At 32.5% G+C, this 118,364-nt stretch overlaps 1 protein-coding gene across 1 annotated transcript; it reads left to right on the forward strand.

Moving 5' to 3' along the window:
• The first annotated feature begins 23,077 nt into the window (after positions 1–23,077).
• Positions 23,078–115,709, forward strand: LOC101900301 (transcription factor collier). The gene is made up of 11 exons (XM_059126259.1): positions 23,078–23,965; positions 42,773–42,990; positions 45,975–46,030; positions 63,713–63,786; positions 69,059–69,127; positions 106,263–106,344; positions 106,419–106,599; positions 109,404–109,685; positions 110,115–110,259; positions 110,322–110,596; positions 112,705–115,709. The coding sequence occupies exons 1-11, from the start codon at positions 23,730–23,732 to the stop codon at positions 112,794–112,796; spliced, it is 1,710 nt and encodes a 569-aa protein (XP_058982242.1). The 5' UTR covers positions 23,078–23,729; the 3' UTR covers positions 112,797–115,709.
• Positions 115,710–118,364: the final 2,655 nt, after the last annotated feature.

Genomic DNA, 118,364 nt, shown 5'->3' on the forward strand with positions numbered 1-118,364 from the left:
TTACAAGAGGGCCAGTCTACGTGCGAAGATGTATGATTATAATGCGTTTTTGGAAATACGTACTAAAAGGGTACAAAAAGTACTAAAAATTAAACATTTTATACAGGACAAACGGAATGAGCTAGAATTCTGTGAATCTGGACGAAGAGTCACTGATGAAGTATAGGATACGTGTACCAAAGGGTTTTTGGAAATTCGAACTTTAAGGTTAGGAAAATGGTACTAAACTTCTAAAATAGGACCATTTGATATTCGTATGAACGGATAGAGCTAAAAACTTTATATTTTAGTATGAAAATCAAGGTGAGGAAAGTAAGTTTGATTCATATATCAATGGTTCTGGAAATGTGTACTAAATTTGTGAACTGTACTAAATGGTACTAAATTTGGATAAAGCTGCAATTTTGAAATTTTTGTATTGGGCACCCTGTTAGTGGTTGGTTTGTAATAAAGAGATGGTTTTGGAAATGTGTACTACAAGCGCACGAAAAGTACTAAATAGTACTATTTTTTGTACAATTTTAAATTGGGTGAACCGAAACAGTGCTTGAAATCTGAAATTTGGTATTAGGATCGCCGTTCATGTGTAGGTTAGATATATGGAGGTGATTTTGGAAATGTGTGCTGTAATTAGATTAGTACTAAATGGTACTAAATTTGGTATTGGTGGAAGGAATAGGACTGGAATCCTCAAATTTGATTTTGAGGTCACTGTTGGTATCTGCAGTTGAGATATGGAGGTGGTTTTGGTAAAGTGTGCTTTAATTGCACAAAAAGTACAGAATAGTACTAACTTTGGTACAATTTGGTATTGGGTGAACAAAACAACAACAAAAATCGAGACATGTTGCCTCCCAAAAGGGAAAAGGTCAAATACGAGGGGTTGATAGAAAAAAATATTGAAACTGAAATTAAAAAAAAATCGAATTCTAAATTCTTAGGCATCAAAAATAGATTTTCTTAGAAATCTTTTACAACCTCCTCGGGTCTTAAATGGTGGATTTTTAAAAGAAAATTTCTAAAAAACTTGAGGCTTTAGAACGTGGATTTTCTTACCTTAATTATGGCCTCAAATCATGGATTTTTAAAAGTATTTTTATGCAGCTCTTCTATACCTCATTTTTTAAGTTTTTCTAAATCTCTTCTAGGCCTCGAAATATTGAGTTTTTAAATGGATTTTTAAAGACTTTTTCTGATATTTATTTAGGTCTCAAAACGTGGAATTTTTGGTACAATTTGGTATTGGGTGAAGGGATAGTGCTTGATATTTAAAATTTCGTATTCGGGTGTAGCCTGGACATATGGTGGTGGTTTCGGAAATGTTTTCTATAGTTGTACATAAAGTGGTTTAAGGAATATAGCTGGAATCCTTAAATTTGATATAGATGTCACTGTTTGTGCCTGTTCTTAAGATATGGATTTGGTTTTGGAAATTCATCCTACATTTGTACAGAAAGTACTAAAAATTTGTTTTTTCGTGAAGGGATATAGTTAGAGATCTCTAGAGATCTCTGTTGCAATCTATTGCATTGTTTTTTAAAAAATGTTATTGGGCTCCTTAAGACCTTAAAAATTGGTTTATGAATTAGTTTGTTTTGAGTCTTCTTCGAGGTCTTAAAGTGTGGATTTTTAAACGAATTTTAAGGCCTCGATTGAGGATCTAAAACGTGGGTTTTTAAAATAGTTTTTAAGGTCCTGATTAAGGAACTTTTAAGGGCCATAAACGTAAATTTTTAAAAGAAATTTTCTATGGCCCTAAACGTGGATTTCAAGGAAATCTAGGTCTCTAAACGAAAATTTTTAAAGAAAAAGTCCTTGATTAAGGCCCTAAAATGCAGATTTTCAAAATAATGTTGAGGACTTATACAAGACGTGGATTTTTAAGAACTTTTAATTTTTCATTGAAGGTCCTTAAAGGTGGATTTTTAAGGTCTGCTTCAAGACCTCCAAACGTGGATTTTTGAAAAATTTTAATTGTTCATAAAAGGTCCTGAAACATGGATTATTAAGGCCTTTTTCAAGACCTCCAAACCTGGAGTTTTATCGAATTTTTGAGGGTTTTATTAACGCTCTAAAACAGGCCTACTTCAACACTTCCAAACGTGGATATTTAAAGTATTTTTAATTGTCCATTTAAAGTCCTCAAACGTGGATTATTAAGGCCTTATTCAAGACCTCCAAACCTGAACTTTTAAAGAATTTTTGAGGACTCCTATAACGCTCTAAAACATGGATTTTTTAAAGAATTTTTAAGGCTTCGGTTAAGGCTCAACACCTAAATTTTCCAAGTCCCTAAATTTAACTGTTCAATTGAAATTTCCCACGAAAAATTTATTATTTACAAAACCTTGTCAAAATCAAAAAAATGATGGATTGCCTGACCAAAATTCCAAATCCTTTGAAATCCATAAACCCCCGAAAAAAAATTTGCCAAATCATGCTTCTTTATAAAAATTATGATTAGCCATTATATTCCGAACAAAAAACCATTTTTCCAAAACAAAAACTGTTGGTGGTCTTTGAAATCTATGAAAAGTGTGAAAAAAATCAGTAGTCATGTTGAAAAAAAATTCAAAATATTTTGAAAAATTTGCTTTTGTTTTCCAAAAAAAAAAAAATCTGCCTTTCTTGGAGTCTCAGCAGCTGCCAAGGTGTCTCCATAGATTATTTTCCGATTATTTTAATGGCACATATTTTTGGGAGGATAATAAAAACAAACAAGCCATTGAAATCAATGATGAATGAATACCGGTCGGTTGACATCGAAAGTCTCCCCCCTCCCCTTCCCCCACCCCCTGAATCCCCTAAAGGGTTGTGGTGGCTTGCCACAAACTTTGAACCATGTTGTCACACACACCCAGCCACACTTACTCAGCTAATCACTGGGGACACCTAGGTCTCCCCAGTGACTGCTTGGCCAGCCATCCAGCGGCACACTTAGCCCATCGGTGGGTGTTGTCATTTCTTAATTTCCAACTAATTTAAGAGGTGGTTCTTTCTAATTATATTCCATTTTATTGTTAACACCAAACCGTGAGTTTATAATTAGTCTCCTCACAGCACTCGGTGTGAAATATGCAAAGTAGGAGCGCGGGGGAGGAGGAGGGGTCAAAGAAGAAAACTCTTTCCGCACAAAACACAACAGAAAATCCATGAATATTTTATTAATTAATGATGTCTAGGGACAGCTGAGAGACAGACCGACAGACAGACTCTTCTTTGCTACCGCTGTCCTCTCTTTGACTATGGCCCATCCCGCCCGAGGAATGATGGATTCTGTAAATAGGTTCTTTTTGGAATTTACGTTTTCCATACATTTGACCAGGCCGTTGGGTACTTTATTTGGTTATTGTTGCCATTGTTCGTTTCCTTTCGTTTCGATTCGATTCGAGCGAAAGAATCCTTGGGGGGCAATTAATGTCAGTCACACACGTTTTACATATTTTATAAGCGAGCCGGTATGCAAGCGGTAGTCCAGAGCGGCAGAGAGGAAGGAAGTTGTCTTACCAACAACATATACACATTAGAGTAAGAAGAGGTGTAGGAAGCGTAGGAGGAGGAGGAGAACAAAAAAGGAGGAGGCTGCTGCTGCTGCTAAACATCAGCCATAAAATCTTTTGAATATTTTAGTTCTCCAATTGTCATATGTCGCATGGCCTTTTATTGTTGTTGCTACGGTATTTGTTGTTGTATTCCAGTTTTTGTTGCGAGAACGTCCCTCAAATTTCGAAATGAAAATATTCATTAATATTTAATAGCGTTTTGTTTTTTTTTCTCTTCTCTTTTTTCGGAATGTGAATTACAATGAACATGTAATTACTTTAGAGTTCATACGACAAATGAACCAACCAACCAACCTACAGCAACAACAACAACAAAAATCGAGACATGTTGCCGGGACAGCCTCCCAAAAGGAAAAAGGTCAAATACGAGGGGTTGATACAACAAAAAATATTAAAAATTGAAAATTTAAAAAAAATCTAATTCTAAATTCTTGGGCATCAAAAATTGATGTTGGATTTTTTAAAGAAATGTTGTAAACCACTTGAGGCCTCAGAACGTCGGTTTCTCAATTAAGGCCTTAAAAAGCGGATTTTAAAAATTATTATTATGCAGCTCTTCTATACCTAATAACCGGGATTTTTTAAAAAGTTTTTCTAAACCTCCTCTAGGCCTCGAAACATTTTTAAATTATTTTTGAGCATCTCCTCAAAGCCTCAAAACGTGGATTTTTTAAGAATTTTTTAATGGCTCTGCAAAGGCTCAAAACGTGGATTTTTTTAAAGAATTTTTTAATGGCTCTGCAAAGCCTCAAAATGTGGATATTTTAAAGATTTTTTTCATGGCTCTGCAAAGGCTCAGAACGTGGATTTTTTAAAGAATTTTTCTGGACCTCTTCAAGGCCTTAAAACATGGATTATTTAAAGAATTTTTAGGAAGCTCTTCAAGATCTTAAAACGTGGATTTTTTTAAAGAATACTTGAGTAGCTCTTTAAAGTCTCATAACGTGCTTTTTATTAAGAATTTTTTAATGGCTCTGCAAAGGCCCAAAACGTGGATTTTTAATAGAATATTTAATGGCTCTGCAAAGGCTCAAAACATGGAGTTTTTAAAGAATTTTTTAATGGCTATGCAAAGGCTCAAAACGTGGATTTATTAAAGAATTTTTCTGAACCTCTTCAAGGTCTCAAAACGTGGATTTTTTAAAGAATATTTTGAGTAGCTCTTCAAAGTCTCAAAGCGTGGATTTTTTAAAGAATATTTGAGTAGCTCTTCAAGGTCTCAAAACTTGGATTTTTAATATAATTTTTCTGGGCATCTTCAAAGCCTCAAAACATGGATTTTTTAAAGAATTTTTCTGAACCTCTTTAAGTTCTCAAAACGTGGATTTTTTAATGAATTTTTCTGGACCTCTTTAAGGCCTCAAAACGTGGATTTTTAAAGAATTTTTCTGGACCTCCTTAAGACCTCAAAACGTAGATTTTTTAAAGAATTTTTCTGGACCACTTCTAGGCCCCAAAACGTGCTTTTTTAAAGAATTTTCTAGGACCTCTTCAAGGCCTCAAAACGTGGATTTTTTAAAGAATTTTTCTGGACCCCTTTAAGGCCTCAAAACGTGGATTTTTTAAAGAATTTTTCTGGACCTCTTCTAGGCCTCAAAACGTTGATTTCTTATAGGATTTTTGAGCAGCTCTCCAAGGTCTCAAAACGTAAATTTTTTCAAAGACTTTTTCTGAACCTCTTCTAGGCCCCAAAACGTAAATTTTTTAAAGAATTATTCTGGACCTCTTCAATGTCTCAAAACGTGGATGTCTTAAAGGATTTTTTGGACCACTTCTAGGCCTCAAAACATGGATGTCTTAAAGGATTTTTTGGACCACTTCAATGCCATAAAAACGTGGATTTCTTAAAGAATTTTTCTAGACCTCTTCTAGGCCCCAAAACGTGGATTTTTCTAAAGATTTTTTCTGGACCTCTCCAAGGCCTCAAAACGTGGATTTTTCTAAAGATTTTTTCTGGACCTCTCCAAGGCCTCAAAACGTTGATTTTTAAAGAATTTCTCTGAACTTCTTCAAAGCCTCAAAACGTGGATTTTTTAAAGAATTTTTCTAGACCTCTTCTAGGTCTCAAAACGTGGATTTTTTAAAGAATTTTTCTGATTCTCTTCAACGTCTCAAAACGTGGATTTTTTTCTGAGAATTATTTAGGATTTTTAATGAATTTTTTGAGCAGCTCTTCAAGGCCTCAAAACGCGGATTTTTAAGGATTTTGAACAGCTCCTCAAGACCTCCAAATGTTGATTTTTTAAGGATTTTTTCTGAAATTATTGAGCAGCTCCTCAAGGCCACAAAACATGGAATTTTTACAGAATTTTCCTAAACCCCTGCAAGGCTTTTAAGCGTGGATTTCTCAAAGAGTTTTTGAGCAACTCTTTAAGGCCTCAAAAACCCTCTACAAGGGTTTAAAAATCCACATTTCATAAATATTCTCTTAAAAATCGAAATTTCGGTCCTTAATGGAGGCCTTAGCCATCTTTTTTTAAAAACAAGTTCAAGGACCTTAATTTTTTAAATACACGTCCTAGGTCCTTGAAAAAGGGCTTAAAAAATTCACGTTTTGAGACCAGAAAGAAAACCTTTAAATTCTTTTAAAAATCCTTATTTCAGGATATTCATCGAAGCCTTAAAAATGCTCCAAAAATATCACGTTTAAGGGCCCTGTAGAAGATCCTAAAAAATATATTAAAAGGCCATAAAAATTCCTTAAAGGTACCTTTTAAAATTCATATTTTAAGGCCTTGTAGAAACTCTTTTGCAAATCCAAGTTCCAAAACTTTAGGAAAAGCTTGAGCATTTCTTTTAAAAATCAGGGTCCACAGGACTTTGATATTTGAACCACCTTCCCTTACATCCTTCCTTGTTCCATCCTCGTTGTACTTGTTCCCTGTTTTTTTTTTTTTCATTTCACATATCCTACACATTTCTTGCCATATTCCCTCAAAAATATACAAAATATGCAAGTTGAAAAAAACCATCCAAATTGTTACAATCTATTTTGGTCGTCCTCCGACATTCTACTTCGACAGGAAGAAATATCTGTTTTTGTTCTATGTGTAATCCTTAAAACCAAATCCACTGGCTGGCGATGGGCGCGAACGTCTTAATTACCCAAACCATAGCTGATTCCCATAGCTCAACGAAAACAACAACAACAACTACTACTTCTTGCTCGCTGGCTGCAGTGCAACAACAACAACAACAACAAGAATATTTTCTATGAGTAATAAAAATGTAAATTTGTTATTGTTGTATTCTACCACTCGTAGTGCAACAAAAACAAGAGCGACATGAAATTGTATCCCCGAGAAAGAAAAAAAAGCAAAACAGATTTGTTTTACAAATCCAGACATGAACGCAGTCATAAATTTTCATTTCAATACAAAATTATTTTTGTAAAGGTCCTTGTGTGCGTTTTTTTTCATGACTTCGTCTTCTTCCTTGGGACGGATGGTTGGTTGAGAAAAAATTAAAATATTTTTATACAATTTGAATTTGATTTTTTTTTTTCACTGAATTTCATTTGTGGGCAAACAAAGTTATTTATTGGCAGCAAAGCGAGGGCAATAGGGGAGAGTGGAAAAAAGGTTATTTTGATTTAATAATAAAAAATTCATAAAATTTCGAGGGTATCCACAATAAATTAGAAATATTTTTCAAATTTATTTTTTCATAATTTTTTTTTTATTTTAACTCCGGCACTAAAGTCAATTGCAGTAAAAAACCGTAAAAAATTTCAAACAAAAAAATTATAATTTATGATTTGTCCTAATCGCTGGAGAGGGTTGAAGGATAATCTCAACATCCTTGGAGTTTTTTTTTTTTATTATTTTTTTCAAGGGGTATGTTGTTCTCCTTTATCTTTAAGAAAACTTTTATTCTGCCAAAGTGCAGAATAATTTGACGACGAAGATGAGCCATTTGACATCTTATCGCCATGTAATTTGAATAAATGAGGCAACTTTAAATATTCCCATTACTCGAAGAACCACGAGGAACTAGCGTTTTCAAAACTTAAGCGAAAGTTTGATGGAAGGCAAACTACCTATATGCAGGGGTAATACACTCGAGGAAAACATTGAATTCAAATCGAAGTTTTGGAGGAGAAAAAAATCACATTTAGAGGCCTTGAAGATCTGTTCAAAAATTCTTTAAAAAAATCCACATTTTGAGGTCTTGGAAAGGTGCTCCAAAATTGTTTAAAAATACACGTTTCGAGGCCTAATTTGTTCTCAGAAAAATTCTTTAAATATCCACCTTTGGAGGCCTAAATAATTTTCAGAAAAACATATTTAAAAAATCTACGTTTTGAGGCCTTGAAGAGCTGCTTGAAATTCTTTAAAAAATCCACGTTTTGAGGCCTAAATAATTCTCAGGAAAATTCTTTAAAAAATCCACGTTTTGAGGTCTTGAAGAGGTCCAGAAAAAATTTTTAAAAAAGCCACGTTTCGAGGCCTAAATAATTCTCAGAATAATTCTTTAAAAAATCCACATTTGAGGCCTTGAAGAAGTCCAGAATATTTCTTTAAAAAATCCACGTTTTGAGGTCTTGAGGTCCAGAAAAAAATTTAAAAAAAAAACACGTTTCGAGGCCTAAATAATTCTCTGAATAATTCTTTAAAAAATCCACATTTGAGGCCTTGAAGACCTTTTCAAGAATTCTTTAAAATATCCTCGTTTTGGACCTAATTTTTTCCCAGAAAAATTCTTTAAAAAAAACACTTTTTGAAGCCTCGAAGAGGTCCAGAAAAATTCTTCAAAAAATCCACGTTTTGAGGTCTAAATATTTCTCAGAAAAATTATTTAAAAAAATCCACTTTTCGAGGCCTAAATAATTCTCAAAAAATTCTAAAAAATCCACGTTTCGAAGCCTAAATAATTCTCGGAAAAATTCTTTAAAAAATCCACGCTTTGAGTTGTTGAAGAGGTCCAGAAAGGTTCTCAGAAAATTCTATAAAAATCCATGTTTTGAGGTCTTAATTTGTTTTATTTATTTATTTATTTATTTATTTTTTTTTTTTTTGAAAATTTCATCAGAAATCCACGTTTTGAGGCCTTGAATCGGTCCAGAAAAAACTGTTTAAAAAATCCTCGTTTTGAGGCCTTGGAAAGCTGCTCAAAAATCCTTTCCTTAAAAAGTCTTTAAAAAATCCACATTTTAAGGCCTTGAAGAGCTGCTCAGAAATTCTTTAATAAATCCACGTTTTGAGGCCTTGAATCGGTCCAGAAAAAATTGTTTAAAAAATCCTCATTTTGAGGCCTTGGAAAGCTCCTCAAAAATCCTTTCCTTAAAAAGTCTTTAAAAAATCCACATTTTGAGGCCTTGAAGAGCTGCTCAGAAATTCTTTAATAAATTCGTAAGAAAGATTCGGCCTTGAAGGGCTGCTTAATAATTCTTTAAAAAAATCCACGTTTCGATGCCTTGAAGAGGTCCAGAAAAAATGTTTAAGAAACCTACGTTTTGAGGCTGGTCAAAATTTCTTTAAATAATCCACGTTTCAAGCCCTTGAAGAGCTTCTCAAAAACCCTCCAAATAATCCAAAAAAAAAAAAAAACTCGCCAAAAGGCCAAAATAATTTCAGAACAATTCATTAAAAAAAGTCCAGGATTTTGAGGCCTTAAAGGGGTCCTGAAACATTTTTTAAAAATTCAGGATTTTGAGTCCTTGAAGGGGTCCTGAAAAATTCTTTAAAAACTCAGGATTTTGAGTCCTTGAAGGTGTCCTGAAATTCCAGAAAAAACTTCTTTAAAATCCACAATTTGAGGCCTTGAAGAGCTGCTCATTTTTTTTAAATGCACGTCTTGAGGCCTTGAAGAGCTACTCAAAAAATTCTTTGAAAAATCCAAGTTTTGAGGTATTGAAGAGCTGTTAAAAAAACGCTTAGAAGCCTTTGAGAGCTATCCAAAAATCTTAAGAATACGGAATTTTAGGCCTTGAAAAAATGTATCAAAATACTTTAAAATATCCCGTTTAGAGGCCTAAATAATTCTCAAAAGAATTCTTTAATTAAATTAAAACCTTGAGGCCTGGAAGGGGTCCCGAAAAATTTTTAAAAAAATCTCGTTTTGAGGCCTTGAAGAGCTGCTCAGAAATTCTTTAAAAAATCCATGTTTTGAGACCTAAATAATTCTCAGAAAAATTCTTTAAAAAAATCCACGTTTTGAAGTCTAAATAATTATTGGAAAAATATTTAAAAAATCCACTTTCTGGGCCTAATTTAGTTTCGGAAAAATTCTTTAAAAAATCCACACTTTGAGGCCTGAATAATTCTCAGAAAAAATCTTTAAAACAGTGGCATCTTGAGGCCTTGAACAATTTTTTAAAAAAAATCCCGTTTTGAGGTCTTGAAGAGCTGCTCAGAATTTTTTTTAAAAAATCCACATTTTGAGGCCTAAATAATTCTCAGAAAATTGCTTTAAAAAATCTAAATTTTGAGTCCTTGAAGCGCCGACCAAAAATGCTGTAATAACTCCTCACTTCGGGGCCTTAACGAACTACTTAAAAATTCTTTTAAAAAATCCACGTTTAGAGGAAATTCCTTAAAAATCCACATTTTGAGGCACTGAGGAGCTACTCAACAATTCTCTAAGAATTCCAAGTTCTAAGACCTTGAAGAGCTGTCCAAAAATTGTTTAAAAATCCACATTTTGAGGCCTTAAAGAGGTTCAGAAAAACTATTTAAAAACTCGATATTTTGAGGCCTAAATAATTTTCAGAAACTAATTCCGAAAAATCCACATTTTGTGGCCATGAAGAGCTGCTATTCTGAAAAAAATCTTAAAGCAATCCACGCTTTGATGGCTCGAAAAGCTTTTCAAAAATCCATATTTTGAGGCCTGGAAGATCTGTTAAGAAAATTATTTAAAAATCCCGGATTTAAGGCCTTGAAAAAAATTATATTTTGAAAAATCCTCAATTTGTTGACTTATTTTTTCTTCGAGTGTACAGCAATTTTCCCTCAGTTTAATGTATATCTTTGTGGCCGTTATGTCAATATTATTTGACTATTTTCCGAGGACCTTTTGCTAAGGCAAGCAAAAACTTTTACATTGTTCTTCTTCAGCATCATCTTTTGCTTGTTCTCCTTCCCCGACTATCATTCTATGGGCAAAGAGCGCCGTTCGTTTGGCCAAAGTTATACAAAAACTGAAACTTTGCCTGGCCCACAGAAGCCATAAGAAAAACTTGCCCCCCAGAGTGTACTTCTTTGTTTGTCGTGGTTAAATTTTTTCTTGGTGTGTGTGTGTAGCGGTTTCATTTCCCAGGAAAAATCATATGAAGCCAAACCTCTTCCCCCTCCCCACCCCACCAAAAGCAAACAAAATGCCAATTCACATGAACTTTGTGTGTGTGTGTAAAGATGACAGTGATTCTAATGCTGATGAAATGTTCGGACATGTGGAATTTGTACCATCTCCCCCCTTCACCTCTCCCCCTCTCTTCCTCAAAATATCTCTAGACAAAAGCCAAAGGCCAACAATGTAGCCTGGTAATTGCACAAGAAATGCTAACTTATTCATATTCACATGTGAATTGTTCCGAAAGTAGATGGAAATAATAATAAAACCAGTTAATAAGCCAAAGATAAATACGGATTCATAACCATCGAGGATTGACACAAACTAAATAAACAAAGACACACAAACACACATCGCAGGTTATGTTGTCACAACAAACATTGGGAGGACCTTTAAAGGAGGCCCAGAAAGTTGGCTGGAATTTCTGTTAAGTGAAGAAGGAAGGGAAGGAATTTTTAAAGGAATTTTTCCCCGACTCATGAAAGGTCGAAGGATTGTAATTTTTGAAAAGATTTTTTCAGACCCCTTTGAAGATCTGAAAAAGTGCTTTTTTTAGCACAAAAGGTGACTTATAAATAATTTGAAGAAATTATTATTGAAGGAATCATACCGCGGATTTTTAAATTAATTTTTCCTGGTTTCCTTGAAGGCTCCAAAACGAGGATTTATAGTGACATTTTTCGAACCACAATGGAGGATCTTTAATTGCATTTTTATTCTCCTTGAAAGTCTCAAAAGGTGTATTTTTTAAAATAATTTTTATGACACACTTGAAGTCCTCAAAACATTGATTTTTTAATTTTTTTTCTAGGCCTCTTTTAGGCTTCAAAACATGGATCTATTAAAGAAATTTAGAGTAGCTCTTCAAAGTCTCAAATCATTTTTTTTTTAAATTATTTGTGATTTTTTGAGCTCCCTTATTGAGCAAAATTTTGATTTTTCAAGGATTTTTTTAGACCCATTGAAGGTTTTAAAACCTGGATTTTTTGTCAGGAATTTTTCTAAAAACCTAAAAACATCCAAACCTGTATGTCAAGGAATTTCTCTAATTTCCAAATAAGGATTTGTTAAGGATCATTTTTCTAACCTCAAACCGTCGATTTTCAAGGACTTTTTGTAGCCTCATTGAAAAATTCAGAAAGTGGATTATTAAAGGAATTTTTCTAACCTGAAAATATGCATTTTAAAAGGATCTTTAACATAATTTTTCTAAATCTCATCAAAACCAAAGAACTTAAATTTTTTTAATATTTTTTCTAGAATTTATTAAGACCTCATAGCATTGGTGTTTAGGTTATTTTTCTAGTCTCCTTAAAAGGCCTTAAAACGTGGAATTTTAATGGATTTTTTTAGGCATCAATGCTTGGATTTTTAAGAGATTTTTGAAGACTTCTAAAAATGGATTCTAAAGTATTTTCTTACCCCAAAATTTGGTTTTAGAGACTCAAAACGTGGATTTTACTGGAATTTATCAGGTCTCATCGAAGGATATGTTATTCATATATTTTTCATAAATTTTGAAGCCTCATTGGAGAACTCAAAACTTGGATTATTAAAAGAATTTAATGGAATAATTGAACATTTTTGGTTTTTTTTTCTAACCTCAAAATGTGGATTTTCAGGGGTTTTTTGAAGTCTCATTGAGAGGCGTGGATTTTTAATAATTTTTTTTCTAGCCTCGAAATGTTGATTTTTAAAGAATTGTTTTTGGAACTTAAAATTTCGATTTTTAGGATTTCTTCTAACCTCAAAATATGGGTTTTAAGGGCATTCTTAAACCATCCAAATATATATTTCAAGGAATTTCTCTAATCTCTAAATAAAAAGTTTTGACAATATAAATTCTAACCTCAAACCATTTTTAAGGACTCTTTACAAGCTCCAAAATGTGATTTTTTGAAGGGTTTTTGTAAGATTCATCAAAGGAATAAGAACATGAATTTAAAAGGATTTCTATTCGATTTCAATAATGAATTTTAAAGAAAAAATATAGGCTCAAACCGTAGACTTAAAGGACATTTTATAGCCTCATTTAAGGACTCAGAACGAAAATTTTTTAAAAGAATTTTTCAAACCTCATTTTAAGGATTCTTAAGATTCATCAAAGGGATCAAAATATGAATTGTTAAAGGATGATTTTTCAACTTCAAATCTGGATTTTTAAATACTTTTTTTCTAGCTTCATAACGCAGAGTTTGAAAGGCATTTTTCTTGGCTTATTGATGGATTCAAAATGTGAATTTAAAAAAATTTATCTATCCCCAACGTGAATTTTATAGAATTTTTCTGACATCTTTGGAGGTTTTGAAACGTGCATTTTTAAATGACTTCTCTGACATATTTGAAGATCTGAAAACGTGGATTTTATGTGATTCGATTTTTTACGGATTATCTGACATTCAATTCAATTAAATGTCTCAAAACCTAGAGTTATATGACCTCCTTTGACATCTTTGCAAATCTGAAAACGAGGATTTTTTTTCTGACATCATTAAAAATTCAAACCTGCAGATCTTTAAAGGACCTTGTGTGACATCCGTGATGGTCTCAAACGTGAATTTAATAGGACTATTTTCACATACTTAAAGATCTGAAAAAAAATTTCTGGCATTCTTAAAGGATTAAAAAAGTGATTTTTTGAAGAAATATTTCTGGGTCCCACCTCTCAAAATGTGATTTTTTGAGAATTTTTTTAAATCTCATTGAAAGGTCACAAAATGGGGCTTTTGGAAAAAAAATCTGGCCTAGAAGGTCTCAAACGTGGTAATTTAAAGTAATTTTTCTGGTTTTCTTGGTTGTCTCAAAACCATTTCTTTTGCATCCCTGAAGGTCTCAAGTCATGGCACTATTTGAAGATCCCAAAACCTTAATTTAAAATATAAATCCTCACAGGAATTTTTTGGGCCTCTTCAGTGAGATCCTGAAGCGCGTATTTTTTAGATTTTTTCTGATATCCGTGAAGGTCTCATTACCAGGATTTTTAAATGATAAAGGTCTCAAAATCAGAATTTTTAAAGAATTGTTTTTCTAGCACCATCAAAGTTCTCAAAACCCTCGATGTTTAAGACATTTTTCTAGTCACAAAACATGGATGTTTAATTGATTTTTTCAGACATTCTTGTCGATCTCATAACGTGGATATTTCAAAAAATTTTACTGACACTTGAAAGCTCTCAAAACGGAAACTTTTGAAAACGAAATTCTTCTCTCCATCTTTAAGATCTCAAAACGGGGATTCCTTAGCGGTTCGTCTAGCTTCATTTAAGGTCTCAGTTCATGAGGTTTTAAAGGATTTTTTCTCGTCCCGTTCGAGGTATCTTGTTGAAGGCCTTGGAAAGTGCAAATTAAATTATTTGGTGGCTTTTCAAAGGAAAAAATTAATACTTGGGTCCACGGCAGAAGCTCGTAAACTGTATTTAACGATTCATGTCTCAGACTCACGGAGGTGGTTGCAAAAATGTCCTTCAAATTTAATTTTCGAATGTTAGAAAAATTCCTTTAAAAATGTAATCTTGGACCCATGGAAGAGGTTCCCTTTTCAAAATTTTCTTCTTGGGATTTTTTTCCCTAGCCTTATCTGAAGTCTAATGCATATTTTATTTAATTTCTGACCCTCTATCTGACCCTATTTTAAAGAAATTTAAATCTAGGCTCTTTGGAGGTGCCAAACGTGAATTTTAAAGGAACTTTTTCAAAGAATTTTTGCTGGTTTGATTAAAGCTTCCAATGCATGGGGGTTTAAAGGATGCTTTCTACTCCCGTTCGAGGTCTCAAAAATTGAGATTTAAAAAAAAAAAAAATTTCCCCAACGAAATAATATTTTGGAGCTTTTTCTCTAGCCCTAAAAAGGTCCATGGTTGCTGATTTTTAAAAGTGTTTTTATATCCCTTAAGATCTAAATAAGTGGATTTCTAAAAGGATTTTTTCAGTCCTCTCTAAAATCTTAGATTTTTAATCGAAAAAATATAATACTTTTTCCCGAAGAAAGGCCAGAAAATTGTCTTTAAAAATCCTAGTCTTAGCGACATGAAAGAGGATAAGACTTCCTTCAAAATTTACATTTTGGACCTACAGAAGTGTAAGAAAGATGTCTTTAAACTTCGATTTTTTTAGCCCGGAAATGATGAAAATAAATTGAAATTTTCATTTTTCACCCCTGAAACATTTTTTTAAAAATCCCCCATTTTGGACTTGCCGAAGAGGTCAGAAAAAATTCCCTTAAAAATTAAATTCTAGAACCCATGGAAGATATTAAGAAAATTCATTATACCCTACACCACATAGTGGTAAGGGTATTATGTCTTTGTGCATTTGTTTGTAACATGGAGAAGGAAACGAGATAGACCCATAGTTACTTTTGAGAACCTTCATAGAATCACTTTCTGAGTCGATTTATGCATGTCAGTCCGTCTGTCCGTCCGTCCGTCTGTCCATGTATTCTTGTGAACAAAATGCAGGTCGCATTTATTATCCGATTGAGATGAAATTTTCCAAACAATATTTTTTTGGCCCAAGGACGAACCCTATTGAAATTGGTGAGAATCGGATCAAATTTAGATATAGCTCCCATATATATCTTCATCCGATTTCGGGTTAAATGTGCACCAAATGTCCACTATCAGTCCAAATGACCTGAATTTTGGCACACCCAACCGAGTTCGGCCTAGAAGCAAGTATATCAAATTTGGAGAAAATCGGTTCAGATATAGCTATAGCTCCCATATATATCTTTCATCCGATTTGATCTTTAAGTCCCTCACATTCCTACTATGCACTCCACAACCGTGATATTTGGTACCAGGTATTAGATGGAGCACAGAAATAGCTGTTTTAAATTTTATCGAAATCGGTTCAGATTTGGATATAGCTCCCATATATATCTTCATCCGATTTCGGGTTAATTGACCACCAAATGGCCAATATCAGCCCAAATGGCCCGAATTTTGGCACATGTGACCGAGATTAGCCTAATTACGATTTTGCTAAAGCAAATACAACAAATTTGGAGAAAATCGGTTCAGAAACAGATATAGCTCCCATATATATGTTTTATCCGATTTGGTGTTTAAGCCTCTCACATTCGTAATATGCACTCCACAAGAATGATATTTGGTACCAGATATAAGATACAGCCCAGAAATAGCTGTTTGTAATTTTATCGAAATCGGTTCAGATTTGGATATAGCTCCCATATATATCTTCATCCGATTTCGGGTTAATTGTGCACCAAATGGCCGATATAAGTCCAAATGGACTGAATTTTAGTACATCGGACCAAATTCAGCCTAGAAGCAAGTATATCAAATTTAGTGAAAATCGGTTCAGATGTAGCTATAGCTCCCATATATATCTTTCATCCGATTTCGTGTTAATTGTGCATCAAATGGCCAATATCAGCCCAAATGGCATGAATTTTCGTACATAAGACCGAATTCAGTCTAGAAGCTAATACGTCAAATTTGGAGAAACCCGGTTCAGAGATAGCTATAGTTCGTAAAATGCACGATAGAATTAGATAGATTTTGATTTTGTACCAAATATCTCATAGAGCTCTGAAATGCCCTGTATAAACCTTTTTACGAGAGCTCTACTAAATATGCATAGTGGTGTAGGGTATCATATAGTCGGCCCCGCCCGACTTTTGAGCTTTCCTTACTGGTTTTAATATGTAATTTTCGGGAATTTAACTAGTCCCATCAAAGGTCTAAGGATGTGGATTTTTTTAAGGATATTTTCAGTTCTTTCTAAGAAATTTTTTGCCATGTGGATTTTAAGCGGTTTCCAATCCTTCCACAATGAAGAAGATTTCCAAAAAAAAATTCTATTCGCCTTAAAGGTCTAAGGATGTGGATTTTTTAAGGATATTTTCAGTTCTTTCTAAGAACTTGGCAAGTGGATTTTAAGGGGCTTTTTGATCCTTCCGCAAGGAAGTAGGTTTCCAAAGAAATTATACTTGTCGCCTCAAAGGTCTAAGGATATGAATTGTGAGAATTTTGCTAGCCCCTTGTATTAGGTCACAGAAGATAAGTTTTTTTCTAGCCTCATAAAAGGTCCAAGAAAATATTTTCCGAACCCTTGAATGGCAGAAGAAGAAAGTGCATCTTTAGAGGAATTTTCCTAGCCTCTCTGAAACTCCAATTGCTGCTACCTCAAGTGTGTGTGTGTGTGTAATAGGACCTGTCATCTATTTCCATTTGCCATGTTGTGGGTATTTTTGTTGTGATTATCAGGATGATGATGGCGATGATGAGGACAATGATGACGTTGACCCCTTCAGTTCTGTTGCCTTTTTTTTTTTTTTTTTTTTTGTTCTCAACATTCCATTCTAATTGTAGGGGTGTGTGTTAATCCCATTAGGGAATTTTTAATGCCATATTCACGAAAACTCTCACACACACACACACAAACACTAATGCACATTTAAAGCCACAACAATAGCGTTATTTTCTATAATTTTGTTGTTGCTATTGTCAACCTAGTTTAAACAAACAAACATCATGCCAAACACACACACACACACATTCATATTTCTATGCCCAAAAACAAATCTCCTGTTAAACAAGGATCAAATAAAAGGACTTACACATTTTCACACCCTTCAACGGTTTGTGAGACGTCCCTTTCGCTCCTCAACGAACGTCACATATCCAACAGCCGCTGCCTGCCTGCCAGCTAACTGTTCGCCAACAGTGGCACTCAGCAGCCATCAGTCAGTAAGTCAATCCTTTTTGTTACGTCCGTCCGTCTATTTGTTCCTCATGTTTGTTGTTATTGTTGTTAGCACCGGTTTGATGGGTGTGATTTTCTTTGTAAAACCACAAAAAAATTTCTAACAAAGCGAAACATTGCAATTTGAACGCTTATAATGAGCTTGAGGTTGGTGGCTGCTTGACTTCTGGTCGAATCGAATTCATCGGAACCAACACATTTTGTGGCCACATGGAGGAATACCAAAGAAAATTTGCATTGCCAGTGCCAGTGTATGGAAATAATCATGAGGCGTGATTTCTTTGGTTAGGTTCCGGGAGTTTTTTCCCATCTTTTTGGAAATGGATTAGGAGAGGAGCAAGTGAAAGGAAAATTGTAAAATCGAATTTGAAAAAAATATTTGAATGAAGGAGTGAAATGCTTCAGGATTTGACATCAAGGATGCACATTTTCAGACCCGTAATGAGCCTAGAAACCTTTTCTTTAAAAATGCAAATTTTGGGATCTGGTGAAAAAATCACCTTCTGAGACATTCAAGGAAGCCAGAAAAAATCATGGAAAAATTCTTAAAAATTTTTTTTTAAAAATTCATGATTTCAGATCTAAATTTTCGGAAATTAAATGGGCTGAAAAAATCACTTTCTAAGACCTTCAGGGAAGCCAAAAAAGGCCTTTAAAAATCCATGAATTCAAAAATCGTTATTTTAAAATCCAAATTTTGGGATCTGTAATGGGTTGAAAAACATCACTTTTTTACACCTTCAAGGTAGCCCCGAAAAATCTATAAAAATCCATGATTTAGATATTCAACAGAGCTAGAAAATTTTATTTTAAAATCCAAATTTTGAGATCTGTAAAAGGGGAAAAAATCTCTTTACGAGACCTTCAGGGAAGCCAAAAAAAAATATTTGAAAATTCATGACTTGAAACCTTCAACGGTGGTAGAAGGCATTATTTTAAAATTCAAATTTTGGGATCTGTAATGGGGTGAAGAAAATCACTTTCTGAGACCTTCAAGGGAACCAGAAAAATTCTGGAAAAATCCTTGAAAAATCCTTTAAAAATTCATGATTTTATATCCAAATTTGCGGATCTTTAATGGGTAAAAAAATCATTTTCTAAGACCTTCAAGAAAGCCCAAAAAAGGCCTTTAAAAATCCATGATTTAAAAAAATCGTTATTTTAAAATCCAAATTTTGGGATCTGTAATGGGCTGAAAAAAATCACTTTTTAAGACCTTCAAGGTAGCCCCGAAAATTCTATAAAAATCCATGATTTAGATATTCAACGGAGCTAGAAAACTTTATTTTAAAATCCAAATTTTTGGGATCTGTAAAAGGGTGAAAAAATCACTTTCTGAGACCTTCAGGGAAGCCAAAAAAAATTATTTGAAAATTCATGACTTGAAACCTTCAACAGTGTTAGAAAACATTATTTTAAAATTCAAAATTTGGGATCTGGTGAAAAAATCACCTTCTAAGACCTTCAAGGAAGCCAGAAAAATTCTTGAAAAATCCTTTCAAAATCCTTTACAAATTAAAATCGTTATTTTAAAATCCAAATTTTGGGATCTGAAAAGAGGTGCAAAAAATCAGTTTCTTACCCCTTCAAGGTAGCCCCGAAAATTCTATAAAAATCCATGATTTAGATATTCAACGGAGCTAGAAAACTTTATTTTAAAATCCAAATTTTTGGGAACTGTAATGGACGAAAAAATCACTTTCCGAGACCTTCAGGGAAGCCAAAAAAGTTATTTGAAAATTCATGACTTGAAACCTTCAACGGTGCTAGAAAGCATTATTTTAAAATCCTAATTTTGGGATCTGTAAGGGGTGAAGAAAATCACTTTCTGAGACCTTCAAGGAAGCCAGAAAAATTCTGGAAAAATTATTTTAAAAACCTTTAAAAATTCGTGATATTAGATCTAAACTTTCGGATCTTTAATGGGAAAAAAAATCATTTTCTAAGACCTTCAAGGAAGCCCAAAAAAGGCCTTTAAAATCCATGATTTAAAAAAATCGTTATTTTAAAATCCTAATTTTGGGATCTATAGTGGGGTGAAAAAATCACTTTTTTAGGACTTCAAGGTAGCCCCGAAAATTCTATAAAAATCCATTATTTAAATATTCAAGGGAGCTAGAAAACTTTATTTTAAAATCCAAGTTTTGGGGATCTGTTATGGGTTGAAAAAAATCACTTTCTGAGACCTTCAGGGAAGCCAAAAAAAATTATTTGAAAATTCATGACTTGAAACCTTCAACAGTGTTAGAAAACATTATTTTAAAATCCAAATTTTGGGATCTGTAATGGGGTGAAGAAAATCACTTTCTTAGACCTTCAGGGATGCCAGAAAAATTCTGAAAAAATCCTTGAAAAATTCTTGAAAAATCCTTTAAAAAATCATGATTTTATATCCAAATTTTCGGATCTTTAATGAGGTAAAAATCACTTTCTAAGAACTTCAGGGAAGCCAAAAAAGGTCTTTAAAAATCCATGATTTCGAAAATCGTTATTTTAAAATCCAAATTTTGGGATCTGAAAAGAGGTGCAAAAAATCAGTTTCTTACCCCTTCAAGGTAGCCCCGAAAATTCTATAAAAATCCATGATTTAGATATTCAACGGAGCTAGAAAATTTTATTTTAAAATCCAAATTTTTGGGGTCTGTAATGGACGAAAAAATAACTTTCTGAGACCTTCAGGGAAGCTAAAAAAAATTATTTGAAGATTTAGGACTTGAAACCTTTTTTTTAAATCCAAATTTTGGGATGGGGCCCAAAAAATCACTTTCTGAGACCTTCAAGAAGCCTAAAAAAATCTTTGAAAATTTCTTTAAAAATCTATGATTTTAGAAAACATTTCCTTTAAAATCCAAATTTCAGAATCTGCAATGGGGTGAAAAAATCACTTTTTAATAGCTTCGGGGCAGCCTAAAAAATCCTTCAAAGATCCATGATTTCAAATCTTCAACGGTTCTAGGAAACTTTTTTTTAAAACCAAATTTTTGGATCTGTAATCGGGAAAAAATCACTTTCTGAGTCCTTCATGGAAGCCAAAAAATCCTTGACAAATTCTTTAAAAATCCATTATTTTAGACCTTTAACGGTGTTAGAAAAATTTATTTTGAAATCCATTTTGAGATTTGTGATGGGGTGAAAAAATCAGTTGTAAGACTTTCAGGAAAGCCAAAAAAATTAATTTTTAACGGTGTTAGAAAACATTATTTTAAAATCCAAATTTTGGGATCTGTAATGGGGTGGAAAATTACGGAAATTCTGAGACCTTCAGGCATGTCCTTGTAAATCCAGGTTAAGGCCTTTACAATATTCCATTAAATCACTTTCTGAGACCTTCAAGGGGGCCCAAAAAATTCTTTAAAAATCCATGATTTTAGATCCTCAACGGTGCTAGAAAAATTCCATTGTAAATCCAGGTTTAGACCTCTACAATATTCCACTAAAATCTGATAGAAAATTAACCAAATGTCATTCTATCCAGCAACGGCAAATTGAACCAAAACGCAAATAAACCAACCTTTGATTATTTTCTGCTACTCCTGCTGATGATGATTATGGGCTCTTTGATGTTTGTTTAGCATTTAATTAGAAAATGTGTGCAAAGACCACACAAATTACAATAAAATACAACAGCATGACTTGACTAAAAGACAATGGCCACAAAACACTGCTTGTATAAATATTTTAGCTCCTCCTCAAAATAAACCACAATATTATTATGATTATCCAAAGAGGAGCAGCACCCTCTTCTCAGTTATTCAAAAAGAAGAAAAAAAAACAACGAAATTCTTATGCTCTGAATGAATTTTGTTGCTATTTCTTTGATAATGTGTTCAGACCAATGAGAATCCAAATATATTTTGTTGTTTTAATTGCAGAGAAAAAGAAAACATCAAAAAAAAAGATGAAATGAAACACATTCCTTTACATGACATGAAAGCGGGCAAATAAGGGGAAATGTTTTCATTTCCATAATGAGCACGGCATTATCGACCTCCCTCCTCTTCCATCATAAGTTTCATTCCATTTGTTTCTCTTTGCTTTGAAGGGAAAAAACAACCAATCACAATCATTCTCTGTTACCAACCAATAACGCAAGGGAGTCATTCTCAGTTTAGTTACCCAGCAAGAGAGAGAGAGCAAAGTAAAGGCATTTTTTTAATATTTTAATTGATATTTTTTTGCTATTTATTTTTGCTTTTAATAAAAAGTATTAATTTAAATATCTTCATTAATTGCTTAATTTTATATTTTTAATAACTTTTTATTAAAAAATCCATTATTTATTGCATATTTTTGTATTTTAAATTCCCCCTTTTTGTTTGCTTAGGTGGCTCTTTAATGGAGTTCACAAAGAGCATGATATGCTTTCTCTCTCTTTCCCCCTACCATTTCATGGAGCCAAGAGAACGTTCACGTTTTTTTCGTAATGCCATCTCTGTTGTGCTCTCGGTTATATTTAATGCACGACTCCCATGCCCATTGCTTCGTCGTGGCCCACCAGTGGATGTGTCGAGTGTGGCTTGTACTTGCTGTTGTTGTTGTTGCTGCTCGTGTTAGTTGAGTGCACTAAGCATTGTTGTTATTTTTTTTTGAAGGTGGTGTTGATGGTGGCGTGGCTGTGGCTTAGGTGGTTCATTTCAATTTGTAGTTGTTGTGTGTGTGTGCGTTAATGCGCCAGGCATAACCATGGCAAATCAACACCGTTACATTGTTGTTATTGTTATTGCCGTAGTGATATTGCTGTTGTTGTTGTTCGTTTGCAGAGCCCACAGCGCATATCCCTGTGGATTTATTTCAGTGGGCATTTGGGTTGGGTGTATTTTATTTTTTTCGTTCTTTTTTCTTGTTGTTGTTGTTGCTGTTTAGGTAAAGCTAGGGGCCGTCGAATGATGGATAGGTGGGGCCATGGCATTAATGTTTTAATGTGTGTAAGTAAATGTGTGTGCTATGATACTAAGGCCTCTAAAGGAAAGGTTTGGAAGGATTTTTTTGTTTTTAAAGTGGGACGAGGAGGGTTTGGGTCCTTGTCCTGGGACTGGGTGTCACTGATATTATCCTGAGACTTGCTGCCGAAAAAAAAAACAGTTGAACATAATTATGTATGCCATAATTATCATGGTGACCTATGGCCTTTGAAATCATTGGGAGAAATTTTACCGTTAGTTTTTCAAAAAAAAAGTAGACCATTTCCATTTCATTCCCCTGGCTGCTTGTAAGAGTCATGAGCATTGAGTTGTGGTGTAATAGCAATAGCAATGCAATACCCTTGCTAGCCTTGTCTCTTAGCACACGCACACATCCTTACACACACACAGGCATACACTCTAGACAGCAATGCTATTGCCAACGCCTTTTGTGCCAAACAGCCAGCCAGCCAACCATCCACCACTGGTCTGGTGCTGTTCTGTTTTGGTGTCGTAGTTGTTGTTGTTGTTGCTGCCGGGTTGTGTGTGCGTCGTGGTACCGTTCTTCGATGATGGCATGACCATTCATGCTTCCCTGCTCTGTGTTTAGCAGTTTGTAGTGCGCTGCTGCTGGTGACTGAACGAGCAAGTGAACACAACGCAAAACAACGAAGCTAGGAACGGCATCGACGTCTCGCAACATAAGATTGTCGTCGTTTCATAACATCACATTGCGGATTCAGTTGGGGTTTAACTGCCACTCGGGACGGTAGATCGCGCTTACAATTGTTTTGTGACCAAAAGCAAAAAAAAAAAAAAACCAGAACCAAACCAAAACCAGTGTGTGTAAATGTGTGTTACATGAATGTGAATTGGTGTGTGTGTGTGAGAGAATTGTACAACATATCATCAGACAGAAAATAGGTGATTTGAAAAAATTATCGAAATTCTCCAAGGGCCATTGATAAAATACAAAACAGCAACTGAGTCAACCATTGGCTCATTATCACCCACAAAAATCCCAATAACAACAGCAGCAACAACAAGCAGCCAATATCATCAATTCTCTTAAGGCCAAGTGTCAATTTTAAGTTTTGTTTCTCACTCTCTCTCTCTGTGTCGGCCCCAAAACTAAAAGTGAAAATATCCAAACAACAACAATCAAAAGTATTTTGAGAAAATCAAATTGGTATTTAGTGTTATTTGTTTTTGTTGCCAAAAAAAAAAAAACTAATCAATCATTATGCGTTCCGATGAACCTGTGCCGGGTTTCAGCTCGGCCTCACCCTGGCCCACCTTGGATTTGGAATGGGGCCGCAAATTGTATCCCACAGCGGCACCACGCACCGCCAGCGGCCTTATGTTTGGCCTGCCACCAACAGCCGCCGATTTAAATCAGCCGCGTGGACCCATGACCTCGCTGAAGGAGGAACCGTTGGGCGCCAGGGCCTGGATGCAGCCGGTGGTGGATCAGAGCAAGTATGTATTATTCGAAAAAAGAAATAAGGGGAATAGTTTTAAAAAATTGAAAAGAAAATATGTAAAAATTTGGAAATTGCAACACATTTCGGGGATCGTTTTGATTGATCATGCCGTAGGGGGAAATGTAGTCTTAGGAAGACATGAACCCCACTAAAATTGGAAAATAGTCGGAGAATATTCAACATTCCCTTGCAATAATACCATAATTAGGTTGGAGGTTAAATTACAAAAAAAAAATATTTCGGTAAAAAATGTCCCAAAAAATGGTTTATAAACGGCAAAACTACAAGAATGTAATTTTTTTACTACGATAACCGATTTTTCCTTTATGATATCGAAAAAAAAAATGCAAAATTAGTAGATCCTGTTTCAAAAAAAAAAAAAATGAAAAAATTTAGGAACAACTAGTTCTGTTTTTTTTTTTTAATTTAGTACTGTTTTTTTTTAACTGAAAAAAATTATGAAGATTTTGGCAAGCAACAGAAACCGAAAAATCCTCAATCAGTATTAATAAAGTCTGGTCTTCAAAAGGCGTAAAAAATTCAAGAAATCGTGTGAGATATTTAAAATAAAAAATATGAAAACTTAAAAATACACAATTTTTCATAAAAAAAAAAAACAAAAAAAAAAATCTTATTTTTTTAAATGAAAAATTCTGCAATTTTTCGCAATTTTTTTTTATAAAAAGATTACCATTTTTTTTTTTTGGAATATTTAAAAAAAAAATTTTTTGGCAGTATTTTAGCTATATGCGAAAGGAAATAATTATCCAATTTTTTCCAAACTTTGCTAATCCTAATATTTTTATCAGTGCTAGATTATCACTACCCCACAAAGAGGTCAAAATTTTGAAAAATTTTTAACCCTTATAAAATGTGAAATAAGAGTCCGAGTGTCTTCAAATTTCGCACATTTGAATATTTTAACCACTACAAGTGCTGGTATGGACAACGGATAGAAGGGACCATTTTTTCTGGTACCTCCCCCACAAAGCGCTCAAATTTTAAAATATTTATAACTCTCATAAAATAAGAAATAAGCTTTTGATTCTATTTATATTTCACACATCGTAATATTTTCATCAACACAAGATCTGGTGTGAATATGGAATGTATCGGACCAATCCTTCTGGTACCTCCCCCACAACGGGGTCAAAATTTTGAATAATTAAAACTCTCATAAAAAGTGAAAAAAGCATCCGATTCTCTTCAAATTTCGTACATTCCAATAGTTTCATTAGCACAAGATCTGCTGTGAAGATGGTAGATATCGGCCCACTACTTCAAGTACCTCCCACACAACGGGGTAAAAATTGTAAAAAAATATAACTCTTATAAAATTGTAAAATAAGAGTCCGATTGTTTTCGAATTTCACACATCCTAATATTTTGTCTGATACAATATTCGTGGCAAAAATGGTAGATATCGGGCAACTGCTTCTGGTACCTTTCCCACAAAGGCTTCGAAATTTTGAATAATTAAAACTCTTAGTAAAACACGAAATAAGTCTCCAATTCTTTTCAAATTTCGTACATGCCAATATATTTACTAACACAAAAACTTCTGTGAAAATGGTTGGCATTGGTCCACTCCTTCTGGTACCTCCCCCACAATGGGGTCAAAATTTTGAATAACTAAAACGATCCTAAAACCTGAAATAAGCACCCAATCATCTTCGAATTTCGCAGTTCTCAATATTTCTACCAATATAAAATCTGGTAAGAAGATGGAATATGTCGGACCACTGCTTCTGGTACCTTCCCTCACAAAGGGTTCGAAATTGTGAATAACCAAAACGCTCATAAAATGCGAAATATGCACCCGATTCTCTTGAAATTGCACACATCCCAATATTTTCATTAACACAAGATCTGCTGTGAAGATGGAATGTATCGAGCCACTCCTTCTGGTACCTCCCTCACAAAGGAGTCAAAATTTTGATTAATTATAACTCTTAAAAAAATGTGAAATAATAGTCCGATTGACTTCAAATTTCGTACATCCCAAATTTTCGTCTAATAAGATTTTTTTTTTGTAAAAATAGTAGATATCGGTCCACTCCTTCTGGTACCTCCCCCACAAAGGGACTAAATTTTTGAATAATTAAAACTCTCACAAAACTTGCAATCAGCACCCGATTCTCTTCAAATTTCACACATTCCAATATTTTTACTAACACAAGATTTGCTGTGAAAATGGTAGATATTGGACCAAGCCTTCTGGTACCTCCCCCACAAAGGGACCAAATTTTTGAATAATTAAAAGGCTCATAAAATGTGGAATAAGCATCTGGTTCTCTTCAAATTCCATACATTCCAATATTTTTACTAACACAAGTTCTGCTGTGAAAATGGATAATATCAGATCACTCCTTCTTGCACCTCTCCAACAAAAGTTTATAAATAATTCGCATTAAGCTGGATATGTATGATTTTCTTTAAATTTTGGACATAGCAATATTTTTATCAGTATTCCATGAAGTGGAATATTTGGTACATAACTCACATTTCACTATTTTGCACACATCTCATATATGGTGAAGAATGTTGTCGATTTAGTCCAAATCTGGCACGTTTTACGAATATAAAGCGTCATAGGTCAGATACGAAATGTTCACAATACAATGAAAACTCCCAACCATGGGCAGCGACGGTCGATCGAAATTGGTCCATAGTAAAGAGGTGTCCGCCGATCTCTTTTGTTAAAAAAATATTTTTTTTATTTAACCTCCCACAGGCGGTCACATCCTTAAAGTGGACAAACTTCGGTCGACCGTCCTCGTCTACTGTTGGGAGGTTTCACTGTGATTTAGATAAACGGGCATTGGCTGAGGGTGGTATACATCTGTTGGCATCAGCGACTGATATCTTTTAACTTGTTAGCCATAGATTTAATATTGTACTACACAACAATTTTATTTTTCAGTTTTATTTATTAAATTTTATTATATTAACAATTTATTTTTTTTTTAAATTTTATTATTTTTTTTAATTTATTTTATGCATTTGTTTTTCTTTATAACTATTTTTTCTATATTTTATTTTTTGTGCTTTTTTATTCATTGGTTTTTATATTTTTTCTATTTTAATATTTTGTTATTTTATCCTTTGTTATTTTTTTATTTCTAAATTTTATTATTTTTGAATTTTTTAATTTTATTTTTTTTTTTAATTTTTAGAATTTATTTTATGAATTTTTTATTTTATTTTTTATTTTTATGTGTTTATTTTATTTATTTTATTCTTTTTTATTATTTTTTTTCAATTTATTATTTTAATTTTATATATATTTTTATATTTCTCTTTAAACGGGTTTCACCAATTATAAACCACTGTTCTACGTTACGTTAACCACTAACTAGTTGTTTCAACTCTATATGCCCTTTCCGTCACTACGCCATCTCTATTTTCTTATCCACCTCCCATTTCCAACTCTTTTGCCCCACCAAATTCCTCTTCATTAAATTCAATAATAAACAGATCATCTCTCATCATCATCATATCATTGACGACAAAGTCTTCTCCTTTTGCATGGATTACAAAATCAACAACAACAGTAACATCAACGCATTAATATTCACACATTTACATGTGATTAATAAAACACGTGAGAGCTCTCTTTTAATCCCCAACAATAGAGCAACAACAACAACTTTGAACTTTACTTCAAGTCTGGCGAGTCAATAAAAACATGATTAAACGACGGCTCCCCCGAAAAAAAACCAAAACAAAACAATGACTCCGACGCACTCACACACATGTGAACTCTGAGTAACGGCGGCATGCAAGGCATCTCTCAGCAAAAAAAAAACACAAACTTTCTCAGAGATTTAGGAGTCTTTGTTTTTGTTGATGTTTCTTAACGGTGATTTTTATCGGCAAAGCTGTTTGTTGTTGTTGGCTCCCCCGTTTTTTTGGTGTGGTTGGTGTAAAGAACAGTGTTACGAATAGCCTAAAGAAATGTAACGCTTGTCTTGTCATCATCTAAGGCAGGGATAAGGGAAAATATGACGGTTTTATGAGTAAGTCAAAGAGACTTCGAAGGCAGATGGGTGGCTGGTTATGTTTTGAGTGGCAATTTTGAGCATGTTTTTATATAGGTAGGCACTCAAAACATGGCAAACTTTCTCTTAAAGTTACAAATGTTTCAATTTAGAATTTCTTTTGGAGTGGGGAAGGGGAGAGAAAAGGTTGTTTACTTTCTGGTTAGTCCGAGAAGTGCTTTGGCTTGATTAACTTTTTGTGTGTTGCCGTGACAATAAGAGTCTGGTATTTGTTTTTCTTTTTTTGGGTATTCTTGGCCACCACCACGACCACCACTAAACAAACATGGCCCAAAAAATAAAAGAAAATAAAAAGCTTCTTAAAGCATCCCCCAAAAAGAAATGTGCGTAATGATGGTCGGACTTGGCGGCATTGTCTCAGGATAAACATTTATTTTGTGTGCGTTTTCGACGAAGGGGGGATAGAAAATTCATTCAAATTCCTGTTGGTGGGGGTTGGGGGATGTTAGGAAAAAGGTCCATTATTTTCCTTGTTCTTTGTGTTTTTTGTTTTTGCCACTTCAAAAAGGGGGTTGATTTTCAAGTTCAATGAATGAATAGAATATTTTGTGGAATCCAAAAGCTTTAAGCCTCCACAAAAGAAGGAAATAAAAAAAGAAAACAATTTAGTAGAACTAGAGATGTTTAACAAGTGAGATGTTTATTGTGAAAACGGCAACAAAATTAACTAGAACAACAACAACAACACACTGTATTAAAGAAAACAACGTAAAAATGACCGCGGGTTTTATGCAAACATCGACAGCCACCAATGTCAGTGGCCAGCAGCAGCATCACGCTGCTGCCAGAACCACGAGTCATAATAGTCGTGCGATTGCCGATAGTTTAAATGAAAAATTATTAAGGTGACGGATTTAATTGAAAGAAAAATTGTTGTGAAAAAAAAAAAAAACAGAAACAAAAACGATAAATAATTGTAAAAAGAAAAATACCAAAAAAATTACAAAAAACAATCCAGAATTGAAAAAAAAACCTTGTAAAACAAACAAGAAACTTTTAGCATGTCCTTCTTCCGTTTCCGCTTCCGTTTTATAGATGAACGACCAGTAGCCAGTAGAATGGCAATGTTGATGACAATGACGACAGTGATGAATACCTGAAATCGTTAAACGGTCATCACAACGGCCAAGATTTTTTGTTACGAATGTTGCTATTTTTCTCTTCTTTTTTCCTGATATTTTATTTAAAACCTATGTGTCCATGCAAATTCCTGGCATCCAGGAGCATTCATTGGTTGTTTTCAAAGAGTTTTTGTTTCGCTTTTTCCAAAAAAAATCTTATTGTCCAGAGCAAGTGGAGTAATTGGCTTTCCATAAACGCCTTCTAGGAGATTTTTAAGTTTTTTTTTTAACTTGAAAACTTTTATTGGTGACAATTTTTGAGGCAATTTTCTTGTGGAGAACTAAAGTTAAATATTTTTTTTGAAACATAATTTTAGGAAAGAATGGAAAAAATTAAGCAAATAATTGAAAATAAAACGAACATTTTTCTGTTTTTTTTTTCATTATTTCCATCCAAAAAATAAATATTTTTAGAAAAAATCTAATTTGTGTAAATATTTGAAAATGTTGTTTACTTTAAAAAAAACAAATGGTTTCTAATGAAATAAAATGTTAACAAAAAATTACAAAAATAGTCCCAAGAAATTTATTTTTTAAAAAAATTGATTATTTTCATTTTTGATACAAATCACAGGAATTATTTTAATTTTAGGAAATAATTGAAAAAATTAAACAAATAATTGAAAATAAAACGAAAATTTTTCTGTGTTTTTTTTTCACTATTTCCATAAAAAAAATGCAAGAATATATTTGTAGGAAAAAAATCTAATTTTTGTAAATATTTGAAAATTTTATTGATTTATTCAAAAAAAAAAAAATGGTTTCTAATGAAAAAAAATGTTAACAAAATGTATTTTTATACCCTACAACACTATGTGTTGGGGGTATTATAAGTTTGATTGGCCCAAAAATTATGTAACACCACGAAATATTGATTTCCCACATAGGAAAGTATATATGGATCTTCCTATCTCGCCGAGCTGAGTCGATCTAGCTATGTATGTCCGTCCGTCCGTCTGTCCGTCTGTCCGTCTGTCCATGTTAATTTGTAATCACTCTACAGGTCGCAATTATGGTCCGATCTTCACGAAATTTAAAATGGAGGTGGGGCTATGGTCAGAATAGAACCCTATTTCTTTTGGTGATGATCGCATAATATTTAGGGGTTGAAATGGACCAAAAACTGAAAAAAATCCTGATTTTGCACTTGCTCTACAGGTCGCAATTATAGACCAATCGACGCGGAATTTCGCATGTAGCTAGAGTTTAGGGCTGGCAAGAAGCCTACCTATTTGGGTGGTCATCGGATAATATTTAGCGGGTAAAATAGACAATATCTTTTTTGTTGAAAAAATTCAAAATTTTTCATTAAACCGCTAATATTTTAAATCCCGGCGAAATCACAAAGCCATGACAAGGTTACTTCTGATCTTTATATTGATGTTAACATCCAACAAAACGGATATATAGCAAAATATGTGCGATATATATGTTTACCAAAGAAGATATGCTTGAAAAATCTCTTATATGTCGAGAACGGCTGAACTGATTTCGACAGTTCTCATTAATTCAGAATGACCTCTTGGCAGGAAACATAAAACGTCGAAAAAAATCGCATAAAAATATCTCTCTAAAGATGAAAATATTGATTTTGTAAAATTTTCTCATATTTTTTCAATTTTGTCATATTTTTGGCATATTTTCATTTTGATTTGAATAATATTAATATTAATATATTAATATTTCTACAGCTAACAAAACTAAGTAGTTAGAATATCAGGATATCATATACAGATCGCATTTATGGCCCGATCCTTACGAAATTTTGCATGGAGATAAGATGAGGGTCAGAATAAAAGCCTATTCTTTTTGAAGATGATCGCCATATATTTAGGGGTTGAAATGGACCAAAAAACTGCAAAATTGTCAGCAGGTCGTAATTATGGGGGTTACCGGACATTGCAAAACCAAGCAGTTTTGGATGGTCATCCCAAAAATATTCAATGTGTGAAATAGTTTGCCAACTTTTGTAGACAAAATACGAAAATGTCCATTCCGGTGACTTTTTGGAGAATTCACAAATACAGGAAAGACGCACTTCTGACTATTTCGTTAACGCTGATTTCGTTGAAGAATATAGTCAAATGTCTGTATCTCATATAGATGCGTTTCAGTCAAAAACCAATAATAAATGTTAATCTTTTGCCACTTCTGAGAGATTATAGGTCTTTGGGAAATATTGGTTCCAGATCTAGGAAGACCATTTAAGTGCAACACCTACCAATAAATAGGAAATGAGCAAATTAGTTAAAGTTGCTATTATTCGAAAATTAGAGAACGAAACCTGATGGTTTTCTTTTATTAATTGTCACAATATCTTGTGGAATTCTTTCGAGTATCTTGCCTATATAAACTGTATCGTTTATTATAGTGTTGTAGGGTATTCAACGGTCGGCCCCGCTCGACTGTAGCCTTTGCTTACTTGTTAAAAATAATTGATGATTTTCGTTTTCGATAGAAACCGCAGGGATCTCTACTTCCGAAGATACTACCCACTCTTGGCGAAGATTATTTATTTCTCGAGCTTTATGGGAGCTCCAGTTTAATTTCAGACAAATCTTGACAAAAAAATTTAAAAATAATCCCAAAAAATTATTTTTACGAATAGTTTATTTTTTTCCTGTTTTTAAAGAGAGGTAGGGATGACTTCTTCTGAAGATACTACCAACTTTTAGGAAAGATTATTTATTTCTCGAATTGTTGGGAGCTCCAGATCAATTTGCAACCTATATACTTCATCAATTTCCTGACATTGTAATGTGTCATTTAAAATCGGAATTCAGAATACGACTTGGAATTATAATAGACACATACCATTTTAAAAAATGGTAATCCATCATTCAAAAAAAAAAAAAAAAAAATTAAAAATTGTAAAAAAGTTTAAAAGGAAAATATTGAAAAATATTGAAAATATTGATATACATCCACCCAAAAAATTAGGCAATGATTAATGGAGCTACTTAAAATGGGATTTAAAAAAATTGTCTTTTATTTTAACTTTGGGAAAAATCTAGAATATTCCGTAAAGAACTCTTATTTAAGGATATTGAAAAAATTATTTTCCTCAAATTTATAGTTTTAATCCATTTTTCGAAATATAAAAAAAGTCAACTACTGTGTGCCAAAAACTTTTTCTCCCGCTATCGTCTGGTTAAGGGTTTAGAAGGCACCTTGGAACGGTAAATTAAATTCCATTGAATTCTATCTGCTCTGCTTCGAAAAATTACTTTCATAATACCATATTTTCACCAAAAAGGTGGTGTCTTCAACTACTTTTGTTGAATAACGCAATAGGATTCCCACTTTTGCTCTCTTACCTTTTGACCACATTAAACTCCTTAAAGACTGACCATAAACCAAAATTTCAAACGGTGAGACTTGGACTTTCGTAGAAATTCTGAAATTCGTCATTGACCATGACAATATTACCGTTCTGGTCAATATCTCCCTTTTGACGAATATTTTAAAATATATAATTTCAATTTAAAAAAAATAGTAAAATTTAAAACTTAAAATTTGTTTAAAAATTAATTTTTTTAACCGTCCCCATCCACTGTGAAGAGAAAGAAATCTCCATTAAATGAAAACGAAGAGAGGAACAATTAGGAGAAAATAAAATTCCTCTCATTTCAACAAGATTAACAGAAATTGTTAATTTCTTCTCTCTCAAGTAGAGAAGAGAGAACACTATGAAACGGGATATTCAGAAAAAGACAAACATTTTAACACTTTCTCAGGGATTTATAAATGAGAAAAATTAAGGGGAATAATCTATGCTAATTATCTAACATTATGATTTCGATTCTAAATGCTAAGGGCTCTTAATAGTAGAGCTTATAGTCTAAAAAGTTTTTATAGACAAAATAAAAAACATAGGTCATCTGAAACCCAAGAAATCGGTGTGGTTAAAGATTGTGTATTTTTTTATAGAAAAAGTGGAATTTTGCAAGGAGTATGCAAATCTATGTATTTATAGGCATACTGATACCTAAGGAACTTTTATAGACAAGCGGAAATCAAGAGAGACTTTCCGGTCTTTAAAGAGAGTAAAAGTTCAGGGAGTCTTTATACAGGATCTGAAGGATAATTACTCATTTTTATGGGATTTGAGGGAACATTTTTTATTTAAAAGCTAGGTAGTCTTCTCCATACTAAAAGGAGCTTTTCAGAGAATTTTAATGAATTTTCCAGAGATTCGTTGTAAATAGAGTCTTACGACTCTTTATAAGAGGACCAAATCATCAAATACAGGTACGAGTGCTCTCTCTCAACACACTAACACAATCCGAACCATCAAAAAATCAATGTAAACAGAGAGTAACAAAATTAAGATATCACTACAGGACAGGTAAATTTTTTAGACGAGCTGAAAATTTCTATAGACGATCTGAAATATCGCGAAGTCGTCATGGAGTCTGGTGGACAAGGAAGGGGGGAGGAAGTGGGAATAGGTAATCTCTCATTTATGAAATGTGGGCTATGAATTCTTTACAGGCGAAATGTAGTGCAGTTAAGTATTGCGTATGGCATACTTTTAGGAGCGCACAAAGATATTAGGCTGGAAAAGGTATAATAAATATATATTATGTAGTATTGTTTTGTATAGATGTTATATATTATAGTATAGTGTTTTTGTTTGGGTCTATTCCGATGTTTTTTTATATTAAAAAATTGTTAATGGCGCCTAAAAGTATGCTGTAAATTTCTACATTTAAATTAATTGACTTGATGAGTCCCAGACAATCTCTTAAAGGCGAGCTAAGGGTCAGGGAGTCGTATTGATAAGGTAGTTTCTATTGAAGGACTAATGCCTAGAATACATTTTTTCCTGAGCTACAGTTCGATGAGCAGTTATAGCTAAGATGTGAATGCAGGAGGCTTTCCCCAAAAAAAAAAAGTTGAGGCCCAGAATTCCATAGCCATCGTAAAGTCTAGGAAGTCTTATTTATTGATGTTTTTCCGTACATCAGTTCGTAAGATTTACATGAGAACAAATTACAAGGCCATGGAGTCCGGCTAAGGGAGCTTCTGAGGTCCAGGGAGATTTTAATGAAGAACTAAAGCCTAAATATAGTTGTTTAGATGAGATACAGTGCGGTGAGCATTTATAGACAGGATGGGGTCCCTAGATTCGTTCCATGTTCTATCACGGAGTCCAGGTAGCCTTAATTGTGGATCCAGGCTTCCGCTTGTTCTCTTTGCCTACAAAGCATTTTATTTAAGTGTAAATTATTGTAATGACATGTAAAATTTTTGTATGTAAATATTGTTACTTGCTTTCATTGTCTGAAAGTCTCCTCAGTAAAGACCAATGCAATGGCACCAATAAATTTCCTTCTCCTCCTCTCCTCCCTTCACCCAAAACCAGCACAAAGCATCATTTCGTTCTCTCTCAATATTCTCATAAATCACGTTCATTATATAAATTTTGCATACAATTTATTTACCTATCGACCTTGTCAATTAAAACGTTACGTTGCCTTACCCTCCATGCAGGAGCAAAAAAAAAACCAGGGAAAAAGGAAAAAGCCATTCACACAAACCCATTGAAGCAATGCACCAAAAGAATTGGCTTTAGCCATTCCGAAAGGCACCAAAATTGGAAAAAAAACAACAACAACAAGAGGCATACTGCAATCTGTCCAATTTTTATTGTTGCTCCTGCTGCAAAAAGCATTCCTTGCTCCTGTTCGAAAACCGTATCGTATCGTAAGGCATATAAATAAATATAAATGTGATGTGCGATGTTGTATAACTTTTGTTTATAACTTTTACAATATAAAAATATATTTTTTTTGTTGTAATTTTTTTGTTTTTGTTGTTGTTCCTGTTGCTGTTGGTATTAAAAAGTTATGGCCTGCAATTGTTGGATATCTTTTGTTCTATAAATTACATTTATTACATTTTTAATACCAAACACCAACGAATAAAACTAAAGAGTTATTGAAGTGATGGTGGGGGGAGTGGGGGGAAAATCCCAAAGAAATAAATCGGATAGCTGAATATTTGCAAAAAAATTGGTTTAAATATTAAGATTGGCATTAAAATTTTGAAATTGAGATTGCATTGAAAACTCCTTTGGTCTTCAGGCCAAGCCAATAGGACTCCAAGGACTTCAGTTCTTATATGAGAAGGGTATACTTCTTTCAAATAGGCGAAAAATACAGTTTTGAACTCAATTACTCCATAGAGGCTGTCTTTGGGAGGTCGATATAATTTTCAAAATTATGAAGTCTTTTCTAGTCTAAACTTATTCTAAAATTTGATGCTATTTCCGACATTTTCTGCTTTCATTTAAAAAAAAAATTATGGCGTTTGACTTTATTGCAGTTTTTTATCTCACCCTGTAAATACGTAATTTCCAACTACTCCGGAGAATAATGTCGCTAAAATCATCAAAATGCCGAAAATGGGAAGGTACCATTGTATGGGGGCTATACGAAGATCTGGACCTGAACTGACAATATTCTACCTTCGGTTGTAGTATCCATTTCGAATTTCAAATACCAAATTTGAAACAATTCCGCTGAATAATGTCGCTCAAATCATCAAAATACCGAATATCGGGAGGTACCGTTATATGGGGGCTATACCAGCACGTGGACCTGCATGGCCCATTTTCAATAACAAAAGTCCAGCAGACATAATATACATTTGAGTAAAATTTTATCAATCTACTTCATTTCGTTCGGATGCTAGAGTGATTTCCACAGACAGATCGACGGACGGACATCGGTAAATTGACATAGAATTTTATGCTGATCAAGAATATAAATACTTTGTGGGGTCTAAAATGTATATTCCATACTATGGTAGGGGGTTTCAAATGGAAGTTGAAAGAAGGTCTACAAATTTTCAGGATCTAAAATTTGTTTAAACAATTTCCCAAAATTACAGATCCTTCTTTGTATTTTAATCCTTGTTTATTCCTAACATTTCTGAACCTCCCCTCTTCCAATTGCCATATGTTAGCTCACTTTCTAATGTCCTGTTTATTGCTTAAAACATGAACTCCTTCCAAAGGACGAAACATGTAAATGTTAACAGACATTATTACCAAGTTCAAGTAGGTGTTTCCCTCACATAAATCTAGTCGAAATTACACACACGCTCACACACACAGATATATATATTTCTAAATAGCCCATATTAAATAGTACTCTTTACTCCTTCTTTTCTCTCTCCCTCTCGCATGGATCCTCTTCATGAGAGACCAACGAAATGTGGTAACCTTTTAATGTCATTGTATAATTACGTTTAAATTGAGTTGTAATGGCATCAAAACAAAGACGTATGGCCTTTAAGGATATTAGGAGGGGTGGGAGTGGGAGAAAAAAGTCTGTAACAAAAAACAAAATAAATAAAAGAGAAGAAAATAAAAAAAATAAAAAAAAAGAAAATAAAATAAAAAAGAAGAAAATAAAAAAAGAAAATAAAAAAGTAACTAAAAATTCGAAATCAAAAAAAAAAAAAAAAAAAAACAAATATTTCGAATGGAATCTGGGGAGAGAAAATTTGTGTTTTTTTTGAAGAAAAAAAAATTAAAAAAATAAATTAATATTAAGTACTTTTTATAAGGAAAATTTTTATATTTTGAATAAAAGTTTGTAACAAAAAAAAAAAATAAATAAATTAATAAAAAAAGAAAATATAAAAAAGAAAATAAAAAGAGATAATAAAAAATAACAAAAAAAAAATGGAAATCAAAAAAAAAAAATTAAAAAATATTTCGAATATTTCAATATTTCTGGGGAGAGAAAATTTAAGTTAAAAAAAAACAAAAAAGATAAAGAAGATAATAAAAAAATTACCAAAAATTTGAAATCAAAAAATATATATATATATATATATATATAAAAAAATTAAAAGATATTTCGAATATTTCGATATTTCTGGGGAGAGAAAGTTTGTGTTTTTTGAAAACAAAACAAACAAAAATAATTAAAAAAAATAATAAATTAATATTTAGTACTTTTTAAAAGGAAAATTTTTATATTTTGAAATAAAATGGAAAAAGTCTGCAACAAAAAAAAATTAATTAATAAAAAAGAAGAAAATATAAAAAAGAAAATAAAAAATTTAAAAAAAATAACCAAAAATGGAAATCAAAAAAAAAATAAATAAAAGATATTTCGAATATTTCAATATTTCTGGGGAGAGAAAATTTTTGTTTTTTGAAAAAACACAAACAAAAAAATGTAGAAAAAATTATAAAATTAATATTAAGTACTTTTTATGAGGGACATTTTTATATTTTGAAATAAAATGGAAAAATATCGTTTTTAGACCCTCCTGCATAGGATGGAGGGTATATGGACTAAATATTAAAATATACTTTTTAGACCCATATATCCGTCCATATATATATTCTTGATCGGCATAAGATTCTATGTCGCTTTAATCATATCCATAATTCTGCCTGTTCGTCTGTGAAAATCGCTCTATATTCCGAACGAAATAAAGTCGACTGATAAAATTTTTCTTAGATATGTTTTAGGTCTACACCTATTGAAAATGGGCTATATATGTCCGCGTGTTGGTATGGGACCCATATAATTGTACGGGAAGATTTAAGATTTTTCTGGGTGTTTTAATTACAATTTCAAACCGAATTTGCTTGAAATTGGAAATATGTGTTTCAAAATTGTAGAAAACATTCTTGCCCAGAACTGTACATATGGATCCAAGTTTTGGTATAGACCCCCCATATAACAATACCTTCAGATATTCGGTATTTTGATAATCTTCGCTACATTTGTTAATAGAATTAGCTCAAAATTTGATTTTAGAGATCGTAATAGGCATCACCTACTCTGGCAGATAATTGGATGTAAAGGTATCTAAACCCAAAATTCCCTAAATTCGGAATTTAAAAAATGTTGATGTAATTTTTCAGCGGATTTTTTTTCGACATTTTGCAAATTCCTTCCCAATGGTGGATGGTATTGAAATTTCGGCCCAGCTTTTTTTACTCGTTTTTCTTTTTTTTTTCTCACCATGTAAAATTGGAAGTAACATGAAAAACCTACTCTCCCAAATAAAATAAACCGCAAATCCTAAATGTCAGCAATTTTACTCAACGTTTGGAGAATATATTGTTTTTTTTTTTTTTTTTTTTTTTTTGGTGGCAACATTCAGTTCTCGATAACTGCAAACAAAGCCATTAGAAAGACAAATATGTGAACACTTTTTGGGCGAAAATAAAGAAGAAGGATGGCTATAAAATTCGAGGGTGGAAGCTAATGGCGAAGGGAAAACAAGGACTCAATTTGGTGTTAGTAAAATATTGAGATTTGTGAAATTTAAAGAGAAATGGATGAGTTTTTCGCATTTTATTAGCGTTGTGGCTATTTAAAATTTTGACCTCAGAAGGAGTTGACCGATATCTACCATCTTCACAGCAGATTTTGTACTGATGGAAATATTGGAATGTGCCAAGTTTGAAAGAAATGGATTGCTTATTTCACATTTTATGAGCGTTTTGATTATTCCGAATTTTAACCTCTTTGTGGGGGAGGTACTAGAAGGGGTGGCCGGATATCTACCATGTTCACACCTAATTTTGTGTTGGTAAGAATATTGCGATATGTGAAATTTGAAGAGAATCGGATACTTATTTCGCATTTTATGAGCGTTTTGGTTATTCCAAATTTTGACCCCTTTGTGGGGGAGGTACCAGAAGGAATGGACCCATACATCCCATCTTCACACCTAATTTTGTGTTGGTAAGAATATTCAGATATGTGAACTTTTAAGAGAATTGGATGATTATTACGTGTTTTATGAGACTTTGAATTATTCCAAATTTTGACCCCTATGTGGGCGAGGTACCAGAAGGAGTGGTCCGATCAAATCCATACTTACACCAGATCTTGTGTTAGTTAAAATATTACGATGTGTGAAATTTCAATAGAATCGGATGCTTATTTTGTATCTTATGACCGTTTTGGTTATTCGAAATTTCGGCCCCTTTGTGGGGAAGGTACCAGAGGGGTGGCCGAATATCTACCATTTTCACACCTGATTTTGTATTCGCGGAAATATTAGGATGTACGGAATTTGAAAGGAATCGGATTCTTATTTCGCATTTTATGAGCATTTTAATTATACCAAATTTTGACCCCTTTGTGGGGGAGGTACCAGAAAGGATGATTCGATATAATCCATCTTCACATCTAATTTTGTGTTGATAGAAATATTACGATACGTGAAATTTGAAGAGAATCAGATGCTTAGTTTGTATTTTATGAGCATTTTAATTATTTTAATATTTTGACCCCTTTGTGGGGGAGTTAGCAGAAGGAGTGGTCCGCCATACTCCATCTTCATTCCAGATCTTGTGTTAATGGAAATATCGAGATGTGTGATATTTGAAGAGAATCGGACTCTTAGATTACAATTAATAAGAATTGTAATTATTCCAAATTTTAACCATTTTGTGAGGGAGGTACCAGAAGGGGTGGTCCGTTCCATTCCGTCTTCGCACCAGATCTTGTTTTAGTTGAAGTATTAGGATTAACCAAATTTGAAGACAATCGGACTCTTATTTTACCTTTATATAAGAGCTAGAATTATTCAAAAATGTTACCCCTTTGTGGGGGAGGTACCAGAAGGGGTGGTCCAACATAATCCATCTTCACATTAAATATTCTGTTATTAAAAATATTGCTATGTGTAAAGTTTAGAATGAATCGGTTGCTTATTATGTGATTTATAAGAGATATAATTATACCAAATTTTGACCCCTTTGTGGGGAAGGTACCAAAAGAAGTTGACCCATATAGCCCATCTTTACACCAGATCTTGTGTTAGTTAAACTATTATGATGTGTGAAATTTGAAGAGAATCGGATACTTATTTCGCATTTTATGAGAGTTTTGATTATTATGATTTTTGACCCTTTTGTGAGGGAGGTACCAAAAGGTGTGAACCGATATGTTCCGTCTTCACACCAGATCGTGTGATGATAAAAATATTATGATGTGTGAAGTTTGGAAATTATAAAATGCTTATTTCTATTTTTTATGAGCGTTTTGGTTATTTAAAAATTTGACCCCCTTTGTGGGGTAGTTACCAGAATGGGTACTCCGATATATCCAACCTTCACGCCAGATCTTGTGTTCATAGAAATATTAGGATCTACCTAATTTGAAAGGAATTGACTCCTTGTTTCTCATTTTATAAGCGTTTTGATTATTCAAAAATTTGACCCCTTTGTGGGGTAGGTACTTCATAGAGTGGCCCGCTATTACCCATTTTGCCCCCTTAGCTAGTACTCATACAAATATTAGGATTTCCAATATTTGCACCAAATTGAATGATCCTTTCTTCAACTACGAAGTAATTTATTTTTTGTGTCATTTTTTACCTTTGTGGGGGAGGTACAAGAAGGAGTGGTCCGATATTACCCATCTCCGACCTCAATCTAATTTTGATAATAATATTACGATGTAGCAAGTTTGAAGCAAATCCGATACTCCCTTCGTGAGTTATTGGACACATTAGTATTATTCCAAATTTTTGTCCCGTTGTGGGGGAGGTACTAGAAGGGGTTGGCCAATATTTCCCATTTTCGCACCTCAGCTAGTACTCATAAAAATATTAGGTTTTACACAGTTTCCATCAAATTGAATGATCCTTTCATATTCTACGAGGTAATTTATTTTTTGTGACATTTTTTACCTTTGTGGGAGAGGTACCAGAAGGAGTGGTCCGTTATTGCCCATCTCCGACCTCAATCTAAATTTGATAATAATATTACGATATAGCAAGTTTGAAGCAAATCGGTTACTCGCTTCAAGAGTTATCGGACATATTAATAGACAAACGTCTGTCGGGAAGAATGAAGGATAACACCCCTAGATTGTCTCGAAATGTCCTGAAACGGATTTTATCCAAAGAGACCAAGGCTCTGATACCGTTATTTCATTGAGGCTTATTTTGGCCATATTATATTATATATTCCCCTCTCTAGTCATATGGCTACGGACACCTCTAGATCGACTCCAATTGCATTGGAATGTATCTCACCCGAAGAGACCTAGGCTCTGATACCGTTATTTTGGTGAGACACATTTTGACCGTATTAAAGGATATATTCCTCTTTGTAGTCATATGAGGGTTTATAAAATAGACCCCCAGGGTTTATAAAATAAACCCCCAAAAACTGAGAAGGACTCAAAATTTAGGTTATTTTCCGGGGAATTTTTGAAATCCCCATCAAAATTTTTCTTTAAAACATTTTTAATTCGAAATAATTTTCATACCCCGCTCTTCCGAATTTGGTTTCCCAATTTTTTTTTTTTTTTTTATTTTCAAATTTGGCATTTAATGAATGGTGATATTCTGCATAGCTAGCTATTCACTTTGTGAAAGGACCTTAGAAATGAATCTACATTTACATGTGTAAATATGTAAGTGTATGGTTATGGCTATGGTTGTGTGTAAACAACAAGAAAAACCAACAGCAACAACAACAACAATGACGTTGAAGCCGAAGCTGACTTGGAAAAAAAATGCCAGTGATATTTATGTTTGTTTATTTGCCAAAGACTACTGCATATGATACCATCGACAAACATATTTACATACATACACACATTTACATACGTACATGTGTCCATACATACATGCACACATACCTACATATATTCATAACTGTCATCCATACGTTGGCCCATTCAGTTATTCATTGAGTCTTACAGGTCTCTTGTTTTTATGAGTCCACTTTGACATTTAACAAACGTTTAGGAAAGGGGAAGAGAAGGGGGGGGGGGGGAGAGGGGTTCCAATGACGCCTTACATATGCTGCAGTTTTTTTCGGACAATGTTGTCTTGCTTTTTAATTGTCGGTTAGTTAGTGGCATTGTTTAGTTTGCTTTCGATGATAGATTTAATCTTTTTGGCCAGAGAGAGAGAGAGAGAAATGGTGGGAGGCACCCCTTCCATGCAAGTTTGCTTGGTTTTTCCCATATTTACTTAGCCTAGAAAAATAAAAAAAAATAAAACACCGACATATCCTTTATGGACAAACAATAAAAGGGCAACAGCAACAACACCAACAATTGTCGGTAGTTAAACTGTTGGCTATTTGTGATAATAAATTTGGTTTATTTATTTTGACATTGGCCTAACGTCGGCAATTTTTGTTTTCCTCTTCGCTCTCTCACTCTCTTTCTCTCTCTCTCTTTGGGTGTTCACCCAAAAAAATAACAAAATTTTGGTGTTTAGTTTTAAGGCCAAACCCCATAATTAGCCAAGGAGACAAGACAACTCTAACAGCTAAATTAAGTTGACGACATGATAACAACAGGACAAGGCAGGACTTGCCGTTCCATCAGTTCTTTAGTCCTTTTTCTGTAATCACTTGTCATATGTAGTAACAACTATGTAAATATGTTACAATTTCTTGTTCTCAACCAAAAAAACGGGGTGGGAGGGGGTCATAATTATTTCACCATTAGTCACATGCATAATTACCTGCCCGCAGCAAAACAACTTAATTTTGGGTGGGGTAAAGAGTTCAAAAACCTTATTAAATACCTCATGATAAATTATATAATTTCCATATTAATTTTTTTCTCATTTTTCTCTTATCTTCTTGTTTTGTTTTTTCTCTAGCCTCGGCATTGGCCGCGCCCACTTTGAAAAACAACCGCCCAGCAATTTACGAAAATCAAATTTCTTTCATTTTGTCATCGCCCTCTACGATCGCGCCGGTCAACCCATAGAAATCGAACGCACCGCCTTTATAGGTTTCATCGAAAAGGATTCGGAATCGGATACAACGAAAACTAATAATGGCATACAATATCGTCTGCAGCTGCTGTATGCAAATGGTAAGTGGGAGAATTATTTAAATATTTTTTCTTTTAAAATATGATTTTTATGAAATGAATTTTTAAGAATTTTTTTCAAACCTCAAAACTCAGATTTTTAAAAGAATTTCTAAAAAATGAAAAATGTAAATTTTTAAGGAATTTTTATAGCTCCTCCAGGTCTCTTCAATTCTTATAATTAAAAAATGTCAGGACATTCTCAAAACGTGTAATTAAAAAATGTGATATTTGGGCCTCATTAAGGCCTTACAACGTGGACTAGAAATATTCTGAGCCTGGGGCTTTAAAATATATTTTTTCTAAAAAAATCAAAAATGTAAATTTTTAAGGAATTTTTATAGCTCTTCCAGATCTCAACTCGTATAATTAAAAAAAAAATGTCAGGTCATTCTCAAATCGTGTAATTAAAAAAAAATGATATTTGGGCCTCATTAAGGCCTTACAACGTGGACTAGAATTTTTCTGAGCCTAGGCCTTTAAAACATGTTTTTATAAGAATTTTTCTATTAAAAGTTGGAAAAAAATTTTCGAAGATCCACACGGGGATTTTTAAAGGATTAGTCTAGACCTCAAAACTTTGCAATTTTTAAAACATTTTTTCTAGGCCTCTCGCAGGCTTTAATTCGATTTTAAAGATTGGATTTTTAAAGATTTTTTCTAGGCTTCTTAATTATTTTAAAACGGAATTTCTAGGTCTTTTTAAGCCTTCAAACTTGAATTTTTAAGATTTTTTTTCGAGCATCCAAACGTGGGTTTTCAAAGGATGTGTCTAGACCTCAAAACGTGAATTATTCGTGGATTTTTGAAGATTTTTTCTTGGCCTCTTGATAGTTTTAAACCCGAAAAATTTTTTCTAAAACTTTCTAGGGTTTTTAAGGTCTTCAAACTTTAATTTTTAAGGAATTTCGGAAAATATTTTAGAGCATCCAAATGTGGATTTTTCAAGAATTTGTCTAAAAATAAAAACATGATTTTTTTGACCTCTCGAAGGCCTTAAATCGTGGATTTTTAAATAATTTTTCTAGACCTCAAGGTATTTTTTTTAATTCTGCTAGTCCTCTCCATGGCCTAAATCGTAATTTTTTAAAGAATTTTCTAGGTCTCTACAGTTTTTAAGGTCTTCAAAATTTAATTTTTAAGAAAAAATTTTTGAAGCATTCAAACGTGGATTTTTTTAGACCTTTACGAAAAATTTTACTGGCCAATCGAAGGCCTTAAATCGTGGATCTTCAGGCATTTTTCTGGGCCTCTTAATCTTTTTAAAACGGCATATTTTTCCAGGATTTTCTAGGGCTTTTAAGATTTCATCTAGGACGTTTCAATGCCTCAAAACGTGTTTTTAATTTTCTAGGAATTTTTCAAAAATTTTCTAAGCCTCATCGAGGCCTCAAATTCGAAATTTTTTGAAGAATTTGTAATGTCATAAAAGTGGGGTTTTAAAAACTTAGGCCTCAAAATTATGTTTTCTAAAAGATTTTTTTTTTTTTTTTGGAATTTGTTGAGGATTATTTTCTTGTCTTCTTTAAGCCATCAAAACGAGGCATTTTTTAGAATATTTCAAGGTCACTTCAAGGCCTCAGACGTGGAATTTTTAAAAATTTTTTCTAGATATTTTGTGAGCCCGAAAACGACGAGTTTTAAGAGTCATTTTTATGGTTTCTTTAAGGCCTCAAAAGGGGAATTTTTCAAAGTGTTTTGAAGGCCGTAAAAAATGTGGTACCTAAACGAGCTTTTTTTTAAGATTTTTCTTAGCTTCTTCAAAATCTCAAATCCAGAATTTCCCAAAGAATTTAATTAGTTTTTTTTTCTAGACCTGTTTAAAAATATCTAAACCTCTTCCAATTTTTTTGTTTGATTTTTTTTTTGTCAATCGAATTTTTTAAAAGCCTTGGAAGTTGGCTTTTTATAATGTCTTTCTTTCTCTTCAATGCCCTGCAATTATTTAGGTCCCTTTAAAAAGGTCTTGTAAAGAGATTTTTCAAATTTTGAGAAATTAAAGGTTTTAGTCCTTTTTTGGGGATTTAAAAACGTTTTTAGGTCTATGAAGATTTGTAAGGCCGCTTTAATGTGCCGAGAAATTTGTTTTTTTAACTTCACATTAAGGGACTTCAGAGAGACTAGGAAGAGTGCAGGACCTAGAAGAGTACAGGCAAATGATAAAAAAATCCTATTTAAGGACTCCAAAAGGGCCGCACAAAAAGGTCCTGAAAATCTACTCACCAAAAGCCTAGAAAAATCCGAAAGCCTAGAAAAATCCGGAAATATTTATACCTTAAGAATAATCATTAATAATATCTGACTGGACCTCGACTGGAATGAGCTAAAAAAAATTAAAAATTCTTCATTTCAGGGGCGCTAGGTGACCTTAAAGAAACTGAGAGAAAATCTTTTAAAAAATTCAGGAGTAATTATAAAAAATTATTTTTTTTAAATTTTACTATTTTTAAAAAATCTACCCCAGAATCCTTTAATAAAAACAAGAAAATTTCCAAAAAAAAAAAAAAAAAAAAAAACAAATGAGTGAAAAAATATCCAATGTAACCTCTTTAAAAAATTTGGAACAAGAATTTCCAAAAATATTCTCCATCGAGGACCTCAAAGGAGAAAGAGTATTTAAAAAGAAATGTTTAAATTTTCAAAATATAAAATTTGGAAAAAAATTACCTTAGAGAAACCAAGAAAAAAATTTTGAAAACAATTCGCACCTAATTTTACGAAAATATCCTTGTTTCATGACCTCAGAAGAGCTTAGAAAAGGTGTTGGTAATTTTTTATAAGTATTTTGAAAAAATTAAAAACTGCTAAGAAAAATACTCTTTGTTGCTTCTTTAAAAAGGTCAGAAATATTCTTAGAAATGTTCAAAATTGAGGAGCTGCAAATATCCTCATTAAGGACCTCTAGGGATATTAAAAAGAAAGAAAAATAAATCATTTTTATTTTTTTTTTTATTAATTTCAATTTCTTCCCTTTCTCTCATTTTCAGGTGCCCGCCAGGAACAGGACATATTTGTGCGTCTCATCGATTCGGTGACAAAACAAGTAAGTACCTCACCCCCTTATCATACCTTCCCTTCACTTTTTTATCGAAAAACTCTCAGCCACCATAAATCACCCAATAAATTGCAATTTGCAAACACCAACCAGGGAGAATCAGGATGCATCCTAGATTCCACATTTTTTTCTTATTTTTTTCGACAAACCATTGATGAAGTCGTACAAAGCCATTAAATGGCCAAACAATTTCAAGCAAATAGTAATTGAGCCATAAGTTGCATACGAAATTGATTGTCACAGTTAATTAAGTGCGTCCGGGGCCACGCATCCGAAAAGAACTCAATCGAACTCGGGGTCAATAAATTGAGTTGTCACAGAAATAAGGCATGGAAGGCCTCTTCTAACCCACCCACCTTTAAGAGTAACAAAAGAGAAATGGGAAAAAGAGAAAAGGAAAACAGAAATTAAACCATTACCAGGTTTGCTATTTCGTGCAAAAGGTAGCGCCCACCAAAAAAAAAAGGATTATTTCAGCGGACTTAGAAACACGTCCGAGGCAATCCTTTTGGGGGTTCATTTACGGAAACTGCAATTGCAGCAGTTTTGTTTTTTTCCTGGAGGTTGAAAGCACATATAAAATTACTTGGACCATATGTCTTGTTTGGCAAAAGATTGCATGTCCAAGCACATTGGAAAATGCAGCCCAAGAAAGGACTAAAAGGACAAAAAAAAAATTGGGTGAATTTTTTTTTCTCCCCCAACCAAATGGAATTTTAACGCCAGGTTAACTATGAAAAGGGGTTCCATGACAAGTTTGTGTTTTTTTTTCTCGGTTTGTTTTCAACTTGTTTGTTGTTGTTGCATGCCATTTGACTGATTCTTGTTGTCACTGGTGTTGTTGTTGTTTCAAGGGCAATTAATTTTCTAAAAGTGACAAATTTTTATTGACTCCATGCTGCTTGTGCCAGCACCAAAGCCCTGTGTGGGTGGGTGGGGAAGAGATTTTTTGTTGAAACTACGAACCCATGTGTGGCTATTTCTAGCCCAAAAAAAGGGGGAGGAGGTGAAGAGGACCATTAAAAAAAATTCTTGATATTTTTTTTTTCCAATTTTTTTTTCAATTTTTTTCTGTCGTATCGATTATGGCATGTGCCACATGCCAAAGATACCCCTTTTTTGTTGTTGAGAGTTGAGATGTTTTTTTTTTTTTTTTTGTAGGGAGGCTAATATTTTCAAATTGCTCATCATGTGTTTTGAGTGTGCGTTTTGAAATTGTTGTTATTGTTTAAATATCGATTAGATAGTGACCTCTCTTTGTAGCAGAAAAAAAATTCAATGAGCCATGTGGTATTTTTTTTTTCTGATGTCGTTTCGAATATCATGGCCCATGATTGCCCAACAGATAATGACAGCAAGACAATGTGGCGAAAATTTGAGAGAAGAACATTTAGCAAATGGCAAATTCAATGATAAAAACAACAACAGCAACAAAAAAGTGACAATCTTCAACAAAAAAAAAATACAAATAAAAATAAAAAAATTAAAAAAAAATAGAAATCTGTTTTGAATGAATGAAATTTCAATGGGTAGGAAATCGTTTATTTTTAATAGGTCAATTAGTACAGATTTTTGTTGAGATTTGATTAAAAAGAATTGGAAATTGAATATTAGTTGACTGTTAAAAAAAATCTAAAATCCAAAAAGGGATTCAGAGAAATATTTTTTAAATAAGGCCAAAAGGGACTTTCAAAATCCTAAAAAAAAAAAAATAAATAAAAAAAATCCTCATTGAAAGACTGAAGGGAAACATGAATATTTTTCTAAGAACGCACAGATTCTCCAATAATTCTTTAAAAAAAACATCAAAAATTGAAATTCTTCAAAGAACCCATGAAAATACTTTTGTGAAATTGAAATATTGAAAAATCACAATGTGTGGCTATTTTCAATTTTTTCAATAAATACCGGAAAAATCCAACAGACTATGAAAGTGAAGTTAAAAAAAGAAAACACATATATCGGCGTTTTAAAAGGTTACATCGCAATGTAACCTAGAGAGAGGGGCCAAGTTCCCCCAACCCCCTTTCACATTTTTGGAAATTTCCAGATTAAAATTCCTTGGAATCCTTTGGTTTTAGGTACATAGTATCTTCGGCAATATTAAAGCTAACCATACGGTTATAATTTTGGTAAGAAAAATTTAACCCATAGCGAGCCAAAAAAGAGGTCTTTTTGGTCCTTTTTTTGAAAATTGATATAAAAACTCCCTTTAAACGTATGAGATTTTCGGATTAAGTTGGAATCCCTTGATTTTAGGTATATAGTGTCTTTGGCAATATTGTAGCTAACAATACGAGTATTATTTTGGTAAAAAATGTTAACCCTCAAGCGAGTCAAAAAAGGGGTTCTTTTGGTCCATTTTTTCAAAATTCGTCTAAAAACCCAATTTGCGGAATTGTAGAAAGTCAAAATATTCCACAGAATAATCTGGAAAAAAATTCTTCTATGGGTCCTAGAAGACGTCAAAAGTCTAAATCTTACCCAAATGCCAGGAATTTATATATACATTAGCGACATTGTAGGGTTAAATCCGTACTATGTTAAAAGGGTTAAAAACTCCCTTTAAACGTGGTTTGAAATTTTCGGATTAAGTTGGAATCCTTTGATTTTAGGTACATAGTGTCGTTGGAAATATTATAGCTAACAACACAATTATTATTGTGGTTAAATATGTTAACCCTTAAGCGAGTCAAAAAAGGGGTCCTTTTGGTCCTTTTTTAAAAATATAGTTTTGAACTCCCTTTAAAAGTGGCTGTAGCCTGTCAAAACATTCTACAAAATTATTTGTCATGAAATTCTACTATAGGTCCTAGAAGATGTCAAGAGGCTAAATCTTACCTAAACGCCAGAAATTCATAAACATTAAAAACTCATTTTAGGGTTAAATCCGTACTTTATGTGAGTTTGTGTAAAAATCTCCAACAAAATATGATTTTAGCAAGAAGACTTCAAAGACAAAAATAGTCCTCATCAAATTTCACCACAAGTCACCAAAGAATAAAAATCTCTAGCTCCACTGTATATCATCAAAATATTTGCCTCAATGTTAAAAAAACGAGAAAATATTCCCTAATTTTTTTATCAATTTTTCTTGGACTTTTTTCGGTTTAACGCCTGAAAATAACATAAAATTACGTTTTAGGCAGAAACTGTCAAGAGAAGAAATATTCTACACAACATTTCGCTATAAATCTCAGAATAAACTATATCTATAAGTACAATACTTTTTAAGAAATCACGTTCGAAATTTGTATATATTTTAAAAAGATATTTTAGTGTTAAAGCCGTACTATGTGTGAGTTTGTGCAAAAATCTCCAACAAAATATGATTTTAGACAGAAGACTACCAAAACAAAAATAGTCCTCATCAAATTTCACCCCAAGTCACCAAAGATAAAAAATCTCTAGCTTCACTGTATACCATAAAAATATTTGCCTCAATGTTCCAAAAAAAAAAAAAAAAGAAAATATTCCCTAATTTTTTCAATGTATTTTTTTCTCGGACTGTTTTCGAGTTAACGAATGTAAGTAACATAAAATTACGTTTTAGGCAAAAACTGCAAAGAGAAGAAATATTCTACACAAAATTTCACTATAAATCTCAGAATAAACTATATCTATAGGTACAATAGTTTTTAAGAAAATTATGTTCGAAATGTATATGTAATAAAAACATATTTTAGTGTTAAAGCCTTACTTTATGTGAATTTGGGCAAAAATCTCCAAGAAAACTTCATTTTAGAAGGATAATATTAAAGACAAAAATATTCCTCATCAAATTTCACTATAAGTCTTTAAAGAAAGGAAATCTCTAGCTCTACTGCATATCATAAAAATAAAAAAAATATTTGCCTCAATTTTCCAAAAAAAAAAGATAACACGAAAATATTCCCTAATTTTTTCAATTTATTTTTTCTCGGACTTTTTTCGAGTTGACGCCTGAAAGTAGCATAAAATTTCATTTTAGGCTGAAACTGCCAAGAGAAGAAATATTCTACACAAAATTTCACTATAAATCTCAGAATAAACCATATATCTAGGTCTAATAGGTTTTAGGAAAATTACCGTCGAAATGTATGCAATAAAAAGGGGAAATTATGTTTTTAGGGATTTTATTGTTAATTTAACACTCTTCCAATCCTTATCAAAATCTCCATTTATACTTCATTTTTTGGGAATGGTGTCAAAGGAAAAATTATTCAAAATCGAATTACATTGTGGGTCTCTGAAGAAAAAAATTTTGTATATTCAATACTTATAAAAATATCAACCAATTTTTGTTAACAAAAAAAAATGAAAAATTTAAAATTTATTGTAAAAATCCGCTATTGAAAATTAGTTTTAATATATTTTTTCAAATTCCTCAATTGAAAATTTATTTCAAGAAAACAGGAAACCGAGCTCGAGCAAAACTTTCCCAAAATCCAAGCGGCAAAACCCAAAAGTTCCCACACTTAATTTGTCAAAAGGCTTAGAATACAAATGCACACTCCATCGAAGCCAAATTAAACAGGAGGGCTGGCCTCTACACCAACGAAATGAACAATCATTTGATCCGATTATTTAGATTAAAGTTATATCATTACGATAAGATAATGTATTTCAGAATATAAAGGCCATGGGAGTGTGTCCTTGTTTGAGCTACAGCTAAACTAGGAATGTCCTTCCTGGTAAGGAAAATAAAATTAAGGGATGATTTTTTTTTTCATTCAGAAACCGAAAGGGCGTTGTGTTTTCTGTTTCATTCTTGGGTGGATAGGTAATGGTTTTTAATTTTAAGTGGTAATTTTTTATTTAAAAAAATAATTTATATTTTTTTAGGAAAGAGGGGATAGGGGAAAAGACGGAGAGAGGGAGAGAGAGAGAGAGAGAGAGACAGGTGGTTTTCCTGTACCCATATCTTTTAGTTTTTTAGCATGGACTTTTAACCTGATTGTCTACGATATGTGTCATTTGCTCATCCCATTCATCCCATTTACTGGAGCTAGAGCTCCCAACTTTTTTATAACTAGCTTATATCCCAGTTCAAATGGATCCCTATTAATGTTCTCCCTTAGTTCTTCCCATGTATCTCTTTTATTTTCTTTAATCGCAATTTAAAGTCCAAATGGATCCCGGCTTGTGTCCTCCCTTATTTCTTCCGATCTATATTCTTTACTTTCTTTAATCGCAATTTGAAGTACCTTTTTTGGCTTCCTGGGCATGTTCTAGGTTCGGTGGACCTCTACGTTTAGCTTTCTCCTTCTGCTAGAGACAGTTTCGTTTTAGTTTGTCGACGTGGTTATTCCACTGCTATCCGATTATTTTTTTTCAGGACCCAGATTTTTATTTTTTTTTTCATGGATTTGTTGCCGATATCGATTCAGTTGTATTCCTCTCCCGGGACAATGTTTGACTTTTCGTGTCTATTTCCGCTATAAATTTTTTTTGAGAAATATCCTTAGAAATATTGAAAAAAATTTGCAAACATTTTTTCCCCTAAAACCCAAGTTTAAAACATTTTTCAAGTCCCCATTTCGGCGCTAACGTTTCTGCCCTGCCAAAACTTCTATGTCCCCATAAATATCCCACTAATCATGGACGATGTCATCATTATGGTTATTGTTTTTATGATGCCAAAAACCTAGCACAATCTAGACAAAAGGCCCAAAGGATAATGGGAACAAAACGACTACGACAACAAAGCAAAAAAAAAAAAAAACAAATATCCTTTTCAAAACTGGCCAAGCAATAATGCGCAGACAATAACATGTCAAAATATGAAAAATAAAACCGGGAAAATTGCCATGGAATGCAGTTGTGGCTGGAAAATACAAAAATTGTGCGGAAAGGTCCACATTACATTTTCAGCTTTTCGTTTGGGCGCCACCAACAAAAATTTAATGCGTAAAATCGCGATAATTTTTTCTCCGCTGTTATTGTTGTTGGCTGGTCATATGCAGTTCCAATAAAACTGGTGGCAGTATTTGGCATTGCATTCGCTTTGGTTTCGGGTTATGGCAGGCTGCTGTTCGCCGTTATGAAATGATGAAATATGATCCTTTTTGCCAGCCAACAAAATAATCTCAAAGCCATATCAGCGCACGTGGTAGAGTGGCGAATGGTAGGACATTGTGTGTCTGTGTGTGTCCTCAAATTACAGGCAATTGCTAGAAATGCCTTCCTGGCATCCTTCCTTTGATTTCCATACTTATTTCCGTTTCGTTGAAGGAAGGCTTCCTGTGTGTGCGTGTGCTCTCCAACCCCTGTTATCTCTCTCTTTACATGGAATTTATGTTGCAGATTAAGCGCTTTAAAAGCCTTTGCAACATGTTATCTGATCAAGTGTAATTATGAATATCTCTTGTTTTTTTTTTTGTCCTGCATTTGGTCTAGCATTTTTATCATCATCAGCGGCGGCGGCCTCATCATTATTTTCCTAGCCTCTTCTGATTTTCCTTGCCATGTGTTAGGGTGACACTATAAGCAGGCCAACTACTTTGCGGGTTAACCCCTTTTGAGTTTTGAATTACAATTACAATTGCAAATGGAAACTGAGAAATAAAATCATGTGGCCAGGATTAGCCTGGCGAGCGCGATAATTTTTGGTAATTTGAGAGAAAGGCTTAAGTGTTTGAAATGAAATTTCAGAAATTCTATGATATTTGCAAGAGAGTGAAATATTATTTCAATTTTCAATTTCATAAGAAATGGAAATTTAAAAAAAAAAAAATGTTGCCTACATCAGGGCGAAATTTTTAGAATTTTTTTTTTTTAATAAAAAAAATAAAAATTATATTTTTGTGTTAAATTGATATACTGAGCCCCAAAAACAATAGGTATATATAGTTGCCAGCAATGTAAAATGAATTTTAAGGCCACATAACAATAAATGTTGCCTACTTCAAGGCTAAAACCTATTTTAAAATAAAAAATATTAAAACCTATTTTAAAATAAAATTAAAATGTTAAAACCACTACAAAATTTCAAAAAAATTCTTAAAAAATATCGGCAAAAGTTAAATCCAATATAAATGAAATTGAATTTTTTCAAAGCATATTTTTAGGCAATTTCTTTTATTTTATTTCTAGAGCCAAATTTGTATGAAAAATTTTCAACTTTTGCTGCCAATCTTAATAAATATTTTTATTCACATGGGAAACGGTGTTGCCGTGTCCCTTTAAAGACTTTCAATATTGCAACACCCCTTAAAATATGGAAAAAAATGGAAATTTGATCAAAAATGAAAAATATTGCCTATTTTAGGGCGTTATAACTCCAAATTAAAAATAAATTGAATTGATTTGTTTTTTTTTTTAAATTAATTTTTAATATTGAAATATTGATGCCAAAATACAATAATTATAAAAATTAATTTTAAGGCCACAGAACAAAAAAATGTTGCCTACTTCCAGGCTATACCGTTTTTAAAAACCTATTTCAAAACAAAATAAAAAATGTTAGGAAAAAGGTCCAAAAACTTCGAATTTCTAAACAGATTTCATATAACATAAGGAAATTTCAAATCCAAAATCAATGTAATGAAAAAATTGCAGAGCATATTTTTAGGCAATTTTTTTATTTCTAGGCCGAAATTTTCAATTTTCAATTTTTGTTCAAAATAAAAAAAGTTAAGAAAAAGGTCCAAAAACTACGAATTTCTAAACAGATTTCATAGAACATAAGGAAATTTCAAATCTAAAATCAATGAAATGTAATTTTTTCAGAGCATATTTTTAGGCAATTTTTTATTTTTTTTTATTTCTAGGCCGAATTTTTCAATTTTGCATGGCAAATTTTTCACTTTATCTAACTCTCGATAGCAATATTTTTAAGCCACCTTTAGAACAGCGATGTGATGTCCAGTATTGCAACACCTCCCCCCTTGAAATATGCAATTCAATTAACAAATATTTAAATTTCCGAATTTCCAATAGGTGAAAAATTCACAACAAATTGAATTTGCCTGGACAATGGAAAATTGAATTGTTAACAACAAAAATTGGTTAGAAAAAGGCAAAAAAATTTTTTTGGGCCAAAAAAAAATAAAAAGTGACTCCAAAAATAAAAAAAATAAAATTTTTTAGGCCCAAAAAAGTCCACAGAATAAATTTCTGTAACTAAAACCTGAATCTAGGATTTTTAAGGGTAGAAAAACATGTTGGAATTTTTGGGAGGATTTTTTTTTTTTTTTTTTTGATTCAGGCCTCTCAATTCACGGTGGCAACATATTCTAATGGATTTATTGTGTATCAATCAAATTTGAATGTTAAATCAACAGCAAACACAAAATGGGAGTTATCTTTGAAATGTAGTTTAATTTTCGGGGTTTCAAACTACCACTTAATTTGTGTGACATTCTGGCAGATGGAAAACCTTTATTTTTCATTTTGCTGGAAATGGTTACTAGTTGACAGATTTTAGTTTCTTTGGCCATGTATATTTTTGTGTGGGGTTTGACATATTAAAAATTAGCTATCATTTGTGACAGCAAGTCTACTGCTAATGATGAGTGGCACATGTCCTGATTTAAGGCCATTTCAATTCAGTTCTGTGTCAAACCTTTAATTTGTTAATAATTTGTTGATATTTAAGGCAGATTTTTTTTTCATTTTAAATCCATGGCAATCAGAGCCTTATCATAAATAATAAAATAAAAGATAAAAAGGCAGCAGAAAAAAAAATATATTGTAAATATATTTCATCACTCACCGACAAGCGCACACATATTCTATGGTAGGATGATAACCATGATCATGTTTCAAAAAAAAAAAAAAAAAAATGGTATACAGTTGAACAGTGTAGAAGATTTCGAAATAAATATATTTACATTCCAAATCTCTGGAGTCAGATAGAAACTTGGCAAGAATGCCTCAAAGACTATAGGCCATTTTCATTCAATAGCTCGTGGCGATTTATAGACTAAGCCGCTAACTTCGCCATTAAAAAATTCACCATGAGCTTCCAAATAAATGGGTCCCAGACAAAACCTAGAAACAACGAAGTTGGACATCTATCCCAACGAAAACTCTGGATCCCACAGCGCAAACTTTTCTCTCTCTCTCTCGAAAAAAAACAAAACCAAATACTACATTCCTGGTATCTGATATAACAACTACGTGAGCATGACATTCCATAAAAAAAGCTCGAGAGAGAGAGCAGAGAGAGCAAGAGAGAAATAAGGCAATAAAAAAAAACTCAAAGCGTCTTCTCTCTTCAGTGAAAGCTCGTGTACACGACTGCCTTGAAATAAAATGGAGATAAAAAAGTAGATAAAATATCTCTTTAAAGTCGATAGATATGCCAACAACATATTTGGAATTCCCAGCTCTTCTAGCCTCCGTAAACTCGGACTCATGCGGCGACGAAGATTCGAACCACAGACTAAATCCTGGCAACCGATCTCCAACAACCTTGGGAGTATTTTGTAACATAAAAATACATCTTTTAAATCGTAGAATTTCTCAACGAATTATCATCAATGAGTTGCCCTGAAAACTCACCTTTAAATTTCTCTCCAGTACCCTTCCAAGCAATGAGCGTAACTCCTCAATGCGTTAATGCAAGACTTGTCACCTTTTCCCCCTGGAAATTGCTCAAACAAAGACTACATTTCTGGCAATCGTTCCAAAACAACCTCGTGAAGACAGATTCGATCTCTCCTACAAGATTCTCTATCGAACCTTTCCAAATACTTGTAGAGGGCTAATGCATCGATATGAACTATAATTCCTCCTTACTCAAGCCACCTTTGTCTTCCGGAACTTTAACAACCTCTTGAGCATGCTATCCCATAAACTTTAAACTTGGCGAATTTTCCAAAGGCATATCTACCCTCGGTAAAAATGGACTGATTTGGCGGGTTACCTTCAATGAAACACTTCTTATATTTCACTCCAAAATTTCTGCACAAGATCTGGAAGAAGGTTTATGATCCGATACAAGACGGCCAACTTTCTCACCCACAGCCGATCTTTAACAACCTCGTGAGAATGCTATTCCTGTAAAAGGAAATCAAAAGTGACATTAAAGTCGGCTGTTATACCAAAAAAAGTATTTGACATACACTAGCACCTTTTCAAGTTCTGGTAGCCATCTTTCTCTTCCGGAAATATTGAAGTTATAGATTAGATGGCAACCGATCTTTAACAACCTCATAAGCACGCTATCCCATAAAAGGTAGTCAAATGTTGACATTCAAAGTGCTTTCACCCTCTGTACGCCTGGACTGATTCGGCATTTCCTAAACCTCGATTCCCTAATCATTTACGTATTTCAAAACGTTGGGTTCCGATGTGAGCAAGGACTTTTTCTCAGGTATAAAAGCGAGTCAAATGTCGACGAATTATTCGCCAGAGACTTATTTGGCATCCACAGTCCTTTTACCCTCCGTTGAAACGGCGAATTGCCTTCAATATAGCATTCCCTAAACCTCGTTTCCGTAATACTCTCCAGTACATTTCTAAACATTGAGAGAAGACTTATGTTCTGATACGAGCCAGGACTTTTTCTCCCGAAAATAACGAAATCATAGTCCTAATTTTGTGACAACCAATTTTTAACAACCTCATGAGCACGTCATCCCATAAAAGGTGCCCCATGAAGGACCTTAGAATTTGTGAACGACATATTTTGCAATTGACCTCTGTCCACAAAATTATTTCCATAGATTATCCGTTGTGGTTTCCTCCTACAGTAAGCCAAACTTATTTCCAGCGTTTTTCCAGAGAATTCGTCTTTTTTTAAAAACTAAAAAGGAATAAAATTATTTTTCACTACACAACTTAAAATTATTATTTCAGGCGTTTTTACTTTATTGCCACTCCATAGCACGTGCTTATACTGGCGGTATTCTTCTTTGAGTTCATAGTCTTGTCAATATTTCGTTGTATTCTAAGGCTCTCAATCATAAGTCTCTTCTTTTCAATTCTCTCTTTATCTAGCATGTTATCAAAATCTAGCCGATTTAAGCAACATATTGCGATAAGCTGGAGTCTCTTGTCGGTTTTCCTATATCTGCTTTGGGTTCTCCTTTTTGGTTTCATTATAGGAACCTTTAGTGGCGGTATCCTCCATTTGAGGTCGTTGTTTTGTCAATATTTTATTGCATTTTAAGGCTCTCAATCATTAGTCTCTTCTCTTCCACTTTCTCTCTGTCTAATATTTCCATGTCACCAAAATCTGGCCAGTGTAAACGACATGTTATGATGGCGCTCTTGTCTCTTACGTTCTTTAAATAAAATTTTCTTTCTTTTTCATTCCTTTCCACCCACTGTTTGGCATATTTCATTTCCTGGTAATATCTCCAGCTCTTTACAACATTTAACGCAATCGACAATCATTTGCTGTCCATTCTGGAGTTGTTTATTTTGCGCTTTTATTTTTATTGGTTTTACTCATTTTTTTCTTTCGTTCGCTTTGCCATTTTAAGCTGGAAATTTATGGAGTGCTTTAAATATGCCTGTGGATGGGACAAAATAAAAAGTACGCCATTGTGGTTATCACTTAATGTTGCCACCAATATTCATGCGGAATTAATGGTGAAAATAACACTCCACGCAAGTCCAGGCAGTTGCATGGCAATGCAAGCAACCGATGAGCGAACAAATGAACGAGTGAATGTATGATGTTGTGTGTGTTTGACAGCCGCACTCATCATCAATGTTGTTGTTGTTGCTGGCGACCAGGCAAATTGGAATGAGATCATCACGACCAACAACGTGGCTCTCAAATGGAGCAATACCATTCATGTTTTATCTTTTGTTTGTTGTCGTTTTTAAATATCCGCAGTTTGTCGCTTTATTATGGGGCGTTGCATTGCAACTCGAATGAATAAAGAGCAGTTTGGCCATAATGGCTGGATGCTTGGCTGCTAGGTTGAATTTCTGCCTGCCTGCCTGCCTTCCTCGTGTGTGAGTGTATGCAAATTTTTGTGCAAAACATATTATGAACGGCCATATTTGCACTTTTATCAGCCCATGATGATGCGATGCTTCGGCCATGCCCCCCAACACCCAGGGCTTTTATTGAAGTCTCTTTTTTGTTTTGCCTGATTTCCAACATGGTGCATACATTACATTTCATCATGTTTTTGCCCATGTCCGTCCATCCGTGTAATGTGTAAAGTGTTGACGTTTCGAATTAATTTTATCGCTTAATTAACACTCAAACGTGCGTTGTAACGGCAACAACAAAGATGTACACATTAACATAACCATAACCACAATGCATATGGATGCTCATATCCATATCCGTGATGTTTTAAACAATCATCTACATTATTGCACCTCCCCAAACCGCCTACCCCCCTTATTATGGATACAAATTGATAAATGACTAACGGTATCGTTAATATCGCCACATATCTTCTGTCATTTCCATACAATTACAATGCAACATAAAGTTATGAATATGGACGGCGTCGGCGCCATGAACATTAAGCGTTTTACAAAAATTATGAAAATATATATGTTTTGCAAAATGGGAAAATTTAATGCGGGAAATAAATGTTTAAGTGTGCTTTAAAAGCAATTAATACAATATATTAACGGTGATAACACTCGTCAATAATAAGTGGAAATTTGGGTCCTTGGCCGATTCTCTTCCAGCCGATCAAACTCCTCACCTCAATTGAGAAATCGATTCTATCTTGAATTTTTATACCCTCCACCATAAATAATATTGAGGGTATATTTAGTTTGTCTATATATATATATATATTCCTGATCAGCCTATGACAGAAAATTACTTATCCAGCCCCACATCTTCGTGTAGCCCCCATATAAAGGTTTTTATTTTTAAGAAAGAAAAAGCTTATTTTTTTACTTGTTCTTCATCGTATAATTTCAATTCAATTACATTTTCATCAATTCCTTAAACAATGTGTCAATACCTTACGGCCAACAATAGTTCCTTATATCTATACTTAGCATAAGTCTTATTTTTCTAAGTTTATCTATATAATACTTAACTGAGGCTATCGTAAAGCTGTAGCCTTTCTCGATACTATTTTAATTACACATATACTTACAATTATGCCTATAATTATAACATTCTCCTTAAAAAGATTAATGAAAACTGGAGACCCCAACGTGTTTTATTTTTTAATTTCCACACCTGATATATGAGATTTTCTAACTTGAGCCTTCCAAGCCTTCGATGATAGAAGAGGAGTTGGTCTTCACTTCTTCGTGTAATTTCATTTCAATTAGATTTTCATCAATTCCTTAAACAATATGCCAATACCTTACGGCCAACAATAGTTCCTTATATCTAAACTTAGCATAAGCCTTATTTTTCTAAGTTTATCTAGATAATACTTAACTGGGGCTACCGTAAAGCTATAGTATTTCTCGATACTATGTTAATTACACATATACTTATACCTATAATTATAACACTCTCCTAGAAAAGACGAATAAAAACTGGAGTCCCCAACTTATTTTTATTTTTTAAATTCGATACCTGATATATATAGTTTTCTAATTTGAGCTTCCTAAATCTTCGATGACAGAAGAGGAGTTGGTCTTCTCTTCTTCTTTTAATTTCAATTCAATTATATTTTCATCAATTCCTTAAATAAGATGTCAGTACCCTGCAGCTAACAATAGTTCCTTATATATACTTAGCAAAAGCCTTAATTTTTCTAAGTTTATCCATATAATACTTAACTGAGGCTACCGTAAAGCTGTAGCCTTTCTCGATATTATATTAATTACACATATACTTATAGTTATGCCTATAACTATAACAATTTCCAATGAAAACTGGAGTCCCCAATTTTTTTTTTGTTTTTTAATTTCGATAACTGATACGATAGGGTTATCTAACTTGAACGTCCCAAATCTTCGATGATAAAAAAGGAGGTGGTCTTCTCTTCGTCGTGTTATTTGAATTCAATTTTTTATCAGTTCCTTAAACCATCTATCAATACCACACGACTAACAATAGTTCCTTATATCTATACTTAGCATAAGTCTTATTTTTCTAAGTTTATCTATATAATACTTAACTGAAGCTGTAGCCTTTCTCTATCCTAATTACATATATACTTATATTTATGCTCATAATTATAACGTCCTCCTAAAAAATACTATTGAAAACTGGAGTCCCCAATACCTGATAGATAGGATTTTCTAACTTGAGCGTCCCAAATCTTCGATGAAAGAAAAGGAGTTGGTCTTCTCTTTGTCGTTTAATTTCAATTCAATTATATTTTCATCAACATCTGTATACAATATGTCAAAACTTTACGGCTAACAATAGTTACTTATATCTATACTTAGCAAAGTCTTATTTTTCCAAGTTCATCCATACTTAACTCAGGCTACGAATATTTACAAAGGATGCTACTGCAATAACTGATAGACGGGGTTTTCTAACTCGAGCGTCAGAAAACCTTCGATGATTGAAGACGAGTTGGTCTTCTCTTCTTCGTGTAAGACAAAACCGAGTTACTTAAGTAAGCAAAAGCACCAAGTGAAATGAGAATTATTCTTTGGGCGTTGTTATGGCTACACAAATGGGTTGATGCTTTGTAGAGCAGTAAATCAGTAAGCGCTCAGGGCAATATAAAGAGAGTCTGGTTTGTTAAAGTGGTACACTTTTCCCTCTGTTGTTGATGTGGTTTTCCAAGAAGTCGTTGACGGTTGTTTTTTGGTCAAATAAATATTTGTTTTGTTTACACTATTTGTTTTAAATAAATAGCTCATTATGTCTTTCTCTTAAATATTGTAAATTATGTTCGACTCTCTCTCAATGTTCTGCATTGTTTTCCTCAATATTCTTCTATGATTTCTTGTTTTCTCTTCAACTTTTAATCAGCTAGCGTGCTTCTCACAGTTCTCTTTTCTCCCGTGTAATTTATGGCTGTGTTTTGCAAGTCGCCTGTGGCTGTGTTCAATTAACATAAGCTCTTATGAGTGAAGTTGGCGGCAAATGGTCGACTCCCAACAACTTGAGACTTCTATCTAATTTAAAAATAAATCCCGTGTAATTTATGGCTGTGTTTTGCAAGTCGCTTGCGGCTGTGTTCAATTAACATAAGCTCTTATGAGTGAAGTTGGCGGCAAATGGTCGACTCCCAACAACTTGAGACTTTTCTATCTAAATTAAAAATACCTTGGATGTTCTCCTCAGATATTTTATACTTTCATGATTATTTTGAGGATTTTCCTTAAATTCCTAGCAACGATAGTTTTTTTTAACATTTTTTGTTGCAAAATTACGTTACAAAAAAATTGCACCATATGTGTTTTGCATCAGTTTTTTCTATTTGTTTTTTTGCCCAACTAAAACAAATCTGCCACAAATATAACCCATTTTTCAATTTGCCTTTGACACCAACACTTGTCATTCTTATCCAATTCATTGTCCTTCCTCCAAAGGATTTTTGTTTTTGGTTGTGGACACAAAAACAAGTGTCACAAACAAGGGTTTGTTGTTATTCCGAAAAAATCCCTCAACCATGATCGTAAATCCTTGTGATTAGTGTTTGATACTTTTGCTCAAAAATTAATTTCTGATTATGTTATTGTTTAGCTGGTTGGACTGGTTGCTTGTTTGTTTATTTGTTTGTTGTCTCGAGGAGGAGAAGGCCTGGGGGAGGAGAGATCGTAAATGCAAGGGAAAAATGCCACATATGTTAGCAGTTACCCAGTTGGAACAACAACCTCTGGCTGGCTCTCGACATTTGACAAGAAAAAAGTTTTAGTTAGCAAAAAGGTTCGCCGCTACCAACTGATGTTACCTACCAGCTCATGTGCTGGGTGGTGGTGGTTGCTGGCATGTAGTTTTTCCATTTTTTTGGGTGGTTGTTTTGTTGTTTTTCTGGTCCTTTAACTCCAAAATCATTGTTGCAGAAATTATTATCTCTTTGTGTCCTTCCTTCTGTTGATATTTTGTTTCAGTCCGAATGCATTTTGCGCCGCCTCTGGCTCAGGCCTTTTTTCCATCCATCCATTCATCCCATTGCATATTTATTTTTTTGTTCTCTTGTGAAATGATAAATAAGAAAATGAGATAAACCCATAGATTACACCCTCTAAAATGCGACTCAGGCTTCTGGTTGGAATGTGAGCTCTAGGATTACACATGTAGCACCGCAAAACATTAAACCTCCCTGGCTTTGGTGGAAGATGTTCTTGAATGGATTTAATTATTTTCAAATTAGACTAGAGAACCAGGCAGGGTAGAGGAGGGGTTGCATTGTCTTTTTTGTTGTCCTTTGAAGAGTTTCAAATGAGGATGGCAATGATGATGCACACGTAATGGAAATTTGAAATGCCTTGTTTGTTGTAGTTTGTAGTTGTTGTTTTGTTGCATTTAAGGGTGAAGTACTTGTACTTGAAATTTGATGAGCTTGCCGGTGTTCACCACAGCCAGCTAGATAGATAGCATTATCCTGGTTTAGGTAACTCATCTGGCCCAATAATAATGCCTTAGCACTTGCGGTTTTTATGCCCTACTGATTTTGTGAGTGTGCGCGAGCCACCATCCAAAAAATAGACAATTTTTACATATGGCAGAATTTTTGTAATAATTTTCTCTTTGATTCCAATTGCCTTGATGTAGGTTAACAAGAATTGTAAAAACCTGTCCCAACCTTGGCTTCTCGTTTGTAAATTTGATGGATGAGCTTCTGTGACAGCTCTCTAAGAGCTCTAGACATATGTTCGAATATTTATGGTTGATGGATAAATTTTAAAATATTTGTTTTTTTTTTTTTTTTCAAGGTGAATGGTTGTTGATTTTGAAACTTTTTATTGAATTGGAAAAATTGCAAATTAATATGGAAAAAAATATTTTTTTTTTGGAGAGCAAAGAGATTTATTTTCTCTGAAAAAAGGAGCTGACTTTAATAAATAGTTTTTTTCTCGGGAAAATTAGACTACTAGAATTCTATCTAAAACTCGGAACTACGTGAAATGGATAGTAGGAAACAACACAATAAATAATTAACTAAATTTGACTAAGGAACTAGATTAAAGAACTAATTCCGTTTGAGGAATTGTTGTCATTATCACTCCTACATCAGTATCAGTATTCAGCCGAAATATTGCTCGAATTTTATTAAAAAAATATAACATTGGAATCTAGGAAACCGAGAGCGCTAGCCATTTGTTTGAGTGAAGTCGGTGTATTCATAAAATTAAACTAGAGAAGTAAATTAAAGAACTAGTTCCGGGTATGGCCTAACCCTTTTTTGTATTAATTAGATGAACTTCGAAAAATAAGAATTATGCTAAGTAATTTTAAACCATAGACTTAAGAACTATTGTTAGACAACAAGTTATTGAATAATTATGTTTAGAGAGAGAGAGAGAGAGAGAGAGAGATGGAAAAAATAAAACTTGAAACTTGTTTAATCAAATGCTTGGTTTTTTTGTGTTGGTGTATATTGGTGCTCTTTTCTCTCTCTCTTGTTGATGTGGTTTTCTCTGATGCAGAGCAGAAGAGTTGTTGAGAGTATTTTTTTGAAATCAAAATAGTGTTTTAATGTCTTCAATAATTATTTTAAGAAAATAGTATTATTTTACCCGATTTAATAAACCCAGGGGTTTGAAAGATCATTTCCATTGAAAAAAAAAATCGTCATAAAAGAGTTTTTCCGCTACAAGCCTCCTTTAAATATTTAAGTTAATTTTAATTCTCATTTTTTTGTTTTCTTCTTTATTTTTCTTTTCCAGGCTATCATCTATGAGGGCCAAGATAAAAATCCCGAAATGTGTCGGGTACTGTTAACACATGAAGTTATGTGCAGGTAAGTTTGCAAAAATTTGTTTTCTCTACCCCTCCCTTCCCTTCCATCCTTTTCTGCAACTTTCCTACAAAAAAAAAGAAAATATTTTTTTTTCTTTTTTTTTACATTTTAACTATCTACCGCTTATTTGCATAATAAAGTTATGAGCGAAGTGAATCATTGCCAAGCAAAAACCAAGAGAAAAAAGAGGTTGCACTTGCCAATCCCTCGGGTATTTATGGGAAAAAGGAAAATAACACTTTGGTTATCCTTTAACAAGGATAGGAGGCATGATATTTGCTTGGATTTTTTTGTATACAGTGTCGGACAAAATGTATTGAACTTAAATTATATTTTTAGTATTTTGCACTTTGAGATCACAATTCTAAAAACGGAACTTGTAATTTGGTTTCAAATTAAAATGCATATATATTTTTTTTTTTTTTGATTTCGTACTGTTATCATCAAAATGAACACGAATTACTTGAAAAGGTAGCGACAAAACAAATTGGACCATTGCAAATATTAGCAAAACAACAATAACATGTGACGCAATAATTAGCTCTTGTTAGTCGGTTAATATTTTTACAAAAGTTGAAGGTGGCTGCCTACGAAATAAATGGCGCAAAATAAAAACAACGAACATTTCAAAGAATTAATAATTAAAGATTTTCGACAAGGATTATCACAAAAAGATATTTGCAAAAAGTATGGTTTACCGAAATCAAGCTTCAGCTTCATTATAAAAAAATTTACAACAACCGGAATACTCGAAACTGTTCACTGCGGTGGCCGTTCAAGGGCCACAACCTCGAAAGACGATGCAAGAATATTTAGAGAATTCCAAAAATATCCGGCTAAATCAGCTACGAGTGTGGTAGAAACTCTCAAATTAAGTATAAGTAGTCGAACCGTACAAAGAAGAGCATGTGCTGCTGGACTTAAAAGTAACCGGGCCGGAAAAAAAGCCGTTCATATCGGAAAAAATAGAAAAAGCTTGAATAAAATTTGCCGAAGAACACATCACAGTTGGTCTATACCGAAGTGGAAAACCGTTTTATTTTCGGATGAATCAAAATTTAATTCAAAATTGTTCTGATGGAATGAAGAGAGTACGGAGACCAATAAGTAGGAGGTTAGATCCACGATATTACCAAGGCACAGTAAAGCATGGGGGAGGTAATGTGATGGTCTGGGGTTGCTTTCCTTGGAAATGGACTAGGACCACCCATACACAAACTAAATGGGATTATGGATAGATTCATGTACCAAGAAATCTTGCAAAGTGTTATGTTCTGCCATGCAGAATGGAATATGCCACTGGTATGGTAATTTCAGCAGGACAATAATCCGAAACACATCTCAAGACATGTAAGAGATTGGTTTGGAATCTCCGATTGAAAATTTTTTGGAAAATCGTAAATAAAAAGATAAATAGCGAAGGTGTGGGAGGAGATAAGGAAAAACTTTTTTGAGCCTTGGTATATGCTTGGAATGCTATAGACAAAGCAACGATAGACAACTTTATTGCTTCCATGGCCAGAAGATGTGCAGCCGTCCTCAAAAACAAGGGATTTTCCACAAAATATTGATTGCATTGTTTGGTTCAATATGTTTTGTCGCGTGACATATTTTAGTTTTTTTTTTTCATAACAAAAGTTTAATTTTTTTTTTTTTTTTAAATTTAGAATAAATCCTATTTGTTTTTATAGAATAAAATTTATGTTTTGAATTTCAATGCATATTTGGTTTTAAACTTGAATCATTTGATATGTTTATGAAGTTTAATGAAAATTGAAATTTAGTCCAATATGTTTTGTCCGACACTGTATATTTGCATTTCTTTTTTTTTTTTTGGTAACAAGAAAATCTCTAGGATACAAATCAGTTGTTAGCTTTGACTTCACACTTAAATTTGTGCAGAAAAAAAAATATAGACTTGTTTGATTTTCGTTACCTAGACTTTTTGGAAATTCCTTTGTCTTTTTCTGTTTCCATTTTTGCCTGTCTCTAACGAATTTCCACTCGTTAGTCAAATCATTTACACAATCACAGGCTCCTCAAAATCCCCCTGTAATGAAATGAAAAAGTGTTTGATTTGTCCAGAGAAAATAATATCCTTTTAAGCGTCTAACACTTTTCCTAAGCCATTGATGCCAGGACATGATGGTCGGACCATTAATTCTTGTCTTGTTTTTCTCTTAGCTTCTTTTTCTTCTTGTTTTTCCTTTGCCAAGAAAATGGCCTTGCTCTTGGCTAAACTCTTTATTAGACCTTCCCCCCTCCATGGTAGCTTCTTTCATCGGCCTTGATTCTGCGTATGTCCACTTTTTTTGGACCATGGTCCTGGCCATGCTCATAAAATGGAGTTAACATTCTATACAATAGCCATTATGGCCACACAAAACATGATGTGCCAATCTCCTTCTCCCCTCCTTCCTTCCCTCCTCTTCCCTTGTCTTTTTAGGGGGCCACATAAGCAGCCATGTCATCATCATCGTCATCCTTGTAATGTTTGTTTAAGCTTTGGCAACTTTTATCCTTACATTGGGTCTGTTGTCATTTAAGCATGTCTCTCTCTCTCTCTCTATGTGTGTGTGTTACCCTTATCCCTTACAACATAACACACTCATCGTCCTGAGTCCTTGCTATGTTTAAAGGATATGTTTTTATCTTTGTATGTCACTCCTTTTGCTTCTCGCTTTTTTTTTTTGTGGGGCGACAAAAGCAAAAACTTCTACTAAAACTTGTTTCGAGGACATAGATAGGTGTGTGTGTGTGTGCGTGTAGTCTATTGTTCTCTGATAACATAAAGAATATTTGGCATTTGGCCATAATTTTACGCATTAAAATAATATTGAGTATTACAGCATTGATATCGATACCACAGGTAGGAACATTACCACTGCTAGTGTTTTGTCCAAAAGGAGAAGAAGAATTATGATCCTTTCTAATAATACCCTTGTTAGTGGAACAATGTGAATGGTGGAAGATGCTATGGCAACTTAAAGAGAAGCTGAACAATTATGACAAATATTGAAAAAAATAAAAATAATTCTGAGTAGATCGAAACGTCATAATTTTTACATTTTTTTCTTAAATTTCATTGAATGAAAGAAAAAAAATTTCGGAAATAGCATCAAATTTTAGAATGAGTTTAGATTTGTTCGAATTGGTCACCTTTGGCACGAATTATGGCCTTCAAACGGCCAATGAAACCATCACACGCTGCCCGAATGTTGCTCAGCGGTATTTTGGCCCATTCCCGGCGAAGGGGGTTGCTTGAGATGATCAGCACTTTGGTATTTTCTTTAGTGCCAACCATGCTTTCCAGAAATACTCCAGACACAAGAGACCAACGGATTGGTATCCGGAGATTTTGGTGGCCATTGTGCACTGGAAATGAAGCGAGGAACCTCATTTTGTAACCATACTTGGGTGGCGCGTATCGAGTGCAATGGTGCTAAGTCCTGTTGGAATGTCCAAGGTCTGCGTTAAATGGCTTAAGCCAACAAATTAATGACAAATTTTGAAAGGCTGGTGTGTCAAACTGGTTCCGATGTTCCTTTTTGTGTCATTTCAAATTCGTCATCAGATTCACTCATCAAAAGACGAATGTTTCAAACTAGTTCCCCAGTTCCCAGTTTATGAATTTGAGTGCCTCTTTTCATTTCAAATTCGTCATGAGTTATGAAAGCTTTTTAGGATGACTCCTGATTGGAGAATTAGATGCCTCGTAGATTTCAGATTTAGTTTTAATTTTATTAATTCAAATCTCAATACTAACATAGGTTAATTGGCTTAAGCCAACAAATTAATGACATATTCTAAAGACTTTGACACATGAGTCTGGTTCCGATGTTCCTTTTTGTGAATTTGAGGACCTCTTTTCATTTAATATTCGTCATCAGATTTACGCATTTATTTTATTTTCCATTTTTTTTTTTTTTTTTTTTTTTTTTTTGGATCAGAGCTGTTTGAAATGAGTCATGGTTGGAGAATGAGATCTTTCATAGATTTTGGATATGGATTTATTTTCAATTTTATTAATTCAAATCATAATACCAACATAGATTAAATGGCTTACGCCTAACTATTCTATAAATAAACATGCATTTATACAACGCCTACTTTACCCGAATATGTTGCAGTTTTCCAAATTTACAAACTAATTACAGATTTCAAAAAGGGATTTTGCCAACTGGTTCCCATGGTCCTTTTTGTGAATTTGAGTTCCTACTTTCACTTCAAATTCGTGATCAGAATCATCCATCTATTTTATTTTTCATTTTGTTGTGGATTCAGTAGTCATTTCAAATTTAGTTTCAATTTTATTAATTCAAATCTTAATACTAAGACAGGTTAAATGGCTTAAGCCAACAAATTAATGACACATTTTAAAGACTCATGTTTCAAACTGGTTCCCATGTTCCTTTTTGTGAATTTGAGGACTTTTTCATTTCAAATACGTCATCAGATTCACACATTTATTTTATTTTCCATTTCATTTTTTTTTTTTTTTTTTTTTGTGGATCAAAGTTGTTTGAGATGAGTCCTGGTTAGAGAATGCGATCTCTATTAGATTTTGGATACGAATTTATTTTCAATTTATTAATTCAAATCTCAATACCAACATAGATTAAATGGTTTTAAGCCTAACTATTCTATAAATAAACATGCATTTATTCAACGCCGACAAATTAATGGCATATTTTTTAGACTCTTGTTTCAAACTGGTTCCCAGGTTCCTTTTGTGAATTTAAGTGGCTCTTGTCATTCCAATTTCGTCATCAGATTAACCCATTTTTTTTTGTAGGTGAAAGTTGTTTAGATGAGTTCATATTGGAAAAAGAGATCTCTCCTATATTTTAGATTCGGATATAAATTCATTTTTATTAATTCAAGTCTTAATACTATCAAATGGCATATTTTGAAGACGTATGTTTCAAACTGGTTCCGAAGTTCCTTTTTGTGAATTTAAGTGGTTCTTCATTTAAATTCATTGATTTATTTTATTCTGCGTTTTTCTTTTGCGGCTTTGAGTTGAACATCCGATTTAGACTAATGATCCCATTTTTGCGAAGGAAATAAATAAAAATTTTTTCTTCTATTGAATTATAGAATATTTCTCGCTCTCTAACCTCCCTTAATTATTTGTAAATAAAAGATTTGTTTTTATTGCATTTTTTTAATATTTCTCTTTTCCTTGTTGAAATTTCTCTTAAATTCCATTGCCACTTTAAAATTTTTCTGATATTTATTTTCTCTTTTCTCCTCCCCCGTTTCTTTACAGCCGCTGTTGTGACAAAAAAAGTTGCGGCAACCGCAATGAAACACCATCGGATCCTGTCATTATTGATCGGTAAGTAACCTTATATATACTTATATATCCTTACAACCATCTACAAAACTGAGAAGGAGAGAGGGCGCAAAAAATTGTAGTAGTCACAAAGTATTAAGTTCGGCTATAACAATATTATATCCAACGAACATCAATATCATAGTGACATTTTGCGTATTGAATATTTATCCTACGTTCGTCTTGCGATGTCTTCTTTGCAAGGCTGGCAAAGACATTGCACTCGGTCTCCCCTTGTTTATGTGGAGGGGCAATATGGAGGAGATGAGAGGCAGTAGCAGCAGCCTTTTGAAGTTGACATTTTAAGCAGCTTTTCATTATAATAAATAACAGACGCAAGGATATGACTCAATATTGCCAAGGATAAATATTTTCCTGTTTTTTTTTTTTTTGTATATCTGCCTGTCTGTATGATGCTATAGTATGGGTTACAATAAATTTTTATTGTAATAATTGAAGCATACTTTACATGCATTCAACTTGAGTTGGAAAAGAAACAAGAAAGGATGCAAGGATAGTGTATTAAATTCAATTTTATTTTAAGGTAATATTTTCTAAAAGTTCGGTGTTTGAAGAAAAATAGGGTCCAGAGAAAAACTGGTTAACCGATCTCCATAAAATTTGGCCAAGATATTTCTGAGCTGTATTCGATATATTTCCCTGAATATCGTTGTTACGGAGTGCATATTACGGCTGTGGGTAACAAATATAACAAATCGGATGAACAATATATATGGGAGCCATAGCTATATCTGAACCGATCTTCACCAAAATTGACATACTAGCTTCTAGACTCAATTCGGTCGTATGTGCCAAATTCCATTCAATTTGGACAAATATAAGACGTTTGGTGCGCAATCCAAAGTAAATCGGACGAAGTTATATATGGGAGCTATATCCAAATCTGCACCGATCTCGATAAAATTTGGCAAAGGTATTTCTGAGCTGTATTTGTTATATTTCCCCAAATATTGTTGTTATAGAGTGCATATTACGGCTGCGGAGGACAAAATTAAAAAAAAAATCGGATGAACAATATATATGGGAGCTATAGCTATATCTGAACCGATTTCAATCAAATTTGGCATACTTATTTTCAGGCCTAATTTGGTTGTATGTGCAAAATTCCATACTATTTGGGCTGATATTACACGTTTGGTGCACAATAAAAGCCAAATCGGACGTAGATATATATGGGAGCTATATCTAATTTTTTACCGATCCAATCTCCAATTTCAATAGGGTTCGTCCTTGGGCCAAGCAAATGTTGTTTGGAAAATTTCATCTCAATCGGATAATAAATGCGACCTGCATTTTGTTCACAAGAATACATGGACAGACGGACCAGCGGACGGACGGACGGACGGACGGACGGATAGAGTGATTGACATGCATAAATCAATTCAGAAAGTGATTCTATGGAGATCCTCAAAAGTAACTATGGGTCTATCTCGCTTCCTTCTCCATGTTACAACCAAATGCACAAAGACATAATACCCTTACCACTATGTGGTGTAGGGTATAAAAACATTAAGTTCGGCCGGGCCGAAATTTTAATACCCTCCACCTTATCCTAAGGAAACATAAGAACCCATTATGACCCTCAAACGCCAATTTTTACCCAAATCCGCAAAGAAACGAGCCAAAAATCATCAAAATATTTAAGATCTGGAGGTACCGTCATATGGGGACTATACCAAAACGTGGACCTATACATCCAATGTCTTGCCACTCGAGCTGGGACCCGTCATGACCTACAAATACCAATTTTTAGACAAATCCGTGAAAAAATGTGGCAAAAACAATCAAAATACCGAATATCGGGAGGTACCTTTATATGGGGGCTATACCAAATCGTGGACCTATACTTGCAATGTCTCGCCACAACAGCTGGGACCCGTCGTTACCTACAAATGCCAATTTTCAGACAAATCAGCGAAGAAATGTGGCAAAAATCATCCAAATACCGAATATCGGGAGGTACCATTCTATGGGGACCATACCGAAACGTGGACCGATATATCTCATTTTCAAAGCCAACAATCATAGACACAATACAAATTGCTCTGCTAAATTTTGGCGCTCTACGTCAAATAATGTGGGCTATATCGTGATTTCAACAGGCAGACAGGACATCGTTAAATCGACTTAGGGGTCTACAACTAATATTTGGGGATGTAGGGTATACAAAAAGGTGAAGGGTATACAAAATGGGATTTATTTGACAAATATACAATGGAATTGATAATTTAAATCTACTCGTTTTACTAAATCCGCTTAACTATAAACGTCCCATAATTTTCGAAATCATCATCAAAATATATTTCCAAAAATTAGTTCCTAATTCAGCCTTGCACAAATAATTAGCCACTTCCCCCCTGATTCCCAAACTTATTTTCTTTTTCCTCATTGCCTTCTGCCAACATTTCACAAAGTCATTTACATTAACTGGCTTTACACGTGACATGCTCACGTGTCGGCAAATTATGTTTACTGGTGGCATGCCTTACAACCTACAACCAACCTCCTCGTCATCATCCGAATTTCCAAAACATGCGGGGCCAAAAACAACAAAACGACCACAACATGAGAGGAGGACATCTCTCATTTGTTTTATGAACGATGTAAATTGTTGTTGTTGTCTGTTAAACAACAGCCATGACATGTCGATAATTTTCCGTTACAAACAAATGGAACAGGGTTGGTGGTTTTTTTTTTTGAGAGGGACCGTACGAAAAACACAAAAATTTAAATATATATGTTGTTGTTGCATTTTTAAAAATATTGAACATATCGGGAAATAAATTTTGGCAAACGCATGTTGTTTTGTTATGTTCGACATGGAAAAAGGAAATTGGAAAGAAAAAAAAAAAAAAAAAGAGGAGGAGAAGAGATACTCAACTCCTCACAGTGGAAATAGAATTGAACACACTTTTGCCACATTAAAAACGGTTTAATTTGTTTTTGTTGGTTTAATTACTTAACAAAAAAAAAGGAATTTGGAAAAGCAACTCTAAACCGAATTTTTTAATTGTCTGATAATTTTTATTGGAATGCTCATTTGAGCATAACCTCAAAAAGAGTAAGGTTGACGAGTAGGAATTGACAATTTAATTTCGTCTCATTAAAAAAAAAAAATAATAATAATAATAATAATAAATAAAAAATAATCGTGGAATCTTTTAAGGATCGAATATAATCGGAAAAAATCTAATCATGCGAACCCTAAACATAAAATCAAGAGAGGAGTTGATATTCACTAGTCGAAGCCTATGTTTATTGAACACAGATTGCTTACTGAACACAGCCAAAAATTAAATAAACAAATCATTTCTGGAAAAGATTACTCAGTCGTTAAAAATAATTCTAAAAATAAACCCATTGGAGATTTTTTTTTTTTTTTCAAAATGATAAACCAGTAAAGAAAGTCTTAAAGTCGGGCGGGGCCGACTTTATGATACCCTACACCACTTCGCTAATTTAGTAGAGCTCCGCATAAAAATTAAAAGTTTTTATGGGAGAATTCAATCATACACGCTATGATTATAATTATAATTTAAAGTACAAAGGACTAAATATGCCGAAGCATTTGTATCTTTTAAATTCGGACCTGTATTACCCATTTGGTGCACAATTAATTTGAAATCGGATAAAATATATATGTGAGCTAAATCCAAATCGGAACCGATCTCGATAAAATTTGGCAAAGATATTTCTGAGCTATTTTTGATATATTTCCCTGAATATCGTTGTTACGAAGTGCATATTACGGCTGTGGGTAACAAATATGACAAATCGGATGAACAATATATATGGGAGCTATAGCTATATCTGAACCGATCTTCACCAAATTTGGCATACTAGCTTCTAGGCTCAATTCGGTCGTAAGTGCCAAATTCCATTCCATTTGGGCAAATATTAGACGTTTGGTGCACAATAAAAGGTAAATCGGACGAAGTTATACATGGGAGCTATATCCAAATCTAAACCGATCTCGTTAAAATTTAGCAAAGGTATTTCTGAGCTGTATTTGATATATTTCCCCAAATATTGTTGTTACAGAGTGCATATTACGGCTGCGGAGGACAAAAACAAAACAAATCGGATGAACAATATATATGGGAGCTATAGCTATATCTGAACCGATTTCCATCAAATTTGGCATACTCATTTTCAGGTCCAATCTGATTGTACGTGCAAAATTCCATACTATTCGGACTGATATTACACGTTTGGTGCACAATAAAAGGCAAATCGGACGAAGATATATATGGGAGCTATATCTAAATTTTGACCGATTATCTCCAATTTCAATAGGGTTCGTCCTTGGGCCAAACAAATGATTTGTGTAAAATTTCATCTGGATAGGGCAATAAATGCGAACTGTACTTTGTTTACCAAAATACATGGACAGACGGACGGACGGACGGACGGACGGACGGACGGACGGACGGACATGCATAAATCGACTCAGAATGTGATTCTATGCAGATCATCAAAAGTAACTATGGGTCTATCTCGCTTCCTTCTCCATGTTACAAACAAATGCACAAAGACATAATACCCTGACCATCTTGTGGTGAAGGGTATGAAAAAAAGAAACCAACCATGGGAACTCCTTCACAACTCCTTTAACAGATGATATTGATATCCACCAGTTAGAGCTTATGTTTATTGAACACAGATTGCATACTAAACACAGCCAAAAATTACGGGGTGAGATAAAAAAGCGGCAACAAAGTCAAATGCCATATTTTTACATTTTTTTAAAAATTTTATTGAATTAAGCAAAACATCAAAAGCATCAAATTTTAGAAATTTCAGTTTAGATTTGTTCGAATAGGTCACCTTTGGCACGAATGGGTGCCATTTTACCTTCCGCCACATTACGTTTGAATTGGCGCCCAATATGAATTGGGCAACAACTGCTTCCTACTACTACTACTCCTACAATAGACTAGAATAGTTGGCAACCTAATACATTCAAGGCGAGAAACAGCTGTCTCAATTCATGTTGGGCGCCATTTCGAAACCAAAATGAGGATATTTTCTCATCTCTGCCGAATTACTTTCGAATGCAAGCAATGCGACCTAGAAGAGAATAGTATCTATCCTACGGAGTGAGATGAAAAAAACTACAGCCAACTTCAGACTGCTGTCATTTCTAAGCCACTCGTCCGACAGCTATTAAAATTATTCCAGTGACAGTTGTTTACAGGCGTACAAAAGCATTTTGGTGAGAATTTTCCAGAAAAAAAGTTATCAGTGATGGAATTCAAGCGGGATCGAGTGATTTCTTTATATTTGGCTGGAGAACCATAAGTGGCTATTCGTTAGGGCACTCCAGCATTTAATTGTGAATAAATCTTTTGTATCTCGTAGCATCGCTCATTACCGTGATACTGGTAGCTGGTAGCGTAGCTCAACGTCAAGGAAGTGGACGAAAGAAACCGGCAACATCAGTAGAAATTGTTCGAAAAGTAAAGAAGCGACTTGATAGAAAGCCGCGCGTCGCAGTGACCTTAAAATGGCTTGTGAGCTGAACATATCGCAATATTCCATTCGGCAAGTATTGAGCTCATTTTTCAATATTTGCCGAATGGAATATTGCGAGCCATTTTTCGGCCACTGCGACGAGGGTTTCGATCAAGTCGCTTCTTTACTTTTCGAACCATTTCTGCTGATGTTGATGTTTTCTTCCGTCCACTTCCTTGACGTCATTGAAATTTCAGAAAGTGCAGAAACTTACACCGCAACGGAAAGAAAATGGGCCCAAAAGAGCTAAATAGTTGGCCGCAAGTGTTGAACTGCCGAATTTGGGTTTCTCCGATGAGAAACCCAACCGTTGTCCAGCAGTTTGTAAACAAACAAAACGATCCGCTCGTGTTTACTTGAGGTCCAAAGATGTCTGCTGAAAATGTGCACCTTCGCTTGGCCACCAGAACTCAAGCGCCGGCCATGGTGATGGTGTGATGTGGGCCGCCATAACAGCCGATGGTCGTTCTCCGCTCGTATTAATCGACCATCGTATTAATGGCATCAGAATAAATGCCGAATATAATCGCGAAAATATTCTGGAGGGTGTATTAAAGCCTTGGGCAGCGCAAACATGTTGGCCGCAGACCTTGGACATTCCAACAGGACTCAGCACGCGCCACCCGAGAATGGTTACAAAATGAGGTTCCTCGCTTCATTTCCAGCGCAAAATGGCCATCAAAATCTCCGGATACCAATCCGTTGGACTATTGTGTCTGGAGTATTTTGGCAAGCAAGGCTTGGCATTAAAAAATACGAAATTGTCGATAACCTCAAGCAAGCGCTTCGCCGGGAATGGGCCAAAATACCGCAGAGCAACAATCAGGCAGCGTATGACGGTCTCTTTGGCCGTTTGAAGGCCATAATTCGTACCAAAGGTGACCAATTCGAACAAATCTAAACTTATTCTAAAATTTGATGATTTCCGAAATTTTCTGCTTTCATTCAATAAAATTTAAAAAAAAATAGTAAAAATTATGGGGTTTGACTTTATTGCAGTTTTTTTTATCTCACCCTGTAGAGCTGATGCAAATATTAGAATTTACAAAATCGCAGTAAAATATTTTCTTTGAAAATGTTGACATTTTGTGCGCTAGGTACCAGATGGAGTGCATCGATATTGCCCATCTCCGAACTCGATCTAAGTTTGATAATAATTTTACGATGTCCGAAGTTTGGATCAAATCGGAAACTCCCTTTGAGAGTTATCGGACGGATGGATGGATATCACTAGCTCGACTTCAAATGTCCTGAAATGGATTTGTTCCAAAGATACCTAGGGGGATATTTAATATTATCTTCTATGCCGCCTTGCTATGAATTGGCGCCCAATATGAATTGGGCCATAACTGAACTGAACGTGCTTCCCAAATGACTAGAATACGAGTTAGCAACCAACTACTTTTAGAATAAAGCAGTTGCCACAATTCATGTTGGGCGCCACTTTGGCAGCAGAGTTTTAAAAACGAAGCAATCTTCCCAATTCATATTGGGCGCCATTTAGGAAGCAATGCGGTGTACAATAGTTACTATTCTATCCCACACCATAATTTTTCGCGAAATGGCGCCCAATATGAAATGCGATAACTACGTCCGACTAAAAGTTGTGTTTTGAAATAAGATTTCCCTTAAAAATTTCCACATTTTCCGCAGATTTATTTACAAAATTCCAAATAATTTTTTTACTTTTCCTTTGGCTTTTCCAACGTCTTCTTGTCAATGAAAAATACGTGTTTTATATTTTTTGTTTACCTTTGCTTTATCTTGTGTCTATATCTTTGGAAAATGTATTTATATCACCACCACCCGCCCCCAACTCACTTCTCGCCCCTCTGTCTCTTTCCCAAATCTAGCAAAAGAAGGGCAAAAAGACCGTTAACGCACTTTGATGCGTATTTATTTATTTTTGGTATGCTCTTGACTCATGTTTGCCTCATTTTGTTTTTGGCCAAAATCCCAACAGCATGAGTTTGAATCCCAAAGCAACCCCCAAAAATACCGGGAAGTCGTAGGTAAACATGAAAATGTTTTGATGCGTAGAAAAACAAATAAAAAGCACCCTTTTATTGGAGATGGAGAGAGAGGGGGAGGAGAGGAGAGGTGGGGAGAAATACCGGCCGCCAAGTTTTTGGCAAAAAGGGATTTTTTTTTTTGAAGAGGAAGAAGAATTTTCTTGGAAAGGAATGGGGGGAGTTGGGAGAGTAAAAGCCAAAATGGTTGTAGCGAAAGGGAAGAGTGAGAGAAATGGTGACGGCGTTTGAGGGTGAATGGTTGGATTTTAGTCATGGAAGAGGGAGATGCTTGGGAGAGGAAATACTCAACAAATTTGAGTGAAAAGAATTTGATAAAAATTAGGAATTTTAGAAAAAATGTAAATTAAAAAAAATTAATAATTAAATGAAAAAAATTAAGTATTATTTTTAAAATATTTTCGATTTTTGTTTACAAAATTTAATCCATTTATGTGGTTATTTTTTTTTTTTCTCTCTAAAAAAAATCATTTAACTCAAGAGAGTTCGCCAAGCAACAGTTTTCTCCCCAAGGACCTTGTTAGCTTTCGTTTTCTGTTTTTATTTTATTTTTTTTTTTTTTTTTTTTGGTGGAGTTCCTCAGCCAAAAAGTGAAAGTGGAATGTATTTTTTGTTGTTGTTGTCATTGTAGCTGTTGTTTTGGAACCAAAAAGCTTTCCATTGTCAACATATCATCAGCAAAGATTTACTCTAAGAACTCGCTGAAGGGCAGTTACAGACATCTCAACAAGTCTGTTTCTGTGGAAAACTGCCAGAAGGGTTTCTTAAAGAATTGCGGAATTTCGCACTTATTTACAGAGACACACACACACACATAAGGCCTAGAGCTTTACACATACTTAGGCAATTCACAAACAAAATGGTCTACCGGCAAAGGACCATGACCATGATGGCGTAACGAGGGCGAAATAGAAAAAATCACTCCAGCCATGAAAAAAAAAAAATAGGAAATGGGAATCCTTTTTGAAATTTTGCACAACATCAATTGGCATGTTAACGTGTTCTTTTTTTCTGGCTATGCTTCGAAGGCCAAGATGTACAGTTAATTTTTATTTTTGTTGGGTTCATAAAACTATGGACACTTCCGTTTTTTTTTGCTGGTTTTTCTCAAAAGGAATCTGAAAAAAACTAATGTCCCTTTATCAATATTTACATGGGCTTCCCTGCTAGTTTGACCTTTTAAATTAAAGGTCAATTTGATTATTGAGCCTAAAATAGACACGCACAGTTAAATACAATGGACATGGAAGTCATGGAAGGATATCGAAAAGTTAAATTGGAAAGGAAAAAAAAATCAGAAAATAGAAAATAGGAAATAAAAATAAAAAAAATATTCAAGTTATGTTTAGCACGTAGTTGGTTTTTTTTTTCTCAAAACTCATTACACAGCTCATTGATTTTGGAAATCGGAAAGTTGGAATTGGTGTGCTTAAAAAAAAAAAGAAATATATATATAAATATATGTATCTATATATATATATATATATATATAGATACATATATTTTTAAAAAAAAATCCACGATTGCTATAGCCTTTGAAAAATATTTTTAAAAAATCCTTGACTATTATAGACCTACAAAAACTATTTTTAAAAAATTCACGATTATTATAGACTCTGGAAAAATATTTTTTAAAAATTCCAAGACTGTTATGGGCCTTCAAAAAAACTTTTTTTAAAAAATCCTCGACAATTATAGACCTTCAAAAAATATTTGTTGAAAATCCACAACTGTTATAGGCCTTCGAAAAATATTTTTAAAAAATACACGATTATTATAGGCCTTGGAAAAATATTTGAAAAAAAAAATCCATGACTATTATAGAGGTTCCAAAATATATTTTTAAAAAATTCACGATTTTTATAGGTTTTGGAAAAATCTTTTTAAAGATTTCAAGACTGTTATAGGCTTTCGAAAAATATTTTTAAAAAATAATTAAAAAAATCCGTAGGCCTTCTAATAATATTTTTAAAAAATCCACGATTGCTATAGCCTTTGAAAATATTTTTAAAAAATCCTTGACTATTATAGACCTACAAAAACTATTTTTAAAAAATTCACGATTATTATAGACTCTGAAAAAATACTTTTTTAAAAATTCCAAGACTGTTGTGGGCCTTCAAAAAATATTTTTTAAAAAATCCTCGACAATTATAGACCTTCAAAAAATATTCGTTGAAAATCCACAACTGTTATAGGCCTTCGAAAAATATTTTTAAAAAATACACGATTATTATAGGCCTTGGAAAAATATTTGAAAAAAAATCCATGACTATTATAGAGGTTCCAAAATATATTTTTTAAAAATCCACGATTTTTATAGGTTTTGGAAAAATATTTTTAAAAAATCCTTGACTATTATAGACCTACAAAAACTATTTTTAAAAAATTCACAATTATTATAGACTCTGAAAAAATATTTTTTAAAAATTCCTTCAAAAAACTTTTTTTAAAAAATCCTCGACAATTATATACCTTCAAAAAATATTTGTTGAAAATCCACAATAAATAAATAAAATACACGATTATTATAGGCCTTGGAAAAATATTTGAAAAAAAATCCATGACTATTATAGAGGTTCCAAAATATATTTTAAAAAAATCCACGATTTTTATAGGTTTTGGAAAAATATTTTTAAAGATTTCAAGATTGTTATAGGCTTTCGAAAAATATTTTTAAAAAATAATTAAAAAAAATCCGTAGGCCTTCTAATAATATTTTTAAAAAATCCACGATTGCTATAGCCTTTGAAAAATATTTTTAAAAAATCCTTGACTATTATAGACCTACAAAAACTATTTTTAAAAAATTCACGATTATTATAGACTCTGGAAAAATATTTTTTAAAAATTCCAAGACTGTTATGGGCCTTCAAAAAACTTTTTTTAAAAAATCCTCGACAATTATAGACCTTCAAAAAATATATGTTGAAAATCCACAACTGTTATAGGCCTTCGAAAAATATTTTTAAAAAATACACGATTATTATAGGCCTTGGAAAAATATTTGACAAAAAAATCCATGACTATTATAGAGGTTCCAAAATATATTTTTAAAAAATTCACGATTTTTATAGGTTTTGGAAAAATCTTTTTAAAGATTTCAAGACTGTTATAGGCTTTCGAAAAATATTTTTAAAAAATAATTTAAAAAATTCGTAGGCCTTCTAATAATATTTTAAAAAAATTCACGATTGCTATAGCCTTTGAAAATATTTTTAAAAAATCCTTGACTATTATAGACCTACAAAAACTATTTTTACAAAATTCACGATTATTATAGACTCTGAAAAAATATTTTTTAAAAATTCCAAGACTGTTATGGGCCTTCAAAAAACTTTTTTTAAAAAATCCTCGACAATTATAGACCTTCAAAAAATATTTGTTGAAAATCCACAACTGTTATAGGCCTTCGAAAAATATTTTTAAAAAATACACGATTATTATAGGCCTTGGAAAAATATTTGAAAAAAAATCGATGACTATTATAGAGGTTCCAAAATATATTTTTAAAAAATCCACGATTTTTATAGGTTTTGGAAAAATCTTTTTAAAGATTTCAACATTGTTATAGGCTTTCGAAAAATATTTTTAAAAAATAATTTAAAAAAAAATCCGTAGGCCTTCTAATAATATTTTTAAAAAATCCACGATTGTTATAGGCATTCCAAAAATATTTAGGAAGCCCACGACTATTATTGGCCCTGAAAAAATATATTTAAAACATCCACAATTGTTGTAAGCCTGCAAAAAAATGTATTTTAAAAATTCACGACTATAATAGACCTTCAAAATAATTTTTAATAAATCCACGACTATATTTGACCTACAAATATATTTTTAAAAAATCCACGATAGTTATAGGCCCTAAAAAAATATTTTTAAAAATTCCAAGACTTTAAAAATTCCTTCGGAAAATATTTAGAAAAAATCCACAATTGTTATTGACCTTCTAAAAATATTTAGAAAAAATCCACAATTATTAAAATACAGAATTGTTATAGGCCTTTGGATATCTTTTTAAAAAATCCACGATTATTATAGGCACTGAAAAATATTTTTAAAAAATCAACGACTATTATAGGACCAAAAAAAATATTTTTAAAAAATCCATGACTATTATAGAAGTAAAAAAAATATTTAAAAAAAAGCCACGATTCTTATAGGATTACAAAATTATAAAAAGCCCATGACTATTATAGAAGTTAAAAAAATATTTTTAAAAATATTTGCCAGTCTCCAGTTTCAAATTAAATTTTTAAATGTATTTAATTAGGTATTGATAACTTGCCAAGCTTATGTTTATTGAACACAGCCGCCGATGAATTGCTAAACACAGCCAGATATTGCATGTGGTCTCTTACAGAATATATCGATAGAAAATTTTAGGAGAATTGATTGTAATTGTTTGATTTTTCCAGCTTCTGAAACTTCTTTTCTGCTCATTTTTCCATTCCGCTATTCAAATTCAACCAATATCTTCTTCGGGTTTTCTTTCTGGCTATCTTTTGCCAGTCGGCTGTGTTCAATAAACATATGCTCTGACTACTGTATTCGAGAATACTGACGTATTGTGTAAAAGTGAGCAAACATGTAACCAAAGGCTCGATTCGGTCTCAGTTTCAAATCTGTTTTGAATTTTCAAATATTTTCACTTAAGAACTACTTAAACTAATCTTAACTTAACCTTATCGCAGTCATACAATAGTTCGTGTCAACTCAATTATATGGCTTCTCGTCTCTTCATTCAAGTGGTCTCTTACTGAGGATATCGTTAGCTGTGTGTGGGTAGATCAAATGTCCAATAAATGCATACAAGCTGCCATGAAGGCTTGGAAATAGATAATTTTAGGGAATTGATTTTAATTGTCCGATTTTTCCAGCTTTTGAAACTTCTTTTCATTTGTTATTCCACTACTGAGTCTCTACAAATTTTTCTTATCGATTCCGGTAGACTAGGTTTAGTGGGTGTCTCGGACGGAAATTTTCTGCTCAGAAATTCTCCATATACTTCCACGATTACTTCTCAAAATTCGTTTGTCCTCTCAATTAGCTTTTTCAGCTTTTTGATATGGACGATTTTGTTGTTGCAAAATATTTTCTCTTTCGACTTCTCAGCGACTTTTTCTCATCAAATTCTTTTTATCGACTGTGCGAGCCCTGCTAACTTTTTCAGCTTTTTAATAGGGACGACTTTGTTGTTGAAAGATATTTTGTCTTTCGACTTCTCATCTCTGCAATTTTTTTCTCCTCAAATTCTTTTTATCGACTATGCGAGCCCTATCAGATGTGTCTTCGTTTAGTAGGTTACTCAGCTTTTTGATGTGGACGATTTTGTTATTGAAACATATTTTCTCTTTCGATTTCTCATCTCAGCCATTTTTTTCTCCTCAAATTATTTTTATCGACTGTGCGAGCCCTACTAACTTTTTCAGCTTTTTAATAGGGACGACTTTGTTGTTGAAACATATTTTCTCTTTTAATTTCTCATCTCAGCAATTTTTTTCTCTTCAAATTATTTTTATCGACTATTCGAGCCCTACCAGATGTGTCTTCCTTTAGAAGGCCGTTCCCTCGCTCATAAATTAATTTTCTGCCCAGATATTCTATGCTTCCGCAATCATTCTCGACACTTTCTTTCTCGCCAAGTGCCATTCCGAAAACTCTTCATAGCTTCCATGAAAATTTGTCATAATTTGTCAATTTTTGGTTATGTTTCAATTGTCTGCAGCTGTGTTCAATAAACATAAGCTTTGATTAGTGAGTACGGGAGTAGGATATCAGCTGATCGCTTTAATTTTTTTTCTTTTCAATTCCTAAAAAAACTCGTGGTTTTAAAAATGAAATTCTGCCGTATGGAGGGTTTATACCCAGAAGAACCAGGCTGTAGGGCCTGATATGATCGACTTCATCCGATTATAACCTTTGATGCTTATGTTTAAATTGTCTGCAGCTGTGTTCAATAAACATAAGCTTTGATTAGTGAGTTCTGGAGTGGGATATCAGCTGATCGCTTTAAAATCTCTTTTCTTTTTCAATTTCTAAAAAAAACTACTCGGCATTTTAAAATGAAATTTTGCCATATGGAGTGTTCATACCCAGAAGAACCCGGTTGTAGGGCCTGATATGATCGACTCCATCCGACCATAACCTTTATTACTTATTTTTCTCTAGATGATATACCAATAACTCCATTAAGTAGGAGAATCATGGCCAAGCTTTATGGGCAACCTTAAGAAAAATCTGTAGGTTTTTCATATGCCGCTCCACGAAAAAAAATATTCACCATCAAAAAAAGAAGCAAAAACCCGACGACATCTTCAATAAAAATCAACCTACTTTGTGATTGTGGCTGTGTGGCATGAGACATGCTGCTGAGAGACAATCTAGCTAATTACAGCACTTGGGTGGTCCTCATGACTCAAACTGCCACTGGTGCGGCACGATGCATTGACAAACGTACTGCTGCAGCATGTTTGCTCCAGGGATGTCAACCAATATGGTAAGCATGGTGGCGGCAATCGCTTGAAGTGTGCCGTAACCCACAAGCTTCAAGCTCCACCGTATACATGCGACAACAAAAATCGCATCAGGAATTTTCTTCAAAATCTGCACAAAATGATGAAATCCCGAAAAGTAGCGGGAATGAGAGAGAGAATGCCAAAGCTTTCAAAACACCAAAGGGTATATGGCATACGAACACGTAGGCCAGAACTCGATCAACAATCCAGGGAAAAAACACCTAAATACTTACTGGACTTGCTATGGGACGGCAAAGCTCTCTAAGGCTTAAGGTACACACCGGCGCATTTCAATCTAGCTTGGCTCGAAGAGAGAGACATTTTTCTTGACGTTGGTGGATTTAGTCTGTTTTTCATTATCATTTTCTTGCCTGGTAATTGCATTTTTTCTCGTTCAATTGCAAACCTCGGCGAACTGCTACAACAAAAAAACAAAAACATAATGATTTCATTACCCAACGTGATGTTATTAGCAAAAGTTAGTAACATTCGTAATTATCCCATAACTGGCATATTAATTAAATGTTTTGTTCTCTCACTTGGTATGTTGTTGGCCGGGCTAGTTGGCCGGCAACCTGGGCTAGTTGTTGCCAACATTGTCCACTTGGATTTGAACATTAAGTGCTTTACCCAGACTGCCCGTGTAAACATCGGTAGCCAATATCAGGCGTTTTAGCCGTATTTATATTTCCACGTAATTGTTGATTGGCAATTTAACGCTTAGTATTATTGCATTGCATTTTTTTGTGGTTGTTGTTGTTGCTGTTTTTTTGTAGCCTACCGCTTGTTAGCCATGTTAAGTGAACGTTTTCTTCTTCTGCAGTAGCTCTGAGCAGTAGCTCATTTTGCAAATTGTCCAAGTTTGTGAATGTGTCAATGTGCAATGTTGCCACAATGTGCCGGCAGGCAGGGAAGGCAGACCCGATCCAACTAGCCTTGTTAGTGGCTCATCATTGCTGCTTCTCCTTTGCCTCGTCTTCTTGTCGCACTTTCTTACCTCACATATTTCGGTTTCTATATTTATATATTTTTTAATGATCTCGTTTCAAAATGTGCAGATATTTCATGCCACACCGCCAACGACAATGATGGATAAAGAATCCTTAACCGCCAAGTGCTAAGAAATCAGAGGTGGGGCAACGAAATTTTATTTAAAATTAATTATTTATAAATAATAAATTAAAAAAGTCCTAAAATAGTATTTCAGAATTTATCCTTTGATTTGCTACGCTAATATGCCAGAATTCCCCAAACACAGCTCGCGTTTATTGAACACAGACGCACAAGACTTGCTAAACACAGCCAGGAAATGTGAGCACACAAAACACGTGGACAAAATTATACTTTTGAAGAGAATAATTTAAAGAGAAATAATAACTGACTAATATTTGAGAGGAAGAGAAGATCAAAAGTTTAAAAAGGACACTGAAGGCTTTTTAAATTCCTTAAAAAAAATGGTTTCAGTGCTCCAGAGTTCACTAATCATAGCTTATGTTTATTGAACGCAAATGACTTACTAAACACAGCCAAGAAATGTGCGCACAAAACACCTACAAGAACTTACATAGTTGATAAGAGGCAATTGAAGAGAAAGAGAGAGAAAAGATGTTTAAAAGAGTCTATATAAGATAAGAAGCTAAAGAGCGATACTGATTGCATTTTACTTTCCTTAGAAATAGATTTCAGTGCTCCAGAGTTTACTAATCACAGCTTATGTTTATTTAACGCAGATGACTTACTAAACATAGCCAAAAAAATACGCTCACAAACCTTCAAGACGATTTGACACAATTGAGAAGAGGAATTTGAAGAGAAGTTGTGGCTAATTAATATTTGAAAGGAAGAGAAGTTCAGAAGTTTTAAAAGGACACTGAAGGCTTTTTAAATACCTTAAAAATCATATCAGTCCTCCAGAATTCCCCAAAACACAGCTTATGTTTATTGAACACAGACGCAGACGACTTGTTAAACACAACCAAGAAAAACGCACACAAAACACGTGGACAAACCTATACTTTTGGCACGAAAAATTTGAAGAGAAATTGTAACTAATTAATATTTGAAAGGAGGAGAAGTTCAGAAATCAGAATTTTAAAAAGAACACTAAACGATTCTTGAATTCCCTAAAAAAGAGGTGTCTTTGCTCCAGAGTTCACAAATCACAGCCTAGACGCCGGCAAAAACTTCTACAGTTGAACTTTTAGAGAAGAAGCATTAAAGAGAAAGAAACATGCGGCTCAATGATTCAATCGGACCTCGCAATAAAAAATGCTCACTCACAAATCTATCAGCAACTATGGAGTGAATGGAAGGAAAATTATAAAAATATTTCAATCATTAAAGGCATATACTTCTCTCAATTTTTTCCCAGAATCGCCGTCTCGTCATTGGTGTGCTGGTTCCAACATGGCTCCTCGAGAGATCAAACTCATAAATCGACTATTCACCGGTCACACATACGGAATAACTTACCTATTTCTCATAAACTTGTGAAGAACACTGATTGCATTTTAAATTCATTAAAAAATGGTCTCAATCCTCCAGAACTCACTAATCACAGCTTATGTTTATTGAACGCAAATGACTTACTAAACACAGTCAAGAAATGCGCTCGCACCTTTTACAAGAATTTACACAGTTGATAAGAGAAATTTAAAGAGAAAGAGAAAAGATGTTCAAAAGAGTCTATATAAGATAAGAAGCTAAAGAGCGATACTGATTGCATTTTAATTTCCTTAGAAATGGATTTCAGTGCTCCAGAGTTCATTAATCACAGCCCGTGTTTATTGAACACTGACGCCGAGACGATTTTACACAATTGAGAAGAGGAATTTGAAGAAAAATAGTAACCAATTAATATTTGAAAGGAGGAGAAGTTCAGAAGTTTAAAAAGGACACTGAAGGCTTTTTAAATTCATTAAAAAAATCGTTTCAGTGCTCCAGTATTCCCTAAACACAGCTCGTGTTTATTGAACACAGACGCACGAGACTTGCTAAACATAGCCAGGAAATGTGAGCACAAAACACGTGGACAAATCTATGATTTTAATAAGAGAAATTTGAAGAGAAATAGTAACTAATTAGTATTTGAAAGTAAGAGAAGTAGAAAAGTTTAAAAAAACACTGAACGCATTTCAAACTGCTTAAAAAATGGTTGCATAACTCCAGAACTCACTAATCACAGCTCATATTTATTGAGACGCGATTTACTAAACACAGGCAAGAAATACTCGCACAAATCTGCTCTACGAACTTTTTACGGCTGATCAAAAAAAAAATATCTGAAAAGAAATTAAAAAGCGAGCACTTTAGTTACGAAGCTGTAGAAGGACAATGAACGCTTTTTAAATTCCTTAAAAAATTATTTCAGTCCTAACTACAGCTTATGTTTATTGAACACTGACGCCGATATCTTGCTAAACACAGCCGAGAAATATGCTCACGACCAAGTGGACTGTCGATTAAAAGATTTTAAAGAAAAGTAATAACTCATTATTTAAAAGTTACTAAAGGATTGTATAAATAAAGAAGCTTAAAAATGACATCGATTACATTTTGAATTTCTAAAAAAAAATTGATTTCAGTACTCCAGGGATCACTAATAGCAACTTTTGTTTATTAAACACAGATGACTTACTAAACACAGCCAAGAAATACGCGCGAGTTACGTACTTAAAAATATATATGAATTAAATTATGCACTCCACTCTATTTTATTTATTTTTGTTTACGATTCATTATTATCTATTATGTTTTGTTATTTTTATTCATTTCACCAACTCATTATCACTGTCTCCCATTTACCACTACCATTCTCTTTATTATAAAATCTCTCTTTCTCTTTATGAATATTCCAATCTCTTTATTTCTCCTTGAACTATTTTTGGTTCAAATATTCATAACACTATTAATTTAAAAAATGTTGAAAAGAGTCTATATATGATAAGAAGCTAAAGATCGACACTGATTGCATTTAAAATTCCCTAAAATGGATTTCAGTACTCCAGAGTTTATTAATCACAGCCCGTGTTTATTGAACACTGACGCCGATAACTTACTAAACATAGACAAAAAAATACGCGCACAAACATTCAAGACGATTTTACACAATTGAGAAGAGGATTTTGAAGAGAAATAGTAACTAATTAATATTTGAAAGGAAGAAAACTTCAGAAGTTTTAAAATGAAACTGAAGGCTTTTTAAACTCCTTAAAAAATGGTTTCAGTGCTCCAGAACTCACTAAACACAGCTTATGTTTCTTGAACGCAAATGACTTACTTAACACAGCCGAGAAATGCGCGCACAAACCACCTACAAGAACTTACACAGTTGATATGAAAAATTTAAAGAGAAAGAAAGAGAAACGATGTTTAAAAGAGTATAAGAAGCTAAAGAGCGACACTGATTTAATTTAAAATTCCTTAAGAATAGATTTCAGTGCTCCAGAGTTCACTAATCACAGCTCGTGTTTATTGAACTACAACGTCTACTACTTCTGGAAAATTCTCACTAAAATGCTTTTGTACACTTGTAAACAATATAATGAACTGTCACTGTTATCATTTTAACAGCTGTAGGACGAGTGGCTTAGGAATGACAGCAGTCTGAAGTTGGTTGCAGTTGCGATGTCAGTCTACCTGTTGTAATCACGCTATCTTTCGAACAAATTGAGATGGAAGGCTAAAATTTTGCACATATGTTTATTTTGGCAGTAGGCAGGTAACGTTCGTAAATGGACCGTGTAGGTCCACATTTTCATATAGCCCCCGTATAACGGTACCTCCCAATATTCGATATTTTGGTGATATTAGCGAAACTTTTTAACGGAATTCTTTCAAATTACTTATTTAGATTTCGTAATGGGAACTACAGGATCAGGTCTTCGTATAGGCCCCATATATCAGTATTTTGACGATTTTAGCGACATTATTCTCCGGACTTGTTTCAAATTTGGTATTTGAAGTTCGTAATGGATGCTAAAACCTGTGACAGAAAATTGTATGTGCAGGTCCACGTTTTCATATAGCCCCCATATAACTGTACCTCCCGATAATCGGTATTTTGATGATTTTAGCGAAATTATTCATCGGAATTATCTCAAATTTGGTATTTAAAGTTCGTAATGGATACTACAACCTATGACAGACAATTGTCTATGCTGGTCCAGGTCTTCGTATAGGCCCCATATATCAGCACCTCCTAATATTCGGTATTTTGACGATTGTAGTTACAATACCCACCGAAATTGTTTGAGATGTCGTATTTGAAATTCGTAATGGAAGCTACAGCCTGTGCCGGAAAATTGTCTATGTAGGTCGAGGTCTTCGTATTGCTCCGATATAACGCTACCTCCCTATATACGGCTATATTCGGTATTTTTAAATTTTTTTTCAGAATATTTTTAGGGATTTTATTTTTTGAAAATTTTCAAATGGTGGAGGATATTCAAAGTTCGGTACGGTACGAACTTACAGCTTTTTAACTTGTTAAAATTTTTCTCAGAATTTTTTTAGGGATTTTATTTTTTGAAAATTTCCAAATTCGTCCCAAATGCTGGAGGATATTCAAAGTTCAGCCCGGCCAAACTTACTGCTTTTTAACTAGTTTTATTTCACCCTGCAAGGGTTAGAGGTAATTTGAATGAACAGAAAAATTCCTGGAACAAAATTTCTGAGGAGACCATCCCTAATGCCATAAGGGTTAGAGGCAATTTTTCTGTCCATTTGAATTACCCACAACCCTTAAGGCTTTAGGGAAGGTCTCCACAGAACTTTCGCTCCAATGGAAAATTTCCCCCCAGTCCCATCTTCGACCCTGTAAGGGTTAGAGGTAATTTGAATGCACAAAAAAAATTCTGCAGCAAAATTTCTGAGGAGACCATCCCTAAAGTCATAAGGGTTAGAGGCAATTTTTTTTGTCCATTTAAATTATCCCAGCCTTTATGGCTTTAGGGAAGATCTCCACCGAACTTTTGCTCCAATGGAAAATTTAACCCCAGTCCCATCTCCGACACCTACCCGAATTCTTGAGGCATTGCTAAATCCTTTTTTCAATTTTGATTTGAATTTGCCTCTGAAGTAGCCAAGTTTGGCCATTGCAATTGTCACAGGATTAATAATAAAACATCAGAACAATTGGACGTTATGGAATGTCGCACGTTTCAAAGATTGGCGAACCGAGTCACTTGGTATTGACAGGCGGGATGTTGGACATTTACGAGCACACACATACACACACACACATTTTTACCGACATACTACAAACTTGCTGTACAAATGTATGGATAACCCCAAAAACGTTACGTTCTGCGGGGCAAATATTTAAGGTTAATAATAATTTCATGTATTTACATTATGGCCATATGAAAAAAAAAAGAATGTTTGTAAACATGGCCCAGACACACATACAAACCGACTTGAGGTTTTTTTTATTAAATATGATCTGAAGTTTGGAAATCTCCTTTCATCTCTCTTAACAAGTCTCAAAAAATTTTACGAAAATGGTTAATCCGCCAAGAAACCCAAATATGATGATGATGGCCTTAGGCCAGGAGGCTCTGCAAGCTTTTGGCCACATATGCATGATGGCGAACTTTTACCACTAACAATCAATTTTGTTGTTGTTTTTGGTTTTCGGACTAGGAAAACTCTTTGTCAAAGAGTTTGTCTGCCTTGTGGTCACCATGAGCGTTTACTGGCCATGGCCATGTTTGTCATGCTGTTATAAAATAGAATGGATGGATGGATGGATGTCTTGGCCTGGCCTTGTCTGGGGGTTTGATGGCAATATGGATATGGATGATGCTGAACGATCAGCACCATCTCATCTCATCGCCTCATCATTGTGAGATCGTTACCTAAAGAAAAATGATTGTCGGCGGCGGCGGCATCTTAGCACTCGTCAATCAGTTTGGGGGACCACAGTGGCTTGGCACACACACACACACACAGCCACATATATGGCTAGACAAGCAAACTAGCCTAGTTAAAGTTTAGTTAAGTCAAGTCTTTGATAAAAGCCGACAGCTTTGGAACCCCCCAAAGCCTTCGAAAAAAAACACCAGAGGATTTTTTTTTTTTGCTAAACACAAAACGGAGAATGGCTTAAAAATACAATATTTGTTGTTGTTGTTATTCGATTTTTTTTGCTGAATTAATTCATTTTACACACAAAAGAAGTTCGGAAAAAACCAAAACCAAAAAAAAACCGCCGCATACAAAATGATCCATCTCGTTATAATCTAGCACGCGTTACAATTCATAAGCTACACCATGCCAACATACATATTTATGCACACACACACACACACTAACACACATGTTCGGTTGCCGGACCCCACATAGGAAGTGAGCTGTGGCAACATCCTTAAAGCCCAAAAAAAACCATTGTTGTGATCCGCCACATTTTTTCAGTTGGATCATCCATTGAGCCCTACTCCCCCCTCTCCCCTTCTCCCTCCCTCTCCCACCTGCCCAAACCCCTAACAATGGGCAGTTTTATTATTATGCCGGCGATTTAGTGATTTGATCTATGTTCATGTAGAGTAGTGTTGCAAATAGCGCGTAAAGCGCAAACTTCAGTGGAGGTCCCTGCCACTTAGATGTTGCCACTGATGATGCGAGAGATCGTTCCGATCGATCGATCCAGCTAAAATTTCGCATAAATAATGTTGCCTCCGAAAAAAAACAGATACACTAACTCCTTGTTCGCTGGACGACTTGTCACCCCAGCCGGCCAGCCAAACTGGCCAGAGGAGTTTGCCATCCAGGTTGTTATAAAACAATTGTTAAAATCAACAGCAGCACAAAAAACAAAACAACCACAAAAATCACTCAAAATGACTAAATGTCCCAGTGACAGTCAGTCATCAGTGCTTATGGTGAGTGAGTGACTGGTGGTGGGACACATGACAGTGGTCCATGCGTACAATCGTAATTGGTTGGGGGAATAGGTTTTTTTTGGAAGGGGAAATTAAAAAAAAATTAAAAAAAAATATATTTTCCTTTTTTACCGAAATTTTGTATGTATATGAAAGTTAACATCTTCCCAGAAAAAAAACAAAAACTCACAGAGTTGCCATATTCGAACATTTTTTCCTAAAAAGAAAAATTAATTAACAAAAATAAAATTTGCAAAAAATGAGGATAACATTACAAAAATTAAAATATAATTACGAAAATATCTGCACACATGATCAAGCCTATATAAGAATAAAAATAGGCATTCTAAGGAAAAAATAAAAATTAACAGAGTTGCCATATTATACTTTTTAGGGTTTTAATATTAAATTAACAAAAAAAAATAAAAAGCCAGAAAATTAGGAATATGAGTTAAAAACTAAAATAAATTTATAAAACTATAACCCAAATGTTATAAATATAAAAGTAGAGATCTTATAGAAAAAATAGAAATTCACAAAGTTGCCATATTTATCCTTTTTGGGTTTAAAAATAAATTAACAAACAAAAAAAATAAAAAAAATGCAAGAAAATGGGAAAATGAGTTAAGAACCAAAATAAAAGCATAAAACAACAGACAAACTATTATAAATATGAAAGTAGACATCTTATAGAAAAAATACAAATTCACAAAGTTGCCATATTTATTCCTTTTGAGGGGTTAAATAATAAATTAACAAAATAAAAAAAATAAAATACAAAAGCCAGAAAATTGGGAAAATTAGTTAAAAACTAAAATAAATTTATAAAACTATAACCCAAATGTTATAAATATGAAAGTAGAGATATTATAGAAAAAATAAAAATTCACAAAGTTGAAATATTTAACCCATTTAGGGGTTTAATAATAAATTAACAAAAAATAAAAAGCCAGGAAATTAGGAAAATGAGTTAAGAACGAAAATAAAGGCATACAACTACAGACAAACTATTATAAATATGAAAGTAGACATCCTATAGAAAAAACAAAAATTCACAAAGTTGCCATATTTATCCCTTTTAGGGGTTTAATAATAAATTAACAAAAAATAAAAAAACAGGAAATTAGGAAAATGAGTTAAGAACGAAAATAAAGGCATAAAACTACAGACAAACTATTATTAATATGAAAGAAGATATCTTATAGCAAAAATTAAAATTCACAAAGTTGCCATATTTATTCCTTTTGAGGGGTTTAATAATAAAGTAACAAAAAACGCATGCAATTAGGAAAATGAGTTAAAAACTATAATACATTTATAAAACTATAACCCAAATACTATAAATATAAAAGTAGAGATCTTATAGAAAAAATAAAAATGCACAAAGTTGCCATATTTATTCCTTTTAGAGGTTTAATAATAAATTAACCAAAAAAATAAAAAAGCCAGGAAATTAGGAAAATGAGTTAAAAACTAAAATAAATTTATAAAACTACTAACAAAATGTTCTAAATATGAAAGTAGACATCTTATAGAAAAAATAAAAATTCAAATATCTGTCATATTTATCCTTTTTAGGGCTTTAATAATAAATTAACAAAATAAAAAAAATAAAATAAAAAGCCAGGAAATTGGGAAAATTAATTAAAAACTAAAATTAATTTATAAAACTACAACCCAAATGTTATAAATATGAATGAAGATATCTTATAGAGAAAATAAAAATTCACAAAGTTGCCATATTTATCCTTTTTATGGCTTTTAATAATAAATTAATAAACACAAAAAATAAATAAAAAAGCCAGGAAATAAGGAAAATGACAAACTATTATAAATATGAAAGTATAGAAATAGAAAAAATAAAAATTCACAATGTTGCCATATCTATTCATGTGCCTCATCCGGCATTGTTTGATTAAATGCTCAGAAATATAAAATAATTATACAATGCAACATTTTTCAACAAAGTTTCCTTTGACACTATGCGAATATTATATGTGCCTGAAAGAGAGTATTTTTGGGGAAAAATAAAAATTCTTAGAGTTGCGGTATCAATTCGTTAACCTCTTTTATTCACAAAAAGTTAAGTACAAAAAATAATTAAAAATTATAATAAATTAAATGAAATCAAATTTATTTATAAAAACCACTCCATACTTGGCCAATATCACATGAAGTTGAAAAAGAGCATGTCGGAGAAATAATAAAAATTCACAGCGTTGCCATATTCCATATTCCATTGTCTCCCATTGCAATTAAATGTAAATTCCTCCCAAAAATAAGAATACCCATAATAATGGACCATTATTTGATAAATTAAGCACATATTGTTTGAAATCCCTACATATGTGATAAATGGTATGTAAATTTAAAAGAGGATAATCTAAATAAAAAATAAAAATGCCTAGAGTTGCCATATCACTTCATTTGATCATATTTTTCATAAGAGCTGACTACAAAAAAAAATACGTTGAAACAAATTAAAGAATATTAAAAATAGTATAGTATATACGTTGAAAAACCCTTCTTTGCCAGACCAATATTAAATGAATTTGAAAGAAGGTATTCCTAAGAAAAAACGAAAATTCACAGCGTTGCCATATTCAGTAAAATTGCTTCCTTTTAGATTTAAATACAAATTAACCAAAAATAAAAATAACCCCAAAAAATTGGTAGATTAGTTTATAAATGAATTATATTTTTACAAAAATCCTTGCATTTATGATCAATATTATATAAATCTATAAAAGGATATCCTAAGAAAAAAATATAAATTTCTAGAGTTGCCATATCATTTCATTTGCTCAAATTTTTTCATAGTAAAAAATTACCAGGAATATGTGGAAAACATATAAAAAATCAGGAAAAAGTAAAAAATATTTGTCAAACCTCTTCCATATCTGCTCAATTTTGCATTAATATAAAAGCAGACATCTCGGGGAAAAAATATAAATTCACAGAGTTGCTATGTTCAATACACTTGCCTCATTAATGAATTAAAATATAAATTATGCTAAAAAATGACCTCAAAAAATGGGTGCATTAGTGTATAAATGAATTTAATATTCACAAAAGTGTTTGGATATCTGGTAATTTTTATATAATTTTGAAAGAGGACATTCGAAGGAAATAATGAAAATTCATAGAGTTGCCATATTTGTAAATTTTCGCATATTTTTCATAATAATAATTGCCAAAGATATATTTCGAACATATGAAAAATCGAGAAAAAGTCAACTATATAGGCCAAGCCTCTTCCACCTTTGATTAATTTTGCATTCATTTGAAAGCAGACATCTCGGGGGAAAAATAAAAATTCACAGAGATGCCATATTGAATACACTTGTCTCATTTATTAATTAAAATATAAATTATGTTAAAATAAAAATAATCTTAAAATGGAAGGATTAATTTATAAATGAATTATATATTCACAAATGTCTGTGCATATGTGATAATTTTTATATAAATTTGAAAGAGGACATGCCAAGGAAAAAATGAAAATTCTTAGAGTTGCCATATCAGTTAATTTTTGCATATTTTTTCATAGTGAACCAATATTATTTAAAATAATATTTAAAGAACATATTAAAAATTGAGAAAAAGCAACATATATTAGACAAACCTCTTCCATCTTCAACTTCATATTAATTTGAAAGCCGACATATCTGGCAAAAAATAGAAATTCACAGAGTTGCCATATTCTATTCAATTACCTCCCTTTTAATTTGAATGTTAAGTATCCCCAAAAATAAAAAATAACCTAAAAATGGATGCATTAATTAATAAATTAAGTATACGTTCATAAAAATCTTTGCATATCTGCTAATTTTTACATAAATTTGAAAGAGGACATCCCGTAGAAAAAATGAAAATGTATAGAGTTGCAATTTTCCTATATGAAATGGTACATGAAAACAGAACAAAATTATTTCTAAATGCGTAATTTAATAATTTATTTTTTTATTTATTTAAATTTTTTATATTTATTTTATTTTTTATTATAAAAATTTATATATGTTTATAAATAACAAGACACATATCCTATGTAACCTCTCTCATGTAAATTTAATCCCAAATTTGTCTTTTTTTTTCCACTGTATCTCCTGTTGTTGATCGAAATTATTAGGCTTTTGATTTCCAATGACATTTGGGTTTCTTATTTTTTTATTTTTCCTTTTTTTTTGTTGGCCAACTAAAGAGATAGTTACTAATGTGCAAAAGCTTCGTTATACAGATCAATCAAACAAGTCAGCCAACCATTGAGCCAACCAACCAACCAGCCATCAGCCGTAGCTTTTCATGTTGTACAACATATGCCAGCGCACAATCAAAGTGGTAAGTTGGAGCAACATCATAACTGAAGAGAGGGACTGCCAAACGAATATCGAGATGACGATGATGATTGCAAGGGATTTCTGGTAGGATCCCCTCCCCCTTTCTTCCCTTGATTCCCTCCACTTCTTGGCTTGGCTTCTTGGTTGTTGTTGTTGCCCATGTTTTATTGATGAATTTGTTTTGTGTGCGGCGGCCTGCAATTGTTTTAAATCAAGTTAGCCAGCCAGCCAGCCGAACAACCGAATTTCAAATTATGCCACTCACAAGGCCCTTTGGCTTGCCCCAGCAACTCTCGACTTGGGAAGGACTTAGTGTTGATCTCTGAGTGTCACCCAGCAGCGGCATCAATTTATATGCCAAGCAATTTCTCGTCTCGATGTGATTCCTTTGGTTTATGATTTGTTGGTTGTTCCCGGTTGTTCGAGTAACTACAACTTAGGCGACACTTTTGCCTGGTGGTTTCTTCTGTTTTTTGTTTCCCAGTGTCTCTCTCTCTTTTTCTTAGTTTGCCCTCTGCTTTTTGTTGCTGGTCCAGGCAAACGGGCGACTTTACGAAATTTTATGCCAATGTTTTATGGGGCGATGGAAATATGCGTGCATCGTGTGAGTTCAAGAATTAAATGAATTTAAGGATTCACCACTGTTGCATTAATGTTTTCATTGTTGTTGCTGCTACCGTTGTTGTATTATTGTTCGCATTTCACGGTGTGTGGTTTCGTCATGTAAAGGGCTCTGTTTTTTTTTTCTGCAGAGCATTGTTGCCTTGGAACGCTTCTTGACTTTAAAATTATGGGAGTTTTCTTGTTGCCGTTTTTTACCTTGTTCTCCGCAAACTGAAGGCAAGGCTTTGATGTTGGATTTTAATGTCATTAAAGAGTTAGCGATTCCTCACTTCAAAAGGTAGTTGGCCATAGAAATTAGTTCGGTTGGGAAGAAGATGGGAATTCTAGGTGGGTTTTTGTTCCCGCAAAGTTTGGGGACAGGCAATGAAGGAACAGATGGTCAGTTAAATAATTTTTCTGATAAAAAGGGATTAGAAGGAAGGAGGAACTGAGAGGAGAAGAGAGGTCGTAATAAATTGGGTTAGCTTCAATAGAAATAAAATTGAAATGCAATTTTTTATTAGAAATATAAAAATTGGAAGAGTATAGGTGGAAGGAATAGGATTAGATTTTCAAATAAATAAAATCCCATAATAATTTTAGTTTAGAGGGAAAAAAGCGAAAAAGAGAGTGAACAAAAATTCGGCAAGGATGCACTTAAAATAAAATTTTAATAATCATTTTTTATTCGAATTAAATAAAATTTCAAAATAAAATATAAAAATAAATTTAAATAAAATTAATAAATTAAAAAAAATAGAGGGGAATACAATTTTAAAGGCAATTTTGAGAAAATTTGCAGGAATTCATTATTTCACCTTATTTGATCAGATTTGAAACTAAAAAGTCTCTTCCATATTAACTTGGCAATGCCACGAAAAGATTGTGGCAAAACCGTGAATTTTCATTGATATGGCAATACTGTGAATTTCCATTTTTTCTCTGTGATATCTTTTTTCGTAATCACAAAAAATTTTGACAATTTGTTTTATATATATTTGTACATTATTTTTTTATTTATTTGCCGAATTTATTATTTATTTAGCTTGGACTACTTCACATTTGTATTTTATCATGGTATTCTCAGTATTTTATATAGGAGAATACCATGTTATGGCCACACTTTGAATTTTCATTTTTTCTCTATTGTGTCCTCTTTCACATTTATAAAAACTTTTTAATTTTTTTTCATTTCATATATTTGTACATTAATTTTTTTATTTATTTGCTGAATTTCTTATTTTTTTATTTATGGGCTAATTCACATTTGTCTATGTATCTTATATAGGAAACTGTATTGATATGGCAACACTGCTAATTTTCATTTTTTCTTTACAGAATCCTCTTTCATATTCAACGAAAACGTTGACATGTTTTTATTCTATATATATTTATATGTTAAATTTTAATATTCTTTGCCAAATATCGTATTTTTTTTAATTTGTATTTATTCGCTTTTGGCGCAGTATCTCATATAGGAAAATGTGTTTATATGTCAACTCTGTGAATTTTCATTTTTTCTTTACGGTGTCCTCTTTCATATTTATAAAAAGTTTTATATTATATATTTTTATATTAATTTTTTTATTTATTTACCGAATTTCTTATTGTTTTAGTCTTGCACAAATTCACAATTATCTAAGTATCTTATATAAGAAACTGTGTTGATATGGCAACTCTGTGAATTTTCATTTTTTCTCTGCGATATGTTCTTTTGTTTTAACAAAAAAAAATTGACCAATTTTCTTTTTATATATTTTTATGTTAACTTTTTTCATTTATTTGCCGAATCTCGTATTTTTTAGCTTTGGCTAATTCACATTTGTCTCAAATTTTCACATTGATATGGCAACACTGTGAATTTTCATTTTTTCTTTACGGTATCCTGTTTCAAATTTACGAAACAATTTGTCGATTGTTTATTTTTATTTTAAATATATATTAATTTTTTTACATTTTTCTGTCGAATCCCATATTTTTTTGACTTGGGCCTTTTCACAATTGACTCAGTATCTTTTATAGGAAAGTGCATTGATATGGCAAGCCTGTGAATTTTCATTTTTTCTCTATGATGTCCTCTTTCAGGTTCAACAAAAATTTTGTGGAGATTTTATTTTTTTGTATTTATTATATATTAATTGTTTATATTCATTTACCGAATTTGGCACTTGGTAATTTGTGATAATCCAATTTGCCTCAGTGTTTCCAAAGAGAAAATGCATTGATATGGCAACACTGTGAATTTTCATTTTTTCTCTATTGTATCCTCTTTCAGAATCATCAAAAATGTTTTCATGTTTTTATTCTATGTATTTACTATATATTAATAATTTATATGTCGTATTTTTTTGACATGGGCTTAATCACAATTGTGACAGTATCTTATATGGGAAAATGCATTAATATGGCAACTCTGCGAATTTTAATTTTTTCTCTATGGTGTCCTCTTTCAGGTTCAACAAATATTTTGTGGAGATTTCATTTTTTTGTATTTATTATATATTAATTGTTTATATTCCTTTCCTTTTTCCAATTTGCCTCAGTGTTGCCAAAGAGAAAATGCATTGATATGGCAACTCTGTGAATTTTCATTTTTTCTCTATTGCATCCTCTTTTGGATTCATCAAAAAATTTTGTCATATTTTCATTTTATGTATTTACTATATATTAATAATTTATATGTCGTATTTTTTGACTTGGGCTTAATCACATTTGTCTCAGTATCTTATATGGGAAAATGCATGAATATGGCAACTCGGTGAATTTTCATTTTTTCTCTGTGGTATCTTATTTTAGATTTACAAAGATTTGGTAAAATTCTCATTTTATATATTTAAATATATAAATTATTTATATTTCCTTCTCGTTTTTTTAATTTTTTCAATTTGTCTCAGTATCTCTTATAGGGAAATGTATTGACATGGCAACTCTGTGAATTTTCATTTTTGCTATATGGTGTCCTCTTTCATATTCATAAAAAATTTGGTTAATTTCTGATTTTATATACTTAAAATTATTTATATTTCTTTGTCAAATTTTTCGAAAAATAACCTTTTGTTGGCTCGCTTGAGGATTAAAAATTTCCACCAAAATAATCCTCGTTTACCTAAAATTTACGGATTGCAAGGAATGTTTATACGAAAATTTTCAAAAATTGTGGAAGAGGGGGGAACTTGTCCCACTCTCTATTTTTTAATAATTGAATATGGCATTCAATTGTGTGTATTTGAATACAATGTTCAATTATCAATGAAAAATATTTATTACAAATACTAATTTTCCATAGAGCACTTGAAAAGGCATTGTTGTTTTAGTTTTTTTCCTTCAAAATATGTCCATACGTGTTCCATATCCATTTCAACAAATCCACAATTTAATCGCGGGCATATTCCATGAGTGAGCCACTCACTACTCTACAGTGAGTAACTGGTAATTGGCCAGGATATATGTATGTGCGACCATATGTAGAACTGTAATATTTCCCCCTCCCCATTTTGTTTGGTATTCAAATATTGAAGTGCATATCGCGTGACCATAACACGGTGGCGTAATCGCTTTAAATGATGACAAAACTTTAGCTGACTTCTTGGTTTATTTGGCACGCGGTGTTTTTCCTTCGTTGGATGTTTTTCGGTGGCAACAATTTTTTAATTTTCTAAATGCATTTTCCCTGCTCTGCTGCAGGGAGAAGTGTTGGAGGAGAGGGGGAGGGGGAGAGATTGAAAGGATAGACAATGTATTATTATTGTTGTTGGTCGACTAGTATTTATTAAATATTTGCAGTTTAAATAATGGCTGGCATTTTGTCAACGCGCACTTTTATGCAAATACCGTAAAGTGAGCGGGAGAGTGGGAGCGAGAGAGAGAGCAAAAGAGAGATACTATCATAAACTCATACTCTGATGGTTTAGAAACCAGAAAAAATGCAAAGTGCTGTGTATTGAAGAACTTTAATAAAATGCAAATACTCCGGCAACAATTTTAATAACTTGTGAACATAGCAAAACATGTGACCCGGCCATTAAAGGATAGGATAGGATGGCTGGACATTGTTGCAAGCCCCCTCTACTCTTTTTCTGTCTCTCTTGGTGCCTTTTTGGTATTTCCATGTGGCCACCGGTTAGGATATCAACTAAATAAATTTGCCGCACATGGAATCACATTGTTATCTCCGCCACTTCAGCATTTTGTTGCACCATTAACTTTTGTATTTGAAATATGGTCTCGCACGAAATGTCCTGGCAATGCAGCTAGGAGGGCCAAAGGAAAATTGTGGCAAAATTTAAAAAAATATATATATATTTTATTTGCGATTTTTTCATAGAAATAAGGAAATGTTTGACTTTTTCGTGGGAATAAGGTAATGACCTGTTAGGAGGTCCAAAGGAAAAATGTGGCATAAATTATGAAAAAGTTATTTTTCCAATTTTTTCCTGATTTATATTTTAAATATGTTCATATCTTATATTAAGACTGCTAAACATTTGTTAATGACAATTTTACATTTATGAACAAGAAAAGGGGAGATATGGGAAAATTCATATCAAGTCTCTCTCTCTCTCTCTTTTTTCGATTAATATTTTTTTAATATTTTTATGTATCGTAACTAGACTGTCATACATTTTCAAGAGATATTCTCATAAAAAGAAAAAAATTGACATAAATTTTCAAAAAAAAATGATTTCCAATTTTTTTTTCGAATTATATTTATATATTAAATATTTTCATATTTAATAACAAGAATGTCATAATTTCTTTTTTTTTTTTTTTTTTTTTGAAAATTTCATATATTTGTTTTTTAAATTTTACTTTGTATTCAGTCTCATTCTTTGAAATTTTTTGAGATTTCCCGAAAAAACTAATTCTTTTTTTGCTTTGAATTTAATTTTTTTTCTAATTTAAATGAATAGATGCATATTTCTCTGAAAAAAAATTGGAGTCCTCTGTATTTTCTCTCTCTCTCTTTCTCTCTCTCTCTTTGTACATTTTTGAGATTTCCTGAAAAAAATCAATTTTTTTGTTTTGCTTGAATTAAAATTTTTTTCTTTAAATAATTTGATGCCTATTTCTCTGAAAAAAATCAGAAGTACTTCGAAAGTTTTTTAGATTTCCTGATTTAGAAAGATTTTGCTCTCTGAAAAAATTTTGGGGGCTATTGGCTACTCTAATTCCACGAGCTCTCCATTTCCCACACTAGCTCTCTCTCTCTCTTCCAAAAAAAAGTTTCTTGATGAAATTACTAGGGATTTAATATGGATAATGAAAAAATGTCCTTTTTTGAAATAAGAAATTAAATTTGTCCCTACTCCGTCTTCTTAAGTCTCTCTACCCCATCCCCCTTAAAACTTTCTTGAGGAATTTTCCAACGTTCAACTAACGACTAACTACCCAATTTTCGATGTCTACTCTCTATTACTCCCCTCCCTCCTCTCTATCTTTTACAAAGAAAAAAAAAACAGATATTTTTGAGGAATTTTTCATACAGTCTCTCTCCCCCTCCCCTCTCGATCTCCCCTCTCTCTATCTCCTTCAAAAAAAATTGGAAATTTCTTGAAGAATTTTTTCAACTTTTTCAAGTACCAACTTAACCCAAATTTTTGATTCTTTATTTCCAAACCTTTTTCATACCATCCTCGTATCTCTGCCACCCAATACTATTCTCTTACATTGCATTAAATGAATGAAAACCCAGAAAAAACTGAATATAATTGTTTGGCCAATTATTCCAAGGATAGTTACCACTTTTAAACGTGGCTTTTATGTCAGCGTCTAATTAAATGTGCCATATAATGGCCAAGTCATTCATATTTCACAAAATTGGAGTCCATACCTGAGGTAGACGAGATACCTAACTGAAAAAAATAATAATAACAGCAATGCATAACTTAATGTAAGCCTTTAAAACACATTAAAAACGGTTTTAAGTTCTATGGCGCCCAATCAAAAAATACCTACAAAATCAATAATAGTTCTTGCATACTTTTGGGTGTTCACAAGGAAATATTTTTATAGCAACATTAGGGCTAGTTAAGACTTGGCACTTTTTAGTTAAATCTTTAATCTAATCTAATCTTTAAAATTACATTTATTTTAACTCTTCTCAACTCTGCCCTTCCCTAAAACTCCAAGGCAAGCGATCCATTTGCTTTTTCTAGGTGTCAAAATCTTCTCTACTCTCTCCCTCTCAAAAAAATGAAAACAAACGAAAAATCATTATTTATGTTAATTTAAAGGCAATGCACGTTTTTGCCTTTAGACGATTTATTACCGTTGCCCGTAATTGCTGACAAATGTCAATTTCCTGAGAACAGAAGAGAAAAAAAAATCTCCCCCCAAAAAAGAAACAAAAAACAACAGACAGCAGGCTCTCCTTTTTTCGGGAATCCTGTGGCGCACTCTTATATGGCCACTTGAGCCAAAGTGTCAACACAAATTTCAACAAAAACAAAGCACTACAACAACGACAACAAAAATCCCTCTTAATTTCATTTGTATATCCGGGGCTAGTTTTGTTGTTGTAATTCTTTTTATTATTAAAATGATGATGTGATACTTGCTCATTGCTCACTTTGGGATAAGTGTGTGTGAGAGAGGGAAAGGGAGAGAAAGTGAGAGTTAGTATGGCAAATCAGGGTTGTTTACAGCTTCCCCTGTTTTTTTTTTTCATTGGGAATTTTTGCTAATAAATCCCCGGGAAGGGATCTTCTATTTATTTTTGTTGTTGTTTTTGGACAATTTTATTGCAAACTTCTTTTTACTATTTTAAATGATGATGGGCTTTCTTTTGTTTTTGCATTTTATGCCATAAAAAGGACCAGTGAAATGTTTGGCCACCCGCTGTCTCAAATTGAGAGAAGCAGCATTTACTGTTTATTTTTGTGTTGTTGTTGTTACAGAAACAAATGGGGAGTTAGCTCTGGCTTCTCTTGCTAGCATGGCCCTTAGGCAAATTTATTTATCCGTGTGAATTCAATTTGTCGCCCTGGGGTTTATTAATGGGTGCACTTGATATACGGAAGGCTATTGGCATGGCACATAAAAACAACAACAAGAACATTACTAACAGGAAGAAAAAAACTGACACCAACTCCGCGCAGTTGGTGAGCTATCTATGTCTGCCTAAACGTATGCTCGCCCATGTCCGTCGTCGTATTTGTAGACACACATATTTATTTACGTCTAGTAGCCAAGTGTAAATAACTAATTGCCCTACGGCAAACATCTGTTCGATTTATTTGGCCAACTCCGGCAAGTTGAACGAGGGAAATGAAAAGAAGAAAATAACACATCAGGGAAGGCATGAATATCAGAAAAAGTTTTTTTTTTTTTTTTTTTTTGGAAAAAAGTTCAGACCATTTGACATTTAACTTTACGCACTGCATTCCAGAAAATATGTATGTTATGTAGTTGAATTGCATTGAGGAAGAAAGAGTTAGGTTAGGTTTTAAATGTCAGAGAACGACTTTTTAGGGCAAGAAAAAGCAAGAAATAGAGGGTTTTTTGAGAAATGAATATCTTGATCTTTGTGTTTAATTCATATTTTTATAGGATTTTGTAACAAGTTCATAATTGTAAATAATATTGTACTATTTATTTACTTTTTAATAACAAAAATTCAATATTTTTGAAAATTTTTAAAATTTTTATAAAATTTTGAATTTTTTCGATTTCCCCCAAAATAATATACATTTTTGTAATTAATAATATTAATTTCTCTTTAAATTTTTAATATACATTATTTTTTAACATCTTAATAATAAAAATCCACACAAATTTAAAAAAAAAAATCTATAAAATTTTGAACTTTTTTTTTTGAAAATTCAAAAAAAAAATCGAATTCCTCTAAATATTATCTGCTCATATTGATTTGTTTCATATTTAATTATTATATTATTGTTCTTTTATAAAAATTTGTTTACTTTTCAAAAACAAAAATTTAATATTTTTGGAAAATTTTAAAAGTTTTTTTTTTTTTCGGTTTCCCCCAAAATAATATAAATTTTTTGTAATTAATAATATTAATTTCTCTATTATTTTTTATTATAACATTATTTTTTTACTTCTTAATAATAAAAATTCCATAAAAATTCTATTAAATTTTGAACTTTTTTCTCCAAAATTAAAAAAATCGAATTCCTCTAAATATTATCTGCTTATATTCATGAATTTCATATTAAATTATTACATTATTGTTTTTATTTTATAAAAATTTTGAAAAATTCTAAAATAATTGGAATTTATTTTGTCCAAAATCGTAGAATTTGTATTCGAATCTCTCAATATATTATGTCTTTCAATACATTTTGTTTTATATGTTACTGTCACATTATTTTTTTTTTTAACTTCTTAATAAACAAAAACGATTTTTTTTTTTTTTTGAAAATTCTATAAAAATTGGAATTTTTTCAAAAATTCTTAAAAAATTAGAACCACCTCGATTTAATTTATCTAATATTTTATTATTTTTTTTCATCAAATAAATAAAAAATATTCTAAATATTTTGAAATTTGTTAAAAAAAAAATTAAAAATTTTTATGCAATTTTTATTTTTTTCAATGTTCCCTAATATAATATCAATTTCTTTCATTAATTTATTTAATTAATAATATTAATGTCTCTGTTATTTTTATTCTGACATTATTTTTTTTTTTTTACTTCTTAAAACAAAAATTTTTAATTTTCTAAAAATTTTTGAATTTTTTTTTCCTTCAAAATTCTAAGAAATAATTGAATCTCTCTAAATATTATATGTTTATATAGATTTCTCATATACTTAATTATTACATTATTTTTTTTTTATAAAAATTTCGAAAAGTTCGAAAAAAAAATTTGAAATGTCTTTGTCCAAAATCGTAAAATTTGTATTCGAATGTCTCAAAATATTATGTCTTTGAATACATTTTGTTACTTCTACTTCTTAATAAGCAAAAACTATAAAAAATTTTGAAAATTTTATAAAATTTCGATTTTTTTGTTTGTCAAAAATTCTTAAAAAATTGGAGTCACCTCGAATATTTTATCTAATATTTTATTGTTTTTTTACTTCAAATACAAAAAAAATATTATTAAAATTTAGAAATTTGAAAAAAAGTTTGAAAATTTTTATAAAATTTTTATTTTTTTTTTCGAAATATGAAAAATTATTTTCATGAATTATGTTTTTTTTTTCTTATAGTTTTTATTATTAAAATATTTTGTTTATTTCTTGATAAAAAAAATTCAATATAGATTTTGAACATTTTGAAACATTTTTTTTTGTTTCTATTCCCTCCTTCCTGAATTAATTTCTCTCTTGTTTTATTATCACATCATTAAAAAAATTCAAAAATTCAATAAAAACTTCAAAAAATTTTCTTAGAATTTATATTTTTTTCGATCTACCCCTAATTTTTATCTCCTTTAATGAATTTCCCTCATGTTTTATTATCACATAATCAAATGTTCTGTATATTTAAATTTCTTGCTAAATATTGAAAAACTAATCCAGGCTACTTCAACATATTCTGAAATCAACACTTATTTTCATATCGCATAGAAAAATCCATTAAAAAGTGATACTTTGACCAGCTAATTGTCCCTAAGTACCCAGATCTCTTTCACACCGACTTTGCACTACAATCTGATCTAACCTAAAAACAGGGAAATTCTCACTGATTTCATTAAAGCAACCACAAAGGGGAAAAAATCATCTTCTCCCCAGAGAGGAGAGAATGCAGCTTCACAAAAATAAAACCTTAGATCATAACAGTTGTGTGTGTGAGTGTGTATGTTTTTTTTCAAAAAGGATGAGTGACAAGGATTGAAGTACTTTCCCTTTTTGTTGTTGTTCTTGTTGGTATCGTATTACACTACGGCATGCTGTTGTTGAAATGAATTGAAATTTGAATACTAAACTAACTTAACATACAAAACAAATTCGATTATTTTAACTCACATGTTCAGCACAGCCCCGTTTATTTTTTTATGGCCTGGCTGTATGTAAATTTGTTACCCCCTCTCCCTCTTTCTCTCCAACTCGAATACAAAGAAAAAATATAGATAAAATTTTGAAAATTTTTTTTCGTGAGGTAATAAATTTTAAAGTTTCCAAAGAAAGGCAACATTATTACTATTTAGGGTGTCAGATTATTTTTATGTCTGTTCTGTGAAATATTATGACAGATTCTCAAGAGCCTCTCCGGCCATCCTTTAATGTGTACTAATTGTTATCATTTGTTTTCTCTCTTTTTAGATTCTTTTTGAAATTCTTCTTGAAATGCAATCAAAATTGTTTGAAAAATGCTGGCAATCCCCGAGATATGAGAAGATTTCAGGTAAGTTTTTAAATATTTTTTCATTTTTTTTTTTTTAATTTAAATAAATAATTATTTATTTCTCCCCCTGCCAGGTTGTCATTTCCACCCAGGTGAGCGTGGAGGGCCCCCTCTTGGCCATATCGGACAATATGTTTGTGCACAACAACTCGAAACATGGTCGCCGCGCCAAACGTTTGGACACCACGGAAGGTACAGGCAATCACTCCCTGTCCATAACGGGACATCCCCTTGCGCCTGACAGTACCTATGATGGTCTGTACATCAAAATTTCCATTAAAAACGTTTTTTTGTTGTTTGTTTTCATTTGGTAGAAACGTAGAAATTAACTTAGGTTTCAATGTAAACTCAGTCGGCTGGAGTTTAACTTCTAAGACAAAAATCGTTGCATACTTTTAGGCGACTACGCATTTTAATATGTAATTACATGTATTTTTGTTATAGATTCCACAAATGGATATATAGAGACACTTCCGAATTTTTATTTTTCGCTGAAGAGGTCCTTAACAGGATTTTGTTGGAAAATTGCCAATGTATATGAAAATTATTGTGAAAATCCCGATATTTTATGAAAAACTTTAAAAATTGTACTTTTTTCTTCAAAAGTTTAATTTAATAGAATTCACAAATGGATAGATAGGGACATTTCAAAATTTATATTTTTTGCTAACATGGGCCTTTAAAAATTTTTCGAGGAAATTTACCAATATATAAGACACTACTTGAGAAAATCCCCATTTTTTACGAAAAGCTTTAAAAATGGTAATTTTTAATTGAAAATTTAATTTAATAGAATCCGAAAATGGATAGATAGAGAATTTTCTGAATTATTATTTTTTGCTTCGTGTGTTCTTAAGAGGATTTTGTTGGAAAATTGCCAATACATAAGAAAATTCCTAAGAAAATCCCGATATTTTAGTAAAAGTTGTAAAAACGGCATTTTTTTAAAAAAAAGTATTATTTAATAGAACTGACACATGGATAGATAGGGACATTCCAGAATTTATATTTTTTGATAATGGGGTCTTCTAAAGGATTTTGGTGGAAAATTGTCAATACACAAGAAACTTCCTGAGAAAATTACTCTACTTTATCAGACTATTTTAATAATATTGTTTTTCAAAAGTTTTATATAATAGAATCCACAAATCGATAGAAAAAGGCATTTCAGAATTTTTATTTTTCGAATAGGATGTCCTTAAAAGGATTTTGCCCAAATCTTGGTAATTCATAAGAAACTCCTTATGGAAGTCCCAGCATTTTAGCGGAAGTTTTAAAAATTGTAGATTTTCTTTAATTTTTTTAATTAAATTCTTAAATTGATTGTTAGGATAAATTCCTAATTTCCATTTTTTGTTTAGAACGTCCTTTAAAGGATTTTGTGCAAAACTTGCAAATACACGAGAAACCGCTTGAGAAAATCCACAGTATGCTACCAAAAGTTTAATAACATATATTTTTCTAAAAAAGGATAATTCTATAAAATCTTTAAATGAATTGCTAGCAAAAATTCCGAAGTTTCTGTGTTTTACCAAGAAGGTCCTTGAGAGGATTTTGCCGAAAACTTGAAAAAAATACAAGATTTTTTGAGAAAATCCCATTATTTTCAAATATTTTTAAAATATTATTTTTTTCTTGAAAAAATATTGGTCTATTAAATCCATAAACGAATTCTTATTAAAATTTGTATTTATTGCTTGAGAGGTCCTTTAAAGGATTTTGGCCGAAATTTGCCAATATGCAAAACACGTCTTTAGAAAATCCAAGAATTCAACAAAAACTCAAAAATATATTTATTTCCTTTAAAGTTTCTATTAAATAAAATCCTTTAATGAATTGCAAAGACAAATTCCGAATTTCTATTTTTTGTTTAGGATGTCCTCAAAATAATTTCTCAGAAAAAACTCACTAGTCCCAGGAAATTTTCCAGAGAAAATCAGAAAATACTTTTATGTACCTGAAAATTAAAATTACTTAAATAATTAATATTTTCAAATAAATACTACAATTGAATAGATAGAGGCTTTTCCGAATTTCTATTTTTTGCTCAAGGTGTTCTCTAAAGGATTTTGGGCAAAAATTTCCAGAAGGTTATGTCTTTTCTACCGAAAATGTAGTATACTTTTAGGATACTTATAAAAGGATTTTTTCCTGTTTAGCTTATAGGTAATATAACCTACAGAAGTGTTTGAATGGACATCTCCGAATTTCGATTTTTTCTGTGTGGAGTCCTTACTACTGTTATGCAAGGATTTTTCAAAAACCTTATTTTTTTCTGAAAAAAAACAAAATAATTTTAGTTAACCAAAAATATACATTTCTTATAAATTTGATATTAAATCCTTTAAACGAATAGATAGCGGCATTTCCGAATTTCTATTTTTTGCTAAAGGTGTCCTCTAAAGGATTTTATACAAAAATTTAGAGAAAGTTGTGTCTTTTCTACCGAAAATGTAGTATACTTCTAGGAGTCTTATAAGAATAACTTTCCTCCTTAGTTTCTACGTAATATAACCCACTAAAGTGTTTGAACCGACATCTCCGAATTTTTATTTTCTCTGTGAGAGGTCCTTGCAACGATTTTGCGAAAAATTCAAAGTTGTGCAAGGAATTTTTATAAAAAATTCCATTTATTTAAGGTCATTTAAAATTTAATTTTTTATTAAAATTTTTTTGGTATTAAAATCCAAAAGTAGGTTATTATGGGCATCTCCGAATTTTTATTTTTCTCTCAAGGTGTCCTTTACAGGATTTTATATAAAACTTGTATTGTTGCAGCAAATTTTAGGGGAAAAAATCAATGATTTTCAATGTTTCTCTTCATATAAAAACCTATGATTAGTAGCGTATTTCGACAACAGTAAATCAGTAACGTAACGTAACGCAACGCAACGTAAAGTAAAGTAAACAAAGATTATTGTAGTGTAGTTATTGTTGTTTTTTATTTCATCTTTTAATTTTCTTCTAATTGGCATACTCCCCCTCATACAACGGACACAACTCACATTTTCTTCAATTTCCAAATTATTTATTGTTATGTTTTTCTTCTCACATTTTAGGTCTCTATCCCCCCTTGCCAGTGGCCACACCCTGCATTAAAGCCATATCGCCCAGTGAGGGTTGGACAACAGGTGGCGCCACCGTCATTATTGTGGGAGACAATTTCTTTGATGGCCTGCAGGTGGTGTTCGGTACAATGCTTGTCTGGAGTGAATTGATCACCTCACATGCCATACGTGTCCAGACCCCGCCCCGACATATACCAGGTGTTGTCGAAGTTACTCTTTCGTATAAGAGCAAACAGTTTTGTAAGGGCTCACCGGGACGTTTTGTTTATGTGTGTAAGTAGAGCAAGAAAAACGAGAGAATTTTTTTAATTTTTTGCAAATTATGGCCATATCTCAAAGCCAAGACTATCCAAAAAAATATTTCCCTGATTTTATTCCAAAACATTGATCCCTTTCCTTAAACAATGAAACTTTCTCCGATTTATAAAAGTTTGATTTAACTAATCTTTTTCAATAAGAAATATACATACTATAATCCCAAAGCTGGCATTAAATTTTTCAACGCCGTCATCCTTTTTTGATTAATTTTGTTATTTTGCGGTTTAAAACCACAAATCTTTTAAGTAATTCACCATTTTTCTATTATCAATTGAGAGAGTGGCCTTTTGCCTTTAGCCAGTAGGGATCACTAGATCGATTTTGTTTGCTTCTGATTTCCCTTATTTAATCTTAACTTTTTCATTCTTTTCTTTCATTTTATAGCTTTAAATGAACCCACCATCGACTATGGTTTCCAACGTTTACAAAAATTGATACCCCGCCATCCAGGAGATCCAGAAAAGCTACAAAAGGAAATCATCTTGAAAAGGGCAGCTGATCTTGTTGAGGCTTTGTACTCAATGCCAAGGTAAGATTAGCATACATTGCTTCCCAACCCGTTTTTTAACATTTTTTCTCTATATTCTTTAGATCCCCCGGCGGTTCCACCGGCTTCAACTCATATGCCGGCCAATTGGCAGTCAGCGTCCAGGATGGTTCTGGCCAATGGGCCGAAGATGATTATCAAAGGACCCAGTCGAGCAGTGTCAGCCCACGTGGAGGCTATTGCAGCAGTGCATCGACACCCCACAGTTCGGGAGGTTCATACGGGGCCACCACCACAGCTGGTTCAAATGGCTATGGAGCCACAACCAATATGGGTACGTTGTCAACTTCCCCGGGCAGTGTCTTCAATTCCACTTCAAGTTAGTAGCTTCAATAATGTAGAGAGAGAGAAAAAGATTTTTGTTTTTTGTGTTTGGTCAAAAGAAATTTGTGAGGTTATTTTTTTTATTTATTTATTTTGTTTCTGCAAAAATAATTTTGGTTAGATTATTTTGTACTCCCTTATGTTTAGCATTTTTATTTAAAATTTCTTTCTGCTTTTTTATAATTTGTTGTTTTTGTTCTTTGCCTATTTTTTTTTCTTTTGATTTGAACACAAAAAACAATTTACAATACCCCCTCCTCCTTCCCCTCAAAAAAATACCCAACCTTTTACTTGAAAATACCAAAAAAAAAAAAAAACAAAAAATGCTCAGCAAGTGCCTTTTCGCCATTAATTTCAACAGTGTCCAGCACCTGGCACCAGGCTTTGGTCCAACATCATCACACACATCCGCATCACTATCACCATCCCCACCAGCCATGGCATAATACAGCCGTTTCAGCAGCCACAGCAGCAGTTTAGACTAACATCCAGCAGGATCCTGTAAATCCTTTCAATACTCCCGGTAAATAATCCACCACCCCCCACAAAGAAGTGAGGCCAGTTCCCGGAATGCTGTTCGAAACTACAACTCTGCAAACAACAACACTCCAAAAAATACTACACTTCTAGGTACTATGATTTTTCCTACTTTTTAATGATTATTAAATATTAATTATTAAGTTTTTATTTGGATTTTGAATTCAATTTTTGGTTAACATTTTTAATTTTAAGTTCATATTTTGTTGGCTAGAATCGATTTATATAACCCTTTCTATAGAGTTAACAATGTTTACACAAAGACCAGTTTGGTTGGGCAGCGCTTTTTATTTTTAGTTGCTATTAAGTTGGCTAGAATCGATCTATATAACCCTTTTTATAGAGATAACAATGTTTACACGAAGACAACTTTGGTTGGGCAGCACTTAAAGATTCTTCGCCAAACCTCAAATTAAGTTTGAAGGCAGTTAATTGAGTCTTTTCTTAAAATCATAGCCCCTACACTTCTAGGTACTGAGATTTTTTATACTTTTTAAATATTTTAAATGTTATTTATTAATTTTTGTTTGGATTTTTAATTAAAATTTGGTTAAGATTTTTATTTCTTAGTTAATAATTAGTTGGCTAGAATCGATCTATATAACCCTTTATAGAGATAACATCATTTACATGGAGTGATATTTTGAGTTGGCAGCACTTAAAGCTACACGGCCAAACTCCAAATTAAGTTTCATTGCAGATAAGGGGACATCTCATTAAAATAATTGAGTTTTTCTTAAAATCGTAGCATCTACACTTCGAGGTTCTATGAGTTTTCCCACTTTTTAAGGCTTTTTAATTATTAATTAATATTTTTTGTTTAAAAATTTAAATTAAAATTTGGTAAAAGTTATATTTTCAGTTGATATTAATTAGCCATAATCGATCTATATACCCCTTTCTTAGAGATAACATTGTTTACATGGAGAGAAGATGTAGTTGGCAACACTTAAAGCTTGCCGGCCAAACCTCAAATTAAGTTTCAAAGGAGATAAAGCGACTTCCCATAAAAATAATTGAGTTTTTCTTAAAATCATGGCACCCACACTTCTAGGTCCTAAGTTTTTTATTACTTTTTAAAGATTTTTAAATGATAATTATAAATTTTAATTTTTAATTTAAAATTTTGTAAAAATTCTATTTTTCAATTAATATTAAGTTGGCCAGAATCGATCTATATAACCCTATTCACAGAGATAACAATGTTTATGCGAGGGGAAATTTAGATTTGGCAGCATTTAAAGCTTACCGGCCATACTTCAAATTTATTCTAAAGATTATCAAGTCGACTTCACATTCAAAAAAGTATATTTTTGGGCAAAGCGTGAGAGGACTTATAGATATATTAGACTTGTGTAAACATTGTTTAAACCTATAGCTCTTTTCATATTTTATTAATATACTGTTCACATGGAGAGATAATAATTTGGTAGCGTCTTAAGCCACCGAGCAATAAATTGTATTTTTAAAAGTTGCCAAATCTATCTCCATGTGAACATGGCAATATTTTTTCTCTTATTTTTAATATGACATTTAACCAATTTCCGTATTTTTCTTTCTTTTTAGGAGTTGGCAGTTTAAGCTTCAATCCCTTCACATTGCCCACATGCAATACCCAAGGCTATAGTAGTACACAATTGGTGACATCAACTAAATAATATTACTACTAAATCAACCAGGCGGGGATTTTCAATATCAAAAAGGCTTAAACCCGAACCAGTAGGAACATGGTATAACTTCTATATTCTTGATGGCTAAAACATGGCAGATGTGTGCAATATCAAATAAATCAATCTGCTGTTATTAAATGGAACGGCTCAAAAAGGGGTTTCGAAATCGAAAAACGCCCTTATAAATCCAGCAGCTCCATAAAATTAGCCTCTCCCCAAAAAAACAAGTATCATATCACATTACAACAAATCTCAATACAAATCAAAATATTTAATAATTAACAAAAACAACAACAACATTAAATAATTAACAAAAACAAAACAACAACAAATTTAATGTATACGAGTTAAAACATATATCATTTTTTATTATTATTATTACTACAATTTGTAATAGTAATGCTACAAGAAAGAAACCCGCATGAGAAAGCCCTTAACAAATGCTAATAGTATTTCATACATTCTTTAAATAAAACAAAAATTTTTGCTAAAAAGAATATTGAAAAAAAAAATTGAAAATAAAACCATGCATCAAAATGTTATTAACAATAAGTAGGCAAATTTATATTAAAAAAAGACATATCCCCCAAGAATGAGGTTGAATAAAAATGCAGTGGGTAATTTTTGTAATTTATGTGTTCACAAATGCAGTGGAATAGTAAATTTTTCTCAAGATTTTATCGATATAGTTTGTTGTGTGGCCAGGTCACTTTATTTTTTATTTTTATTTTTAATTTTTTGCACTATATCTTGGAAAAGTTAAAAAACTGTTGGATAAAAGGAAATTTTCTCGGATTTTGTCTAGTATAATGTAATGTGTGGCCAGGCCGCTATATTTTTCATAGATTTTTTCCAATTTGTGTGTTCAGAAATACAGTTGGATAGTTCATTTTTGGCTAAAAATACGTTTTTTAGGATTTTGGCTACATAATTTTATGTGTGGCCAGGACACTTTATTATATATATATTTTTTTGCAATATAAAGATTGTTTACAATTCTATAGGAAAGATAATTTGGGGCTGGAATGAGAATTTCAAATTATTTTTAGACAAAATTTAATGTGTGGCCAGGACACATTATTGTTTTTTGCGAGAAACTTTCTAGAATTTTGGCTACATAACTTGATGTGTGGCCAGACCACTTTATTACATATTAAACTTTTGAAGCTATTCATCCCAAAAATTTTTTTTAGACAAAAGAAAAATTTCTAGGATTTTGTCTAAGACAATATGATGTGTGGCCAGGACACTATATTAAATATTGTTTTTTTCAATATATGTCTTCAGAAATGCAGTTGGAAAATTAATTTTTTGCTACAAAGAAAACTTCTAAGATTTAATCGAAATAATCTGATGTATGGCCAGGACACTTTAATAAATATTATTTTAACCTTTTTTTGCAATATATGTGTTCAGAAATGCAGTTGGAAATTTATTTTTTTACAACAATAAAATTTTTAAGATTTAGTCGAAATAATTTGATGTCTGGCCAGATCACTTCATTTTACATATTAATTGTTTTCGCAATAAACATGTTCTCAATGCTGTTCAAAATTATTATTTTTTTTACTAAAAATAAACTTTCTAATAATTTGTTGACATAATTTGATGTGTGGCCAGATCACTTTATTTTTACATTTTTCCAAAATTTTCTTGAAACAAAGATTTGAGTATTTGCTATTATGTCGCCATAAATTGAGGTGTGGCCAGGACACTTCATTATAACAGCTGTTATTAATCCCCCTCCTTCTTTAATTTATCAATAAAAATGTTTATAGGAGTAAAAATCAACAATTAACAAAACACGAAATTTTCTAGGATTTTGTCGACATAATTTAATGTGTGGCCAGATCACTTTATTACATTTTACATTTTTGACTGTATTTTATACACAAATTTAGTATTTTCTTTAAATAAAGATTTACTTTTTTCAATTTTGGTTGTTATAAGTTGACGTCTGGCCAGGACACCTTATTATATCGGCTGGTATAATTCCCCTGCTTTCTTTCTAGCTTTTCTTCAATAAAAATGACCGTAAGAGTAAAAAATAACAGTATTTGCATATGTCACAGTTAAAGTTGCTGTGTGGCCAGATCACTTAATAAAATACTACTGTTATCGATAAAACGATTGTTTTCACAAATTCCCTCTTTGGTGAGAAAATGAGAAATCACCGTTATTTAAGAACATTAAATGCAATTGTGAACCGGTAAATTAGAAAAATTACTCTCTCTCTCTCTCTCTCTCTCTTATACAGGGTTTACATTACTAGATTTGTTTTCATTTGATCTGTTTTGTATAAATTATTATGTATTCAAGTAATTAGCAAATTTTATATAAATTGCAATTGATTTGTATTCTATTTGACTAACCGATTTGAATGGACTTAACAACAAATCCTGTCATGTAAACCTTCTATAAAATCATAACATCAAAACTACATTAGAGAATTTCAAAAACGAAAAACAGCTGATATATAAATAATTACAAATTTATAATAAAAAACAAACAAAAAACAACAACATATACTTAAACATATCGTTAAAATTTTGAATAATCTACAAAAATAATTTTGTTCATTTTTTTCTTAAAAGAAAAATATATAACAAAAAAAATTATAATAAGATCAACATATACACAAATCACAATATTATGTGCTACAATGCCATGCATACCCACAAAACGTACATAACCACATACATTATACAAACAAAAAACAACAATATGTTTACACAAACATTTTCGCATATGTACTTTATAGGATAAAACTAATTAAATTAAATGCTGTTATATATATAAAAAAAAACAAAATCATATTAATATTAAAAGACAACCCACAAAACACACACACATGCTAATGTAAACCTTTTTTTTGTATGTAACTATTTGTTGTTATGATTAAAAAAATATTTATATTATTTTTTTTTATTATATTAAGGTGTTTTGCATTTTTTTTAAATTAATAATGAATTACGAAAACAAAAACAAAACTGAGAACTATAAAAAAACAATTTAGTAAATTTAAGCTTTTTCATAGTTTTAATTAATGAAAAAGAAATAAGAAAAAACCCTGTAAAATATTCAATAATATACAATACATATACAGACATACATACATATCTACGGATTTAGTTTATTTATTTGTTCTAAGAAATGTAAAAAAAATAAAATTAATAAAAAAAACATAAGAAATTATTAATAATAAATAATTAATTATTACAATACATAACTGGTACTTTTTAATTTACTTCAAAACAAAACTTTTGGATAAAAGGAAAATTTCTGGGATTTTGTCTAGTATAATGTGATGTGTGGCCAGGACACTATATTAAATACTGATTTTTTGCAATATATGTGTTCAGAAATACAGTTGGAAAATAAATTTTTAACAACAAAGAAAATTTCGAGGATTTAATTGAAATAATTTGATGTGTGGCCAGGACACTTTATTACATATTATTTTTCTTGAATTTATGTGTTCACAAATGGAATTTAAAATTTAATTTTTACTAAAAATAAACTTTCTAATAATTTGTTGACAAATTGGATGTGTGGCCAGCTCACTTTATTACATTTTACACTTTCGACTATATTCCCAAAGTGAAAGTATTTTCTTTAAACAAAGATTTGAATATTTGGTATTTTGTTGCCAAAAATTGAGGTGTGGCCAGGAGACTTTATTGTAGCAGCTGATATTAATTTCCTGCCTTTTTTATTTCTTCAATAAAAAAACAACAGTGTTTGTGTGGCCAGATAGCTTAATAGCGCACGAAATTGTCTAAGACTTTGTCGACACAATTCGATGAGTGGCCAGATCACTTTATTATATTTTGCATTTTTAACCCTATTCTTTACAAAAGTAAATTGTATTTTCTTTAAATAAAGATTTTCTTATCTACATTTTGGTCGTCATAAGTTGACGTGTGGCCATACTTTTCACTTCTTTGACATCCCTCAAAGAAAAAAACGGGGAAATAATTAAAAAAATAATAAAAAATTGCACAAAAAATGGCATGTGGCCAGATAACTTCATTATTGAGCCACCAAAAGTGACGCTCAAGTGAAACTTGATTTGTGGCCAGATTACTTTATTTTTGACGAACTAATAATACCGCTTAACATGGACTTCCGTCTAAAATAAAATACAACCCTGATTTTAGAACAATTAAAAACCAATAATGAAGAAAATATTTAAAAATTGAGCTTGTAATTGGCAATGTTCAATTGATTTGCTTTCTCATTTGTTCGAAATAATATATTTTTAATTTCATTTAAAATTTGCTGTAAATTTGTATAAGCCAAAAACGATTTATAGATCCCTATATTGACCACTTACAAAGACCTAAAATGGTAAAGACTAGACAAAATGCATTTCGAGCAAATGGTTTGTGTCTACAATACATAGAGTAACAGCTCATCGCAGAGACATGTTAATATAAAAACTACAATTACAGAAACGGATAACAAATAATAATTTGAAAAATCCAACATTTAGGTTTGAAAATTCTATTCCATAGACCTTTCCCAAAATTTACATATTGCCTTAGCGGTTTAAATCAGTTAACATTGGTAACTATGTTGTTATGATATCGTAACAACAGAGGTATTTTCACAGGGTTACCATATTTTGACTCTGTCTTGTCCTATCTTTACACTTCTATGTCTTTGCCACTTAAAACGATATCAGTGATCGAAATGGGTAAAATGCAATATTCAATTAATTTTTCATTATTTTCTCATACTGCCAAAGCTGTCGTACATGCTGACAGCTCTGAAGATTGCTTGATAGTGAAGAAAATTGATAGGAAAATACAACTCTGATTCAAGAAAATTTGTCTTGAGTAATCGCCAGATAACTTTCCTTTTCTCGACTATTCTAGCCAAGATACCATCCATTTTTTCATTTAAATTATCTAAAACTGCGTTCCCCAGCAAGTGTTGCCGTATCGACGCATTCGCAGAAAACAATATCAAAGACACACCATATTTTCTATTAGCACGGACACAAATCCAATTATCTTTCTTTTTATCTGTATCTATAAATTCTAAAACACAGTATTACCTACATAAATATGACACTGCATTGCCATTCACTGGTTTTATCAAAGACACAACACCTTTATTAACTGATTGTTTTATGCTGAATAAAACGATTCTTAGATCCCTACATCACTGAATATGAAATTATTAAAGGGTTTTCACTGATTTCATGCGTAAATTCAGATAGAAGAACTTATTATCATATCGCCTACATCAACTATCTCGTTCCTTATTGAATTTTGCTCCATCAACAGGTTTCATTGATTTTCGTTGTGAATTTTGCGTGATACTATAAACGACATTCAGAACCTTACATTATTTGTTTGAAGAATAGGAAATGATCGTTGTTATGTGCTCAAAGTTCATTTTATCATTTTAATGTGACAATACATACAAAAGTATTTTATTTAATATTGACTTCACCTTTATTTTAGTTGTTTTATTTTAATAAATACATTTTCAGTTGAAATTTCCTTTAAATTTGATGATGAATAAAACGATTTACAGATCCCTATA

Source organism: Musca domestica, unplaced genomic scaffold, assembly GCF_030504385.1.
Source record: "Musca domestica strain aabys unplaced genomic scaffold, Musca_domestica.polishedcontigs.V.1.1 37, whole genome shotgun sequence".
In the NCBI taxonomy this organism is placed as follows: domain Eukaryota; kingdom Metazoa; phylum Arthropoda; class Insecta; order Diptera; family Muscidae; genus Musca; species Musca domestica.

Bases quoted from the DNA above. Each gene is read 5' to 3' on its own strand.
- LOC101900301 (XM_059126259.1), top strand. From the start codon at position 23,730: ATGCGTTCCGATGAACCTGTGCCGGGTTTCAGCTCGGCCTCACCCTGG. The intron at 69,128-106,262 runs GTAAGTAACCTT...CTCTCTTTTTAG, and splicing joins GATCCTGTCATTATTGATCG to ATTCTTTTTGAAATTCTTCT. The intron at 109,686-110,114 runs GTAAGTAGAGCA...TTCATTTTATAG, and splicing joins GGGACGTTTTGTTTATGTGT to CTTTAAATGAACCCACCATC.